General features: G+C 36.3%; 3 protein-coding genes across 6 annotated transcripts; 1 reads left to right on the top strand and 2 right to left on the bottom strand.

Moving 5' to 3' along the window:
• Window positions 1-43,414: 43,414 nt before the first annotated feature.
• On the top strand, window positions 43,415-97,576 carry LOC121409056 (teneurin-3-like). 4 transcript variants are annotated; one of them, XM_041600862.1, is made up of 32 exons: window positions 43,415-43,520; window positions 43,626-43,706; window positions 47,925-48,090; window positions 61,382-61,810; window positions 62,386-62,590; window positions 73,541-73,689; window positions 75,504-75,618; window positions 76,364-76,636; window positions 77,013-77,244; window positions 77,600-77,814; window positions 78,330-78,461; window positions 79,605-80,105; window positions 80,459-80,557; window positions 82,123-82,317; window positions 82,757-82,969; window positions 83,397-83,543; window positions 84,099-84,321; window positions 84,718-84,837; window positions 85,406-85,691; window positions 86,373-86,646; window positions 87,182-87,322; window positions 87,450-87,699; window positions 88,118-88,350; window positions 88,741-88,898; window positions 89,250-90,184; window positions 90,551-90,726; window positions 91,713-91,957; window positions 92,615-92,788; window positions 93,297-93,425; window positions 93,916-95,515; window positions 95,880-96,031; window positions 96,523-97,576. In XM_041600862.1, the coding sequence occupies exons 4-32, from the start codon at window positions 61,520-61,522 to the stop codon at window positions 97,315-97,317; spliced, it is 8,658 nt and encodes a 2,885-aa protein (XP_041456796.1). In that variant the 5' UTR covers window positions 43,415-43,520; window positions 43,626-43,706; window positions 47,925-48,090; window positions 61,382-61,519; the 3' UTR covers window positions 97,318-97,576. The 4 variants fall into 4 exon arrangements, with proteins under 4 accessions (XP_041456796.1, XP_041456788.1, XP_041456804.1 ...); XM_041600854.1 differs by lacking the exon at window positions 47,925-48,090; XM_041600870.1 differs by lacking the exons at window positions 43,415-43,520; window positions 43,626-43,706; window positions 47,925-48,090 and adding an exon at window positions 49,867-50,476.
• Window positions 97,577-101,837: 4,261 nt separating this feature from the next.
• Window positions 101,838-110,369, bottom strand: LOC121409080 (fatty acid hydroxylase domain-containing protein 2-like). Its single transcript, XM_041600892.1, has 7 exons — window positions 110,099-110,369; window positions 107,285-107,402; window positions 105,226-105,418; window positions 104,759-104,877; window positions 103,619-103,827; window positions 102,758-103,030; window positions 101,838-101,968 (listed from the first exon to the last, which is right to left on the bottom strand). The coding sequence occupies exons 2-7, from the start codon at window positions 107,354-107,356 to the stop codon at window positions 101,863-101,865; spliced, it is 972 nt and encodes a 323-aa protein (XP_041456826.1). The 5' UTR covers window positions 107,357-107,402; window positions 110,099-110,369; the 3' UTR covers window positions 101,838-101,862.
• Window positions 110,370-111,049: 680 nt separating this feature from the next.
• On the bottom strand, window positions 111,050-116,898 carry LOC121406193 (fatty acid hydroxylase domain-containing protein 2-like). The gene is made up of 6 exons (XM_041597216.1): window positions 116,758-116,898; window positions 116,253-116,454; window positions 115,816-115,934; window positions 114,341-114,549; window positions 112,833-113,105; window positions 111,050-112,350 (listed from the first exon to the last, which is right to left on the bottom strand). The coding sequence occupies exons 1-6, from the start codon at window positions 116,833-116,835 to the stop codon at window positions 112,203-112,205; spliced, it is 1,029 nt and encodes a 342-aa protein (XP_041453150.1). The 5' UTR covers window positions 116,836-116,898; the 3' UTR covers window positions 111,050-112,202.
• Window positions 116,899-131,617: the final 14,719 nt, after the last annotated feature.

The following is a 131,617-nucleotide window of genomic DNA, read 5'->3' as shown; positions in this document are numbered from 1 at the left end:
AACTACATTTTAGGTGGTCTGTCTCTGACAGATCACCTATTGTTTTCGTCAGAATTTTCTTTCTTTATTTCTTTCTTTATTCTTGGCACCTATGTTTGTCGCCAACTTTTCTCGAAATTGGCTAAATCAATTTTGCTGATTTTTTCGTCATATATAGAATCTATCATAGAGACCTCAAAATAAGCTTTTCAAGGTCATATGGTCATGATGACGTCATCTACGCGCCATTTTGTAAAATTATTCATTTGATCATATCTTCATTATCAATTATCAAAAAATAACAATATTTACATGACATTAACTTCATGTCAAGGGTCAAATGTCAATGTCATCAAAGGTCATGTAGAGGTCATGACGCGCGCGTACGCGCGCGTCAAAGGTAAAAAAAATCGTCCAAATGACCTATAAAATTTTTTGGGTACGTTTTAGGTCATTTTAAGCATTTCAAAAATTTGCGCGCGCGCACGTATGCGCGCGCGTTTTCGCGCGTTACACCTTAACGCAACGCAGAAAAACCGTTTCTTTTAATATCATTGTATTGCTAATAAAATTCTGAGCAATTTGATACCTTGATCAACCTTCTACAACCATTAATAACGAAATTAACACCCGTTAAACTTTGCAGCACGTGTGCGCGCGAGCTCTCACTATAGGCCATATATGGGCAAAAACATGCCTATTGTAAATTCACTGTAGCTCTTTAAAAAGTCCGTTGATCCCCAATTTTTTTTTCATATATCGATAGAGTATTAGTTGTAGATTTGATTTCATGTCACCATTGTCCCTAAATTATATCGTGACGTCATCAAATAGGCGCCCAAACTAAAAATTTCATTTTTTCAAAAATGACGTCATCAAATTTATGCAAATTTGGCTTTAACTTCTCGAATATAGATCATTTTTCGCCCAGATTTCAATATGTTGTAGTTTATAATGTACTCTTTCTCCTCAGTTAACATAAATATTCGTTTTGAGAAACGCATCATTGCGTAAAACAGCGATGAAAAGAGGCATGTCATTTTTCCTCATTTTGCGTGTAATCTCTATGGGACATGACTTTTTCCCAAAACTAGATTCGACATTCCTCTATTTCGTGAGCCATATCTCCATTTTTTCTTTTCAGCTTTCCTTGAGCTTTTACCAAGTTGTAGCTGAGATTCTGGGCTATCGGAAGTGTGCCCTTTATTTTTTGATCAGATGCCGGGATCATGCCCGTATTTCACTTGCAAAATTGGAATTGTAATTCTCAAAATTGCTTACGTGTAATCTCTATGGGGAATATCGTGGCTCAATGGATAACGCATTTGACTTGCTTTCTCGAGGGCGGAGGTTCGATTCCTGGGGTAGAAAAGATGATTTTTTTTTTCATTTTTTTTTTCTTTTTGCCACCTCTTACATGATCCTTTATGATAATTAAAAGGTATGAAAGTTAAAATTTAGCAAGATAAAACAGATTATAATTGTTTTTTTCATATCACATGTATTTTGTGTGTAATCTCTATGGGACATGACTTTTTCTCAAAACTAGATTTGACATTCCTCTATTTCGTGAGCCATATCTCCATTTCTTCTTGTCAGTTTTGCCGGAGCTTTTAATATGTTATAGCTGAGATTCTAGGCTTTCGGTAATGTGACCTCCACTTTTTGATCAGATGCCGGGATCATGCCCGTTTTTCACTTGCAATATTGGAATTGTAATTCTCAAAATTGCTTACGTGTAAAGTCTATGGGAAACATTAATAATCACATTGAGCAATGGTCAAAATTTATTCTTAGGATGTCTAGAATCAAGATTATCAATCATATCTAAATTATTCATTTTATACATTAGCCGACTCTGAATGAAAAATCATGACAGACCACCTAATTCGTCCGCATGACGAATTAAATTCTAGTTATTTTTCACTTTGCAATATCAAAGTTTGACATGATGTGTAGTCTTTGTCAAAACCTCAGCTTTAATGCATTGGACTTGCAGAGATCAGCTCTGTGAGACAGCCAATGCATAATTCCAGTGATTATTATCTCACATGACATTCTACATTCAAGTCATGCATTTACATTGATTACTTGATAGCAATAGTTAATTTCTGAGTTTAAATCCAGCTTAATCATCTCATTATTTTATTTAATGTGCCTTAAGTTAAGACTACATCCAGGTATGCATATAATCATCATGTTCATGGGTACGGTCTGCCAAACGAAAGGTTGATGATGGATTATGTCACGGAAGGGAAATCTAATCTACCTTGGGTAGTTTGTCCGTTTGATATCATGACAAGAATCAATGTTTGGAGGGATTGGTAGAAGAAAAAGGAGACGAGAGAGAAAATGAAATCTAAAAAAAAGTGTTGGTTTGACTTTACCCGATTTTGAATTCATTATTTCTTCAAATAAACATTTGCACAAAGACCTTGGCAGCTTTAAGTTGATAAGTCCTACAATTTTTTGATAAAGGTACATAATCCAAAACTTGACCATGACTTTCATTATTTCAGCTCTTTGTATTAAGGACAAGTCCACCCCAACAAAAAAATTCTTTGAAAATTTTTGTGAAAATAAGCGAAACTTTGAAATGTCTTAACTTTCTTATTTTACATCTGATGTTGATGAAATTTTCAGCCTTATGCTAGCTTTATGATTTCAAATAAACTAAACTACATAATAAATTCAACTTTTATTTGAATTTAATATCAAATGTCTGACTCTGAGCAGACAGGCTCCTATTTAACCCCAACACTTTGTCCACAAAGTCCAAGTGGGGTGGGGGAAAATAAAGTTTCCATATTTCTGTATAATATCCCATACCCTTACAGGTCAGATTTGAAATTCGATCATGATTAACGACATGTTTTGGTTGAATGACCAGCGGCTCTCTTATCACAATTTTTTAATCACACTTGGCAAGGGACGTATTTGATCGTGATGAGAGATTGATCAGACCCTAGTCCCATATATTGGGGATTTTTATGGGTTTTGAAAATGAACTGGAGAAAAGACATCTGATTCGCAGATTGCACGGCTTTTACTTTTCTTACATTTAAACGAAGATAATTCCAAGCGATTGACCTTACACGAATATAAAGGGAATTAATTGTGCTGTAAAAGAATACTGATGTAAACAAAAACATGTTCCAAATATTGTTTAGGCCTGTACCTTGGTTAGATCGTCCATAGAAATTCAGATTCAGAAATAACATTTGTTGTAATCCTCCAAATATTAGCGTCTTTGATATATAGTAAGCTGAAGTTGTAAAATTGTGATTTGTATTTGACGAAAGAAAAAAATGCCTTATGAGGTGGATAGAGTTATCATGTCATCTGAAATGAGGAGGAGCTAACGTTTTTGTGGAATTTGTTGTTGTTACATCTGTTGGTCTTCACATCATTCCACATAGACTTTTTACATGCTTTTGAAGATGTGGGCACATGGGCACTTATTCTTCATTATAATGGCTACTACCTACAATGGCATCCCACGGAGGATCTACAAAAGCTTTACCTATATCTCCATCTATCATCATAATAGTCCCAATTAAGGAGAAATCGAATCCAAATTACTCCATCTGAAAATCCTTTGTGATAGCATAGGATAGGAGTATGGTGTTTAGCCATAAATCTATACAAACTTATATCTGTTAGAGAGCTATACCTCATTACGATTAGATAGGTTTTTGTTTGGTATTGTTGTTGGGAGTTAGGTGGGATTGGAGCTTATATTATCGGCTTGTTGAGCGAGACGTGATTGATTGTAATGATTGTCATTGGAAAGCTTGCATGCTTTTTATAGTCTCACCTGCGAAGCAAAGTGAGACTATAGGCGCCGCTTTTCCGACGGCGGCGGCGGCGGCGGCGGTGGCGGCGGCGGCGGCGACGGCGGCGGCGGCGTCAACATCAAATCTTAACCTGAGGTTAAGTTTTTGAAATGACATCATAACTTAGAAAGTATATGGACCTAGTTCATGAAACTTGGCCATAAGGTTAATCAAGTATTACTGAACATCCTATTAGAGTTTCATGTCACATGACCAAGGTCAAAGGTCATTTAGGGTCAATGAACTTAGACCATGTTGGAGGAATCAACATCGAAATCTTAACCTGTGGTTAAGTTTTTGAAATGTCATCATAACTTAGAAAATATATGGACCTAGTTCATGAAACTTGGACATAAGGTTAATCAAGTATCACTGAACATCCTGCATGAGTTTCACGTCACATGACCAAGGTCAAAGGTCATTTAGGGTCAATGAACTTTGGCCGAATTGGGGATATCTGTTGAATTCCCATCATAACTTTGAAAGTTTATGGATCTGATTCATGAAACTTGGACATAATAGTAATCAAGCATCACTGAAAATTTTGTGCAAGTTTCAGGTCTCATGATTAAGGTCAAAGGTCATTTAGGGTCAATGAACTTTGGCCGAATCGGGGGTATCTGTTGAATTACCATCATAACTTTGATAGTTTATTGGTCTAGTTCATTAAACTTGGACATTAGAGTAATCAAGTATCACTGAACATCCTGTGCATGTTTCAGGTCACATGACCAAGGTCAAAGGTCAATGAACTTTGGCCGAATTGGGTGTATCTGTTGAATTACCATCATAACTTTGAAAGTTTATGGATCTGATTCATGAAACTTGTACATAATAGTAATCAAGTATCACTGAATATCCTGTTTGAGTTTCAGGTCACATGATCAAGGTCAAAGGTCATGTAAGGTCAATGAACTTTGGCCATGTTGGGGTTTTTTGGTGAATAACCATCATATCTCTGTAAGTTTATTGGTCTAGTTCATAAAAAGTGGACATAAGAGTAACCATGTATCACTGAACATCTTGTTCGAGTTAGAGTAGTATTCAAAGTCAGCACTGCTGCTATATTGAACCGCGTGATGCAGGTGAGACGGCCAGAGGCATTCCACTTGTTATATTTTATCCTGGCTTAGGAACTGATGGGTTTGCATGACAGGTTTGACTTGGAAAGAAAAAGTTTGTTTGGTTTTTGAGGTGAGGCAAGAGTGTTCTCTTCCCATTCAAATATCAACTGGAAAACAGAAATGATGATAGGCAGAACTAGTAGGTCTATAGAGAGAAGATGAAAATATAAAAATGAAAATCATATTTATTGTTTGAAATAGAATATAAAATAGAAATATTCTGAAAATCCATTTTGCCCAAGTGATCGTAGGCCCAGATGTAGTTCTATGACTTCTATCCCTTCAATCACCAAACAGGGTAGCAATAACTTCTATCTTGGTGTGGCGCAGCCAAGGCTTGAATTCCTGACCTCCCGGTTGTGAGACAAATGGTCCATCAACTGAGTTAACACACCAGTGCAAGAATATGCCATAGAAAGATATCATTTGGATATATTGGAAGGGGCTGTGAAAAAAATTGCTTTTCAGTATATGTTGGCCTATGAACAGTGAGTTGATTGATTGATTATTTTATTTCCATGCAACAATTGAACATACAACATAAAACGAATTAACAATATTTAAATATCAGAACAATCATTACATGGGAGGGGACAGTCATAATAAGCACAGAGGCTTGAAAAGGACACCCCTCAAGAAATGACTATACGGCCCTGAATGCGTCTTTTTTTTTTTTTAAATAAAAATAACATTTACATTCTCCATATACGCAGCAGGGCCAAAATGAGAAACATCAAGCATGCCACAAAGATATAAAAATAAATAATATTACATAATTATAATGATGATATGTCAGCCGTGTATCGAAATATAGTAATTTATTTATTTTTTGTAAGTATTAAAAAAAACAAAAAACAATGACTTAGATCGAATAGCTGTTAATAATAAAATGTTTGAAATCGAACTTAAATTTATTCAATGTAGAAGCGTAACGTATTGTTATGGGTATATTATTCCAGGTATCAGGACCAATATGTCTTATTGACCTATGAGCTAAAGCGGTTATTGGGTTTAATAAATGAACATTTGTTGAAGTTCTCGTAGGATAATTATGAATGAAAGAATTTAAAACGAACATATGATTAAACGTGGTTGGTAATTGACGACAGTAAAATCGATACATATTGTATTCAAAGGAATCAACAGTAAGGACCATTATGTTCTTGTACATGTATATTACTTGGTTTGAATTGTTTGTATATTGGTGGTAGCATTTCATAAGACTTCAATGTTCTTCCAAGCTCTCTCCAAATTCTATTGTATAAATTTTTACTTTGTAAATTGTTTTTAATTTTGAATGAAATAAATTGAAGTTGATTAAATGTATGGTTGATGCATACTAAAATAAAGCTTTAACACCGTTCTCATTGCGTTATCTAAAACTAGTTTATTGGAAACCGGTTCAGGAAACCACTTTCGAAGATTGCTTTGCTAGCGTTCCCATTTGATCACCCAAAAGTGGTTTTCAAAATCACTTCACGTAAAGCGATCTTTTGCTATGGGATTGCTCTCAGTAGGGTGACATGTTTCGCATGAAAATTCGAAACCGCAGCCTAGGAATTCTACATACAGTGTGTGGAGAAGCAAGCGTAAAATGTGCGAAGATTGCATCCCAAAGAACGGTTGTGTCCTCACGCTAAAACCTGTTTAACAAGCAAAGCGATCTTCAAAACTACATCGGGAGGTGGTTTTATGAACCGGTTTGGGAGATTGCTTCCAAGATCGCTTTGACTGTTCTCATTACACATGAAACTATTTTCCAGTAAACTAGTTTTAGGAAGGTAGTGAGAACGGTGTCTTAGTTCCTACTAGTACTATCGTTAGAAGCATTTTATCAGAGATCTTTTTGAGGATGATGATGTCATACAAAACATACATTGAAAAAGATGGGAGTAGATTGTCTGTCTGGATTTTTATGTTTCATAAGTGAATAAGTTCTTCAAAAATATCTCTAAAATAGCCTCAGAAATAGTTTAGTAATATTGGCCTCCAGGCTGCAAACATACAGGCCTTCTTCGCATTCCTAGCTCCTTGAATATTGGGTTTGTGGTAACTTGAAAGGATGGATCTCCTCCAAGACAAGACAGTCTGTGAAAGCTTTTCAACTGAGAAAAAGAAAAATCTATACAATAACAAGTGAAGTAAATGAATAAAAGATAATAGTCTAATCCAGGTAGCGGAATTAGAAAGTTTTGTAGTGAAAGGGAAACTTTTTCTACCTGTCTGATTGAATTTATCAAGATGCATGGATGAATGGATCCGAAAGACACCCGTCCTTGTTATTGAATTAAGTAGAGTGGAATGACAGGAGAGGATAGGTAAGAAGAGTAGAGGGAAGGGAGAAGAGATAGGGATGGAAAGAGAAAGAGATAGTAGAAAAAGTAATAAGGACTGGATTAAGTTGCATGAGAGAAAAAGAGGGGGGGAGACAGACAGGTATCAGAGAAAGAGGGGGGGGGGGGAGGAGGGTGACATTCGAGATGAAAAGGGATACATGAACATGGTTAGGGGAGGAAAAGAAATGAGATGATGAAGGAGGATGATTTCATAATAATTTGAATTGTCATGATGAAGTGATGAAGATGGAGATAATTTGTATCTGCATTAATATAAAGAATAAAATCATGTTGAAATGAGAGTAGTTGCCACACATATTTCTGTTAGGCCTGTTTAATACACTAATCAATGAATCAGAAAGAAGCACTTTGCATTCTTTTGAGGTTATCTCACTTACTTTGTCTTTATGTTCTCATGGCTATTTAGTGGTTCTTGCTGGAAACGAAAATCTATTTTACAACACCAAGCATCAACATATCCTTACGTTGAGTCATGTGATCGATCAACATTGATCATTATTGATACCAGACCATGAAGAGTGTCGCAAACCACCATCCAGACCAATGCTATGATATCATTCTTTTTGTCCATCACACCTCAAACCTTCCAGTCCCAGGGAGGGGGGTTAGTGACATCAAAGACATTCTATTATCTATCTCTGACCTTCATTCCCCCTCACATTTAATCCCCCTTTCCTTCGCTGAATAGGCTCTTCAGGCCCAGCCCCCTTTCATACCTCAAGATGTTCAATCATGAATTGGTTTATTGAACCATGTACAAAGCTGGATCCATAGGGGTATGCTCGGGATGAGAATGATGCTTTGATGATCACCATAGAACGATATCCGCCAATTTATTGATGCAGACCTATAGATCTCTTGGATCAATTCTTAGAGGATTTAATATTGTTAAAAGGTTTGAGTTTTGATTCTATACACTGAAACTGTTTTGTGTTTGATGAATGGAGAAGGAAATAACTGTTTACAGTTGTTTATCTCTTTGAAATCTTCCAATATATCATCATTGAATGTTGGTGAAATGCCTGGTGGAATTCTCTGTCTCCTTACCATTTCAAAACATTCAAACTGATCTAATCAAAAAGGCATTTGTCATGGATTTGATATCACTTTATTGAAATCACAATTAAGGAAGAAATTTACAGTCAGAACAACTACAAAATATAACAAAAATTAAGGTAGGCCCAGGTCATGACGCATAACTGTCGTAGTGTAAAACTTAATGTACAATTTCGATGTAACAGGTACATAACATGTAACATATTTTTAAAAAGATGAAATGAAATAATAATAACAGACAAAGTTGGGGTAAATATTACTCTCTTATTATTATTGTTAATTATATTTTTGTAATAATACTGTGTTCCACCTTCATCAGTGTGTGGTTGGGAAGGGTGTAATGCATTCTTTAAATTTAATTCAAGTTGAAATTATTTTTAAACGAATCTTCTTGTAGACTAAAGTGGCACTTTCATGCATTTAGTTATGTTGATACTTTTGCAGCAATTACAAATTACTGGAAATTACCATTTTTTCACGCTGAGGGTAAATATAATATTTCACTTTTCTTTCAGATACAGATGAAGAAATATATCTCTACTTATCTATTTCATGTGATATCATTTTCCAGAGAAAAAAAATTTCCTGTCGAAATGATATTAAAATCTGCTAGATGAATAAGCACAAGTATGTCCTGTTTATCTCAACACTAAATAGCTAAAGGCCCTACTAATATAAGATACCTAAATCAGCTTTTAAAAGGGAGTTTGAGCATTTACTTAATGAAATATCAAGTTGTTCTTTTCAGTTTTTGTGGGGGTGGAAAAAACTCACACTAATTCTACTTTTAATGATCAGATCTTTCGACAGTGATGTATCAATCAATTAATGGCTATAAAGTAACAAAAAGGAAAAGATCTTCTTTACGTAATGCTTTAAGTGTTAGTAGTAGGCTAGGTTGGCAAGAATGTGATGGCAATTCTTTTAGTTTTCAGAAAAATACTGGCTGTCAGCTACCTATTAATTCATCTGTTTATCCTCCTTTATACATCAGTCAATTAATCTGAAACAAAGCTTCTGTTAACAAGAACTGGTTATTTTACCATTGAATGGTGTATAGACATTTTACCAACACTCTCCATTTATTATTAATGGAAGATTTTTTGTCGCCCGATCAGTAATATATAGATGTCTGAAATTAACATAATTACTTGTTTTGCTGTCAGTAATGATGGATCGTCCATTAAGTGAATGTAATCCCCATGGCGGTCCAGGGTAGTGATTATCACTACCCTCTTATTTATCCCCTTCAAGATTACTCAAGAAAATAACAAAAGAACACGAAAACTACTGCCATCTCGTTTCCATGGCGATTAAGATCAATGTTCTGGATTCCGTGTGCACTTCGATGGTCAATGAACTCAAGATTCCAAGAGTTGAAATTGAAATTTCTGGTGAGTTTCTATTGTTGGTGACGTTCTTATACTGTATCGTTTTTTGGGGTCATGATTATGTCGAGTTGAGAAATCTAGGTTTGTTTGCTCTATTAGTATCAATGTGTTTGATATGTTTTTAAGGAATTCACTCAATGTTTGCCTTGAGAATATAGATTATTTGATAGCCTTGTTCTTGCATTACCTTTTTATGTATTAAAAATAAAAAGAAACTTTGACTGTGAAGAATAATTGAGATGAAAAGTTGATGGAAATTTATTATTTATTTTAGGTATTTATATGTTTTTATGTATATATTATTAATTTATAATTATATATATATATGTATTTAGTTAGTTAATTTATTTTATCTTATCTATTTACTGTAGTAACATAAGTTTTTGAAATATAAAACATTGTACCTTTAGCATATCCTATTGATAGTACAATAGGATATTTCTGATCCGGCAAATCATCCCGATAGGACAATTTCGAGATAGATGCTTGATGGTGTGTTTATGTCATTTTGATCTGATTAACATGATCAGTATGATATGAAGTAGACAGTGGCTGATACATGGAGAAAAATCTGAACACTATATTTCCACAATACCTCTTAAAATCAGAGCTTTTTAAATTTATAGTATACAAAGTCATATGAAAGCACCCTTGTAAGATGCTTTTACCATAATACTATGGTATATTGATGATGTAGCAAGTCATGAAGAAAAGATGGTTTTTAAAAAGAAAACAATGAAATAAAAGATTGTTATTTTTAATGTTTCTAACAATTACTGTGGCATATGGCAGTATAAAAGTGCTTTGCATTTATGATTTTAATATTTCCTGACTATTGTGGTTTAAGACTTGATTGAAGTGCTTGTAACCACAACTTAATCATTCTTGAAAATAAGGCACAGGCTCAAACGTCAGGAGACGGCAAAGTGGATCTGAGATTGTTGTAATTATCAGTTGAACTGGAAGATTGCATTAATGCAGCATCCCTTCGAAAAAGCAGGAAAATGGGGGAGAAATTGAAATTTTGCAGGATTCTTTCATTAAGATGGTAGTTTATGAGTGAAATTATGAGTTATTGCTGTGTGGTTTATATTAGTAGTGATTATGGGTTTGATCATATGAATATATAAAAGTGAGTGCTCGGGCTGATATCAGATTATTAAAATGAAAACAATCTAATATTTCTCAGATTCTCTGAATACTTCTAAAGAGAAAAAACATTGATGAAGGGGAAGGTTGTTTTTGTTATGGCCGGATCATTTTCTCCTTTTTTTTTCTTGTTCTCAATTTCTTTAGGATGACTATAAATGATGTGAGGGAAATATAAGGAGAGGAGGGGTAAGAGGGATAGGGGGAGGAATAGAGAAGGGGGGTAAAGAAAACTTAAAATATTTGAGTTGTCAATTCTGTAAAATTTGGTGAGGATGGTAATATTTTTACAATGGCAGGGTGCTACATAAGCACTTGCACTGTAAAAACTGCAGTGTTAAAACTGACACCAATTGGTGTTAATAGAGGAACACACCCTGAGGTGTTAAAATTACAACCTAGAGATTAAACATAACATCAAAGAGTGTAAATGTAACAACAAAAGGTGTTGTAATAACACCTATAGGTGTAAAACTAACACCACCATTTTAACACCGGTGTAAAATAACTGGTGTGGTCCTCTATGTACACCGGTTAACACCACAGTTTTTGCTGTGTGCCCGATTGCCCAGGGCAAATAAAAGTTAGAGTCGGGCAAGTGTTTTGAAGTTAAGACCAAAACTACTTGCCCAAATTGGGCAAGCAAAATTCTCACAGTAGAATTACTAAAATTAGGGTCGATATGATATATTGACCCTAACTTTGGTCATGGCAGGCAAAATAAGATCACTTTGGAAAAACAAATACAAAGTAGTTACGTTTATAAAACCGCAAAACTTTAGAAGTATAACTCTTTTTTCAATGTTTTTTTCGGGCAAGTGAAATAGATTTTGGGGCAAGTATATTCCAACTATTTACAAATTTACTTGCCCATCTGGGCAAGTGCTTCTAAAAATTATGTAGCAACCTGCAATGGGTTGAGACATGTTACATTTTTGTTTTATTTTTAAATAGCAAATGAGCTTTCCTATAGGCTATAGGGCTATTTCAATTTCACAACGGCAGTGGAAGAGTGAACTATCTTAGTTCTAATGTTTTTCTGAAATGAAATATCTGATTTGGGCTAGTATAAATCAACCACGAGAATACAAGTTGAAAATGTGAAAACAAAAGTCATAAATTATGATAATATGCCAGTAAATATGGATCTGCCGACCAATTTGTGGTATAGAAGTGTAGAAGTAAATACTTTTTTGTTATCTTGAAGGAGAAAGGACCTCTCACCTAATCACATTCCCTCTCTGACAGTTGGTCCTGGTTTTATGATGTGAGGACAGACAGACTACAGACGCATTAAAAACCATCTCAGATCCTGGACGGATGTGAACTTGTGGTTGAAACACTTTTATATCATGTATTTTTGGATTTTATCAAGTTATAAACCAACTGGGTAAACTGTTCACAGGCAATGTATCCTGTTTTCAATCCACTTGTTAAAAAATGCAAGATTTTCCTTCTGAAAAATCACATGACCAAGCAGCATTGGTTTTAGAATTTTGAACTTGATGAGTGAATAGTCATTTGCTACTGATCATGACATTGTTCAACATTAGACATATTCAAATGACTTTAACATATATCCTAACATTGTGACATTGTGGTATGGGATGCAAATAATGTGTTTACTTATCATGACATTTGGAGAAAAGTTTGGTTTGAGAGTAAATCTGCAGGCTTTTATTGGTTTGTCTCGGCATGTTCATGTCATCAAATCTTTGTTTGAAGTCTCATTGTATTGTTCATGATGACTTCAACAGTGAAGAAAAATCACAAGATTTCGTGACAAAAATCTGTCTTCCCCTCCCAGATTTTTCCTTGATATTTATTCTGTTCTGCAAAAAAAATTCAAACATTAAATCTTTCTGATATTGACTATTCACACAAAAAAGCTGACTGTTCTGGTTTCATATTACAGGACCGATTTAATGGCCTAGACAAAGCAACAGCAAATCACTGATCAGGTCTACTTATTTGATGATAGGACCTTCTGATATATCTGCTAACACTTTTTAATTACTCTGCATCAAGTCTCCAAGAATAGCTATCAGACCTTGTGTATCATTATCATCATTCCCTCGACTGGGAGTTTGAGGCCACTGAGGGCAGCACTAAATGAGGCAAGGTAGACGGGTAGCTATGCTTGACTTATATTTCAAAGGGGAGGGGGTAGCTGTATTAACAGAATATAGGCCTAGATCTGTAAAGTTTTTAAAGGGATATAGGTCCAGATCTATTCCAATATGTGATACAAAAACTTGTCAATGAAATAATCACACTAGGGTCATCTGCACCAGCCTGAGTTTTCAAATTAGCGCGCTATTTCTGATCCAGCAAATTATCCCGATCTGACAATCTCGAGATAGATGCTTGATGGTGTGTTTATTTCATTTTGATCTGATTAGCAGTGTTTTCATATTTTCTGCAGAAACAACTTTCTATTTTTTCTCATAGTATTAATACTCATCAACTCAAGTAATAAAGGTGTGAATTACAGATGATAATTTTTTTTTATTACAAAAATCTCTTAGGACCTGACCCATGGTAATTTACCCATTGCCTCCTTGAATCGGTTGATCCCTGTACAAACTCAATGAGATGTAGTCAGTGGTTTGATTTAAAGTTTGTTTGAGGTAGGATGGTTAGTGATTTATAAGTCAATCTATTTATTATGAATCATAACGTTGTAGCAGATAGTTGAAATACATCAATTTAAACTTGTTGAAATATACTTTTAGTTGTAAAATGTCCATGTACAATTCAATGGATATTTCATTTTGGACAGTCATATGCTGTGCATCCTTGGTTTGAAGGCAAATGATTATCAGCCAATGTTCTAACAAAAGGCATGGGTTTGTTTTCAAAACAGTGACTCCACTTTATTACCCTTTTTAGACAGGCTAAAATTTCCTTAACCCCGTACTATTGGTGGGGCTAAATGGCAATTTAGCCCCACCTATAGTACGGGGTTAAGCTTAGCCCACTTTCGTTTTACACAGCGTTTTTGCAAAGTGGGCTAACCCCACCTATAGTACGGGATTATTTGGCCCTGCAAAAAAGCAGGGTTATCCCACCAATTGCGGTGCTAAGAGCAATAGTACGGGGTTAAGATCGCATGTGTAAAACGAAAGTGGGCTAAGCGCTCCCATTCATGCCCCGCAACAGAGCCGGCCCTGTTGTCCAATCAGAGGTAAGTATAATGAATATTCATGAACAGCGATCACGGTGATGAAAAAAAAGCGCGCGCCAGAAGTCAGCGATTTTGGATATGACCCCTCAGTGCGCTCGTGAATATTCATGAGCTACCAATAGTCCGGGGTTAGCGAGTTTCGTGTGTAAAAAGCAAGCATTCCTTATCCGGGGTTAGCAAAAACAATTTGGCATGTGTGAAAAGGAAAATAAATAGTACGGGGTTAAGGATAGTACGGGGTTAGCGATAGTCCGGGGTTAAGAAAATCCTGTGTAAAAAGCCTATAAGTGTCTCATGTTTTCAAGCTGTCTCGCTTGCTTTGTGAATGGCATTTCAGGAGATTGGCATTATTGCATATCATCTGTAAATTACAAGATTAGGGAACGGAACAAATCTGATAGGCTTGTCTGTCGTGGAGTTAAATGAATAGACCTTCCCATTAGTATCATAGAGTTTTAACAAATTGGATAAGACATGTGAATCTGTGCTTTGGTGAAACTTCAAACTTTGAGAAGTTTAGATGATTAGTTGAACTCATCTGTATGCTCTCATAGTTTGGTCTATAATCAGCTGTGCACCTGGTCTAATAAGCAGATTGTTGATTGCTCAATATTGGTCTAAATATGCTTTGTCTACAACCAGTTCCCTTTTTTGCTATTTATTCTATTTTCCTATTGGCCTAACAACCAGTCTGTGTAATATCCAGTAGACCAATCCCAATCTCGTCTTATGTACTTATGTCCATAATATCTACATTGGTTAAAAAGACAAAATGGTAATTTAGTCCAAGAGATAACTAGCCTAAAGTGCAATTATACTAAGTGTCAGTCCAACAAAATGAAATATGGCCCAAAAGAATTTTCCCCTAAAGAAGATGCCCATCTGAACATAATACCTAGCAGTTTTAGACCAATAAGCATTGCAGAAAATGTGGTATAAATAGTACTAGGGGAAGTTGCGTTATGAAATTAAGCCTATCCTGATTGTATTGATTGCTCTCAACATGCTGCTCAAGATGGCAATTTCAAATGATACTGATAGAGGTTATTTTCTCAGCACTAATGCAATTACAAATCCCAATAAAAACCCAGAACATGTTCATGTTTTGTTATCGACCATAAGTCGGCCTACATAGAAAAGGTTTGTGGTTTGTAGTCATCAGTTGTTATCTCTGGCTGTATAGTTTTCGTTTCAATCTTCCTTTTATATATAATTCTGAAATCAATTGGATTTGGAGTAGCTGAATCACCCTCTTGTAATTTTCTTCAAGGTTTTATGAAAAATCCCAATTCTAGAATCACCTCACACCTCCATTCAGTGGAATAATCTGAAAATTAGATAGAGTATAAACAAAATTGCCCTTTTTGTGAATCATTAGGTATTGCCCCCTTCTGACCGTCATGATTGAATTGTTCCTAGGACAAGATGATCTCCTTCCTACCATTGATGACAGGTCGATAGAAGGACTATGAAGCAAGGATCATCTCAGAGTCTCATTTACCATGTTTTCCACAGGCTTCCTTTGATTCATTCTTTGAGACCAAAGAAGCTCCACACTGTCTTCTGAGGAAGCATTTGGAATAATGCAACATACAAGTGATCAAAACCCTTGGAGTCTAGTAAAGATAACAAATTTGTATTTTGATTTTACCACTGAATGAGGTTGATTTATCGCTTTTGTACACAAAGCTGGGCGGCAGGGTAAGGCTGCGTTTATGCGACCTCAACCCAGAATCATGATTGGAATCACGATTTGAATCATGATTCAAAACAGCAACATGAATCACGATCCGACAGAATCAGCGTTTATACGACCATCTTTCTAACGCTGTTTCTCCCTGAATTCGGGCCGATCCAGTGCGCATCACAGTGCGCAGTTTGACCCAGGAAGTATAGGTCAACATTTTCGCGCGTGTTTCTAACTTCACGTCGGCTGCTAGATTTTTGCTGCCACCGGAGCTAACGTACGCGCGATCGTTTGTGCAAGTGCAACTCGGCTTCCGAAAAATAAATCTTTTACTTCCAGAATTCCGTGTATTGTACCTCGTATTGTTTTTGTTTACTTGTATTCAATCTTGTCGGTTCATCAAAAATGGTGTTCGGTAGCCGTAGTACTGGGCACGAATTCTGTTAATTTTGTCTCGACAGGCGGTGCCACATCTCCGTTGAAATCCCTCCCTTGCAAGCGCCGCTGAAAGGGACTCGTAGTCGTAGATCGTCTTATATTTCTGTGAATCCCGGTAGCGGATGCTTGTGCTTCAGGCTGAGCCCAAAGCACAAGCAGAGCCCTGAGTTCGTCGTCAGTCCAATTTGTGCCTTTGGAACTTGAAGACATGATTGATGAAAACAGTGAAATCAGGGTGACCAGACGTCCCGTATTTCCCGGGATTGTCCCGTATTTCAGAATATTGAACAAAATGTAGTTAATACATTTAAAAGTGACGAATTTTCATTAAATAACCAACAGCTGACGAAGCAGGGACAACAATTAAATCGATAACTGTAAACTTTTGCAAGTTCTGTGATGATTTCTTGCTAATACATTGCAAACGAACTGGCCTCCTGCCTCTGTGTGTGGCAGGCTACTAGCTAGGCATGGAGGATCGAAGCAAATTCTCAATGGTGCAAACACCTCACATGATAAACAGTTTTTCCACCAAAATAATCACAAAATCGGCGGGAAATTCTTATAAGTATGGATTCTCAGTTTAATGATTTGGAGATGTAATCGGAGGAAAATGTTATTGACTTTTCATAGATCTAGTTGTTTCAGCTTTCGTTTTGAGTCTTGGTGTGCACGATGCCGCGATGTTTCATCTAATTTTTAAGTTTGACAATATGTTTCACTTTGAAATTTTATTCATTTCTAAAACATTTTATGTTTAAAATTTTAAAAATACATTTAAAAAAACACCAAATAAAGTTATGATTTTTATTAGATGATTGGATTTTTTGTTTACTTGAAGTTTGAACTTTTCCCTTTTCTTTATTTTATATATACCCTATCCTTTCTGCTTGCCCTTTTTTGTTCCATCTATCTTTATTTCCTATCTTTCTTTCCTCGACATTTTCTTTTCTCTCTCTCTCTCTCTGTTCATTTTTCTTTCTTTCCTTCTTTATCCAATATACTTTCATTCATTCTTTCTTTCCTTATAATTACCTTGGCTTCCTTCTCTCTTCGTCTCCTGTTTCTTTTCGTTCTTTCTCTCCTTCCATTATTTTCTATTTTTTCGTTCTCTTCCCCTTCATTCTTCCCTTCCATTCTTTATTCCTTTCTTCATTTTTCCCTTCTTATTCTTTTCCCTTATTTTTATTTTCTTTCTTTTGTTTCTTTCTTTCAAAGAATGAAGGAAACATGTTTATTTCCTTCATTCTTTCTTTCCTCCTTCTTTTTCTCACCTTTCCCCCTTTAATTGTCTCCTTTATTTTGCGAGACATTTATTAATCTTCCCTTCCTTCCTTTCTTTCTATATTCATTTCAAAGAATGACGGAAACCTTATTTTATCTCTTTTATTATTTCTTTCATCCTTTTATTCTAACTTTCTGTTATTTTTTCTGTTTTCCTTTATTTTCTTTCCTTCCCAATCATCTCTTTTCTTTCTCTCCTTCATTCTTTCGTTCACCTTCCCTTCTAATTCTTTATATTTTTTTCAAAAGTCTTATTATTATACTATGGATTCTCAGAAGCCCACACTTTGTGTGGGCTTCTTTGTTGATCTTCGTTTGTCAATTGTCCCGTATTTCATTTTGTGAAATCTGGTCACCCTGAGTGAAATATACAAATGACGCTACAGTACAACCCCGGGGTACAATACACAGAATGATAATTTCTAATGCACATGACAATTGGCATATACCGGTACTAGTACACTGGCAATCTGCTACACGAAAATTAACCTGCACGAAACACAGCGCGCGCCTTTGAGTCGAACCCGGAAGAAGCACGACACAATGACGTCATAGAATCATGATTCAAATCACGATATCGTTTATACGACCCTTTTCGTTCGTGATTCTACAGAAACATCTTTCCAAACGCCCCTTTTTCCGTGTTTCATGTTTGTGATTTGAAAGACGTTTATTTCCACTTTCGACTAAACGCAATCGTGATTCTGCAGAATCGTGATTTGAATCATGATTCTAGGGTAAAAAAGTGTCGAATAAACGCACCCTAAGTTATACCATGGCCAAATTATTATTTAGAATTATAAAAAACATGCATATGTGAGGCTGTGAATATGATCTCATACAATTTCTTGGGTATTAATTTATAATTCTTCTAATAATCAATAATGATAATAATGTATCAAAACAATTTAAGTGCTTTTTATATTATCATGGTTATGAAATCCTGGCTTTCCCATGTTGAATGAAACCTTTCTCCACTTCCTGGGGAGCATTTAAACAATCCCATCATTGAATGACAAGAAACAATCATTCTAGGACTACATCTCTTCTTCTTACAGCGGCCTATAGGCATGGTCACACCGCCCGAGCGTTGTTGGAGCGGTCGTGGAGCGGAGAGAAAAAATCATCACTGCTCGCTACCGTTCACCATTTTCGATTTCGATTGTTTTTTTTTCCCCCCCAATTTTGTGAGCGAAATTCTGACCTCTTTCCCTACTGCTCCACAACCGCTCCAACAACGCTTGGGCAGTGTGACCATGCCTTAAAGTGGGAGCCAACCAAGCAGGGAGTGCACTGATGTTGATGGCGCAGAGAGAGAGGATGCTTTTGGTCTTTGCTTTGCTTTGTTTATATTCGAAGTATGTTTCACTTGAAGGTTCTGTTGCTTTTAATTTCAATGGCTGAGAATGTAGGTCTGAAGAAGATAATTGTCAATAGGCGGTGCTGCACCATCCCGAGTTTGCTCAATCTCGAGATTTTAGCGCGATCGGCCATCTTCGCGATTAATCTCAAGATTCAAGAAACCCTGTCTCCACCATCGCAAGAAGAGCGATTCCTGCTCGAGTGAGGCATCGATGCATTGATGATCTGATGCTGTGATAAATAATCCCGAGTGCGTCTGCACCTACGAATTAGCGCGATAATTCGGAAAATAGCGTGCTATTTTGCAAATAATCCTTAGTTGACTTGGGATTGCAATCTCGAGATTGATCCTACGAACTAGCACGATAATTGCGTCTCCATTGCAAACAATCTCGAGATTGTTCAGATCAGGATAATTTGCCGGATCAGAAATAGCACGCTAATTTGAAAACTCGGGATGGTGCAAACGGCCCTAATATGATCATCAATGTCCAGCAGTGCTTACTTATATCATGGACCTCCATGCTTATATCTAAGCTGAAAGAATTTTAGTAAATAGCTTCCAGAGGATTGTTATGATTTTTATGTCAAAGAATATAGAAGGGGGGGGGGTGGTTGCAAATAACAACTGATTTCACCGGAAGGTTTTGTTGGTTGTTAAATTATAGTGATTAAATGGTTTGATAGGGTAAACATCAATAAGGAAAATTTGTTGGAGAAGCTGTCTTACATTAAAATTGTTTTTGTTGCTTTTTAAATTATAGTGATCAATGGTTCAAAAGGGTAAACATCAAACGGAAATTTGTTCGAGAGTCTCTCTTATTCATTGAAGTGCTTGTTGTTGGCAGTATAAGGTCAGACATGGAATATTGCACCAGTTTGGCAATGAGAAAGAAGTTATTTTACAGTAGTCTTTCATTGGAAGTATTGTATGTATGATATATGGACAAACCCCCCCCCCCTCCCTCTCTCTCTGTCACATCATACATGTATGTGCTTTCTGTTGTAATGCGAATTTAAGAAGAAGGTAACATTATTGTATAATGAGATACCATTTGGATTCTTCATTGTGATGCTTTGGTCCATTAGCTGCAAAGTTTGTAAAGAAATGTCAACAGTTTTTTTGATACACGAGATCTTTTATATCCCATGACAATAATCATGTCCTTTCTTAATCCTCTTTATCTGTGATAAGTCACTTCAGGGATGAATATGTTGAATGTTTATCAAAAGTTGCTGTCTCTACACTTATAATAAATGTTTTGGAATGTTTGATCCAAGGAGGAGGATACTTTAGTTTATCGAAGCAAAGCGATTCACTTCAATATTTTTCATGCAAGGAACAATATCTTTATGTGTTGATGTTGTTGGGAATCACTTTCCATTCATTTAGGTACATAACCAAGAAACTTGAGCTGGTCACCGAAGACATCTTCTATGATAGTCCCATCAATTTATATTCCTGTGCAGTTACCAACAACAAATTGCTCTTTTCCAAATTGCTCGGTATCTGTCCCACAGGAGTTGCATGGATCTTTCGCCATCATTTTTCATCACCATTTTCCCTTCTTGCTCTTGTCAGGAGTTATCATCGTAGCCACTAGAGAGAGATTGGTTGGTTCCATTACCCAGAATTCCCTTTGATGCAAAATGAACGCATCAATGATGGAAGCTTGGCTGAAGTGATAGAGAGGCTTTTAGTCGAGAATTATGATCCCCATTAATAGCACTTGATGGTTGATATAACTTATATATACAGGATATCATTTTGTCTTATAATTGTAGGTATGAAAAAAAAGCTATTACAGATGAAAACAAGCAAAAGAAAAACAGGAGGTTTATAGCTAATATTTGGCCTGATGGAAAACTACCAATAAATTTAAAATAAAAAGATATTCAACAATAGTAGTAGCTGCTGCTTTAAATTATGGGTATGTTTTATGGTTATTTTGCTTCTGAAATAGAACGTTGGCCATCTTCAATATTTGAAGAGAGAAAACATGACATTGCCATTCATGTTATTTGATGGAAATATATACAATTGAGAACTGCTGAATCAATTGAAGTTCTAGTTTAACTTGTCAATCTGCCCAACAAATTATGGTGGAGTTGCGATGTGCCAGAAGCCATGGTGGGGGGAAAAGTTGAACATTGGGAAAAAGGAGGAAAAGAATTATTATTATGATGTCAGAGAACATTGGGTTTGAATTGACATAGAGGTTAAACATTTCACTCTCTTATTATTCAATGCCCCCAGAAAGGATTTAGCCAGCCCCAACACAATCTTTGTTCCGGGGATATTTGGTTTTTGTCAGAGTAATTAGGGGCGAAATGGTTACGAACTCTTGCCGCATTCTTCTCCCCTGCTTGGCCAATTGTTTGCTGCGGCTGCAAGTACACGCAATACGCTAACATCCCCAAGGCGAGAAAACCCCAAGACTCACCCGCTGTGCTCGTTTATGTCGTGGTGGGAGTCCCATCGAGTCACTCCATAAATATAAAATATATTGAGAGAGAGAGGTTGAGAAATTTCATAATATACTTTGAAGAATATGCTATGGTATAGTTTTAAACTAGTTCAAATCAGAGAATTAAGCCATATTGTCCTAATTTGATACCCTATTGCGATGTTGCCTCATTTCACTTCTTGAAATATTTACTGCATGGTTTGACTTTTGAGAACACTGAGTAGAAAATATAGATGTTTAGAAGTTAGTTCTGTGATAATTCTCTTATTTGCCCAATTTTCCTATCGTAGACTTAACCAATCTTAGTATTTATAGTTAAAAAGACCTTTGAAATAAAATAGTTCAACTTATTCGATGGGGAATAAATTTATTTGGTTTTCATATTCAATTGAATTTTCTTTTCAAGAATTTTTGTTTGAATAATGAAAGTTATGTTAGCTGTAAGATTTTTTAAAGGATAAGAAGAGCTCTATGATTAAAATTCTGCATGAATAAACAAGCACAACTTTCATTAAGATTACGGAAAAGCATTCTTAGTTTTGTAGGTTTCAGGCTTTCTGCATGGAAAGTCAATTTGGTATTTCTGTATGCTTTGATGAACAGTGGCTGAAAAACGAAAGTCACAAGACTGTAATTATAATGTAATTAAAATTTGATTTAAAACCTTAGTTTTCATAATTTCCACGGTGGTTTAATGTGGGAACGCGGAATATGCCCATGAATGAACAAATTTCCAGTTTGTATTTCAGGATGTCCATGGTTAGCGCAGGCCTGAATAAAAGTGTATTCTTGCTTCTTCCTCAAGCTTTGCAATCTGTATAAATAGGAGAAATGAATTTACATGATTCTAGACCAAACAAATATTGCTCATATTTCATTAACGGTATAAGAATTTCATTGACGGTACAAGGTATAGAATGGTATTATAGTGTGACCAGGACTAAGATGGTTTTGCCAGTAGGTTCTTCTGATGACCTCAAGTTCATGAACTTGGTTTGGTCTGGTTAAGAGCGCCTAGAGGTGTAGCAGGGTTACCCATGTCTAGTAAAGAGGGCTCCATTCTGCCCCTCTACCATTGTTACAGCCTTGTAGGGGGTGTGTAGTCCACCCCTGATGACTCCCACCTGAGCTCCCTATTATATTGGTTGCGCTATGGACATGGTTGCGATGAACCAATGCTGTGAGTTCTCAAGCCCTCATTACCTTCATCAAGGCTTTGTGGAGAAACGTGATTGTGGAATTTTATTGTGCTTCGTTGTGTGAGACTTTCTTCGTCACGCTCGGATCTACTTCTTGTTCAGGAATGTTCACTGGAGATTTTTATTTTGGATTGATAACAAAATTACATCAGGTAAGAATTGATTGGTGACATGTGTTCATTGTTATTTGTGATTTCTTGTTGTTAATGCCTCATAGAAACCTATATTATTCTGTGTTCTGTCGCTTCTGTGAGAAATATCAGAGACAAAATTGATGTTCTAGAAATCTGACGCAAGAGTCATGGCAAGAGGATGGAAAAGAAGAGGGTGTGTAACTGTGAGGGGTAAGGGCGCTATAAATTTTGACATTTTATAACTTTATGTATTTGGAAGGAGTGAAAAATATCGGTGTGTCTCTTTGACGAAGAGGAAATATGGCAACTAGGGACGTCACATGTTTTCAATGGAAGATTGTGTACGTACTTGTTATAAGCTACTGAAATCCTTGTATCTTTTTGGCTCAGAGCATTTTGAGCAGTGAAAATCACTTACAAAAGGCTTTATGAAACACTCCATAGGAGTTAACTGTATTTTGATAATATCAAAGGGATGTTAATGAAGGGTGAATCTCAACACAGAGAATGCAGTAAGCACTAAAAAATACATGAAGATGAGGATATGCAGGAAGATGAAGGGTGGGAGGTTGGTAAACCCAGCTTGTTTGAATATTCCTTGATCTCATAATAACATCCTCTTTGGAACATGAGCTCACTTTAATGATGTCAAGGTGTCTTGAGGAGCCTGTCATCCAAACAGCTTTATGGAGATGGTAGGATTTGATGGTTCAATGTTATAGGCTCCATCTTTCACATCTGTTTCCCCTTCATGATGAATGTCTGCTTCCTATTCAACATGAAAATAGGGGACCCCTGTTCCATAAAAAAGATAACCAACCATGTTAACTTTGCCATTATGACAACTACCATGGTATCAGCACTCAGTAGCCAATCGCAATCGAGGTTCCATAGAACCATAATAGCGAAGTTACCATAGTTGTATATGAAACACTGCCCTTTTTCATGTCAACATGAATTAGAAGAAATGCATTTGTTCAAATATTAACTAAATATTTAAATATAGTAAGTAGGCTTAATTACTAGTACTTGAACAAGAACCATTGCTCTCTAAACTGGGGATTTCCCTTTAACAGCTTTATTAATGAAGATGCTCACATATAGATGTCCCATCTCATGAAATTTAAATGCAAGAGAAAGGACGTAAATGGGATCCAAAATATATCACTAGGCACTATTCATTCATCACTTTCCAAAAAATATTTCTAAAATAGCAGTGCCAAAAACCTCCCCCTCCGAAAATGTATTTCTTTCTCCCAGAGCAAGCATATTACTTGTCAACACTACTTCCAACTCTCCGGCAAACTGACAGAAATTTAGTATCCACAAACTGAAAAGTGCAATACAGCTTCTGGTTTATTAGGAAGTGTGAAAGATGTACAAAGTTGCTGTTGTTTAAAGCTTTATCCAGACTGGGATAAAAGAGATAGTCTGGTGTCATCGCACAGGAATGTGATGTAAATGTTGGTGTTTGTTTGGTATTAGTGGCTCAGGATGTATCTGTTTAGGTAGGAGGTCTTTACAGGGTTTATTCAGGATGCTATGATGGCAGGTTGAAATGTGTCTTCTTGCAAGTGCTTTCCGGAGAAAACGAATAGTTCATTGCTACTTTCTTTCTCTCGTTGGGTGCATTTGTCAAGTTCATGCTTGTTTAGGCCTGCAAACTCTTATAGGCCCCTAATGGTTTCAACATATGCCCTATTAGACTTGACTTTGTACAGTTTGAATATCATTTCATACAGATATTAAAAGTAAATCAATTTTAAGCTAGGAGTGCTGATTTCTCATGTTCCTTTGCTTGAGAAGTGTTAAGGCCTGGTCACACCGCCCGAGCGTTGCTGGAGCGGTAGGGAGGGTCGAATTTCGCTCACAAAATTGGGGAAAAAATCGAAGAAAAAAAAAATCAAAATCGAAAATGGTGAACGGTAGCGAGCGGTGATGATTTTTTTCTCTCCACTCCACGACCGCTCCAACAATGCTTGGGCGGTGTGACCAGGCCTTTACATAGTTTTGATTTTGATTCAAATAGCCCCCCCCCCCTCCGTCCCCCACTCCTCCTCAAGTCTGTACCATACAACTTCATGTTGAAGCATGTTGTATGCAACTGAGATGTAAAAAAAATACAAAAACTTGTCCCCTTATGAATAGCAGTTGTTTCCTTGGTTTATTGAAATAAAAGTTTGTTGGAAAATACAGCTTACCTTCTTACTTGAAATTATATTTGATAAAAATACATCAAAAATAGTATAATTTTTTTCAAAAGCCAGCAAATTTGATATCTTGATATTAAGTCAGAACAAGTGGGGCTTTGTAGTTGTAAGATTTCATTGCAGTCTCCTGTAATATCCAGAAAAGTGACTATTACTTTTTATTAACGTGAAAATATCTGTGTTTGATCTTCACAGTACATGATGTTGAATTACTTTTATTTATTCTTGGACAATGTTTGCATTATGTATGAAGGGAGTGGAGATCATGTCTGGTGAAAGAGAAAATTTGTTTGATGACATTCATACTCAGAACAATGGGTCAATAATCCTTATGTATGTTTTGATAGACTTAGTTCAAATACTTGGGAAGTAAGAAGTTTATGCAATGGACAGACAGTTCCTAGGCTCTAATCAATGCAAAGGGCGGTTGAACTTGGCAAATTTGATGGAAAGGAAATAAAGTCTGGTGTTGTAATTTTATTCTCCAACACTAGCTGTGTATAATTGTGATCAATGTCAGTATTTTACTTCATGGCTTTTGGGTGTGCAATGTGTAATGTATGCCCTAATTATGTTTGTGATCTTAAGTTAGTGATTATTTTAAGCCTATCTACCAATATTAAGTCATATTTAACTGATTGATAATCATATGAATTGGAAAGAAGTATAGACATATCATGCCAAGCTATTTGTACGATAATCTTGCATATTTTATTTACATTTTGTCTATTTTTCATAAAAGCTCCATTTACCTCAGTTTGAACACGGTAGGTCCATAGTTTGAACAAGATATTCTGCTGTGAAATAAATTGTGCAAAGGTTATTCTGTAATCATACTATGCTGTCGAAACCAACAATATCTGCACTTCTTGAGCTAGTTTCTTATCAGAAGAGCCTAAAAAATATTTTGAGATGGAGTAGCAAGATGCCAAGGTTTTGGATAGCAGAATTGATGCTCCCATTTTTTAGAAGATAAACTATATTTATGAGACCACCAGACACCCAAGGAGAAATATCAACACAATTAACCCACAAACATCTACAACAAACCCTCGAAGACCTTAAACAGATCATCAAAACATCTTGGATATACTCTTCATAAACATCACCATCTTGTAAAGTCTTGATGTTGATGATGGTTCCATTGGTAGTGTGGCCATTAGAGTGATAAGAAGAAAGCTTTTAGATGACTGCGATGACACATTTACAGGTTGGACATGTCTTTGGAGGAAGATCATCCCTGGTCATTGATCACCCTTGCTGGGGTTTGAGGAGACCATAAATGGCACATCTTCCTTGTTAGTGTTGATTTCTTTGGTGCCATCATTTGTTTCTTAAAACCTTGGTGGTAATGGTGATGTTGAAAGCTCAAAGGAAAACAGAAGCAGAGTTAGCTGACACTAAACATAAAACAGAATTAACAGTAAGGTGATTACTGCTTTTATATTGGTGGGGAGTTTCATTTTTCAGGAAACGATATGCATGTTGAGAAGAAATTTCAGTTTAAATGTCTTCCGCTCAATTTTATTAAAAATCATACTTTTAGCCTATCATATTTCTGTCCTGTAAAATTGTCTACCTACATTCTCTGTGGTTAAATATCAGAAAACAAGAATGTTGTGCCGTATATAGGGACAGTGATTTTCCGTTTCTAAAAATTGCCTTTTCCGTTTCAGAAAATCTCAAATTCCGTTTCAGCATGTCTGGAAACGGAAATTCCGTTTCCCCATAGACTTTGTGTACAAGAAAAATTGACAATTCCGTTTACATAGAAAACCAATACGCAACGAGAAGCGATGTCAAAATGCTAGCGCTGCTCAAAATTTGCATCTACCAATGTACTAACATCGCTTTAAAATCCATTTTAATCGAAGAGATTCGAGCTAAAATAAAAATTAGGGAAACATAATCAACATTAATATATTCTCACCTTTCATATTATTAGCATTATTTTATCGTTAAATGGGATTTTATCGCTGATTTGGGGACTTTTCGGACATCGTTTTGAGCAGTCGACGACTTCCGAATATCCGCCATTTTGGATTTGATGATTACCGTCATCATTATATTATGACCGAACGCAGAGGGCAGCAACACACGGCCGGATTCTGCCTTCTATGCGGACGTAAGTGTAAACTAATTTGGATACGATCGAGTGATGGAGAGGCTCGAGTGTAGTTACGATGTGTTGATTGTCACGATTGTTGTTGCAAAGTGAGATCGTCTTTTTTCAGTTGATATTAGTATTTTGTTGAGGATTTGGGATTAATTTCTGTTGCTTTTTTGTGCATTTTGAGAAAAAACGTGTTTTCCGTGATTTTCCGTTTGAAAAGCCACTTTCCGTTTCAAACAGCCGATTCCGTGAATTCCGTCCGTTTTCCGCGATCGCGGAAAATCACTCTCCCTACGTATATGTATGTTTGACCGTTTGTCTGAAATTATGAATAAAGCTTGTGTGACCCAATCATTATTTGAATTGAAAAGAAGATATGTTTTTAAATGTAATGTTTATTTGCAGTGCAAGTATTTATAACAAAGTGCTAATGAATCATGATTGCCAAACTACACTCCTGCTCTTGTTTTACATTCCCATGTGGAAGTGAAATAATTAAATCATATCTATCCACTATTAAATGGAATCAAATATGTTAGCATACATGATGCATCCATGATTGAATTAGAAGTGATAGGCTTAGCACCAGTCTCTTAATTGATAATGATCTCCCGAGAGAGACGGCAAGCATTCCAACGACCCTGGTATATGACACTGTGACTCCTGATGCATTTAGCATCATCATTGTGTAACAGTTCTATGAACATCTATTTCATGCATTTTCAAATCTATGTACATGCATTCATAAATTATTTCAGCCATTCAGGCAAAGGTTCGATACTTCGATATGGATTTACAAATGATTTTGAAAAAGAAATTATACTTTTTATACTTTGGTAGAATAATTGGACCAGTTGTTTATTACCCAAATTTTGGTAGACCGACGGCTGACATGGTCATGCTTACATGACAGGACTAGCATTATTGATCAGAAACACCCAACAAAACATTTTAGCATGCTCACAAATCCTATAAATTTTGGTCTAGTGGACTGTGGTTGATGCTTAGGCCCTCAGTTCACTGCCTTGCTTGCTATCTAGACCTTGTTACATTTGATATTCATATTTGCTAGGATGGGACTTCGGATAACTTTTCATTGAGTTTCGAGACCGACATTTGGATTGTCAGTGGCAGTCAGTCACACCAAAGAGAATATGTATTGAAAACTCTAATCACAGATTCCCCACATTTTTAAATAAATTTCTTCTTTTCTTTCAATCTTGTGTGATGGTACCCGATTGCCAACAATTCTTTATAGTTATGGTATTTTCTTCCCATCAATAATTTTTTTACTAGGAGCATTTTCATTGTTTTTTTTGTGTGTACAGGTATTCTGTATGTGATGATACTCTATAGATGTGCCTTCTGCTAATAATGGATCTCAATGAAATTTAGTGTCTTCTCATTGCGGTAAGTCTATTGATCTTTGATATATCTTTGTATTGGATTACCCCCCAGCAAGTGGAGAATGAACAAGACCAATTAGATGTAGTCATATATCTCACATTCATTGGCCCGTATTCTGAAGTCGGGTTTAACTTAAACTCAGGTTTAAAGTTGTGGACAGCCAATTGTTACATAAATCACTAATGGTAGAGATATTATATTTCAGCTCATTTGACTCTCAAATCATTCATAATTGTCTAGGAAGTATAAATAGATGATTGTCTTCACCATCGATGAATCAGGAAAGAGCACAGTAAACATAAGAAACGTACAACTTAATAAAAAATATTTGATACTTTTGGCTTCCCATACTTAAGCCACAACTTTAAACCTGAGTCTAAGTTAAACCTGACTTCAGATTACGGGCCATTATGAATAATCAGATTATAATCGTTATTATTCAATTCATTACTCATCTCATCCAAATCCTTCAAGGTCTTAACAATCATCAATTTTATTTTCATTTTAATATAATTGTTAACTTTGCTAAATTCATCCGCATTGTGTCACATTCATCATCATTGTTCAGAATTCATTATTATAGTACTTAAAAAGTTCTCTATTTTCCTTTATATGTTCTTCCAATCACCTTTCTGATACATCAAGAGGATATATGTGAAGGCCAATTTCCTGCTACAATCTTTGTCCTAGTGACATTTTTGTCTGCAACATCAAAGAAGTTAATCTTCTTATTAATCCCCCGTAATCTCAACCCACTCAAAGCCTTCTGTGTCCCCCTCTCTGCATCTTTCTGTAAATTAGCCAATATAAAGTGCCTTACTAGTCCTAAACATTGAACTTATCACCTTGCCTTTTGAACTGGTGGATAGTATAATTTATCTGTCATTTGAAGTGGTTGGATAGTATAATCTATCCACCTTTGTGTGCGTTGTGTATGACTGTAGTGGTTTATCTAATGATAGCCTATCCCCTGTTCTAATCTCTGTTGATTGGGTGACTCATCAACACTGGTAAACATTAGTAAACTATTTCATAGAAATGAGCTCTTTGATTGGTGGAGCTGGTCCTTACAGGGTTATAGTCCTGTTATATTTGACCTCCATGATGTTATATGTAGTTCATTTGTCGGCCTTATTTGATGTTGTGGTGTTATAATTGCATGTGTCAAGAAATGTGAGGTCATCAGCCAGAAAGAATGGTTAGACAGAACTTGAAAATCTAATCTTGCTTGGAGGTTAAGATTTTCTTGTCTGGATCCACTTCTTATATGTAGACCTACATATATCAATTTCCTGTGTCCTCCGATTTAGTGATTGGTCTGCAAATGTTTGTTGAATTATTCATTTTTGGATATTGTTGAATGTCCAGGTATATGGTTATTCTTCTTGGTATGTTTTATCTTACAAATGAAAGGAAATTTACGTTGAAGCCTTTATCCTTATGATTGCATATTGTTTGCTTTAAAATCAATTTTGACATCTTTAATGTAATCTTTCCTCTGTTAATACCACTCAGAACCTCATCAAGTAATAAGACATTTTGAGGTTTGTGGTAGGAACAGGGTTAATAATTGTAACAGGAAGAAGGTATGTAATGGATTTAATAAAGCCTTGGTATAAAAAGACAGTGGTCAGTTAAGAGTGTCTGGTATTTGTCCAGTCAGAGACATTCACATAACATGAATGGATCCTGACCAAGGTCTACAAATGGTAACCATTTTTAGACATGGTATAAACAGACCATACCTTAAATAAGACTGGTTTTCTTAAAATTTATCAAGTAATCTGTGGGGTGACCAAGGACAGGTTTAGGACCCCAAAGCATACATTACGTTTGGTTGTGACTCAAGATATTCTTCATTATCATACTGACCGATACCTTGTCCAAACACTGACCCATCTCAACGAACAAACACTCGTCGTACATGTGTTGATTTCGAGTGTATCCACCGGGAGTGAAGTGCCTATTGTCTGGGAAACGTGGGCCGGCATAGTTTTGGCGCTTTTCCACTAATTGTCGCCCCCTTTTGATGAGGTAGCTCTCGTCCCTTTGTTGTGGAAGGAAAGATAAATGACTTACATAATCCTGCAAATATTTTCCCAGCTTTAGAGTTTTTGAGATCTTCCAGAGTGCTTGATATGTTAATGGATATGGTTTGGATGACATTTTACAGTTAAATACCATTGAAATTAGGTGTGACCCGTCACTGTATCAATAGTGTACAGAGAAAGTAACACTTATCATTCTTATCTCATATCAATGTGAGAATGTGATCAATTACTCAGATGTCACTTGGGTATCTAATAGATAAAACTCTCTAGAAACTTCATGACTAATATCGCATTCTTTTCTCAGTAATCACATAATATCTTTCAAAGTATTGCTGAAGATAATTTAATCAATGTTTTTATCTTTACTTTTTGTTTCGTCTAATCTCCACCCTCATTTACTCATCAGTTTTCCCAAGAAAGGAAAAAAACCAAAAAAATTCTTCAGAAGTGGCAATAATGATAATAATATAGGGTATTTGTATTGCGCACATATCCACCTTGTTAGGTGCTCAAGGCGCTCCTATATTACCTGGCTAAGCTAGGCGTTCATAGCGCACACAGCTTTTTAAGGAATTACTTCCTACCGGTACCCATTTATCTCACCTGGGTTGAGTGCAGCATATTGTGGATCAGTTTCTTGCTGAAGGAAATTACGCCTTGGCTGGGATTCGAACCCACGACCCTTTCAAAGTTCAAAGACTAATCCACTGGGCCACAACGCTCCACGACACGACATCAACATTTTAGATGAAATGTCACATTCTCAATATAATAGTAACAAGAACAAAATATTTCAGAGCTTTATTTCCCGAACAGAAGGTTGTACTCAATTATGAACTAAACTTTTGAAGCACCACATCAGCTCTCCTACATGCATTTTAATGAGAATGAGAGCAATTCTTGATCTACTTTAGATAACCCTTCCTGATATGGAAAGACATCCTTTACTTCCCTGGACAATGGACCTAGGCCTTGTCCATGCCTGGACAGAATGACCCACAGCAACAGTTATACCATAGACCTATGGTTAAACATACGTCTGATAAGTATCAGAGAATTCTCTTGTCTGATAAACAAATTAAAACATCTCTTAAACAACCAATTAGTTCCCTTTCTACCACTACCAGGTCATAATGATTGTTTTGTCTTGAGAACAATGAATATGTAAATGAAATGAAAACAGATAGTATATGATAAGGGTTAGACACATAATTAAAGATGTTTTCCACAGGGTACATTCTGTCTGATGTTATCAATTAAACTCTATCATCCCTCCACTTCTCAAATTAATTAAACAGGTGTTACATCAAGATTGTTCTTTGATAACCTAAGATATCCAGATATCTCATTTTCTTATCTGGACTGCAACTTAGGCTCATCCACAGACTTACAGTATTATTGTTCTTGATATTTTCTACACATATATGTTTCAATTTTATTATGCCTTATTAAATTCAAAATATAAAACACTGGTTTTTAAGTACATCAGTGCTCTTACCATATATTTTAATTGGGGTTTTTAATGTTACTGTGGAATAAATGTCATTACGTAAATGATGATGTTGGTAATTTTATCACAATGAATGATTAAGAAAAAAAGAGTAGGCGAATGTAATATAGTAATATAAAAGGTGATATTCTGTATTAGAGCTATGCTTACCAAAAGTTTTTTTATAATCAACCTGATAATGGTTTCAATTATTTCTTGATAATCTGATTAGAACTTGAAATAATTAGGTTGTGTTTTGTGGGGGAAATCTTGTTTCAGTAAAGAAGATTGTCCCTGTTTATACTCCTTTGTTAAATTTTACAGATATGTTACTGATTTCCTTTCCTATGCCATGGTGATCATAAAGCATTCATCCATTTAACAGAATTGTCAGGGTTTGAGCTTTATACACGTCGGCCATATTGTTCGTGTTCTCAAAACATCAGCTTTTATATAATCTGTTTATTAATATTTTAGTTTTAAAGAAACAAACAAAGAATAGTGAAATCCCAGTTTCCAAAGATGATTTTTACATACAGGGCCTAAATACCCTGGGATGGGAATATCATGATAATGGGGGTGTTCTTATGTCATGAACTTGTGAAATATTTATAAAGTTTAATCCTACCTGGAAGATATACCCCTCTTCACTGATCTGATAAAAGATTTAAAAGTACGACAGAATTACAGATTTAGAAAACTTGCTTTGAATCTTGGTAGCTTGAGTAAATATTTATAGAGTTTACAATAATATGGCAACTTTTTGTCAAGATAAGCTTATGGTGGAAAATACAAAAGGTATTTGATGAATGAGCTTGTCGTGTATAAATGAAGAGTGGATCAAAATAATGCATTAGAATTACATCCCATGGATAAGATAATGTAAAGAAAGAAGAGAAATACCCCCAAACAAAGACTCATCCATATAAGCTGAAAATTTTATGGTAATGGTTTTTATCTGATAACTCAAGTGGGAAGAGTTTGATAATGGTACTACAGACTTTCCTTCGAGTGCATATATTGCAGCAAAGGTTGCATTGTCTTGCCAGTCATATTATCAATACTTCAGAGGTTGTTAACCCTTTGCATGCATTCTAGATTAAGGTGTGCCCTCTTCAGTTGTCAGTTGGTTTTGAGGAATATTTGGTTTTAAGCTTTGGTCATCATTTCACCAATTGCAATTAGTGCTATGACTTCTTGCCAAAGTTAATAAGATTTTAAATTAATAAAATCTGCTACGTTTGATTTTAAAAATCTTTGTTCGGTTAGTTTGTATCCCTAGATGAAAATATATTAAACCATGTATGTTGAATATATGATGTTTGGATATTTACATGTCAATACTAAGATTATATGCAGTTTGTCATCACAAGTCGAAGTCAAAGTGAGTTTTCTTAGCAGTGTATCTTGTTTCTATTCAAAAGACACACAGCTATTGGTTGGAGGGCATTAATGATTGAATTTAGAGGCACCCCAGTACGAGCTTCCAAAGTTGAAAAAACACTGGAACTCTCTTCGGATTAAAATTCTGACAGCTCTATTTTCAAAGGATTTGTAACAGCCATTGCTTTCAAAACAAGAACGTCAAAATTCGCAAGTCAAAATGGAGATTTTGTGCTGCCTGTCCACGGATGATTTCTCGGGTTTTATCATTTTAGGATCGTAATGGACTAGAACAAAGACAAATGTCAATGCTGACCTTTGACCTTTTGTTGAGGTTTGAAGAAAGAAATAGCGCCATCTATGATATCTGTCGTAATTGATTTGGTGACATGATCTTGTTATGTTTGCACCTTCCCTGACCAGGTATGAGACGGCTTTGAAAGATGTCTCATTATTAGGTGACAAGACATTTGCTCAAGACTTGATATCTCAGAGGGCATAGGGTTAGAGTTAGGATTGTAATAGTTTTTTATTCAGAATAATGTAAAGATTATTTAGTTTCGGAGGTTACATTTTATATTTGGCTTAACACGCAGATTTTCCATCAGAGCAATGGTCACTGGAGCAAATGTCAAGGGACCCATTATTTTGTGCATAGAGGTTGTATCAGTAAACTCACTTATTGAAGAAGAAATAACTGTACTGAGAGAGTTAAGAAGACAAAATGAATTCAGTTGACAAAAAAAGTTTGAGTTGGAAATCAAGATTTTACAAATGACTTCGATTGGATTGAAAGAAAAGTTTATATGAAGTACATAGTTTGGAAAATAAATAGGGGCCTACTGTTAAAGCTCTTCAAGTGAAATAAAACTGTTGTCAATAGGCGGTTTCAAACCGCCTCGATCACAAGAATCCCCGTTAAATTACGAGAACTTTTTAAAGCTAAAAAATACCCGTTAATTATTCCTGCATTCACACCGCCCCGAAAAACATCCTTCGGGATAAGTTCCCGAAGTTACGAGCATGCGCAGTACGGTCTGATAAGCAGGCAAGGCGCGAGATTCAAAATCACTAGCCCAGCAGCCATCCACGCCGCCGCGCCCAACGACAAGCTGGGATAAAAGTTCCCGTAATTTGCTTTCACATCGCCAAAATACCTGCGACCTTGGAAAAATCCCCACGAAAGTTCTCGTAATTTTGCCAAGTACCTACTATTTAACGGGTATTTTCTTTTGGGGAAATTACGCGTAGTTTGCTTTTACATTACCAAAATACCTGGTATTTTCTGATCGGGGTAAATTTCCTGATCAGAGAATACCTGGAACTGGCGAACTTCGAGGCGGTCTGAAACCACCTAATATGAGTGTTATCCTTGAAAAAAGTATACTAGTAGTTATAAGAAATTTTATAATGAGGTAAGATTTTATGTTTCATTTATCACCAAATACAAAATTAAATGGACCAACGGTCTTGATATTAAGATTTGAAATAAATGGATTTTATACAATTGACATTTCTTTATGAGAATGATGAAAAAGATAAAATTCAATTGAATGGTTGGCAGAAATACAATATTGAGATGAATTTCAAGGATTTCTTATGCAAATAAGCAAATAGGCTTTCAATTCTTAAGTCTGTTTTAAATGAATTTTTAAAAGGCATTGAGAACTCCAAACTATTTAGGTAATGAATGGAGCATGTTGTCAATGACTCATAAAACGATCCAAAAAGGGCTGATGATAAAAAGATGAGACCTTGGGGTTTCATGGACACTAAATCATCGGTCTTTCAAGGAATTATTCTCTCAGCTCTACCAACCACACGAGACGATCCTAGACAACAGTCCCTGTTCTCCCGGTGGCGCGGTCTAGCATCACAGCAAAGGAAATACCCCGTGACGGTATTATCTCAGAAGCGCATATGGAGTTCTCATTGACTTTTGACTCTGACATTTGCTCCACATTTTCTTCCTTCATTCTGGATGGGATGAAGGTAGCAGACATATCTTCATTATTAAATGGTGCTACCAATTTACTATCGCTTTCTATTTCTAGTTAACATTGCTGTCATTCACTGTCGCTTATGAATGGTTTTGCATCATAATTAGCTCTATAATACCCTTTTCATAAACCTATCCTCCAATTAGCCGCCTAAGAGTAATGCGGATAATTCAATAAAAATTGCGTTCATAAACTCCGAAAATAAGCCGCATTATTTTTACGAGCGCCCGTCCTGAAAAAGGGGGATAATTGCCATGCCAACTGGACACACCCCCTCCGATGCGGTTGTGTTGGAAAAGGGTGACCTTGTGACCGCACCATGGCAATTATCCGCATAATTTGGAAATGCGTTCATAAACTCAAAATCTTGTCCCGATGCTGCTATTATGCGGATAATAGCAGCATCAGAGTAATGCGGATAACTCTTGTCCTCCTCCAATTTTACGACCAAATTATGCTGCTATTAGCCGCCTAATTCATTTTAATGGGGTTTATGAAAGGGGTATAAGTTATGACCCACCCCCATGGGATATGATAGGAATAGATGTAATGTATAGCTTAATTACCACTCTCTAGATTACAGAAACAATGTGTATCAATAGATGCCAGGGAAAATATACAGTCACAGGGATAAGACAGATGTACCCACGCTAAAATTGTGAATTTCAAGAAAAAAAACTACAAATCAGTTACTTCCTTCAACACCAAAGTTTGTTGGGAATGTTCTGAAATAGAAGAAAATATGGCTAAGATACTCGTAAAAAGATTATTCTTTTCCTTGTATCCTCTGCACTTTGTTAAATAAGAATTTATTGTGCCATTTATTCCTCTTCTAAGATGAGCATATGACACAACTTTTTACATCGTAACCAATAAAAGTTTAAAATATCATCGTTAAGATGAAAGCCAGTGGTATATGTTGCGTGGTACAGATACACTTTAAAACAAAATATCAATTTTCCACAAATAATTTGATTCACTTGGTTCCATTTCTTACTTGAATACAGGGCTTTTCTCATTACTAGTCTGACGGCTGTGTCTCTTTTTTATTCATTTTTTTCAGAGTAATAAAAGAGTCATAATAAAAGTACACTCACCCTAAATCACAAAGCCACACTAGTTTGAGAATTATGAGGTGTGATGTCTCATATGGACAACTGTTCATAATTTATGAAGGGATTGTTTGTGATATAATTTGACGCTTAAAACAAAGTTGTCAAGGTTTCCGGGAATAACTGATATTATACTCAAACTTTTGTTCATATTTTAGGTAGGCCTGATGGTTAAAATTATGCACTTTTGTGATAAAAAAATATGATGAAGATGACCTCTGTTCGATAATGTTACAAATTCTACTCCAACAAAGAGCATATTAGTTATATACAAATGGATATTGCTAGGTCGTCACATATTTCAGTTATTATTAGTGATCTTTTTGTGAGAGTAAAGAAATAGTGCCAAACATAATTGTATGTCATTGACACTGAACCTTCAGGTGAAATGGTAGTGGTACATTGGATCAAATTTGGTGGCACTATCAATGTCATCATTAATGTTCTTGTAAACTTTTCGGTGATCATGTAGACAGGGGTAGACAGACACATGTATGCCATAACTTTTCAGATTTCAAAGCAAGCCCGTACTACACCAATACTACTACATTCCCCCTGAATGTCCATTAACGAGCCACAGTAATCAATGTGAGCATATCTTTCTACATCATGATTGCATGGACTTATCGCATTCAATTTGGAAACATCATTTATAACCCTGACTGACCAACTGGTCTCTGGTATGCTTGCCTGTCACTTGGCAAACCATTTCACAGCTATTAGCCTGCTTCGGAAGACCCATCATGACAATGTACAAAGACATGGACCTAAATATAGGCCTATTCTGTCTAGATGTGGAACATACATGTATGGGTAGGCGATAAGTTTTCGTTCTTCCTGATATGTGGCAACCCGTTAGGACTATATATTTCTTTCATAATTTATTTGTGTGTTGTTGTTGATGGAAAGTTGGTTATTTGTTTTTTTCCCTATATATCGTCGGCGGTCATCGGAACCGTTGTATCACACATACGACTGTGCAAACCCATTTTAAAGAGTAAAAAATGACTTCAAAGTTTACTATAATTTTCACACTTAGTTCCCCAGCCTTACAACATATCCATTGCTAAAAAAATACAAAGACCAAGGCAATTGCTTGACATTGGTATCCTTATTTTTACACAAAACCAAGGGTCAGTAAAAATATCGCAAAAGAGCTCCATGCTTGTAATTTCGGTTTGAGCTGTTTAGCTTCCCCCTGTATAAAAACGCTATTGGGGATACAACAACCGCGATTTCAATGCGCTGTCAGGATAGTTTTTTCTATTTTTTCTCAAAGGAGGCAATTGATACTGACAAAGATGGATATCCACACACATGTATATGAAAAAGGCCTAAACAGAGCAACATGAATTACCAGTAGGCCTTCTTGTAAAGCAGAAAGTCTTTACACAACCTTATTATTTTCCATAGTCTACATAGAGAGGGAGCTTCATGAACCAAGGCTATCCTTAGGTCTCTGGTTGAATTCTTCAGTCATTAGTCATAGATAATGAAAATGTTTACACTGCAGTTTGCTTCCAAAATTAGCTCAGAAAGAGGTACCCAGTAAAGTTCACACATAGGCCTACCAAGGTACTACAAGGGAATCAACCTAGTAGACCTATATTTTATTCAGGATGTGAATCAACGTATTCCAGGTTTTTGTTGATGTTTGAAACTTTTGATTGATTAGGCCTAAATAGAAGCTGCTTCAGATTAGTGCTTCAAATTTTCAACTATTTTTTTGAAAAATGTAAGTAAATTAAAATTATTTATGATTCAAGACACATATATTGGATTATTTCTTTAAATATTTGCATGCATGTAAATCTATATTCATGTATTATCAGAGAATACAGTGTGCTACAGAATACCCCCTGTTCATAAATTAACAGGCAAGGGCCTACGTGCCATGATGTTCAGTGGGTATCTTACATGGTATGTGAAAAGTCTTGAAAATGAAAGGCTGTGAACCTCTCTACATTGGTTTGTTGACATAGAGGCCGTTCTCTTTACTCTTTCTAAAACTAGTTTACTGGAAACCGATTCAGGAAACCACTTTGGAAGATCGCTTTGCTAGCGTTCCCACTTGATCACACGAAAGTGGTTTTCAAAATCACTTCACGTAAAGAGCTCTTGTTGCTATGGAAACGCTCTCGGTGGGGTGACACGTTTCGCGCGAAATTCAAAACCGCAGCATAGGCATTCTACACCTGTCGTGTGGAGTAGCGCGCTCAAAATGTGCGAAGATCGCTTCCCGAAGAACGGTTGTGTCCTCACTTACGCTAAAACCAGTTTAACGAGGCAAAGCGATCTTGAAAACTACATCGCGAGGTGGTTTTCCAAACTGGTTTGGAAGATCGCTTCCAAGACCGCTTTGACCATTCTCACTACGCGTTAAACTAGTTTCCACTAAACTAGTTTCCCGTAAACTAGTTTTAGGAACGTAGTGAGAACAGCCTCTCTGTTCATTATGTTTTTCTCTTAGAAGGTCTCATTACATTCAGGATTCACTATCTATTTTCACTTATTATATGTGTTACTTGGTAAAATTTAATTCTGTTTGTTATTCAATCATGGGATAAAGAACATTTCTATCTATTCTCATAAGTGGTATATTCTGTAAAAGATGATCTCCCAGTGCTATCAGTAGTTTTTCTCACAGTCCCTTGGGGCATAAGGAAGCAGTGATGATCTTGAAATTGAAAATATCAAATATCATATTTTATCAGAGGGCTCTGATTAGCGTGTAGATAGTCTGACATCTTCAGGGCTTTCTCTATCTCTTCATTGTTTCTCTCTTCTTTTCTTCGTGTTTCACTTTCCTGTTTTCATTCTCTTTCTGTTAATTTTTCTTTTTCTTCCACCTCTCTTTTTTTTACTTTTCTCTCTTCCTCTCTGTCTCTCTTTCTCTTCTCCCTTCTCCCTTATTTTGTCTGTCTCTCTTTCTCTTTCCCACTCTCTTTTAATCTCTCATTCTCTTTGTTTGTGAGCAGATCTGGAATGATAATGCTTGAAGTAACTGTCTTTTTTTTATTTTACCTAATCATCCTCTTCTTTTATGTCTTGATCTGCTGCTTAACAGACAATTTCTTACCCATTCATATGTCATTAATGGAAATCAGAGATTCTAGGACATTGTTTGTTGCTTCAAGTTTACTTCCATTCAAAATGTTGCTAAAATATCATGTTTTCTTTTATAAACTTCTTGTAGGGTATAATCAACTATCATATTTCAAATTGCCTCTTTGTCATAATAGAGCTTGAGTTATTCAGATGTAAGATATTAGGTGATGATATACATGTAGGCCTACTATAAACTAAATGGTATTTACTTTTCTTTAAATCCTTGCAGAGGTAAAAAGTTTTTTTTTAAATATAGTTCAGCTTTTCAAAAAGTGTGCATCATTCTTTATCAGAGAAAATTGTAGTTATTTATTGAGAACAAAAAAAAATTGAACATGCTCAATGTTTTATTTTTGTATATTTTTAAATTATTGATTTTTTCAAAACAATATTGATCAATATTTTACAAAATTACTATAGCTGTAAACTATTTTGTGACTTGATCAAGATATCAGTATAGCATATAAATTAAATTACACTTAGACCAAAATGTCCAAATGAATGCCTTATGGGGGTAATTGTCTGGTTTTGATATGCATCTGGTTTCGACAGCAGAAATACATCCAAATTAAAAACAAATTTGTTCTTTAATAAGACATTTTTAGATGAATCAATTACTCATACATGTGACACTTCTCAACTTTGGGGTTTAAGTTGAGACATCATTGCTGATTTATTAGGCATTATACGAGCTCCTTTACAGACTGAAATTATTGAGCGGTCTCCTCAGAAGACATATCAACTCTGACTTCATTGGATTGGTATGTTCCACTCATATTTACTTTTCTTGGAGGACATCTATAAATTTTATGATCAGAACAGGTAGTTATGACCCTTGTGCTCCTGTCTTGATTAGGAGGCCATCGACATGTGGAATTTGGTTTTGTGTTTGGAGTTTTGAGAATCGTCTAAAAAAAATATTAAACATGAATGATGCATTAATTTGTGAATTAGCATTTTTTTCATCACCCATCTTTCCCCATCCCATGAAAACAGTGAAAAATGACTTTTCTAGACTTATAAAAATACTTTCTACACACACCTCAGAGAAACAAGCATGAAACAAGAAACCAAAACTTACACATTCAGACTTTGTAATTTAATTGAGTTCATTTCAATTTCATACTGTAACTATTAACAATTTTCATTAGTCTTGAAGTTCAAGACCTGTGCAAAATTGCTCATTGGATTATGTTTACAATTTAACTCACCAATTGTAAAGATTAATTTTGTTTGTTTTGGTACCACCAAAGAAGCAAACATGAAATATAGTGTGTGTACAAAACATTCATTAAGCTATATTCAGAGAAAACAATTTAGGAAAAGCAAATTGTTCTCTATTCAATTTCAAAATTAATTGATAATAAAAAATTAACAGTTGCATTGTTGTTGATTGCTATGAAGAAGTAGATAGCCTAATTTCATTTGGATGCTGGTATTCAGTTTCAATCATTAGGTGTGGATATTCATTACTGCAGCCATATCATATTATCCTGTCTATATTGTTGATTTTGTCTGCAAATCCTTTTTTTTTTGCTGAACGAAACAATGACATTAGACATTTGTTTTGACAGGACCCATCTTCTACAGGATAAAACTATGATGGTATTCATAATCTTTTGTAGATAAGAACAACTGTTGTCTGAAGATAACGAAAGAGAGAATTTCAGTTTTTCTGAACAAATAGTTGAGTTCCTTGCTGTTACCTACAATTTTCAGTTTGATTTTCATTTTTTACGGACAGTCTGAGAAATGGGCCTCTGAATTAGACTAACCCTTTGCAACTTTTGCCTATTTTCTTTCTCCCTTTCTGACTGATATTTTTTTTCTTTTGCTGTTTGTTGGATGAAGAAAGGACTACAAATCTGTCGTCAAGCTCATAACTGGGGCTCCAATCTCAACCAAACTGGCATCCACAGGTTATACTGGTCAACAGATATATCATTGGCTTTGGATAGCTAGAATATTGCTCCTCAAACCTCAAAATGTGTCCTAGAGAGTGCAATCATATATTTATAATGGATTGACGTTTATGTCAGGATAATTTGCTTTTGCAGATGCAAGCTTTTTTGTTGCATTTAAGTCATCACACTTGTTTTTGTCATTTTTTTTTGTGTGTGAAGTAAAGAGCCCCAACGTGTATACAAAACTCCAAGACATGTCTAGTTATAGGTATAGTTGCTGACCTTATAGATGTCAGATATTACAGATATGTCTGCCCCGATAAAAGTACAGCTCAAACACAAAAATTAAATCTTCGCTATTTTATACTGAAATAGGACATATTTTTGATGGACAACAATTTCTGTTGCTGTTATATGAGTGTCAAACTAAATAGTGGGCTTTTAATAGTATTTTTTAAATCAGAGAAATGTTAGGAATGTGATTGGATTCTGCCATTTCTCTTCATTTGAATGTTGATTTCATGAGTCATATGTCATCACAATTTATGTACTAGGTTAAATTGAAGTATTAGGGAAAATTTGAATATAATGCAGGGAATTTTTTTTGCCGTTGATGATTTGTCATTTCAGAAGAATCGTTATCCTTTTCATATATCTGGCTATGGAAGTATGGAGGTCTATTTGTCATAGTGATAGACCTATAAATTGAATGATAGATTTAAAACATATGACATTAACATGCATGCAGTAATGGGCTTATTCCTGTACTGCATTGAATATGTGCAGTAATGGGCTTATTCCTCCAACCATTAAAAGAGGCCTGGAGTTGAACCAAAACTAAACAAGAGATCTAGGACCTACATCCATTGAAGATATTCAGTGTATTATAGGCCGGCTGGTGTGAGCTTTTTGTTTCAGAGAGTGGGGGGTGAAAGGTTCCTTAATAAATGTTAAGGTGAATGTGATAACTGCCCAAACAGATTTCATGGAAACCTGGCTTTGATTGTTTTCGACATGACATAAGTGATTTAATTCAGGTCCGGAAACAATTCATTGAAGAGTGTTCCTTCCTGGTTGCATTAGGCCCCTGTGATAACCAAAGCCATGTATATGGTCATTTACAAGGGAAAGAGAAAAGGACTTTGACTAAAGCTACTTGTACTTTGTTTTACATTTAATAGCTTGACTATTTCTTTTAGATTAAAAGCATTGTTTTATTCTTAACAATTAAATGAATTTTGGGGTAAAATTTGGGGGATCAGAGATTTCTTAATTAGTTGAAGGGATGGCCCCTCCCCTCCCCCACCAAAACTTGCAAAACCACACGGGGGGGGGGGGTATGTTTGGAAAATTGTGAAAAAGGTTTGGTCAGTATTGGTCAGTGGAATGTTGCCACATTGTAGATGGAATGGGACAAGATGCTACATGATATGTATTGGTCAAGGCTGTTGGTTGACACCTTGGCATTTCCTTGTAAATCTGATTGTTATCATTGTTCTTTTAGTTTGAAATCAAAGACTAATTACTACCAGCAAAATAATATACTAATCCCATAACTGTGAATCACCTCAATGGTGTTTGTGCATAAGAGGATAATGACCCTCAGTTAAGGATTAGGCTTAAAAAGTCAGACAGTGCCCCTTCTTTCCACATATCACCTGACCACCCTATCACCATTGCTTGAATGGACTAATCCAAAGTCTGGCCAATTGCCTTTTGTTTCCCAATCATTTGAGGCTGGCCAGCTCCATTCAGTAAAGAGGGGTGGGATCAATAAAGGTCCATTACATTAGAATGTCTAATCCTGAATAGAACAAAAGGGATTACCCATTGTTCAAAGAAGATCAATCCAAGATGCCTCTCATGTTTACAGAGTGATAAATAGCTCAGCAGCTGTGGCTTTCTTTGAAATTGAATAGAGTAGTAAAAATCACTTGCAGGATTTCAATAGACTTCCTTTTGAGGTATTGATCAATGTGGTACAGTAACATCTACTTGAAACTTTGAGTGGGCTGTTTTTGAGACCATCTTGGACACTTGAAAACCCTTGAAAATAATCAATTGCATTGATTACCTGTGTTTTAATCAGAAGGTGATGATCAGTATTGAAATATGTGAATGCGGTCTGCATACCTACATGTATTGGTGAATCATGTTTTTAGTAATGTTTTCTTGCTATCTTTCATTTCTGTTTCAGATTGAGAAACAATAAGGCTTGGATAGCATCATGGAGTACTAGTAAGGACCCCCAAATTTTGAGCTTGTTAGTTGCATTCAGGTGAGTGCTATAAGCATAAATTTATTAATTGTTTTAAACAACTTCTTCTTTTTCTTCTTTCTGTACGTGTCGACAGACTTGGTAGTCCAAATAGAAACACTGGAACCAGAACGCGTGGTTATATTGTCTGTAATTTTGTCTTGCATTTTTATTACAGGTAAAACAGATAAATTATTGGAATATTATCTAGGCCTATATCTTGGATGACTTCTGCATCCTTAATGTGATAATGATAAAGAGTAACTAAATCTGAAGTGTAGCTGATTTTTTTAAAATTCAAATTGATGTGATGATCTTAGCTCAATGTAGCACACAAATTTCAGGCATTCACATCCCAGGGCCGTAGCTGTAAAATAGAGGCATGAAAAAACTCTTATTATAAAATGACTTCATTGTAAAAACACACATCGCATTTGGCTCGACAGTGGGAGAAGGAAATTTAATTATGTTGCGCTGTCAGGAGGAATTAAAAACTACCTGTTCATGAATAATTGTGAAAGTTGTGTTGTTAAAGAGATTGCTTGAGCAGAGCTGCATAATTGACGTTGGTGTGTTTTTTTCTGTTTTTTGTTCGTTTTTGTTTTGAAGTTTTATATAATGGAGAGCTAGATTAAAAGAATTAAAAGAAGAGATAGAATCACTAATCCCAAAATATAGTGATAGGCCTACACTTCATATGAAAGTTGATGCTGCCTGGTCTTCTTATGTGTACATGTATGGTGTACATGTTTTACTTCTGAACATAGGCCCTTCAGTGTATGCAGGCCTACATCTACATGTATACGTGTATGTAAGATAAGATTAGAAGACTCTAGTAAGGAATCGCTTTCAATTCAGATGGTGATTTGAATCGTAGAGAAATCAATTTGTCATAATCCCTCCCTTTGAATAGATCAATTTGAGGATATACAAACTTCAACAATGGTATCCATCTGAGTTAAACCCCTCTTGCTTCAGTCCTTCAAACTTGTCATGAAAATAGAAGGCTCTTCTCACATATCGGGGGAAGCTACAAAAATTAGTTTGACAAATTACCATAATTTTGGTGCAGATTGAACCCTTTTATCAAATTCATCTTTTAAGGGCCTAGCTTGATGGTTTTTTGATGTTATTTTAATGATACCAGAAAGCTCTATGTTTTCATCAATAGGGCTTTATAGTGGTGACTTCAAGGAATGGTGAATGATTGAAAACAACACAACAGTGTATGTAGAGTAAATCAAATGGGTGTGGCATCATTCTCCTTTCAACAACTTATAACTTTGGTTTCTTGATCACTTGGGTTCCATTTCATTTTCCTGGACAAGAATCCACTTTAGGATTTATGTATATCATAAGAATAATGTATTGATTTATCAATCTATTGAGTGTGACTATATTCTTGATAAGATATATGAAAATCTGCTCAAAAAATCCATTACATACATGTATCTAAAAAAATATATATAAATAGACTTGAAGTTTTATTTACATTGTACAGTGTGCTTTACCAAAATTAGCAGACATTTATTTTTTAAAGGAAGATGGGAAAATTGGTTGCAGACATTTGATGATGGTTTTGAAGGATGGGTTTCATATCGCTTAGGATCCAAGGTTTAGAACACCCTAGATACGATGCTATACAATTAAACCAATATTACAGCACAATATCTTTATATTATCTTGCTTTTCATCTGCTAAACACTTAAATATGACTCAGGCATGTTGGGTTATAGGCCTATTATGATTTAAGAATCATGAACCCCTCAAGGATGAAGAAAGTTATAAAAAATTCCAAAATAGTGTGAATATGCATTTAAATGATTAAGGAGGAGTGGATTTATCAATAAATTAGGAATAATTTCCAAATTTATTTGACTCCAGTGTAGGCTACTGATACTCAACTATTTCTTTATATTTATCTTGTCACTTAAATAGATAAATGTAGCAGCAAAGAATTACCGGTTTAATTTGTCCTCTCCATGAGTCAATATTTTTCATGTTTATGAGGACGAATGGTAGAGAGGCTAACATTTTTAGCAATTACTGTTCAAAAATATGATTATGTGGACTCAAATTCCCATAGGTAAACATTTTTAACCCAAAATATGACAATGGAGGTAGGCCTACATGTATATTATTTCAGCATCACAATTTTCTCAAAATGATGGGAGTATCATGTCCATCTCTTTGGCAGCACGGAGTAACTTTAACAGGGATTAACTTGATATTGTATGTGATTCTTATGACTATTACCGACCCAGCGATCTTTCTCTATTAGGCCCATGCAGAGTTCTGTTGAAAAACCATTAGGGTGATATTATCTGCTGGTATGGATAGCATCACCTACACAATGAGTTCACACTAAAAACTACACAGCAAAAACTGTGGTGTTAACCGATGTACATAGAGGACCATACCAGTTATTTTACACCGGTGTTAAATTGGTGGTGTTAGTTTTGCACCTATAGGTGTTATTACAGTACCTATGGTTGTTACATTTACACTCCTTGGTGTTATGTTCAATCTCTAGGGTGTTATTGTAACACCTCAGGGTGTGGTCCTCTGTTAACACCAATTGGTGTCAGTTTTAACACCACAGTTTTTACAGTGTAGCAGTGTCCATTGTAGGTCCAGCACATTTTCTTTTCTTTGCTCTTAAAGTGGGCTAACCCCACCTATAGTACGGGATTATTTGGCCCTGCAAAAAAGCAGGGTTATCCCACCAATTGCGGTGCTAAGAGCAATAGTACGGGGTTAAGATCGCATGTGTAAAACGAAAGTGGGCTAAGCTTAACCCCGTACTATAGGTGGGGCTAAATGGCAATTTGGCCCCACCTATAGTACGGGGTTGTACTACGAATGATTGACAAAAACCACTAGTCCGGGGTTAGCGAGTTTCGTGTGTGAAAAGCAAGCATTCCTTATCCGGGGTTAGCAATAACAATTTGGCATGTGTGAAAAGGAAAAAAAATAGTACGGGGTTAAGGATAGTACGGGGTAAGCGATAGTCCGGGGTTAAGAAAATCCTGTGTAAAAAGGGCATTTGTGTATGTGATTTGTAACCAATACATATAGATATTGTTATAGAAATCTTTGTAATTCGAGCAGGGTAATTTTGGTTAAGGTTTAATCCTCACATTATACTTTATTTTCATAGGTATTTTGTTGTAATTTCTCTCCCAACTTTTTTATCTTGACAGGTTCTTATATCGTAAAACTGTTATTTCAATTAATTAAACTACATGTACCTACCATTTAAAGTACCTAAGAACATGAAGTGAATTTTACAACAGATTTTTTTAGTTTAAAATTTCAGTCCAATTTCCCCATTGGCTATTGAATATCAGAGGTAAATGTGAACACACTGTTAGTCTGCATGTGGGCAGATTATCCACTCTAGAGCACAGTCAAGATCAAATTATTGACTTTAAAGAGGCGGTAATTGGAGGCCAACTATAACAAGAAGGAGGAGGAGATGGAGGAGGGATGGGACCAAGATGTAGTCCTCAGTAATGAAATCTTGGCACCTATGGGTGGTGATTGAGGGGTCTTGGGTCGAACAGTTTTAGCAGCGGGGATGAGGATTGGAGGAATGGGATGGTGATGTGGGATAATAGACTCCAGCGGGAACAAGAGAGGAGGAACGTTCCTTTGTCAATTCCGAGGGTAATTAGGAACATAGACCCCTCTCGATGCCATCCATTTCTTATTTGCGAAAGGCGGTAGAGATTTTTGAAGAGAGAAGCAAGTTTGGGCTGCAAAAGTAAAAAAAAAAAAGTAAAGAATGTGAAGTATTAAGATATGGGCCTATATGTTATCATGTAAGTATAACAAAGAAGGAACTAAAGAAGGGAGATTTTTAAGAAATTTGAAAAAAAGGAGAAGTCATGATAGACAATCAATAAGGAAAAAGGGAGAAACTATTAGGGGAGAACAAAAATCATCACCTTGATAGCTTGATGCATACATGTAGATGTACCAAGGAGTTTCTTGGATGTACAAGGAAGTTATTGAGAAATAGGCACAGGTTTTTTTTTATCTGTTGGGTTTTCTTTATAAAAAGTCAGTAAAGTAGGCCCCAGATGGAGTTAGTTTTGCTACATAGGCAAATAAAGATTAAACAGAGGAGGTCAGTGACCTGCAGTTCTGGAGAATATTTATATCCCTAGACATACATGTGTACTGTTGGCAATAAAATTGACCAAATTTCCTTGATCTCATCTCATATCACACCAGATTGTTCGAAAACAGGTGAGGAGTCTTTCCTTACATCTTATGGTGCTGTATGTGATCAGTACAAGAAGTTGAGGTTAATTGCTCTATTCCAGCTCTTCTCTCTAGAGTAACATTCTTGGAAGTGTACCCCACCATTCCTCATCTGACAAATCATACACACATGCAGGTAGGCCTAAATAAATGTAGTAAGCTGCTTGTGGATGGGTCATCGTTGTCGCCTCATGCTTGAACATATAAATTTACTTGGAAATAATAAATAGGCCTACTCACATGTATGTGTAGGCCTATATTTTTCAAAGCTCCCTCAGCCTTCAAAATTAATATAAAATGTCATTTGAGGAATTGCATTACTTTATAATTTAGGATGTTTCGTTGTTGTTCTAATACGTGTACTAGATAGAAAAGAGTAAATTGAATGACCAGTGGAGAGAAAAAGTTAGGTACAGGGACATAGAACTATGAAGGTGTGATATGATACACATGCAGGGGTAAGTTCATATCAACTTTCTGTAAGTAGACAAGTTTTGGGAGTGTTTAGGAATATTCCTGCATTACTTTTTGAAAACCTCTTTTAGCAGTATTGGAGACTATTCGAGACTGTATGCGTCTCTGCATATCGGGCAGCTAACATGTTGAGATAATGACAATTGTTTTCCGAACACTACCCCTCCAAACCAAACCAGTTAGCATTCCAGGCAGAGTTGGGGATTATCAGCTGTGGTGGAACCGCCGGCAGGAGAATTCCTGCGTTACGCAGTCCCCTTCCGCCCGTCCAGGTCCTTTCATCGCGGCAGCGGCCCGCGTCAGATGATCTGTACTGCCGTTGTTTACCTATGGTCCCATCTGAATCAGACGGGAATCAGATTGGGCGCTGGGTACTAGTTGGATGTTGAGTTGGGTCTTAACCTCCGCTTAGTACAAGATTTAGCTACAAATGAGAGACATATTCTGTAAACATTTCTGGTTTATTTCAGCTTTTATTTCCTTTATGTTACTCTACTCAGAGACTAATCAGAAGGGGCAAAAACGATACAAGTAGAATGGTTGAGCTTACAGGATGGATTGGACATGGAATCTGTAAAACCTGTTTTTCATTTTCCCATTTTGAATAAATGAACAAGTCTGCATCTTGGTGAATAAATTTTTTGTGGCTACTTGGTAAAGTGAGTTAACAGGAAAGATGAATTACAATATTGAAAGTATAAAGCATTACTCATTCTCTGATTAATTATTGGATATCTTGAGGTCGCGTAAAGATTGCACATAGTGGGAATGACGCATCGAGCCATGAAGACATGTTTGGCATCTTGATTAAACAAAGAATGTCAGTGTTATCGTTGTCTGTGTAATTATAAAGTGATCAAAGGTTCAGCCTATTTATTTGTTTGTTTGTTTATCAGGTGAAATGGCGCGGTGAAATACTTGGAAACAAAAATAAACTGTTTATTCTGTTGCATTTTCAAGACCACATTTAACGATCGCAGAAAAAACACAATTTCTTAATTCTTAGTCATCTGGGTCAAAATCCTCAACAGGTTTTGGACATGCGCCTCCAGCTTGACGAAGAAGAGACGTGATTGGTCGTTTAGCCAGCCATTAACATTCCAACGAATAACTTTTCCCATGTCACAACAACCCAAGTTGTGCCAAAGATATAAACGATGGAGTCATTAATAATCTCTTTGCATTTTCAAGCTCAGCATCTTTTTTTGCTGCTTCCGCGATCCCATCTCTGCAATACAGTCTTGTTACTGGAGGAAATCTTGAAGAGAGGAGCAGCATCTCCTGCATTCCTCCTGGGTTAGGGAGCCTGAACCCTTCCCATGAGTCATAGCAATATATCCGTCATCACCTGTGATTTGGGCGCAGGTATGCACCCCCTTCCAACCTCTCACAGAGTGGGAGAAGGGCGCAAAAAAAGAGCTTTAGCAAAAAATGGTCCCAGGCATCGTCCATTCTGTCCGATGGGGGTGTCGAGGTAAGACCTAGCTCCATCGCAAGAAACTTCAACCCAATCTTGGTTTCGTCTCATAGACTCTTCAACCATATGGAATGATGTGTTATAGTCGTTATCAATCAAACTTGTTTTTTCATGCTCTCCAATTAAAAACCTCTCAATGCTAAGTTGCCATTTACGATAAGCATAGAGGTGTAGGCCTCTCAGAGCTGTGACTTAGCTTGTGGATCTTTCATTACTTTTCAGTCAAGCAAGCTGAACTCCTGGTGCAGGGTTGGAGTCCAGCGGACGGAAAAGCACGGTCTACCAGACAGAACTAGCGAGTGACTTAGGAAGGAGAACAGCAAAGTTTGTTCGTTCTTCGCTGTAGGCATTCGGTGTGGAAGGAAGACACCCTGTTTTTAGTAATGCCAACTATTGAAATGGAATGACATCCACTTGGTGTGTTATGTAGAGCTCGTGATATTATATACCGTGTTGTGCTATCACTGTGGTGTATTGTTTCCAGAGCGTTGCGTTGCCTGGTACTGACTTCATTGAAACTAGGACTGTGAACTTAACAACAGGTTTTATTTTCTGGAATATCCTTCTACCTGTAAGTAAGCAAGATAAGTCATTCTTTGTTTCATTTAGAAACATTTCGGTAGTTGCAAGCCTGTTTGTGTAGATCAAGAGTATGCCTCGTCAAACAGCACTTTGCCAGCATACCGTGATATTGAAAGATTTCAACTAAAATCAATGCATTTTGAGAAGAAAGATTATTTCATTCCTGAGTGAAAGGCTGTGGAGAGAAGAGATTAGGAGAGGAAAAAGGATGTTCATGATGTATAAATCATGCATAAAAGATGAAGGCAGAAGTAAAAGTTAGATTGTAGGTAAAAGTGGAAAGGATGGAAGGAAAGGGAAAATGAGATTGTGGGAGACATGGAGAATAGAGACATCACAAGCCAAGATAGAAAAAGTCATCTAAATATTGGTGCATTTACTGCTTTTATTACCTTTTTTTGTATGCATTTTCTGTGTGCTTATTTGTTTAATAGCAAAATTGGGTTCTAAATGATGTTTTCATGTGTATAGTTTTACCTTGTAACAAGAAAAGAATCATACAAAAACTGTATATGATTGTAGTTGTACCAAACATCATAGTGGGTAAAATGCATGCTATTGGAACACTACATGTAACTCAAAGGCCAGCCGGTAATAAGGCCTATTCTTTTCCAGTGGAAATAGTAACATCTAGCTTGTAAGTCAGTGATATTAAAAAGATATTCACTATTAAATCTTCTTTTAAAGATTTTCACTTATACCCCTTTCATAAACCCAATTAAAATGAATTAGGCGGCTAATAGCAGCATAATTTGGTCGTAAAATTGGAGGAGGACAAGAGTTATCCGCATTACTCTGATGCTGCTATTATCTGCATAATAGCTGCATCGGGATAAGATTTTGAGTTTATGAACGCATTTCCAAATAATGCGGATAATTGCCATGGTGCGGTCACAAGGTCACCCTTTTCCAACACAACCGCATCGGAGGGGGCGTGTCCAGTTGTCATGGTGATTATCCGCCTTTTTCAGGACGGGCGCTCGTAAAAATAATGCGGCTTATTTTCGGAGTTTATGAACGCAATTTTTATTGAATTATCCACATTACTCTTAGGCGGCTAATTGGAGGATAGGTTTATGAAAAGGGTATTATAGTACATTGTCAGAAATATTTTTTTTTCACTTCGCTGTAGGCATTGTAACAGTGCTTCAATATCTGAATACACCCAGTTATGAGGAATTTAATTTTAGTGGTTAAATAAATGTATGTTGTTGTTTTTTCACAACCTGAAAGAATGAAATTAATATTCATAATTCAGAGATCAGTATTCCACTGAAGAAGTCACAACGGTTACAGATTAGATTTGACAAGACTATGAAGAAGAATATTTATTGTTATTATAAAATGGTTAATTCCGTTGCTAAAAGTGACCCTCAATTTGATATCTTATTCCCCCTTCATTAGAATGGAACAGACCACCTGTCAACAGATAGCATATGTCATGGTCCACCTAGATATATATTATCACCAAACTATTTTCATTTCCCTTTGCCAATGTCATATTGTTACTTTCCCAAAGTACATTAGATAGCAAACCTTTCAACCGTCACGTTTATCTCGCCTAAGATTACGAAAATTGCAAGGCCTCGGTTGTCCAATCAGCCGCTCGGTGCGGTGGCGCTAGAGATTTACCCGTACACCGCCCTGATGATGCAGTCGAGGCAACCATCTCAGACGAAAACGATTTATTACATGCGGTTTTATGAAGCTGATGACGACAGCGATTAGAAAACTGTTGTTGGAAACTCTGTGTGCTCTCAGGGGGCGAATGATTCTAGACTTTGATTTGACCGTGACTCATCGACTAATCAGAATTAACGATTGATCAGTCTAATCAGGATAGGCGGTGAGCCTAAGATGACAGGCTACTACCAGTCTTACCTGTCTTCCAGGTAGCCAATGGTGATGGATACCAGGAGATGGACAAGAACAGGTTGACATACCAACTCCATGTAGTCATCCAAGGAAAGGCTTAACGAGTGGAAGAAAGATGTGTCTTTGTTATGTGTTGGTCCATCTCGTCAGACACCATCACATGAACTCATCATTTTAAAGATGTTTGGTGGAGGTAACACTTGTGCTTTTACTTGAATTGAACAGCTGCCATTCTCTTCCATTACCTCCTACCCATGTTTTATCAACATTGAGCTTGTTTGGGTAAACTTGACAGTTTTGTATTTGGTACATGTATGTTCATGGTTTCATGCAAGGTTGCCTCCGATCTCCATGTCATCATTGACTTGAAGTTTTTGGAAAGAATTTGTTTTCATTTTTATACAGTTGCAATTCTAGTATTCCATGCATTTATCATGCCTTGAAGACCATTGTTATTAAGAAGTATTTATCATTTTACTATGTTCCTTAAAAAGCATTAAAAAGAAATAGTTCATATTTCAGTAAACATGATTAAATACTCCTGCTTGAAGCAAACCTATATATTTGAAATATAAGATAATCATTTGGATGCATAAAGTATTTAACCATTCATTGAACAGAAACAAGAAAATTTGTAAGTAATTCTATCATGTTCCCCCATTTCTTGTTCTTTTTTACGCTGTTTGATTCACACACCAAAAGTGTCCTTATATTATTTTTTGGAGGGTTTCCAACTATGTATTATCAATTTGTTTAAGAAGACTGCTGCATACACTGTCAATATCATCATCTTCACTTGTGAATTACAGAGGTTTACAATTGCCATTAGGTTTGATATTGAAAAACAACTTCTTTAATTGAGCCAGCATTTCATTGTCAAGGCTGTGGAATTGTGCGAAGGCATGCTTCAGTCAATAAAGTGCATACCGGTTGAAGAACGTCAACATTTAACACCGTCACAAAAGAAGCATAAGAGCTATCATGCACGCAATCTGTTGATCGTCATCGATGTTCAGTCGTCTTCATCCGCACCTCACACTTTCCCTTCATCAGCTCTTCGTCAGACACACATCAGCTCGCAATTGGGAGTGATTACTGGGAATATTTCCGCACATGAAACGTGATTGAGCCATTTTGGAGTGTAAGAACTTGCTTCTCTTTTCATTTCGCTCTTCCTCTGATGTGTTCTCCGGCTGTCTCCCTTGGAAGCGGTTTCATTAAATCGTTACACAGCTCTAGGTAAATGTTAGCTGTATTATTTATTATCCTTGTCATTATGTGTGGAGAGCATGCTGGAATTGGATGCTGTTGACAAAAGGGTCTATTGTTTTCTCAATTTTTTGTCCTGGATATTCAGGTAGAAAATTGATATTCCAAACTGTGCTGTTATTGTTTTTCAGACGGGGAAAATATCTTGAAATCATTTTCTCTTATTTTGATGGTTAAGTCGATTGAACTTGAAATTGAAAAAGAAAACTTTATGCTTATACTTATGCAGCATTCTGTTATCATCACAAGAATTACATTCAAAAGTGAATTTTGCTATTGCTGTATGTGGAACAATGTGATTGAATGAATCTAAAAATATAGGACAGTTGATTTTACAAATAAAATTTGTCATTCAAGCAAAAGATTAGAGAACAATACATAATTAAACTAAACAAGATTATGTTAGATAATAAAGGTGTTAGTCATAATTAACAGGGATGATATCTTATGGAGATGTACTCTTGTTTGATAGTATAAATAATTAGATTAATATTAGGTAGTTTGAAGTGCTCATGAAATATTTATTATTTGCATTTTTCATTTCCATTTGTTGACATCTTGTGTTTTTTTTTCATTCAAATTCTTTTTTAACTGCATAATTATGCATCCAATCTTTTTATCATTCTCATGGGGTAGATTCATGTGTAAAATCTTAGAAAGCTGTCATATTTAAATTTAAATTTTGCTATTATTATCATCAGTTTGGGAGGGGACCTTTTATTTTTTTTCGATATTTCAGAAAATTTGTGAGTGATTAGGTGGAGGGAGGAAGGCAAGGAATTGATCCTTTTTCAATTACCAACAATCACTTTTGCAATAGATTTAGCATGTACCGATTAATGTCACTTGTTCCAGAAAATTCAATGAAATTAGAAGTGCTATGCAGTGGTTGTGCAAAAGAAAAACAACTTTTTTTTAAAACCCTTTTTCAGGGAGGTTAGGGGATGTTCTCGTAACCAACCCAAAACACGCCAATATTCCACTTTTTATTTGATTACACAATTTCATTCATTTTTTTTGGGGGGGGGATGAGATTGATGCTGTCATTTAATTGATGTACAGCAGTTGATGTGAAATACTTTTCTGTTTCTGTCTTTTGGTTTGAACTGTCAGTTTATATTTTTTTCTCTACAACTGTTATTTGCACTTTTGGAATGATTTTTTCCCTCTTTTTTTGATGTCTCCTGATTTAAGACCTTCACCCTGTCACACCACTGATTGCAAAATAGTCCTCCAGAGATCACAAACTGAAAATTAGTTCTAAATCCCATCGAACCAATTAGTTTGGAGTCCCTAAACCTACGGTCTTACCTGTAATCACCTATTGGTCTGACCTGATAGCATTTCAAGCTGCATAAGGCTTCTGAACCTTCTCCAAAGGATTCAAGATATTCTATGAACTCCATTCTCCAGAAGGCATCTCTAGATGGTGATGTAGAAGATGGTAGAGGCTGATGAGGTGAACATTAGTTTTGGATTTATGGAGAAAGGTGCTTTTTGCAGGATTGAGTGTGGATTTGTTTTTTGGTGGAATTACATCAAATGTTGAAGAAGGGGTTTGATTGAAGAAGGTGAAAGACTCTACACATAATTACCATTTTTATCCTTTTTTTCTTTCTTTCTTTTCTTTTGAGGGGGGGGGATATTTTTGCCATATACCAATCGGCAATTTCTTAAAATACGCATGTTCGACCCCATGTATGTGAGAACCTTCATAGAATTTTCTGTCTCTGATTTCTGGTTCTTTTGACAGTCTGTAATGTTCTCAAAAGCCATGAATTGGTCAGTTTATGAAGTGAAGTAAGACTTGAGAAAGAGGGGATCGGATTTACAAAAAGGTTGAACATTTTATTGGATTGCCCCAATGTTGCAGATATAGAAATATATTGCTTGGTATGTTGCCTGTCAAAGGTCTAGGTTGTATGTGATAATAATATCACCAAGAATATTATATTTTCAATAATCTTGTGATTATCATCTGCTTGATTATTTTAAACTGATCTCTCTCTTCATAAGTATTTCATTTCATAACCAAGTTTAAGTTTTAATTGTTGACACTATCATTATGGGCAGCGTAGTGTTGTGTCACTTGTGTGGGTAATGGAAATGGAAGCATACTCATATATGCATTTTAATAATGAACTTTATTATCATCTTCTTGAAACAGCATCTATGTTTTTGCCCCATCAGTCCTGCTTTGATAATGATAAAAAATCTTTAATCAACATTCATGTTCCATAATCTGCACATTTACATATATATTATCTTCTCATGAACCATGTCTTTTTTTTTGGGGGGGGGCATCATCATACCTCTGATGTAGTAAACTTGCAAAGACCGTCATTAAAACCAAACTCTTCTCCTCTCCATCTCTGTGGCTTTAACTTGACAGGTTAGATGGATGATGTCTTGAGCCCATAATACCAGATTTTTCTTCTTGCTTTGTCCTCCCTCAAACACAGTCTCCAAACTTACCACTATTCTTGATCAATATAATCAGATCATGTACACCTCAATTTGGGTGAGAACTTCTCCCAAGGAGATCCTTCTCATCGGATACCCCCTCCCTGACACTCTCTGCATCCTCTAGGCAATTTGTAGTGTCTTTGAAGATGATGTATTGCGGGGAGTGACCCGACATTGACCTCCTTAATGAGGCAAAACTCACTTGCACTTGGCACATCTGGTAAGCATGACACCGGGAGATGAACTCATCACAAATACCCCACTTACAATCAACAATTACAGGGAAGGACAGGGGCATGCTGGGACGGGGAGGGGTCAAAGGTTACATCTTGTAATTTGGAGGGAGGCCCTACACAGCCTCGTGTTCCATAATACAATTTAGTGTTTGTCTAGCATACATGAAAACCTTATCTGAAGGTTATGATGACTCCCTCTAAATTCTATTTTACTTATTGCTTATTTGAGAGTTTAGTAAAAATGTGGAATAAAACTTGGAGATGAAAGATACAGTTTGGAGTATCATGAAGCATGTTTTGTGTCAGGCCGGTATTTTTACTTGGTAAAGTAATGAAGCCAGACAAACCTTTGTTTCACACATGTTCCTTGCGTTTCATGGATAAATTAATTACTTTAATTTTGTAAGGGAAACCATCTAATTTGGATATCTGCCATAGTGTAGACATCTTTAACCCGTTTCAATGTTATCTGAACACCCAAGGTCCCATCTTAGTCAGGATGAATTCTGATCTAAATGGGACTTCCGTTCTCCTTCCTGAAAACTGCACAAGGTGTTTCTCCATCAGCCTCATTTTACTGTTATCTCAAGATTCTATCTTGATGGACCCTCTAACATTTTTTTTTTAGATTCAAGAGACTGTATCTATCAAGAATCCTGGATCAGAGAATACTTGTATCAGTTATTCTCTGATCAGGAAATATCCTCATCTATCCAGATCAGAAAATAGCAGGTATTTTCTTAATTGAATGCAAATTACTCATGAAAATTTCCTGAAATTGGGAGGCCTGTTTGACAAAATAACAACAAATTGGTTTATCAGATCAGAAACAGTAGTTTTGAGTGAAAACTTGGGCTAGTGGAGATGGGCTAATGTGCAGATAACTTCTCCTTTTATCACCCTTGAAAGTTTTCATCACATTTTAGAGTTTTGTCCGTGCTTCCACAGTTCTCTTGATTTTAGAAGTCTAACTGATGAATGTATTTAATAAGAATAATGGGCTAATGTGCATACATTGTATGCGGGCATGCAAGGATCCGATGTCTGGGCCACCGGGGTAATAATATATCTGTAAAGCGCTTAGATACGTTGTTCCGATGTATTATATAAATGCAGAATTTTATTATTATTGTGCCTGCAGACAGGGTATAGATGGATAGAGGCAGGGATTAAATTCAGCCCCCCCCCCCACACACACATGCACATCAACACACACAAACCCTCTCCCTCAAATTTTTCCCTTTTTTATTCTGCTCTTGTAATTTGGGGAATATTTTTGATAAATTGGTAAGATAGAAAGGCATGGAGCCAGTCTGTAGATGGATAGGCCCGTATTACAATTTTTTTGAATTTGGTTGTTTTCATTTTGGATTTAAAGTGTGACCATTCAAATCCAAAACAATCACAACTTCGATGCTATAACCATGTCATTAGATTCTCACAGAGACCTAAACAGGAAGTACCTGTAAACTAGAGAGTACCTGACAGCAGCAAGTCAAAGTCAAGGATCTCTTGAGTGACAGCATCTTCCTGGACCTTATCTTCCGTTTGACAGTTCATTCTGCTGCTGCTTCGTCTGTAGAGGATATCCTGAATAGGGATGAGGTCTTCCATTGTGTCTTAGGATGTATATCATCAAATATGGGGGGGGGCATGAATATGCACATTTTTTTAAGTTTTAATTCGTTTCTTTTTTAATAAATGCTGATCTGAAACTCATTTGAAGGTGTCTTTCAGATTGAACCGTTTCCAAAAACACCGTTGCCAAGGATGCATAAATGCGATAGTCCTGTTAGTACTTAAAAGCATATTATTTTGATGTTGAATTTGCTGACACCCAGCTCATGACCATTGCCCAATGTGGGCCTTCTTGGATTGCGAAAGTGGCATAGTCCATCATTTGCATAATATGTGGCAAAAGTGAACTAAAAATGGGCAAACGATTTTGTGAAACTTAAATGAATCTTATGGTAGGCACAGATTCTGCACACTTTCACCTCTTAAAATGCAAATGGACTTCATTGCAAATGTTGTGAGCTTGGTAGAAACTAGGCTTTAGCAAGAAACTAGGGGAATCTTTCAGGAAGCATTTTGTCAGTGATTTTCACTGTCTGATTTAATCTCAGCCAATCAGATGCAAGGATTTCAGTAGCTTGTAACAATAGTAAATGAAAATCACAGACTGTTTTTTTTTCATGTAAATGCTCCCATGTTCATTGTCTATCTCAAAAAGTTCTTTGACTTGCACAACGTTCTGTGGTGAGGCTGCTCTAGGAATGTTTTTGTTTCGTCTTCATGGGGAAATCTTTCATTTGTTTTTGTAGACATTAAGATTTGAAGTACTGCATGGTTTGTGGTTTACAATTGTTATGTAAAGGTGTCTTCAACTATCTGATGCATTCATAAGTCATTATGCAAGATAGTAAAGATCGACTGTTCAAGTGTTTTTATACCATGCCAATAAATATTCCTAATGGTGCACTGAATTTTATCTCCGTAACCTTGACAGCAGTAGCCTTTCAATCACTATCTAGAATAATTCAAAGATTCTGATTTACATTTCCATTGTTTATCAGAGAGAATATTGATATATTTACCCTGCCTGGCCTGGGTATATGCTTAATGGATGAATGGAAAAGCAACGATTTAACCTGATTTAAGGTTTAATATTTTTTTTGACAAAATAATAAAGGTGATGATGATGAGGAGGAGGAGGAAGGTGAAGATGATGTTACTGGCAATGAAGATGATGATGATTTAAATAACGATATAAACTATTAATTATACGGTTGTTTTTAATTTAACACTTGTCTGTATAACAATAGATATCAGTATAATGTTAGAATACAAATTTGTTGACTTAGCGATGGTTTTAAACAGTAGTTTTATATTTCCCTCTTTTTTTATATTTAAGTCAAGCGAATACTGAACATCTATTAATTTTTTCTTGTTTCAAATATTTCATATAATCACTTACATGTAGGGCAGACAACTGGCTATAGGAACACTGAACTGCCATGAACATTGTACAAAGAATCTATTGGACCCTTATGATTTTCAGTTCAAGTTCTAGAAAATCTGAAGTTCATTTTTGAAATATAGTTTGATTAATTTCAAAATCATTTTTCATTTTCCTACCTTAACCTCATATAAAATGACTGTCTTCAAAAAGAGGTTATATCAGATGGATGAAAAAAAAAATCAACTAATTACATATCTGTATCATACACCTACTGTCTACAATACATAATCATGATTGCCACATGATTGGATTTGGTATTCTTTTGAAAGGAGAGAGATTTGAATACAAAATAAATTAGACTGATTCATTACACCTATACATCACACACCTACAGGTTAAGTAATACTAATTCAAAGATTTTTTTTCATTGTGAATGGATTCCTAGTTGAGTTATATTCTTGTTTATCAAAACATCAAGCTAAGTCACAAGCCTTTGCAACTGAAAATCTTTAAAACCTCATCTCTTATTGAGATGCGAAGGTACTATCTAACATAAAAGTCTCTGCATCACGTTTCCATGGAAATACACCACTGAAGCAGAAAAGCTCTAGCTTGTAAGAAACCACTGAAATATACATTACATGTAGGCCTGGCATGTAGGTGTGCACCGCCCTGTGGTTGAAAATAAAAAGGGCATAAATATGAAATATGTTATCTTTGCTCTTTAAAAGTATTAGATAACATTGCTCCGAGCTTGTTTTTATCTCTTTGTATTTGAAGGGAAGATTTGAGGAATGAAGTTATTATACATGTATGAATCATCAGCAATATACTCTTTATTATTCAGTTGAAATAAATGTGTGAAGAAGCTGTTATAACCTGATATTATCCCCATTTCCATTTTTTTGTCCTGTATGTATCTCCCATTGGGTCTATATGAAATCAATACTCCAATTTGAATCGTCTTTCAATTATCCTCTTTTTGTGATACTGATGATTGAATTATTATTATTCATTTTTTTACACCTGCATTGGGAATCATGCGCTTTTACCTGCATGCCTGCTGAATTTCAAAATACCAGTATGGTTAAAGGATTTATTTCTGTTTCCATGGTAACTTCACTCAGGCTGAAATACAGATTACCATTTTCAATATCTTGGCATCCACTGGCTACAGTGTGAAATGTAATGTCAGATTCATATTGTATGATAGTGACTCTTTGTTTCGTTACCAATGTGAAATTATGGCTTTGCCTTTCTTTTTTTTTTGGGGGGGGGCAATTTTCATATTCAATTGAAATTACCTTTCTCATTAAATGTGTACTCCTGTCTGCAATTAGTATGTACTCTAGAAAAGTGAACAAAATAAATAAATTTCACACAAATTGGACAATATAGTAAAGATAGAAGCCCTAGTGTTTCATTGTGATTCTCAGAACTTAAAAATTGAACAATTATAATGTACAAGAATAGATGAATCATTACATATTCACAAAAAAGTGTGCATGTGTCCATGCTCCAGCAGATAATGCAAAACTAAGAACGTACCATAACTTGGTTTTTACTTATCTAAATTCAGCCTAAATTTCAGTATTTTTTGCTTGTTTTAATTTTGTAGGCTATATATTTTTATATATACTTCATATTTATTTCAACATGGTGTATCAATTTACGAATGTTGAAATTATATCTCTTGCCACTTTCAATTGTTTTCAGTTTCTCTGGAATTCTTGAAATGACCCCCTCCCCCCTCTGTGTCCATTCAGTCGGTCAGTACAGTCACCCTGACCTCCATCCATTCATCTAGCAGTAGCACCCAATGGTTCCCAGAGGAATGGACCAAGGGTTTAAGAAAGAGATGATAGATATCCAGACTAATCCACTTCACCCAGTAGCAGGAAATGAAATGAAGGAGGTTTTATTTGTGAAGGATATCGAAACAATGGTTTTCGGGACTTCTCTAGTTTTGCTCATTTACCATAACTGTCAGGACTTCAGACGGTGGATTTCATTGACTAAATAGAGAAATGTCATAGAGGATATTTTCACATTGTCAGCTGAACATATCTCCTTTTTATCTTTACAGGTGTTTATTTTCCAGACAAGGATGCTTTAAAGTGAACATAATCACCAAATAATTAAAGAACAATTTTAGAAGGAGCTAAAGCAGGACAGTTTAGTCCCATACTTGAGCTCTGGAAGTGACACAGCTCATACCACCCCTATGGCTGCACGTGGCTCTGTACTAGCTTACTCAGTTCAACCTGTACCCAAGGAGTATTATCACCAGCAACCATTGCAACAGGTGCAGCAACAGCATCAGCCACTGCAACATCAGCTACCGCATCAACAGCAGCAGCAACACCCTCCACCTCCTCCTCCAGAGGGCAATCGGAAGAGCTTGCATCACAGACAGCGTCGCCAGCGGCAACCGCATCATCAGCAGCAACAGCGTCATCAGCAGGCCCGTTCGTCATGTAGCAGTTCCTCACAGGAGGACGATCAATCTCAACAGGTCAGTATCATCAATCCATCAGGAATCTGTAGCACAAGTTTTCTCCGTTGATCGTATAACTATTTTTGTGATTGATTGCACTGACCACAGTATGCAAGCAGTCATGAAAATAAGTTGTATGATCAGTTGTTTAGTTTTGTGTAGCTGGCCCCAGATCTTGGAAGATGAATTTCCTCTTGAATCTGTTGGTGTCTCCACCGATTCTTCATCACCTAGGATAACTTGTGTGAAGTATTGTCTGTGATTTGTTGATAAGGTCAGGTTTTGAAAATAATTGGTCGAGTTTCATAAAGAAAATAATTGTTGGCTTTTACTGACAAATTTATTCTGAGCCAATCAGATGCAAGAAACTCATTAGCTTATAGCAGTTCTCAGTAAAAATCATTGACTTTCATTTCATGAAATGCTTCCCTGGTCTTTGCATATAGGCTTTAGAGAATAGAAATCTCAGAGGATTCAGTAGTTATGGGACAACAGTATGGCCTCAAATTCATGTCTTTTGACAGGTTTGATAAAGATTATAATTAGTTGTAATTTATGCATCTATCCGTGTCTTTCCTTTTTCTTTGTTTTAGGGCTACGGTGTAAGGAACGGAGGCTATAGCTCCAACGAGACACTGCGGATGAGTGAAGTCCCCGTCTCACCGACAAGTGAGGACGGGAAGGAATTATTTCCACAACCAGAGGTACGAGCTAAAGAAGAGAGTTTGTGCCACCCTGCTGTGAGAATGGAACCTCCCATCGCTGAACACATAGCAGAAGAGAGGCCTTATTATGATGGTAGGTATCATGAACTTATGTTTGAATTTTGTATTTTTATAATTCTAACAGTTCTTATTTTTCATTATGACACAGAGAAATGGGAGAGATAAGGAGAGTGAGTGAGAGAGGAAGAGAGAGGGATGAAAGATGGTTATGTGGAGGTATCAAGGGCGATAAGATAGGTAGAGAGAGGGAGGGGAGACAGAACAAGAGAAAATGATACAGGTAAAGAAGATACATTAAGTTAATTAGATGGGGTAAACATAATTAATATTCAAATTCTACTTTGAAATTAAAGAATATATGTAATTCATAAGGTATTTTAAACAAAGGATATGAAAAGGCTTGAATACTGTGAAATACTTCGGAATGCCACCAAGATAGGGGTTAGTGCAGATTAAAAATGAGGGACTATTTAAAATCAATTAAAGAAATTTTGATTTCTAAAAATATATTATCTTATCATTTTGTTGACAAAGTAAGGATGAATCATACCATCAAATATTCTTAATGTGTGAATCAAGACATCAAATCCGGTTGAAATAAGAAGCTGATAGGGAGAGACCATTACTAATTGATTAGAGAGAACTATCTTGTATTTGTGTGGATTATTAATCACCGGATTGCAAGTTCACTAATGGAGGATGACAAGGATAAATGAGTTCAATAATCAGCAAATATTGACCTGGAGTAGGTTGGTTATCTTGTCTTTGCCAAGTATTGACCTTCAGTCACGCTTGGTTTAGGCATTCAAACTCATTGGCGAGTCTGATTGTTTAGACTAAATTGCTAGTGTTTGTTGGTCATCATTTCTGCTTGTGATGATGTTGAGTATAATCAGTTTTGATTGTCTCTTCTGTAACAATGTCTTAGAAAATGATCAGAGAGCTGACTTTGTGCTTAAGTTGATTCTATTATCTATAACCTATGTGTTTGGGTATACCTCTTTTTATCAAGTATACATTAATCTTGCATGAAAAAAATATTTCTACAGCACAATGTATGGAAACAAAAGAATAATATGATGATACAAATTGCAAACAATAAAAATGGATCAATTACCAGGGTCCATGCCTATGCTAAGTGATCACAACCTAGTCTGCAGGCACAGACCCTGAATGAAAGGAGTGGGCTTGCACACAAGACTAGCACAAGATCAACTTTCTCTTCCAAGTTCTGTACACAAGTCATTGGCAGGGACTGTAGGCTGCATTTTCAGACCGCTTTCTTCAAATGAAGGGTTTGCACAGCAAACTAACCCCCAAAGTTTTATAAATATGCCGAAGTGTTTGAAACAAAAGCTGACTGTAATTGATTATATGAGGAGCTTACAAGATTTTCAGTAGCTATTTTCTTTATTCAACAATGTATTTTATATTCATGAGTGGTAGTTGGATAGAAGAGTGGACTGAATACCAATTAACTGTGATCAATCATGAGTTTAAACAATATCTCAAAATATATATTTAAAAAATGCTACTCCAGTACTGCAGGATTATATTCTGAACACCTTGTAAAAGTGATTATCAGCCGAAAATCGATGTTGAGGTGGCGATAACATTTTCATTATTCCACTATCGGGCATCCACAATCACCAACAAATATTATCAATGTAATATCATGTTTGAACAAGCAATGGGTGATGTGCATACTGATGACTTACAGTAAGAAATGGAGGGATGCAATAAGAGAGCAAATAAGAAAGGAAAAATATCACAGCATTGATGATTCATTAGCCAGTAGAGGAGACAAAGGGTGTGTTTAATTAAGAATATTGACGCGGTGTAGAGGTTGGTTTGTTCCTCTTGTGAAATGATTGCATCGCAGTGATTGACAGGTTAAAAACGTTGATTCTTTCCACCTCAAAACTAGCCTTTTTTCCTTTTCTCATACCTTCCTCTCTCAGTTATTAATTTCTGACTTTTAATAATATGAAGATTTACCGATTAAAGCAGCCATTCATATTGGAAGTAATCATTAGAGTTCATGATGATAGTAGTTTCCTTATAAATTTGTTAGATTATCAAACCATAAATCATTATTTTTTTCCCACTACCAGGAATGAAAATGTTGCCTATTCCAATTCACTGCTATGAAATGACAGTTCTTGTTTTCTTATGTTGAGTGAAGATAAGAAGTGGCAAATTTTTCAAGTTTACATTCCTGTTTTAAGTAAATTTATTGATTCTATGCTGCTATGTGAGATAAAGAAAACCATCTAGGTCTGTAGAATTAAGTATACTACCTAAGGAATATGATTTTAACTTGTGCTCTAACTAATGTAATCTAGATTAATGGAATTACAATTCACTACTCACATCAGAATACCACATTTTTGTGGGATTTTGTTTAGGTCTTATGAATATTCAAAGAATCGGGGGTATTTCATGCTCAACTTCTGGGGAAAAATGAATTCCTCAAATGGGTTTGGACAGAGGGAAAGACCATGTCCGTGGGTTTGTAAAACAAACAGAAGCAATCATTTATCAGGCGTGATGAGTTAATTGAGTCAGACATCTAATTATACCACAGATAATTGATTCCCTTGAAAAGTAGGATCTTTTGTATTTATTCAGTTAGCTAACAGGGTTGTTGTACTGTGTCAATCATGTTTGAGACTGGGTGAAATTAGTGAAACAACAATCGTCAGCCCAAGTAAATATTTTACAGTGGTGTAAATAGAGAGAGGAGATTACTCGCTAATTGTTGTTGGGCAGTTGCGTACCGTGGTAGGCAGAAAAGGGAATATTAGAAGATGTAAAAGGACTTCAACTAGATGAATGAGAGACAGAGGGAGATCAGGAGATAGAGAAAGTGGGGGGGGGGGGTGAAGAGAGAGAGAGAGGGGGGTGGAGATTCGGGTTGGAGCGGAGAAGCCCCTACTGAGTGGATTTTAGTGGTTAAATAGATTAAAATTTAGAAGAAAGGTGACAGTGATATAAAGATAACCTAATAATGAAAGAAAAGGATACGTTTTTTTTCTATAGTACAAAAGGACCTGAAATAGAGAAAAACCTCACATTCTTGTTATGGTGGAACTTGGCGAGATTCAATGAAGAAGATTGACAAGGGAATGAGGAATATAGGGAAAAAAGAAAGAAGGGGAAATTGTTGGGAGGGGAGAAATAGGAAGACAATTGTGAGGGATAGATGGAAAGAGAGAAAGAAAGAGAAAAGGGGAGGGGAGGGGGATAATCAGAAATAAGGAAACCTCACAATGGTCATGTGTGAAACTTGGAAGAAATTCAAAGGAGATTGACAAGGGAATGGGAAATACAGAAAGGAAGAAAAAGTGAGGAAGGGGAAGACGACGAGTGCTGGGGAGCTGTGGAAGAGAGAATTCGAGAAAAAGAGAGACGGATAGAATGAGCATGAATACCAGTCCCATTGTGGTCTACGGTCAGGAAGTCGGTTGAAATCCTGAAAGCATTGAATATGGAATTATGATGGCTCACATTGACAGATGGAGGGAGTTTGATAGACAGGTTTGGATGTTCTATTCTCAGAGACGGAACAAGATGAAGATCTATGCTGTTATAACCAAGATGTCATGGTAGAGACGGAGATGTGAGGTGTAGACTTCTTCATTACATGTCTATTTGCTTGTCTTGATTAGTGTCTCCATGGTAAAATAAAATACAATGGAATTCAAATAAAATTTAAAAAAAAAACATGCACAGAGAAAATGGAAGAGGAGGCTGGATTCTGGGGAATATTTTGATATGATTTGAGGCAAACTTATAAAATGAAAGATGAAGATAAATAAATCGAAAGAGCTCATGCCTCAATGGTGCATGTTTGTATACAAGAGGAAAATTTAACAGAACAGAGGTTTTAGGACATAGGCCCTACCCATACCAAGAAAAAGAATCGATTGATGTATTGATGAGGAAGCTGGATTCTATAGAATAGATTGAAATGATTTACAATTAGTTGAGGCAAACATATAAAGTGAAAGATGAAGATAAATAAATCGAAAGAGCTGGTGCCTCAATGGTGCATGTTTGTATGGTGCCGACAAGAATGAAAATTTAACAGAACAGAGGTTTTAGGACATAGGCCCTACCCATACCAAGAAAAAGAATTGATTGATGTATTGATGAGGAAGCTGGATTCTATAGAATAGATTGAAATGATTTACAATGAGTTGAGGCAAACATATAAAGTGAATGATGAAGATAAATAAATCGAAAGAGCTCATGCGTCAATGGTGCATGTTTGTATACAAGAGGAAAATTTAACAGAACAGAGGTTTTATAGGACATAGGCCCTACCCATACCAAGAAAAAGAATCGATAGATGTATTGATGAGGAAGCTGGATTCTATAGAATAGATTGAAATGATTTACAATTAGTTGAGGCAAACATATAAAGTGAAAGATGAAGATAAATAAATCGAAAGAGCTGGTGCCTCAATGGTGCATGTTTGTATACAAGAATAAAAATTTAACAGAGCAGAGATTTTAGGACATAGGCCCTACCCATACCAAGAAAAAGAATCGATTGATGTATTGAAGAAATTTACTATTCTCATTTGACCATTACCTTTTGGGCGATATTTTAAGATGAAAGAAAATGGAAACGTTTGAGCTGTTGGAGACATGTAGTGCTCAGAAAATTAAATTTTAACTGGAAGAAAATCAGATTATGGTCAGAGTTGCAAAACATGAAACAATTACCCAGTATTGCTATCTATTGAAGGTCCTTCAAATACATCCCAATGTTTGTATTATGCATACACATTTGTTGGAAGTTTTGTTAATGATTTAGCTATCTGTTGTTTATTTATCTGGACTGGCTCCTTATCAGGACCCCACATCTGGGGCATCTTTGCACAACTGCAGGGGCTTAGCCCCCCTTCCTTCACACCATAATCCAATGAACACACATTGTAGATTACTGATTGACCAAACCCTGACATGAAAACACAAAAGAAAATACCAGTATCTTGCTGTTTCTTTGTCAGGGATTCACCTGATTTTAATCCTAACTTCCAATCTTTGGTTGTTGTGATACATATCTCCTTCTCTGTTTACATAGGTCTTCTCCTTCTCTCCACACAGTGCCATGGGGCACCTTTTATTGTGCTTTAATTAGCGAGGAGGTCAGAACTTTGTTCACAGTTTCAGTTGTGCTATTGTTCGGATAACTTGCTGCTTGTCTGCGTGTAGGGACTGGTTCTTTTGTAAACATTACACTTTGGTTACCTGAAATACCTATAGCACCAGGCAGATTTGATTTTATTGCAGCATTTTGAACCTCAGGAACAGAAAGGATACATTGGTTCATGTAACTCCTACGTGTTTTTCTCACGCTACGCCCGTCGACTTCTCCTAATCTTGCCTCCATGCCAAAGCTTGTGGTTGAATGTGAAATAGTTTCCCTTTGTTTGTCGCAATTGGAGTTTGACTAGTACAGTGCCACCTCACAATGAAGATGGAACATTTTATTGATATCCTCACTGGATTCATTTCAAGGAGTTTGTGAAGGAAACTGATCAGCCTTCATTCTGTTATTACTACTACTTGGTGATGATACATGCATGCCTATAGTCTCTGCCAAATTGTCAAACTGAAGAAGAGCATCTGTGATCAAAATTGCTTGGACGTTGGATAGTCAACCCATTGGAAGATTAGATTTCTGAGGAAATAAGGGATCTGATGGATTTATAAATGGAAAATATTTGCATTTTCAGTTAGACAAGCAGTGTCTGTATCTTTGAGAACATTTACAATGGAAGTGCATGCTGGTGAAACACAAAGTTCTCTCATGCGAAAGCCCTATTTTCGGCTTCGAGACGGTAAACCAGAGCTCGCTGGGTGGATCGTGTTTGAGAAAGGTACACTCATCTCCTTGATTCTCGCTCTTGTGAAGCAACAGTGTATTTGACAGAGCCCATTATTTCCTTCCATTCATTCAGTTTCACAAGAGAATGTTTCATTTCTTTTACTGAACAATACTTCTGATCTATTGATTGAACATACTTTCTATAACTACATTCTGCTGCTCTTACTCTCATGGAAATGATATTTTGTACTTCCTGTTTAATATGAAAGAGGGGGCACTTAAACTGTAAATAAGAATTGAAGGATTGGGGGCATACCTTGGGTTCATTTTTTGATAATTGTAAATAGGCAGGGATATAAAACAATTGATGAAAATATTAAAGTCCCCTTCCCCCTTCCATCCCTGCTGCATAGTAAGTGTAGTAATATTGTAAAAAAAATTAAGTATCCTATTCACACTGCAGAATGCGTGAAGGCCTTCTTGTTATTACCCCCCCCTGCTGAAACCTGCCAACATCATGATGCGCAAGCACAAGGAATATAATTTTTACCGGCTGCCCAGTTACTACAACTTGGTTGAGTGCAGCACAATGTGGATGAACTTTTTATTGAAGAAAATAAGTAAAGGGATGAGATTCAAACCCATGGCAAAAAATGCGCAAGTCAGAATCATCAAGTAACAAATACATAACACAATTTGTATGTACATGTAAGCCTATAGTACAGCCACATTAATATATCATTTCTTACTAGGAATATATTATAGCCTACATCTGCACAGTATCAGGACACATTTTCTATCAATTCTTCGCATTTCTCTCAAGGATGAGGGTTAACATGAATTGTGAGAGTAAACATGAATTCTTTGGTAAAATTACAGAATTTTTAGAAGGAAGTTGGCAGGTTAATATCCCCCTGATCCTCTCCGATGCAGCCCAGTTCCCTTCACCATGGTGACTCATCAACGTGGTCTATCTCACACTCTGGTCTCATCCTAATCCTCATCGCCTTACATTCTCTTATCGCCATCGGCAACCCCAAATACTCCCATCTCATACTTGTCAAAAACATGATGCCAGATTACGATTGGGGAGAAAAGTTGCCTGTTCGGGATGTTTATACAAGGTGAAATCTCCATAATGGGTGCACTTTAGATTGGGAGGAGTTGCATGCCTAACCAATGGGGTAGGAATCAATGATGTGGTGTTCAAACCGCCCCTCTGGCATCTCCCCCTGTGGACAATGTAGGCACTCGTGTTTGGATTATTTTCTTAACAGAAAACTGGCATGCAGGCGAAATAATGGTTACAATACTAGGCTGACTGGTATTAGAATGAGAATCAAAACTGAAATACAAGAAAAACAAAAGTTTATTCATTAGAAAAATACTTGGTCCATTTTAGGAAAGTGCTAAGAGCTTTGTACTTGTAGATACCCAATTGCATACTAATGTGCATTGGTCTGAATACCTGTTCAATGTACAGTTAAAAAGTTGCTAAAAATTCAAATGAAATGTAGATTACTTGATTTATATCCATAAACGATCTCCACTCATCTTGAATTTGCAAAATGGTTTATGACCTACACATACAGATTATTTTTAATTTCTCCCATTTTATGAATTTGAAACTTTGATTATTATATACTGTAGGCCTACCCTCTGGAGGTGTTTGAATTAATGTTTAGGCATATACAAGTCTGTGATATCCAAAACAAAATTTAGACATCCAGGGCTCTGTAACACAAAGCATAACAGTTGATGGTACGCTTGATTTTTACAATTAATTGCACATTGTAGTCAATGCAATTAATCATGAAATTTTGTTCTATGATCATTTCTAAGCTTTGTGTTACAGGCCCCAAAACATATATTATGTATTTTTTTTTTCAAAAGATTGTGCAAAAGATATCTTTGATCATTTTGCAGTAAATCTTATAATTGCTTGCCATTTTATTGGCTCTGCAAGATACATTCATGTCAAATATTGAATTATTCACAAGAATAGTTTTTATTCATTTTATTTTGACAACATGAAGTAGTGTCTATAGGGCCCTGAGGGGTTGGGTCTGACATTGTTTCCATGTGTTTTGGTGGTAAAGTTAAGTGGGTTTTCAGCCAAGCTTCAATGATACTCCATTCACCATGATCACATGAGCATGAAGCTATGAAATGGGCCATCATCACACACAATTGACAATACAAACATTCCATCCTCGTGGACATTGAAGTCAAACCGGTATATTGTTATTTTCAATGGTATCTTAATAATCAGACAATACTATATAAATCCTGTGGTTTTTATGTTTAAAAGGGAAATATATTAGAGGGTTATTCTGTATTGATTTGGAGTATTGTCTATAAGGCTGTCAAATTTGATTTATTTGCCTGTGATTATGACTTTTTGAAAATGTAAACAAATTATGGTATACTTTCGAGTAGCAACAGTTCTGTCTGAGTCTTTTCATTGCACTTGTAGAACAATGTTTATATCCAAGGAAATATCAATCGTAGGCCTACTTGTTGAAAGTTTTGTCACCCCTGAATGATATGGCCAGCATATGCAGGTAAATATGGCAAGCTGTTTTATCATTATTTACCTTTTTTTATATGTGAAGAGTTATCATTGGAAAATGTTTCTTGATTTTTGAGAATTCAGTTCTTGATATGAAGAAACATATATGATTTAATGATAACATGGCTTGCTATACATACATCTGCATACAGTGGCTAGTTTCCCTGAAGGAGGCATGAAGTTCAGCACATAAACAAAACAAAATCCTTGTTCTCAGAAAAGTCAAAATTTGTTTTTATGAATTGGTTAACCTGAACTTCAGTCCTTTGTATTGAAATGACCTCCATAACTGTCACTTGTTGAGGTGTATCCTAACCTCCATGTATTGTTACTGAATAGCCATTGGTATCACACCTCAGATAGTCCCAGACAGGTGTTTGGTGTGATTGTGGCTACTGCTGACAAATACTTGTGAAAAGTTGTGAAATGTTTAAAAACAAGTTCAGCAATCCTACAGAAGCTGGAAGGATTTGGGATGTTGGATTGTTATCCTCTATCAGGTGGTATCAGTTGAAAGATATTGGGATGGAGTGATTTTCCAATGAGACTTTGGTTTTCTTTATTGTTTGTGCAAGGGTTCAACACCTTGAAACAAAGAACTGTAGCCTTCATGAATGTTTTTTCATGTTTACCCTAAGTTATTCCTTTCCTTCAAGTTTCCGTGTTCTTTGAAATTGAATCAAATCCTCACTTCTTCTGCCTTTGATTCTCTGGCTAGATAGTCAGTTTGAGTTTGTAACTGTAGGCCTGAATGTTTTTTGCTAATAGAATATTAGTAATTCTCTCAGTAACTTTTTATTCCTCTATATGAGCTGTTATTATTTTCTTCACCTTTGATAAGAAACCTTTAGCTCAACATTTCTTGTATCTCTGAACATAGATTTGTTTGAATGGAAAAAACAAACTTTTTCAAATACTTTGCTCAGTACTGATTAGAGCCTATCACCTGCAGTAATGCTGTCTGTACATTGCAATTTAGTAGGAGCCTCATTGTTTAATTTAGTTAATACTTTTTCTAGTTACCCAATACCTACACCTATATTGTTACCACTCTCCCACACACAGTCTCCCAATTATGGTCAGGTCTTCATGCCCAATGATCTACCAGAGTTTATTTAGCTTTTCCTAATGAACTTGGCTCTGTAAGTCCTTTGTTATCCACCCTAAATGCAGTGGTATATCGTTTTTCACGATAGATGTCCATTAAGATGAAGCTCCTGTGAACCCCCTCTTGTGTTTATGTGCCTTGCTGAAAGGTCTCAAATCCATACCGATATACAGATATTGTTTATATTCTGCTCATATCCAAAACGCTTTTCATCCATTAGCAAATGGCATGGGATTTTTCTGTCTGGAATATCATTTCATTATCCTTATATTATTCTTTGATGTTGTGTTAAATTACAAGTGATTTTTGTTTGGTTTGGTCGATTAATTCTTACCTCGCCCAATTTCCTCTATAATCAAGCTAATGAATGACTCATTATATTATTGTTTCTACGTTGTATCACTATCATTTGTGACTTAAAATTCATACAAAATAAATGGCAAGATAATCAGATTGTTTAGATCAATGCGCAATGCATGTTTTCTATTGTGAACTGACAATAATTTCTATTGAACTTTCTTTGAGAAAAATTTTCATGACTAAATGAGTTTATCCTAATTGTCGTGCTTGAGTCCCAAATCAATATACATAGCTTTAGTGTTGACTTGAATGATTTGTAATGACTAATGAAAAAGTAATAATCACATTGCATATTTTCTTTTTTGTTGATTGGAGTGAATCATAAACTAGAATGAAATATAGACTTGAAGTGAGTTACGACCTTCTTTTACTCACTTTCACCATGTTTCTCCATCCTCTTGATCTAATGAGGTTGAATGCCATATTGAATCCTCTCTCCTCGCTCACCAGCGAGGGAGCACTCTACCGGTTAGATCCTCCAAATCCCTGATCCCATCTGACGTGAGTTAGGACCTGATCCCGAGCCAAGATGCCCGCTAAAGCTCTAACAACAAACCGCTGTCGCCGCGACGACAGCGGCTTCCACCCCCACCTACTTCCTCCTGAGTCTGCCGAAGATCAAGTGTCAGACAGGAGATGGTTTAAATTTCAAGAATATTTGGTAGAAATTGGGTGTTTTTATTTCTCCTGTGTTGTCTTTACATATTATCAGCCATCACGTAGAAGGGGATTTAAGAAGTGGATAAAGCCGGATTCGAGTCTAATTGTTCCTTTTTCGAAATGAAGATTTTTAGAAACTTTGACCTTTTTAGGCAAAGAAAACTCTCTTCTTTTTAGCCTATAGACCTGTCCTCCTTAAACGATATGATATAAAAAAAATGTAGTTTGGAGATGAAGATTTGATATTTGAACAGTATATGGAAATGGTTTATTGATTGCTTGTATGGAATAACAGCGACTTTTCATTGTTTTTTAAAGTAAGTAAATTTTTGTAATTAAGTATAAACATAAAGCACATTAAGTTTCAAATAATGAAATGAAGTTTTGTTGAGTTATTAGGAAATGAAAGATGTTAAATTTGACAGAATAGGAGATTTTTTGAGCTAAGTGATAAAGTTTACCTCTCTCTTCTCTCTTCCAGGTAAAGAAAGACCATCAGATCTAAAATGTCCATCAGATAACTTTGATTCAACCCTTGGAAGTATGGAAGGTTCCATCAATGCTAGCACGTCAACGAGGGGTGACGTGAACCATGATCAACTATTACAAGAAGTTGATCATTATTTACATGTAAGTAACAAAAAAAAACATACAAAATGCAATCATGACTGTCATTTATTGCCAAACATGCTTCTTCACTATTTGTTTTAGAAAAAAGAAAATGAGAAAATTACACTTCCTAGACTGGTATTAGTGCTCTGATCATGCAAGCTAGGAAACAAGGAACTTTTAAACATACCAATTTTGATTTATTTTATTAAGGGGTTTCTGTTAGTCAATGCTATTCTGATTTCAATGAATTAACCTTATAAATAACAAATTACAATGCAAGGGTTTTTTTTCATTTAAGTTGTCTGTTAATCCTTCACTTTGATGGAAACTATGTAAAATTCTTTTTTAATCGATGCCTGGTAAAATACAGTCAATGACTTCTTATGATAAAAATGTGTTTCCAGATCATGAATATTTTTGTGGTTCCCTTCTAATTTTCTCTCTCACTTAATTCCTTTTAAAAGAGGGAATTATGAAAAAATTCATGCCAATCCATTATAAGCCTTTCCCTTGAAAGAACAAGGAATGACTTTCTACTTCATATTAATCATCGCCTGATCAAGATCCCTGTCTGCACATTTTTTTTTTATACATATGAAAAGATAATCATTATCCATCACAATTTCTAATCAATCTCTCACACCGCTCTCATCATGAGAATCTTACTTGTAACTAGAGGCATAAAGTAAGGATTTAAATCCATCCTTTCCATCATGGAGGAGATTGCTTCTTACCTTTACTGCTCCCATGAAATATATAAAACCAATTTGAGCTCTTATGTAGGCTTTACTAGATTTCAAGATTACTGTAAAGGCTCCAGATAATTCTTTGAATATTAAATCATTCAGTACAAGACTAATTTTATTAAATTTGTTCAAAATGAAGCCAAAAATTATGAATCGGTTGTTTTACTTCCAACTTTCTATAAACATATTAGAATCATATTCCCAATAAAAACAATCTCATGCTCATTTTATTGATCTTTGGAGGATTCTTTCTTCCTTATGAATCATACATTTTTGATTTTGAGAATCTTTATTACAATTTAATGTCAAATGTAATGCCTCATGATTTCTTTTTCAACAAGGAGGAGAAACGTTGCAATCATGTTATTGCCTTTAATTTCAATCCCTATTCAAACAAGATTTAACTTAGATTTTTAGCCTGCCACTGACTTTGTTTGAAATACATGAATACCAATGATTAGATGAAAGCAAATGCCTAGTGATTGAGTCTCTTCTGAAAAGTATTTGATGTCAAAGAATGATGACAAATATTGATCAGTTATTCATACGAAATGTATTAAATATTCTCACTGCACGTTGTAAATAAACAGAAATTATTGACAGCATTAAAATGCTAAGTATGTGATAAGGATAACAGTTGTCGCCTACAATCACTTTTCGGAATATATTTTCTAGAATTCTTCGTCAGATTGTCTGATGAAATCTTGAATGACGGTTCTTTTGCATGTTCTAGCCAAGGAAAGAAAATTTCCACAAAATGTTTGCCTAGTTCATTGTTCACACAAGGTATTCATCCTTGTGTATTGAAAATGAAAATGATTTTTCTAAATTTCTAATCGTAATGATATAATATCACAAAAATAATTTTTGAATAGTATGTTATCTGTTATTTTCTTTATGTGAATGTATATTGACCTTTAACTACAATTGCAAGAAAATTTTCATAGATAGAATCGATGCATTTTATCTTTAGTTTGTAATGTTGAAACCTGAGGGAATTTCAAGGAAAAGAAATTTGTGCATATCCTGAGTTTGGATTGTCAATCATGTGAGTTCTTTCATGATTTTTTTTTTATTGAAAAACAGAAACAAAGTTTAGATGCCCATTCAACTGGTAGTCAGAGTACAAGGTCTAGTCTTACAATGACAGAGAATGAGATGGACCATGATATACCATTACATCATCATCCAGATCAACAAGGTTAGTACAATCAATCATTTCATTATCATCATCATCATCATGGTAGTGGTGGTGATGACGGTGGTGGTGATGATGATGATGATGGTGGTGGTGATGATGATGATAGTGGTGGTGATGATGATGGTGGTGACGACGACGGTGGTGGTGATGGTGGTGGTGTTGTTGTTGGTGGTGGTTGTGGTGATGATGATGGTGGTGGTGGTGATGATGATGATGATGATGAGGGTGACGGTGGTGGTGGTGGTGATGGTGGTGTTTTTGGTGGTGGTGGTGTTGGTAATGATGATGATGATGGTAGTGGTGGTGTTGGTGGTGATAGTGGTGATGATGATGGTGGTGATGGTGATGGTGGTGGTGGTGCTGAAAGTGACGGTGATGGTGGTGGTGGTGGTGATGGTGGTGATGATGCTGATGATGATGATGGTGGTGGTGGTAGTGTTGGTGATGATATTGATGATGATAATTTGTAGGCAGGGGGCCTCTTTTTGTTCTTACTCATAGATAAAGCCTTGTCAAAGCTCACTCTTTCATCCAAATCACATAAGATGATGCTGCTTGTAGAAAATTCAAAACATTTTATTCAAATTTCAACTTCTTTTAAGATTTGAAAATTTTATATTTATCAGTTTTCTACTCTTATCACTCCATATGTTCAGATTTTTTTCTGATCCTAAGTAATTTATATTTCCTTATTGATAATATTGAAATGATTTAACCTTATTATTATTTTCTTACTACACATTAGGTGCAATAAGACTGGATCATATGACCAGCATGCCTGGCTACCCTCCCATTGGCCTCTCAACCTACCCCCACCTACACAATGGAGCATTCCAGGGCACACCAGCCAATCAGATTCGAGGAGCCAGTCTTCCAACCAATGGGGTGCCTTATCCTCCCCATGGTATTGTTTATCATCAGCTACAACCAACCAATGAGGATGAAGAAGAAACAACCTTCATGGGATCATTACCACAATCATATAGTACTGGTACTGGCATTTATAGCTCAATAAAAGGTACATTTCCCCTCCCACAAGCCTTCTAAATACAATGGAAATGATACTAATATGTACTTGAAAAACCTGGATTGTTTTAATCTGAAATGTTGCATTATCATCTGTTCTTTCTGATATGTTTGTTTCAATAATCTTGTTTTCAACAAAGAACTTTGTAAGACCATCAGGGTTATAATAGATAGATACTCATGAAGAACAGTTTACAAATACTTTGCAAAGAAAAGCTGTTTGAAACAATAGATTTATTCATATTGTATATCATTAAGTGTGTCAGCATATAATATTTATTACCAATCCTTCAAACTGAATACTCGCACATTATCCCTTGAATCAGATGACCAAACTGTATATGCTTTATATGTTGATTGTTTTATAGAAAATCAGTACAACTCAATAGGAGATCCAAACTCTCTTCGGCATTCAAACACCGCCTCCCAGACGTTACCCGGATCCAGTGGGATGTACCTACAGCCAAGGACCGGTAACATTATCCACGCTGTACCCCTGATGACTACATGTGATCTTCAGACGTTGCATACCACCAGTACCCTAGCAACTAATAGTGGTACACTAAATGAACTCAACAATGCTAGGCATAGACAAGAAAGGTAAGCTAGTGGTTAGCATTCGTGTTAAAGAAGTTTAGTGGTGGTGGTGATGACTATGATATGATGGTGGTGGTGTTGGTGGTCGTGATGATGATGATGATGATGCAATAAGGAGAAAAAAATGTGGGAATGGAAGATATGATATGGCCTATTTTTCTTATTGACTAAATGAAAATATAACTTATTTGAAATCACTGTTATAGCTAGATTAGTTGATTTTGCACACAAGTATAGAGAATAGACTTTAGTTACAAACGACCCTTCAAAATTATAATTCATTTGCCAAGTTTTGTATTCTTATATTTAAAATTCTCTATTTTCCCATTCTTATAATTCTATATTCCCCCCCCCCTAGGTTATTTGAATACCCATTGGGCATGAGTTCAGGAGTCCCTCTGGCAGCATACCCAGCAATGAGCAATGGTAAACGAACCAATGAAACCTCAGAGATGAAATATCCCACAATGCAAGAGAAATACGGCTGTAAGGATCACATGTCGTGGCGCTGCTTAGCTGTTATTCTTGTTTTACTTACCATAGCCCTTCTTGCTCTTGTTACATATTTTGCAGGTAAGTAAATGTTTGATGTTTATAATATGCTTGTAAGCTGAGTATGACTCTAATGCTATTGCCTCTTTTGCTGCTAATAAAGACTTGTATTGTTATCAGGGATAGAGTCAAAGCTGCATTTTAGCCTTCGGGCAATGGAAGAAACTTTAATACAGCTAGTTTGTGGCTCGATAATACATACCTCCACTCAATCCCTCTCTATAATCATATCAATAATGCTTTTTACCTTGTACGGTTTCATAAGTTCAGCTTTTTCATTTATGTACTCTTGTGAATGTTTATATTGTTTTTAAGGCTTTATACTTAATCTTTATATTTGTATCAAGAATAATTATTAAAACCCTGTGAGTATGAGATATAATTATAATCCTCTCCATGGAATGTCTTTCAGTGAAATATATTCTTGTGCATTGGATTTATTGTGAGTTTATATGTTCTATAATTATATATTACAGTCTGTTATAGTCTTTCGTATCTCTATTGACATTTGTCCTTTGTGACCTTTGTACCCCCAGTGACCTTGAGTCGACCTTTACCCAGCATGCCTAACACAGTCAATATTGATGATACCAGGCCAACATCTCCTGGTAACGAGGAGAGAACGACAAGAAAACCAAAGAGGCCTCTTCCACCATCAAATGAAATAGGTAATAATTATGGTTCTTATTCTGAATTCAAGTTAAATTCAAACTCTGATCTAGCATCATGGTTGAACTGTGGATAGCAGATTGTGACACAAATCTCTAACCTTACAGGTCATTTATCAACTCATTTGACACTCACATGAGAAAAATGTATTGTGATGTTGACAATGTTGACATTTTTGGTTTCTCATGATTTTTTCAAAGATTTAGACTATGTACAGCTGGCTAGCTTAAAGTTAAATGCTAGTTTTCGTAACGATATCAAAATGAGTTCTTACAGAATCCAATGAAATGACCACCAAAGTGTCTGTTTGTATAAATAAAACGCATGTGCCAAAGGATTCTGGAAGAAATTGCGTAATTGCTGAGAAATCAGCAAATAAGCACAGGATTCGGGTAGAGCGTCGGGCCCGACGCCCTAAGCAATAATTATACATTGTCCCACGTGCGCTTATCTGTGTTGGGGATCTTCGGTGTGACATTTTTCAGCGTAGATTTCAAGATTTCACAAAGTTCAGTTAATTTAACTGTACCAGATCTAGATCTTTGATGATATACTGACAATTAAGCCTTGTTTTACAGACTTTCTCATGAAATCAGTGTTTACTGCAACTACTGGAATTTCTCTTTAAGTTATAGTGGACTTCAGAATTATACAGATCTCTATATCAAGCAGAGATATTTGATATCTGATATATATATATATGTATCATATGATTTTGCATTTGGTTGGTGTATGCCATGTATCAAATGATATTGCATTTGATTAAACTTTATAGCATGATCATGATTGATGTGTTCCTTTCAGTTTATCTCAGTTTCAAATAAATTGCCCAAACTAATTGTCTGACTTGAGTAAGACATTTCTGTTTTAACTACTGATTATAGCACACATATTTGTGTATGTTATCTTATATATTGTATATATTAATAAACTACACCGACATTCATTTTTGGAGTAAATATTACAGTTTCCTTCCCTTTTAACCTGTTATGTATCCTAATTTTGATTGAAAAAGTGTGAGAATAAAACCCTATCAATCATTTTGTCTACTTCATGTATTACAATTGCTGAAGAGTAAATTGTGTGTTTATTATAGCAGTAGTAATTGGTAGTTTTTCTTTGTATTTTTCATTCCTAAACAGAATTAACAACAACAATGACAACGACGTCACCACCAATCCATAGTCCTGCCATACCATACACATTCGGCACAGCAGCACAGAAAGAAATACCACCGGGTCACTTCTGGACTCTATTCAGCCCCGTTGATTCCTCAACATTCATTCAATTCAACTTGACACTCTCAAAACGGAACGGCTTTGTCGTGTATGCCCAACGGGCCAGGGCGCCCTCACACAGCTTCTATGATTTCATGCAGGTGCATGTTGGGACAGGTAGACGAGGGAAGCGAAGTGCCGACACACTGGATGAAGACTTGCCTGAACTGACTTATCATGATGTACTGCGGCTTGGTGGGTTGAAGTATGATGAGAGCAAGGTCGGGTCAAGGGTCAAGAGGTCAAATAGTCACCTGATGCATACATGGTCATTCATGGAGGAGTTAAATGCTGGTGAATGGTACATTGCTGTATTTAACGATGGACCCTACGCAGAGGAAGTCAACCTTGTGACTGGGAGAAAAAGTAAGAAACTTTCATAAAGTAAAAAATAAAAGAATAGGAGGAAAATACATTTGTAAATAAGATATCAAGTCTTTTTTTATTTTCACAACCTATTTCTGTATCAGGGGATTTTTTTGTAAAAAAATTCTTAAAATCTATGGACACACAAAAATCATCTATTTCATATGCACTTGTTTCATATCTTACCCTGATGTAATAATACAAACGCAGTGTATACATACACCAGTCAGACACATATGAGATACAGTTAACTTTTATTTTCTTGAATTTATTAGTTGAATCACATAAGAATTTTTCATGTTAGCAGGAATGTTAACTCAATTTATTCACTTTTATTTATTGTTTGCCATTAGATGGATGGAGTTGTCCTGGGGATTGCAGCGGTCATGGAGATTGCCTGAGAGGGCAGTGTATATGTCAGGAGCAGTATACAGGAAACGATTGCTCTCAAGGTAAACATGCATCTTATCCTTGCTTATCCTATGGAAAGAAATAAGGTTCTGCTTCTTTCAAATTATCCGTACTTGTCATATGAACAATATAATTATGATATGTTTCTAGCGCGCTTTCACTTTATATGAACAGACTTCTACCATTTTACTTCTTAGATTTGATGTTTGATTGATATATCTAATCAGCTTTTAATAAAAATCATTTGTTTGCAACATGTGATTGTATATAGGCTTGTGAGATCTTAGTATTAAGAAAAAAGATTTATATTTTACCCTTTTTGCTTACACTTTTTTTTTTAATTATTCATAAGTTGCTAAATGTTAAAGATAAATTCCAGTTTTGGTGACAATCTCAAAATAACTTTTGACAGAATCTAATATAATGACCACCCAAGTGTCTGTTTTTATGAATTAAAAAATATGTGCCAAAGGATTCTGGAAGAAATTGTGTAATTGCTGAGAAATGAGCAAAATAAGCGCGGATTCAGTCACTTCCGTCAGGTCTTTATTCCAGCAATATAATACACTGTCTTACGTGTGCCTATCTTTGTTGGTGATCTTCAGTGTGAATATTTTTCAGCGTAGATTTCAACATTTAACAAAGTTCAGTTTATGTAACTGTACCAGATCTAGATCCTCGATGATGTTCTGACGATTAAGCCTGGTTTTACAGACTTTCTCATGAAATCAGTGTTTACTGCAACTACTGGCATTTCTCTTTAATAGACAAATTCAGATCAGTTTTTATGTCAGCAAGCCTAGCTCGCTTCTTTGCATCCAATCAACAAGCCTTGATGTAATATAATATACATATGACAGTGTATAATCTGAATGTTAACGATACCTTGTATTTGTAAGTTTGATTTATTCATTGCCTCCGCCCACTTTAGGTGGCATCAGAGGGATTACGTTTCCTGTAATTATAGAAAGCTGCTTTTCATGGCTTTGCTTTATACCTTGGAAAAAGGATTTCCTAATTAATATTCTTTGAAAATGTAAAATTCATAATTCAATGGATTTTCAAAAGATGATGATGCTGGTGGGAGTTTTGCCATGAATAATTGTATAATTCAAAGCTTGAGTGGGCATATATATGTGTTTAGCAGGATCTTCAAAACAATGGTTAAGAATAAAATTTTATAGGTCACCACTAAATCAAATCTTGTGGAATTTTTAAGAAATCCCACCTTGTTGTCTGGTAATAACCTTGTCATTTTCTTGCGACAGTAGTTCTTTCTATTAAGATTTCAAAATAAGTAAAGCAATTTAAGTGCACCATTAATAAAAAATAAAGCAGATTTTAGTAATATACTCTCACTGTTATTTTAACCTTTTTAAATTCCTATTTATAGACCTTGTTGTTTTGAACAAATACTTAAAACAATTCAATCATTTTCACCTACTTTTTATTAGTATACCAGGATTTGCATTGAATGGGATCATTACTCTTCATCATCAACAATTTTGCCACTTTGATTTATTCATGATATAAATAGGTTATTTCTTTTTTCTTATAAATAATTAAGTAATGAATTTTTGTCTTTATCTCCCCATTCCTCTTCCAGGTGTATGTCCAGTGTTATGTTCAGGTCGTGGTCAGTACGTCCATGGTTTCTGTGAGTGTGTGGGCGGGTGGAAGGGACCTGAATGTAGCATCCCCTGGGATCAATGCCTGGTAGCTGATTGTAGTCATCACGGTGTCTGTCTGGAAGGAGAGTGTGTCTGTAGCAGAGGATTCACTGGAGAGGCTTGTGAACAGGGTAAGGTCAAAGGTCAAATTAAAGTAGATGAATAGGAAGATATTCACTCCAAAGAAACACTGTTAGGTGAAGAAAAAGTTATCATATATTAGAAGCTTGCATGAAGTAGTAAAGGCAAACACAAAGCTCACGATGCTGATATATCAGATATCTTTGATAAAATTTTTACCTTGAACATTGGGAAATGTTCATATATAGCAAAGTTTTGAATATTTTGTCTTACAAAATGTCATTCGTAACACAGGGTCAGTTGAGAATTCATTATATTTATGAACTTGTGTTCTTTTATTGCATTAAAGATTGATTAAATTCCTTCCCAAGAAATAACATTGTAAGTCAAGAAGTTTAGACAAATAAAAATGTACTTATATAAATACATACCATTTTCCATCCTTTTGCTATTCTTTATGATTTTTTTTCTTTATTTTTTATCCCTCAGAGGTACTAGTAGATGACACCCTCCACTGCAGTAATGACACAGACTGCTTCCCCAATGCTCAATGTATCTCTGGAATGTGCCATTGTTTAGAGGGGTGGACAGGTTCAACGTGTGAAGAGGAGGAGTGCATATTACCCTGCTCGCCTCATGGAGAGTGTGTAGACAATTCATGTAACTGTGAACAAGGCTGGAATGGAAAGCTTTGTGGACTTGGTACGATTTGCACCCCTATTTTAGACTATTAGACTGTTTTAAAATATTGTGTTCTTTTTTACCTGTAGGTATTCTCTATACTATAATCATACATTTCCACTTGGCTGTTAGATGAATGAATGAAAATAGAATGGGATTTTAGTTGTGAAGTGTGGGGATTGTAAGCTTAATTTTCATGAGTATCTTGATTGTCTTTCTGTTTGAAAGAAGACTTTTTGATATGTAATATGTGCTTTAATTTTTTAAGAGCTTGATACAAGATTCAGTGTTATTGTATCAAATGGTTATTCTTGATAATTGTAAATATTTCTTGAAAACCATTGATCTATCAATCAAAACCCCCAAAATTTAACACGGAGATGAAACAATGGATCAAAAGCAAACCAGTGTATCACTAATAATTATTTGCATTGTTTATATCTGACAGAGGGATGTCCATTTGGATGTAGTGGTCATGGTTCATGTGAACTGATCAATGCTACCTGGAGCTGTGTATGTGAGGAGCTCTATCATGGACCGGGATGCAGTATTGGAACGGAAACAGACTGCACGGATGAGGTGGATAATGATGGAGGTGAGAGAATCAAAAGTGGTAACTTTACAGAGATTAGTAATAAAGTTTGTTATATTCTAAGTAATGTCATAATGGTAAAGGATGAGCAAAGTGGTTGGGGTGGTGGTGGTGGCAGTGATGGTGTTGGCAGTGGTGGAGGTAGTGGGGGTGGCGGTGGGGGCGGTGGCGGTGGTGGTGGTGGTGGCAGTGGTGGTGGTTAGGAGGAGAAGGAAATGACAATGGTGATCATGTTTATGATATTGAAGATAATGTCATTGATGATGATGTCCAATAGTAAGGTAATGGTTCTAATTATATCATGTTAGTGATTGTCTCTAAAACACTCCGGGATATATATATTGTTACTTTGTAATTTTTATCAAAGATGGAAATATTGTAGACAATTATTTAAGAAGTATAGATAATTACAGAGATGACAGAAGCAAGATTTTAATTCATCCATGTACATCATAATCATTTTTGTTTATCTGCTTGTAATAATAGTTTAATTATTTTACAGTTTTTGTAGGTTACCATCATTTTCCATTCTTAATTTACTTTTCTTTGGGAATTTAGATTCCTTGATTGATTGTGAGGATCCAGATTGCTGTCTCAGTGCATCTATCTGTATCGGTGATGCCCTCTGTGAAGCACCCCCTGACCCCGTAGAGGTCATCCGTTCATCCAATCAGCTTTCAGCATTGACTCCATCCATCCTCTTCTATGATAGAGTCAAGTTTCTCATTGAACCAAACAGCATCCATCGTAGTCCTCCTCAGATACTCTTCAGTAATGATAGGTGTGTTTCAGCGAATGTTCAGTTACTGTGAAATGAAATTTTTAAACATTTTCGCATCAAAAATTTGAATAAGAATATTTGGCTGCCAACTGCTTGGATAATATTTAGTATAGAATGATTTTTAACAGAATAGTAAAGCCTTGCTTGATAATCGTGAAACAGAAAAATAATTTAAGTGATTTTGCTCTGAAATTTTACAGATTACATAATTCATGTATCTTTAGGGATATTTGACCCACAATATCAATTCCTTTTGAGACCAAAATATGTAAATCATTTGAAAAGAAGGATAATGACCTATCATATAGATAGTTTTAGGTTTCAAATGTAGATGAAACAATGTCCCCTATGTTGTATACATTGACTAAAGAAGTGTTTTTTTTATTGCTGATACAGTGTGGTGTCTGTCATCAGAGGTAAAGTCTTGTCACACGAGGGCTCACCGGTGGTTGGGGTCAGAGTTCAAGTCGATAATCGACCTTTTATGGGATTCACCTACACCAGAGAGGATGGAATGTAAGTGTGTACCTCTGAGAGAGGTCATTATAGTCATCATATTGTTTGATTGGTGCAGGAAAGCTCTTAGCACTACTTATCAACTTGTACTCAAATCAAGAATGGTTGCATTTGCGCATTTCGGAAGTGCATGACTGCATATTGCAGCTTTCTTGCACTAGCGTAATATTATAATGAATAAAAATCTATAGGGGAGTTTTTGTGGGGAATATCTTGTTTGACCAATTAATGAAGACTGGCAAATTATTTTTTATTCAAAGAGAACTTGGATTTATATTCAGGTCTTAAAGCAAAATAAATAGGTTTTTTTCCTCTAAAAAAAAAAAACTGTTTTGAGCCAATCAGATAATGAGAACGTTGGTAATGTTTACACTTGTTGGTGAAAGTAGGTAACTCCTTGTTTCATGAAATAATCCCTTATTTATTTTCTGCCTTCCAGTATCTTGTATTGTGCAGTTCTTGTATTATAGGCTGATTTTCTTTTGATAATAATCAAGTTAGATGGAGTATAATATTCAATTAAAGTCTTCACACTCTTATAATGATGTTTGATATTTTTCCCCTGTAGGTTTGATATGATGGTAATAGGAGGCGGCTCTATCTCACTCTCCTTCGCCCGTCATCCCTTCATCACCGCTCACATCCCAACCTACATCCCTTACAATGACATCATCCTGATGGATAACATCCATTTAGAACTCCTACCGGGTCGTCGTAGCGTGTCTTACTCCGTCCCTGAGACGGTCCATTGTGAGGGTAGCGCTTATATCAAGCCTGAGTTCTCTATCCTACCCCAAGCTGTGATGGATAACTGTGGATCTCAGGGTATACTGGGTGCTGTCCTGGACCAGAGGGTAAGTGGTAGATGTGTTCATTTCTCACCATGGAATTCCCTCCCCAGTACTCTCCGATCACAAAACAATCCTGGCCTTTTCAAATCACAACTTAAAACATTTCTCTTTTATGAAGCATTCAAATAGACCTTTCCCAATACTTATGCCATATGTAACTGATTAACGTTGATGTTGTTTAAGTGTTATTCTAAGTAATTCCTTATGTTGTATAATTTTTATTTCTGCAAAGTGCATTGAGATTCCTTTCAGGTCTGAAATGCGCTATATAAGAACTGCATTATTATTATTATTATTATTATTGAAAACTTAACTTGGTTTCTTTGATGGTATTGCTTGGAGAGGATTGTGCTATTTGTGTGGGACAGGTTGACATATAGTGCAGACTTACAACTTATTTTCTTTGCTATTGAACTAAACATATAATGGGATTCATGAATTTGAAAGTTATTCAATTCATGTTGGTGTGCTGACATTGCTGTGCAACAGTTTGAATAATTACTGAGACCTTGTGTAACTTGAAATTGAAGACCTATCCCCAAATTCTTTCCTTTAACCCTAGAATGAGCCTGTTTCCAATTTTCATTATTATTTTGATTAACTATGTCTGAAGTATTAAATTTCAGGTATTGTTAGAGTTTGAATGTAATGTGTTTAATCTTTGATTTATTTTATTACCCACAGGCCATGCACGAGCAGATTGAAATCCCAGGCACCAGAGCAACCCTTGACTATTACAGCCAACGGTCAGTGGTCAACAGCCTTCCATCTACCTTCAATGCTAGACTGACCGGTCACTTCATCCCTCGTAACCTCAAGCTTGTCCATGCTGTGGTCACTCTGGCTGGTCGAAGGTTCCATACGGTCTTAGAGCCGGAACCGTTCCTCAACTATACTTTCAGTTGGGATAAACTCAATGCTTATGGTCAGCTGGTCTATGGAGATCAAGAAGCACTCGGTCAGTATGCTTAATATTTCCTTTCATTTAACTTCAGGAGATCATGTACAAGGTTTTAGAAAGCAAAATACAACTAAATGGAGATAATTATGGAAAAGACTATGATTTAGGCACAAGGAAGGTTTTCTTATAGGAGCAAGAGTTCATAAAATAAGAGTCTAAAGATACAGCATATCTAAATTCATCTTTTATCTAGTGATTTAAGTTTTGTGAAAAAAAATTGGTTAGTGATGAACAAACTGCCATGGAGTTTGGCATGTGAGCTAACCATGAAAATATACTTCTGTCTATAAAAAAGGGTTTCTTTCCTTATTACAATAATTTTATGTGCATCATATCAATGAAATGTTATAAGCAGGTTTTTGAAGATATGATATATTGTTCTATCAGCTTTGAAATAGTTAAGATATTTAGCATTCTGGTTTTGATGTCGCCACAGCCACATTACTCATATTCCTGTAAGATGAAGTATATTGATTAATGTTGTTTTCCTACTTAGTTATTAATACTCGTGATACATGATTTTTCTTTTCAGTTGGGATTGGTTATGAATACCATACTTGTACAGAGATCATTTGGTCTCATCAATCTACCAGACTACCTGGATACGACTGGAGCACTACGTCTCTTGCTGGGTGGAATCTTCCCATGCATCATACATATAATCCACAAAAAGGTAACTAAATACTAAAACAAAAATCCTGATCAAAATTTTGAAAGTTTTTCATATGGATGCCTATTTTCAGCTATGAGTGGAAACATTGTTTTGATAATTTTTCTTTCATCTCTTTTTACTCATCCAGCCATCCTCCAACTTGGAGACGGTTGTCAGGTGAAGTACTCCCAGCATCCTCCAATCATCCAGACCATCGTTGGTAATGGGCGCCCTCGTAATGCTGACTGTAACCAGTGTGAGGGTAGGGCTAAGGGTGCTCGTATACTTGCCCCAATGGCTGTGGCTAGTAGCCCAGATGGCAGCTACTATGTGGGCGATGGTGACTTCATTAGGAGGGTCGGACCAGAAGGGAATATCACAAATGTCTTGCATCTTGGGTGAGTTTAAAGCTGATATTTGACTTCTAGCTTTTTGATTACCACACTGACAACTAAGTTTGTAATTTCCATAGGCTTTCTACAGGTACAACCTGGTTCTCATAGTCAATGGGTTAAATTGATGTTAGGCATTATTGTACAAACAGCTCCGAATAGAGCAGATGAGAGGATATTTTTCTCCGGTTGATAGCAACCAACATTATTTTTTCTTCCAATTTGTTTAAAAACAATGATTTATTACACCTTATATAAATAAAGAGATCTAGATCCTTCAATAACAGTGCATTAGGAGTACTCGATGTCCACAGTCATGCAAATCCTGTATTGTTGCCCATTTTGGCCAAAGTAATCAATTATGTCTTGACTTTGCAACACTGTTTTCAATGTAACCAAACTCATATTCCTTATTCTTATCCAGATATATGCCAACCTACAAGTACTACATTGCCATAAGTCCCCTAGATGGTAAGGTGTATATCTCAGACTCTCAGATGAGACAAGTCCTGAGGCTCAGAGACAACAAAGATGTTGCTGATATCAACAACAATGTTGTGGTGGTTGCAGGGACGGGTCAAGCGTGTCCACCCATCGATGGTAGCGAGTGTGGCAACAATGGTGATGCAACACAAGCAAGGTTGATTGCTCCCAAAGGTAGGTAGTTCAGTTTACCATTGTATATAACCTGATGAAACCTCGAACACCACTGTTTGGTGATAATCTGCTGGTGCTTTGATCTGACTCATTTGTGGTCATATAATATCTGACGATTAATCAGAAATAAAAGGGCTGATAATGAACAACTCTACAGGAAGTGGAGTTTGATGAATCATAGAAAGTTTCTGATATGCCTGCTTCCTAGGATTTTATACAGGTTCACAGCAAAGTCTGGATAAAAAGGATACTGCTAATTCCATCAACCTACAGTAATTTTGAATTCTCAGTTCCTATTCATGAAGCTTGTACTTTTACATCATCAGCAGCTAGAGTCTTTTTGATAAATGACATTCTGTGATATCAATATCTTTTTTCTCTCTCTTTCAGGCATAGCAGTTGGTAAAGATGGCACGGTGTACTTTGTTGATGGCACCGTTATCCGTAAGATCACCACTGACGGTACCATCCACGCCTTCCTTGGTACACCCGGTATCCAGGGTCCCCTTAGACTACCACAGTGTAGAGGTACCATGTCATTCAATCAGGTGAGTTGATATTATACACATGGTACTATTGGTAATACTTAAAAATCTTTCAGATATGAATAATCACCATGGTCTTTTGTCAGGTGAATCAAAAGAGAAGCTTGTCTGTGCAAAGTACATATTGCTATTGAGAATTTTTATACTTGCTTCAGAGAAAAAGAGCTATGAGCAGAAAATTTTTACAATTAAGTCATAGTTCTATGAAGTCTGAAATGTGACAAAATTTTGAGCTTATTGACCATTCACCAATCTGCTTGCTTCAAACTACAGATTAATTTCTCAAAGGTACTGAACAATTAATTCATGGTTCAATTATTTTATGTATGTGTTTCCTTCTGTCTCTTCACTCAGGTTAAACTTCAGTTCCCAACTGAGCTGGCCGTCAACCCTCTAGATGATTCCGTCTATGTTGCTGATGATGACATCATCATCCGCCTAGGTCAGGACAAGAGAGCGTCTGTCCTTGCAGGAGTTCCTTACAACTGTCCCTTGGCATACTCCATAGATCTTGGTGAGTCAGACGGCAGCGCTCCAGATGATAACATCAGCACCTATGAATACCTGAGACCCAGACCTGCCAATGAGGTAGCTCTCATCATGCCAAGCTCTATGGCTTTCTCCAGGAAGGGTGATCTCTACGTTGCGGAAGCCAACCATCGGGCAATCAACCGCATCAGTAAGATATCAAGCGATGGTTTCATCTCAAGGTATGCGGGACAGGAGACCACCTGTGATTGTTTGTTGGAGGATTGTGATTGCTTTGGTGGTGATAAGTTCTATGCAATGGATGCCAGGTTACACGGTCCCATCGCCCTCACAGTCATGCCCAATGATGACCTCATCGTTGCTGATCAAGGCAATTTGCGTTTGCGGAAGATCGCACCGAGGACTCCAAAGCATCGTGTTGGTCGCTACCACGCCTATCAGATTGTTTCACCGGATCGTGAAGAGATCTATTTCTTTGACATGTATGGAATTCACACACACACCAAGAGCTTGATATCGGATCAGGTGGTGTATAATATCAGCCATTCAGGCAACATTCTAGACTCTGTGGCTGATTCTGCAGGCGTAGTCATCGGGGTTCATCGAAGGCTGGATGGCCAACCTTCGAACATCGTCATCTCTGGGATAGGATCTCTCCTGCAGATATCTGTTGATTCTCTGGGAAGATTGAGCACTGCCCAAGATACCCTAAGGAATGTCATACATCAGTTTGGTTACCATGGAGAAACAGATCTGTTGACATTGAGATGGGAGGGGCAAAGTTTGAAGAGGATGTATGAGTAAGTTATGCTTCTTTGTGATTATTCAGCATTATATTATTAATAAAAATTGTAATAATATTCTGCTTTTATGCAGTGTTAAAAAGATATATGTTTATCCCATATTTTGTTAAACGAGTCATCAAGCAATATTTGTGCAAATGACATTTTTTTTGCAGATTTCATTAATTATTAACAATAATTACATAAATACTAGTTGTGTTTAAAGTGTGTAATTTAAATTTGGCTATTGCTTTGATTGCTTTCACTTCATTACACAATTTTTCAACTTCTCTCTCGTAGTATATATGTTCAGTACCATCAGGCATTTTATTAATTTGAATATTATGATAATGCAATGTCCCAATATTTTTACATTGTATCTAGGTATGAAGAGAATGGTCAACTGTCTTCGGTCAGACATCTCAATGGTCAGATGGTTACTTTACAATCAGCGGTCAATTCATCTGTATCATCGGTCATTATAAACCAACCTTGGCAGACCAGCTTAGCCTCTGATATCACTCACCTCAATGGGTTCATCTCTAGTAATTTCTCCCAAGGTATGAAACATCATGATCCTGTTAACCTTTTGAATCCTGAATTATGTTATTCCCATAGGTTTTCAGCCAAGTGATTCCAGTAGGCAGTGGGTTAACTTTTGCATTCTGAAATTTACACAGAAGTTTATGCAGGATTCTCTGCATTTTGCAATGATCATGTAACAACTTTTTCGGAGTGGCCCAAGAAATTCAGTTTTTTTTCACAGAGGCCAGCTATATATGCTGACTTATCCACTCTACTGAGTTCTCAAGGTGTTGTTGAGATGGAAAGACTTTTTTTCTAAATTATAAAAGACATTTGTGATGTCTCGACGTTTCGGACAGGTTGACTGTCCGTCTTCAGGAGTACTCCTGAAGACGGACAGTCAACCTGTCCGAAACGTCGAGTCTCTCTACTACTCATCATCTCTACTCGCCGACTCAAGCCAGCATCTCCTCATCAGCTCTACTACTCAAGCTGTTCTCACTCAACATTCCTTCTGGTTTACAGTCCTTTTCAGGACTATTTTCAAGAAAGAATACTCTATTCTCAAATCTCCACTTTCTCGCCTATCCACTTCTCTCCTATCCACTGTTTCTATAACACTCCACATGGTGTACCGTAAACCACATCAGCAATTGTACATGCCACCATGCAAACCTTCAAACAACATCTGAAAGACACTTGTAGAAATCATCTACTGGTTCACATGTGTACATGGTTAACACACTTGACATATATATCTAGTGTAAAAATCATTTAACTGTTTTGGGACTCTTGCCTTCAGGAATTCAAAAGAATGTTTGATATACTGAAGTATTGTTTGTGGGACATGAGATATCAAAGTCATTAGACCTGTATGTGATGAAAGCATAAGACTTGGGTGGAAAGTGCATGCAGTAAGGCATCTACATACACTCTCATAGAATGAAAGCATTTGATGAAATCAACACCCTTTCGTTCATTCTAACTCTAAATTATGTTCTGTTGATTATTTTTTATTCAGCCGACCTCGTTGATTCAGTGATAATCGATCATGACAAATCTACATCGATCACATTCCCTAATGGACTGGTCGTCGGAACAGAGTCACAACCTCATCCCCTGCTGGAGAGTGACGTAGAGGGCTCCCTATCTAAACGCAAGATCAAGCTCCCTGAAACGAGCCCCCATCGGTTGGATTGGAACTTCTATGTGAGGAAAGGAGGCCGTAATAGGGACAGGGTACTAGTTGTTGGACGTAAACTCAGGGTGAGATATTTTTTAATTTATTGTGTCTTTAAATACATGGATTCTCTCAAGTCAACTCTAAATGTGAATGTAATTGATCACATGTTGATGCAATCCATACAGTTGTCGTGATTTTCTAAGGTCCTCCGCAAATCGGGCTTCAATATCAGAACTCTTCTATTTTGAAATAAACCAGTTTTAGAGGGAATCACATTACTATAAAAAAAATTAATGAGCTTTCCTGATATTATGTAAAAAATTATAAAGAAAAAAGAAAAAGTAACTTTTGTATCAATGAAAGTAATAACTGATGATGGAAATGTTTTTCTTATGATATAAAATTGTTGTCTTTATGGTATATACCTTTTAAATTATTAAGGCACTGTATCTAACTTTAGTCCCTTCAATCGATATCGTCATCAGAATTTTTATAAGTCAGGATTTCTGCTTCTACAAAGGGTAACTTACTCCCTCACACTGTTATGACACTCCCTGCTTCCACTTTTGTCTGTTTTGAGCATCCTTCACCCCATTTAGACCACCCTTGCCACTTTCTTTCTTCACTTTATCTTTCCATTTAACATCTGGACTTCCTTTTCATCATATGCCATCAGATTCCATGCTCTCTTTCACTGGTCCATCCGTTGTATAAAACTTGCTTAAAATCCTATATTTCAGATCAATGGTGAGAATATTCTATCGATGGAGTACAACCGTGTTCTACGCAAGGATACCGTCTTGGACCCTGATAACACACAGCTCCTTGAGATATCATATAACAGCGCTAAGCTACCGATGGAATGGAAACCAGCGTATGGATTCATTCTCACCAATGCTTCTTATGATTCTCAGGTAGTTAAAATAAAATACGATCATTGTAAGAAATGATGTTTTAGTGCCATTGACTTCTAAAGTGAAATCACTATGACAATTTCTCTCAATATGTATGTGATATTTTGAAGTTTGAGAGGAAATATTTAATATAGTTCTCCCAGATAGCTGGCTTTTATTTTTTTGCGATTACTGTGGCCTGTTCAAATAAAGAGTGTGAACTTACAATAAGTTTCAAGTATATTCTGTATGCAGTTGAAAGTAATCTTGATTAACAACTTATAATAGAAATATATCCCAGGTAAGCAAACCATTATTGTCCCAAGGAATAAATTTTCATGTTCAATGAAACTTTTTATAGGATATTAGTGTCCATAAAAAGATTAAATTCTTTTATGGAGCTGTGTTTAAAAAAATAGTGTAAAATAAAATAGACTTTTTGTGAGAAAAGTTTTATATTAATGCACAAATATTTTTGTTTATGTGATGGAAGTAAAGAGTTGTTTTACTTTTCTCTTTGTCATGATAGGGGAGATTAACAAGATGGCAACGTGATCTTATCTCAGAGTCATATGGTTATGATAATCTTGGTCGTCTCAAGAGGATTCATTCTGGGACTAATGGTACATGGCGTTTCTCATACAATACAGGCATGTTGGTAAGTAGAACCTCAACATTCTAAAATTAGATCTTTGTGGAATGATTTTTAAGTGCATATCTACTTTGGTATATGTTCTTTGTTTGAAAAAAGAAAATAGCTAAGAAAAACTGTACACATTATTGCCAAATGCTAGTAAGTAGAAGTTGAAATTTGATTGTTATGTTATTAAAATGGAATGCTTGGTATCAGAATTTGTCCTGTGCAGTACACATTCATAAATAAAGTCAGGTTTATTCTTTTGTTATGCATAAGATCTGTGTCTTCGATAGATCTAATTGCTCTCATCATGCTAGTATGATTTCTTTATACATATATATTCAAGTTTGTTTCCCCTTTAAAATAATGACAAATCAATATCACAATACACATCAGTTATAGTAGTGGCAGGATCACAAAATATTGACTTATTCAAAATTACACCTGACAAACATCAACAATTCATTATCATGTTACTAATCTAGAATCATATGTCTCTTATATCTTCCAGCCCTCTGAGATAACGCTACCAAACAGAGAGCATTATGAAGTAACATACGATGGATCTGGTAACATAGCAATGGTTACCATGCCAACAGGAAGGCATCACTACATCAATTCAGTTCCATCGGTTGGTTATCATAGAATCATTTACTCTGATGGAACTAGACCTTGGTTGATACTGGACCAGACTGAGGAAGGCTTGCCTCTCCGTCGCTATAGTCCAGGGACCAGCAGGAGAATGGCATACGTCTACGACAACAAGGGTCGAATATCGGAAATCTACTACGACCAGACTAGTGTCAAGTATAAGTACAATAGAGAGGAGTCACAGGTCAAGCTGTTGGAGCTACAGGTTGGTGACTTCCAGAATGCAGAAAGGCTTCGTTACGATGGCCCCATGGTCAAACAGAAGATAATCCGTACCAGTGGCTTTGGGGGTTTCATGAACGGAAGGTTTGAGTACATCTATGATCGTAACATGCGCCTCTTGAATGTATTCGCAGAGTTCAACACAACGGTTCTTCCAGAGCACAACCGAGCTTACGATCCCGTCTACGGTCGCCTGACGCAGCTTGGGGCATTCACACTCTCCTATCCAGACAACACTGTTCAGAACTATACAGATCAGAATTTTGAGATGAGTAAGAAGTTTGGAGCTTATATTCTTCTTCAGGAAGTTCATTACAAGGTGAAAGGTCAGACTGTGAGAAGACTTGAGCTGTTGTTTGACACTTCCAGTCGTATCATCTGGAACAGGCTTCACATTGATGATACGTCACATACTACCGATTACGTTTATGACCCTAACGGACAGCTCATTGAGGTGAAGACCGATTCTCAGATCGCTTGGCAGTATACCTATGACAGCAATGGCAACCTTGCCTCATTTACCCACAGACAGAATACAACACATCTCTACTATGATGACTTTGACCGTATCACACGCATTGGTCAGATAGAGTATCTCCATGATCAAGATGGCTTCCTCCTGCAGCGTGGTGGCGAACGCTTTACCTATGACTCAAGAGGTCAACTTGTCCATGCCTTCCAGCTGAATGTATACGAGGTCCGGTACAAATACGATGGAGTGGGAAGGAGAATCTGGCGAAAGGATCACACTGGACGACAGATCCAGTTCTTCTACGCAGACATTGAACATCCCCACCGGATCACGCATGTCTTTGACCAAAGTCGGCAGGAGATTCTGTCATATGAGTATGACCTACAAGGCAACCTGTTTGCAGTGATGCAGAATCAGCGACAGCTCTATGTTTTCGTTGATCAGGTCGGATCACCCATCGCCGTCTACGATGAGAACAGGACCCCTCGTAAGATCGTGGAGTACGATCCTCGAGGAAACGTCCTCCATGATTCTTCACCTGCTTTCATGCTCCATGTTGGTTTCCGTGGTGGTCTTTACGATGCTCATACCAAGCTTGTTCAGTTCAATGGGCGTGACTATGACTCACTGAGTGGACAGTGGACGTCTGCTGATGAAACCTTCTATGAGAACATTGCCAGACCTCAGAAGACCATGCTCTTCAACCTGTACACCTTCCATGGAAACAATCCTGTCAACCCAAAGCTTCATCCTAATTATCTCATGAGTGAGTATATTGTATAACTATGTTTGCAAACCTCAGTAATATCAGAAACAGAGATATTTATTAATCATAAATTGTAAATCTGATGCAAATGAAGGACATAGCTCTGACTTAGGAAACTTTGGCTGGGATGGCTTGCAAAAATAAATAATGATCTTGTGAAGTAATTCAGATGTACTACATTCGCTTTCACATCCTCGTGGTTATCCATTTAACAATTGGCAAAGTGTAGATTGATACCTAGCCAAAAACCGTGGTGGGTCTCAAGTGCAAGACCCTCTGATTTTATAGCAGACATCAGAACCACGACACCATAACACATCCATATGGTGAATAACTGTCATCATTTTATCGTCTTCTCTCTCAGGTCTTGAGGATTGGCTTCCTGTGTTAGGATATGACATGACTAGTCTTGTTCCAGAGGTTGATCGTTATGGTTACCCTCTTCCCTCTGCTAGTCTAGGATCATACCAAGATCTCAAACCGTCAGCCACTAAGGATTTCGTCAACTGGGCTAAGGTAAGAGGAGTAGATAAGATTTTGATTATTTGACTTTTTTTTACCAGTAGTCATAAGACTGATATCATCTGGTAATAAATCTTAAGATATGAGGGCTGTGTAACACAAGGTTTGCAAGAAAACACCAAATGTTGATGGCCAAACAAGATCATTCTTTCATGCCCATTTTGTTAAAAACACTGACTAAGAACCAATCAGAACATTTTTTTCATGTTTTTAATCCCATCTTAAACCAGTTTTTTTACTAGGCTTCGGGCCCATTGTATGATAACTTGGCCATCAGTTGTAATCTTCAAGTATATCAGCAGTTTACTGACTGTTGAGATCTGTTTACATTTTAGTTGCTACGATGGCTGAGTTACAGTTAAGGTAACTGGCCATAGAATGTCTTATGATCTGAAAAATACACCAATTAATTTTATGCAGAACTTACAGTATACAGTGTCTTATAACAATTTATACAATGTCTCTTTCTGGTCATTTTACTCTAGGTGAGATGGGGATATGAGCAACAGGTAATGACTGCCAGTTACTCTCCAAACTCAAACTTCCATGCCATCTCTAATAGACACACCATATCAGGGATTTCCCCTAATAGTGAGGAAGGGATGTCCCCTATCAGTGAGTCATCAGTCAAATATGCCACTCTACCAACCCTGATAGATAAAGGTGTAATCCTGGCCATCTCTGGAGAGAGGGTCATCTGTAAGAAGGCTCTTGATGCGGAAAGCGATGCTCTGAACATTGCTAGTGTGGTCAATAATTCTTTGATTCTGGATAGATGGCATTACTCCGACGGACAACGAGAGATCAGATACTTTGTCAAGTCTGATCTTACGAGGTATGTCAGTGATTTGAGGAACCTTGGTTACAACGCTAATATAACAGACACTTCAGACGTTGTAGACCTTCACGTAGGTACCGTGCACATGTCTGCGCAGATGTATGATGCGCCATACGAGTTTGTGGTGATATCTTTGTCGAACAATTACACCACGTGGAAGATCTTTTATGGAATCACGATGCGTCAAGCAGCCGAGGTGGTGTTAGAGTCGGCGCGAGAGGTAGCCATGCACCAGGCCTGGCTCAACGAAAGGAGAATCTTGGCTAGCGGTCGGAGAGGAACTTATTTCTGGACAAATGTAGAGAGGATATCACTTCTACAGAACAATATGGTTCCAGGTTATGAAGGCCTTTACACCTTAGATCCAATGGTCTATCCAGAGATCGCATTTGATGGAAATAATATCAAAATTATTCGATCGACTTCGGAAACAGCAAGGTGATCTTCGGCAGAGACTGATCTTCTTTATGAAGTTCTACTTTTGCCATCTGTACTTTTTTCTACCACGATTCACTGGATTATTCCTCTTTGCCTTGTGTGTGTTTATTATTTTGTTTTATTAAGAAGTAATTGGCTACGGCTATACTTCTGTATGCAACTGGCGGCTCTTCGTTATTATTTATTTTTGTTCAGCCTGAATTTGTATTCATTGGAAGCAAACCACAGCCCTTTAGTGAGGGGTGTACTATTTTCTCAGAGTTTAAAAAAAGTACTGGATTTGTTCCCTTATATCAAGTCTAAAGAAGATTTTGAGAAGTTTGTAGATCTAAATATATCTTAAGATATACTGCTCATTTTAATAATCTGGTGCTTAAATGTATTAGTCTTGAAGAATAGACCCTTGTAAGCTTCCTTGTTAAGAAGTGAAGAAAAAAGATGATTTGTCTTTCATAATGGACATGAGACGTGTGTCCATGGCGATACTACGGATGTGGTACTTATATTTTAATCTGATAATTTATTTTTCAATTTGTTTTTAAGCTGTATATTTTCTATTGATATGACGATGTGGCCAGGATCTTGTTAGGATTAGGATATATTATTTGGATTTTAGCAGACGAGAAGAATGCTTGAGTTAATGTGATATACCATATTTTTAAACCACTGTATAAATCGGCAAGAATATTTTGAAAGCATTCACTATGAGAGATATTATACATAATGATTGATTGGTGTCACCTTGAAGATATATAAATCTTTTAGAGGAAGGAAGATGAATGAGAATCATGTTGTTTATTGCTTGCATTTTTTGGATTAAAGACATCATAGCATGTTATTATTGGAATGCCTTTGAATGTTGTGATAAAGAATGATATGAAAGTTACTCGGTGCTATTGACATTGTCATTTACAAGGTCATTCACTGACTAATAGGATACAAAGAGAAAATTAGTTCGATAAAAAGAAGCATCAAAATTCATGTAATTCATCATTCACCAAAATTTTCTGTGAAATCATGTCAGAAATGTTTAAGATGTTGTGAAACCACTTTATATAACATCAAGTACATATTCTATCATGTATGAGATGAAATTTTTGATGGATTTTGTAGCATAATAAAGATATTGGCAAAAGTTGTGGAACTGATTGATTCAGTTGCTTTATTCAGTCCAGTATCAATTTTGAAAAACATTCAATTTATATTGTATGGTCAAGTAGTTGATCAGTAGTCCAGTTAATCTACTTACAAAAGTGAGGAGAGTAATTGATCAAGTTGACTATTGATAATTTGTGAGATACTATGAAATTATTTATATGTGAAAGTGGATACGTTGTCATGTATTCATACTTGAAATCTTTTATACCATGTTTTATTGACTTGATCAAATTAATCGTAATATTTGTTTTCATGTTGAAAAATGTTTTTAAATAGTGACATGAAGAGACGTGCCTATTTTTTAGGAGATTTTTTAAGACATCACACAATATACATGTATGCTTAAAGTCTTCACTTGTAATGATTGTTTATTTGTAGATATTTGAACAGCCTAACTTGCCACATTGATATGTGTATTTCTTCTTTTTTATATTTTCTTGTTTGACAATCAAGTGTGCTAATAAGTGTTTTATTTTAGATCAAAACACTGGATTTCCAACGTCATTAAGAAAAGTTAGAACTTCCATTAGAACCTAGATTTGTATTGAGAAAATATTTAAGACTTGTTTCAAGATTTACATCATGTAGTACATTTAACTATGTTAAAAAGAAATTGACATTTGAAATAAGCTAGCTTTAAAAAATAAACTATTTAATGCAGTTTATGACTATTTTAATAAGTTAAAAACCTAGAAGTGATGTAATTTTGGACATGAATTTTGCATTCAGTCCTTAGACAATGTATGTCTATTTCATTTTTAAGTCAGTCTCCAATGATAGTCAGGTACTTTAATGTCTCTTTTTTAATTAAAACCTCACTAAGATAAATGTATGCAACAGAACTGAACAATATTTTCCTAAGTTTACAGACATTGCAGTAAGTTAATAATTGACCACAGTAACACACAAACATGATTCTATTATGATGTCATGAATCATGTATGAATAGAATCATGTATGGTAAATTTGTCCAGATGATTTTAGTAATTAAAAAAAAAGTTATTCATGAGAAGTCATAGATGCCTCATATGGCATTAACTCTGTACAGAATAACGCTTCTGAGCTTTAGTTGCAGAGATATGCGGGGTTATTTTTTTAATGAGTCATAAATCAAGATATTTGATATGTTTAATGCAATTATGTAAATAAATTGATGATCAACTCGTGTATATGCAATAATTGTCTTAAGATCAAGTGTGCCAAAATTTTCTTAATTGTTTTTTCTTATTTTTTCTCATGTTGCTATTTTGCGTTAGCTCGACTTGAACTGGTGGATATGTCGGTACATTACTTAAATGTAGTCTTAAAGGGGAAGTTTAGCCTTGAATACACTATGTCCAATTTCCTTATGTGACTTCATAATATTCTGAATATGTATCAGAGAACCAAATTGATCATTCATGAAAAATATTTCAAAGCTTTCTCTTGACTGAAGAAAAAATGGAAATTGAAGGATATTTCATTTATGCAAACTATCTCATCAAGTTTATGTATTCATTATGGAATTTAGGAGCTACAATTTAAAAAAAAAATTCTTTTATATCTATGTTTGTTATATTTTTCTTGGATTCATGTCGATCACATTGTCAGTATTGATGTTGGTGAAAATGAATTTTGCTTAAAACACAACTTTGGAACATTGTTCCTGAATTGTTTTAAGTTTGGAAGAGCATGAGAACATGTTTCTGTGTACAACTTGTGATTATTAAAGGAATAATAAAATCATGCTGTTATCATGTATTTCATGCTCAGAAAATTAAAATATATGTAGTTTACAAAATAGGGACATACAGTTTATCATGCTCTGAAAATATGCCTAATTTGTTAGATAACCTATCGAGTTCCATCCACTTTTGTCTTAATGATGTTTCACTTAAGTGCATGTAGATGACTATATATAGGCGCTTTGTTGTATTGTTACTTGTTCCAAGTCATTGGTTCATGAAAACTAATGTTATTATCCATATTGGTGTTTTTGAACTTATGTATAAACCAACTGTAATGATAAATATATTTGTACAAAAAATAGTACCAAATACTTTGTATAACTATATTAAATGTTTTATAATCAATGACATCTGTTTGCAAACTCTGTAATTACATACTAGCAACTGTCTAGGTTGAGGAAGAAAAAAAAGAGAGAGAGAGATGAAAGAAAGAAAGAAGGAAGGAAAACAGAGTAGACTGTATTAAATGAAGAGAAGGAGAATATAAAAGGATGGTGAGAGGGGTACAGGGAGACAACCACAGAGAAACAAAGTCAGAAAGATGCTCATAGAGAAAGTAAGAAAGAGAAGGGGAGAGAGATAATGGGAGAGGGGAACAGACCAAGGAAGGAGATATGGGAGAAAGACGGGTGGATACTGATAGAGAGACGGAGAGGGAGACATGACACGTGTCATAGCGAGACCTTTTAATGTACTCTTTTTTTCTAGTTCAGTGGAGTAAAACTTTCAGCTCGTGCTTCTTACTCGTATTACTTACTTAGGCCTCATGATATATATATTCTCATTCACATAAACACATTTGTATTCTTGTCTTTATTTAACAATACAAAACAATGCGAACTAAATTTGGTTTGAAGAAAAGGAAAAAAATATTACAACCAAACTATGATTGTTCATGTATAAAGATTATTTATCACACTTTCTTGATATAAATAAAAGAAGAAAGAACAAAATCATAATGGCAGCAAATTCCACGGACTAATCACAACTATTAATAAACTACTAATGCTTGTAATGCTAATGAAAATACAGTATATGAAGCGTTCACCAACGGAACAAAACAGCGTTATAGAGCATAACGTGAGAGAGAGCGGCCGGGGGTATATAGCATATAATGAGTTATAACTTTTATAGTAACTGGAAAGGCGACGAGGAACTGTGCCCCCCTCCCGCCCAAGTACGGAGTGACGCCCATGATTTAGACTTAAGAATCATTTTGGTACCTTACAAAACTAAAACTAAAACGAAACGAAATTTTTTGTCAGTATGTAGAAAGTCAAACTAGAGGAATAATGAAGTTCGACATGGGTAAGCATACACCTTGACGATATCTAGACATCGCTGAAAAATTCTTTCTCAAATTATATTACTATATACACCGTATTCCCCAACAAAATGGCCATTAAACTTAAACAACAATTTATTATTTATCACGAAGTAGTCAAAATTGTCATCTATGTAAGATCTCTCCAACTTTTCATTCAAACAGTCGCAAAAACACAACCTCCATTTGGATTTTTGATAAGGTTTCACTGCACAAAAACGAGCACAATGTATTGCGGAATTACAATCGGACGTATAAAGTGCCTTTAAACAAGTATTCATAATCAGTTGTGCTGATTTACTTCATTTTTTTCAATTAGCTTGTGATCAAGAATCGACATTCATTGAATTGTTTGACGTTTTTGGAGTTCTTTAAATTTCCTGAAGTGATCATCGGTTCCATGAAGCCAGTCCAACACACCAAGAACACCATAGTTATTTGTGAATCTGATAAAGAAAAAGAAAGTAATTTTTCTATCATTATGGCAAACTATCAATTATAATTAGTTATATTTACAGTAACTCTCAGTGTCATCACTAACACAAGGATAAATATATAGCTACACTACCACTGCAGTCATCAAATCACAACGCACCACCACCACCACCACCACCACCATCATAATTTTCAATACCTTAACCAATACTACATCATCACCATTTCATGCATAGAGATATGGTGTTATGCATTTCCTGTAATATCGTACTATTATTCTGCGAAACCTGTAGGCCTACCCTATACCCAAGACAATCACTTAAGTCACGCAAACCTAGAAAAGTCACGTGAAAAGGGTCCTTTAAACACACACACACACCATCAGAGAAAACTCACACCCAGCCAACACCACATGACTACCAGCACGCACGCGTGCACACACCCTCACACACAGAGTTCAATTTATAGAGAGAGAAAAAGAAAGATCAACATTCATTCATTCATTGATCTTAGGTAGATGTCAACATATTTGATCCCACTGCTGCCACCATTATCAACTATTTTCTACTTTGAAAGGGTAGCCCTGCCATTAATCTAAGAATTTCCCATAAGGGTGTTCTGTGCATGTGCGAATTTCAAAATAATACGCAGGTCGGAACCTTTTGGACTTGTGTAACAAATAGTATGAACAATAATTGCTGAAAGGAATATTTACAATAATTAAAGAGTGAAACTACAATATCTGCAATCATACAAGACAGACATTTTTTTCTGGGTTTGCTAACAGAATAATGACTTACTTGAAATGATGAAAGTCATGATACTCTGGCGAGGGAAGGAATGGAAGATAATAACCCGAGTGAGTAACTATGGTAACGAAGAGAGTTATCCTAAACCAGATTGATGTAACGAGCATGTGAGATCCTGAGACGATTGAGCCCAGAGCCACGGGGAAGGTATTAGAGAGAAAATAATCGAACGGATGACTGTAGAGGGAGACCATACCGAATGGAGCTGTCCATTCATGGTGCTTCTTATGGAAGGTTTTGTACATCGATGGATGGTGAAGCAGTCTGGGTATATTACAATAGTAATCGTGAAAAGGTTAAAGTGATGATTGGTCAGTGAAATAGTTGAGGGCTGTGCATGGATAGGTAATTCATTGCAACCTGAAGCCGCATGTTACATCTATTTGTTACTTTTCACCAAACTATGGTCTTGAACGAATATCAGATTCAATTAAGTTATAAACAGAGCCATGTACGATTTACTGATTTACTAAAGCAAACAATTCGTTGTTCATGATTATTGATTGACCTAATCATGATTAAATTATTATACTTCTTTGTCGAGAATATACAATGACTGCAGTTAATGAAACATAACATATCAATAAACAAAGTATTTTGAGCTACTTGAATTCCGATTATTTTAACTAAGCTCAAATGTCAAAATGATCCCTCACTCCCTTTATTTTACCTTTTCATTTTATAGGTCTAAATGAGGTTAAACTATAACTTAAAAAAAAATCAACGCCTTTTTTTCTTTCTGCACAATTATTTCTTTAATTAGAATTACTAAATTGTATTAATAGTATTACTTTTCTGAAAAAAGGATACTTAATATTTGTTGCTTCCATATCTAAAGAAATTCAGTTTTACCTATGGGTATAGTAGAAGCCTATTTCTTCCACCACCACACACACAGCTAGCTGAAAGAGGGCGGTATTGAATGTTGGAAGCTCATCTACTGTAACCCCGCTACCTCTTAATCCCATACTATAATGTATAGCAATCAGAATAGGTAGACTGTAGATGGTTTGGTTTAGGAATACTGTCCACAGGGTTCGAAGCAATTTGCCTGTAGGAATCTAGTGATAATGAAAATAAGATTTACACTTAAATTAAATTAATTCAATTTAAGTTAAATCATATTCATTTTAGATTAAAAGCTAAAATGACTAGTAAGTTCAGCTCCAAAACACGATCCAAAACACGGACATATCGGAGTGGTATTAAAACAATCTGCAATTGTTGTCACTGCAATTCTTCAGACAGATCTCAACATAAAAATCATGTTAATAATTTAATTCGGGTAAAGAAACTTTACAAAACAAAAGAAATTTTTAAAAAATCTAAGAATAATACTATGAGGAGAATATAATATATCTGTTTATTACCCCTCTCCCGTATAAATTCTCAGTCTCCCAATCTCATTTTATCCCCCCCCCCCTCTCTCTCTCCCTGTCTGTGTTGGTGATTTTGAATCTGTTTTTATCTAATATCCTCCCCATTTCTCTCTGAAAATCAACAATATAAAGATAAGTTTTAAATAGCCTTCTTAAATCTCTTCTGTCAACATACATTTTTGCACAGTGGCATAGATCACTGATTATTTTGCCCAATGACAAAAGTTCAATGTTGAACATCATGTTTTGAAACTCTGGTCCTTCTCATGTACGTAGAAAATTTAAACACATATTTTAGAACCTCCTTTCCTTTCAATATTACTTATTAATAATCGTAAAAGTAATATTGCAAATTCAATTTCATCGGATTGTCTGTAAGTAAAGACAAATTTAATAGCTAGGACTGGTAGCAATGTTAGAGTTGCAATCTTTACTTCCACAAAAAGACAGCTCAATATTCATGTCAATTAAAGAAACAATCAAAGTAATAATGCAAATATCTTTGATCACACCGGCGAAACCTACTTCAGACCGACCAAAATATTACCAATGGCCTAGCTGTCATCGGTCGGTTTGGAGTTGGTTTCGTTGGGCATGATGTAAAATTAATTACCTCGGTCTGATCAGCTTGAATCTTTAGTTTAGTGATAAACTTTGGTTTACCAGTAAGGTCCATGATTAAGAACATACACCCTACAAACCAGTGCTCTATGATAGAGTAGCCATGAAGAACTGAAGAGAAAAGGAAATGTTGTTTTAGCAACAAACATGAACAGATTAACATTCTGAACTAAACATGCCACTAGACAGCATATACAATAAATGAATCAAAATACCCAAATTATCTTAAAGTGTTTTATGGCCAATAATTCTATCAACTGTAAATATCAAAGCATGCCAAATGTTTGGGCTTGGGTTTTTGTGCGTGTGTAAACATATAGAACTATAAAAAACAAATACAACTTCTGTATTTCATAAAATTGAATCATCGGTTGTGGACGATATGACCATTATAAGTTGTAAAATATGGTTTGGGTCAAGAAAATCTCCTTGTTTACAAATTGATATGTTCACACATACCTAAGCCCATATTGACTTGGTTTCCTTCGAAATAATCATAGAATCTACCCCACTGCTTCGCTATGAAGTCCCCGGATGTAGACCAGAATATCTGACCATGGTGAAGGAGAGTGGTTCGAAAGACAGCACACATCACAGCTAAAGCAACAGCGAGAAGAGATAGAATGGTGGTCGTCACACTGACATCTCGCTTCTAATGATTTAGTTTGAAAGGAGAAATATAGATATATGATTACGACAGAAAATATGTGAGAGGGGTAGATGAATGAAGAGAGAGAGAAGAGGCAAATCTAAAAGAAATTGACAAACTGAGGAAAACAAAGAAAAGCAAAGGGAAAGAGTGTTTGAGTTGGAAATACTCTATTTTGTAGATATGTCATTCTTTGCGACAAATTAATCATAATTGCGATTGATTTTTAAGTTGCCGGAACTATTATAATTCGATTTATCATAACATTATTTCAGTTGGGTCTAACTTCGATTATCATGTTGCTATGATGGCTACAAGAAGTAGATTTTTTTCCTTGATTTATATGAAGCGATGATTCATCTTAATGTACTTAACAGTACAATTTGGAAATGAATTAAATACTATAAAAGTAACTTCATTTTAGGCGAAAGAACTTTCAGCGACTTTCTTTTTCTATCTGGCAGATGGATTTGACTTTTTCGAATGCCACTTTTTAGTTGATTATTAATATATTAACATCGGATTTGTTGGTATGCACTGGCATTGCTCCCTCACCAAGCTAGTTCACAATAATGTACAACAATGTCTAAAACTCGGACCTTTCAAAACCTTTGATCTATTATCTCACTGTGGAAGAATAAAAAAGAGGGAAATACGTCATCTAAAAAAAAAACGAAGAGCTAATTTAGCTCTTAAAGAGCGTATATACAGTGCGTATCAAAAAAAAGTTTACACTTAGAAAAAATCCTGTAAAATTATATATTTGTAATATCCTGACGATTTTTCCACATTTTAGCATTGGTACAGATCCATTTAAGCAAATGACGATATAACTGTCGAAAAATATTTCCGCTTGAGTGAGCACCACTTACTTTTGAAAAGTTGGTGAAAAATGATTTGCGCAGAACTTTGAAATAGTTATGCGAATAAAAGTAGACCTTAATCATGAAGAACACGTGGAAATTAGCAAGTAAAAGTGATATGAAGATATCTTTTACCCTTTTAAACTTGTTTCCTTGCCCAAAACACTTCGACGAGTGCATTGCGCCCCATCCCACTCCCCCACACACCAAGTCCATGGTGACGACATTTGCTTTACACTGAGCTGTGATTTACATGAAATGGCTTAGGCTTGATTTTTATTTTGTTAATCATTGCCAAGCTTGGGAAAAGTGTAGAGAAACAAGTATTAAATGAAAATGAAATGTAAACCAACTTTGAATGATAAAAACTTAGTGAAAAATGCTGGAGATGTGTGATATAAACTTTTGTTCAGATTCAGTTATGTCCTCGGATCCAGCTGGCACAACAAAAAGTGTAAAGGTTGTGCTTACTAAGTGTTAAAATATCAAATTTGGGCGGCAAAATTGCTACAAAATGCTTGAATGTATTTTTATTTCAATTGGCTAAAAGTGCTTGGGAAATTTATGAGAAATGCTTCGCAGGGTAAGTTTGATTTTGCCCTTTCCCCTTGACACAGCGTGAAAACAAGCATTTCTGCGCAAACAGATTTCTGCGAGCTTTACAAAAATGGACAGTGCTCACTCAAGTGTAACATTCTGACAAAACTTTTACCTTCATTGGATAGATGAGACCCAAACCCATAATTACAAGTGACAAAATTACCCACATGTTGTATATTTTTTTATTCCCAGGGCTTTTTCAAAGTGTAAACTTTTTTTTGATACGCACTGTAGTGACTGCACTTCTGAGTGCTGATTTCTCTAGTTCAAATTTGAACTAGACAATTCAGCAATCCAATCAGCACTCACTATGCATACTCTTTAAGAGCTAACTTAGCTCTTCGTTTTTTAGAGTGTTATGATTCACGCCCGAGTGCATATCAATAATATCTATTTTCAAAATTACCTTTGAATACACGTTGTCATCGGGGAGAGTCTTGGTCTTTGTAACACCATTTTCCTTTTGTTGTCCGACCATCGTGGGTGATAATCTCAACGCTTTTATTCCTCCCAATGATATGAATCTACATTGAGAAAATGAATTGATGCTAGTACAATGAGTACAATGATTAACGCGCATGTCTGAAAAACACCCCCCCCCCCCTAGCTCCTCCTCCCCACCTCCACCACTGATCTCTCCCCTAACTGGATATGCTGGGAGGGTCATTTGTTTGAAGCCCGCGAGTTCTATTGTCCGCCATACCAGTTCCCCCAAAAGGAACGCGATCGCTCCATTTAATAGCATGTGCATTGTGAGCGATACGCTAGTTGTCTGCACACTGAAGCACTCATTGCTTTTTATACAAAACTTCATATATTTAAGGTGCCAGAATTCGCAATTTTCTTGAAACCATGGTACTTTCCTAGTATACAATTCGGAAACATAATTTTGAAGGGGTTGGTGTTTTTCTCACCTACGGAAGAATGGATGATATCATTGACTTGTCTGGGGGTATTTTGGAGGTTTTCCAAATAACCATCTTAGGATCGATATGGCGAGGACTTTCTAGGTTATGAAGGGGAGAGCTCAGTGACCTCCACTATCCATATTTCAGGGCGCCCCCTATACTCTACAGGGGCGGATCCAGCCTTCGCCAATAGGGGGGGGGGCCCGGAATTTTTTCAGTCATATTTTCCCCGATCGGCCGCTCGAATATGATTTTTGCCGGGATTTTTTGTTTCTTTGAAGGGGTAGTCCTAATGGTCACTTTTTAGCTTTATTCTTATGAAACATAAATGTGTAATACCATAACCCTTATTTATATAACGCGAGCGCGAAGCGCGAGCTAAATTTTTTGGAAATCTTATGTACTTTTTCATAAAATTTTGAACATTCTCGGAAATGTTTGTTTTCCTGAAAAAAAAGATGTGTATGCAAGTTTATACGAACGTAAAGAGTGAGCAGAAATGAAGTGATGGAAAAGGTACTGTTAAATACTTGCTTGCAATTAGCCATGAAGACGTTACATATTTTAAAAAATAAAATAATGCGAGCGCGAAGTGCGAGCCGAAAGTTTTTGACATTTTTACCTAAGGAATGGAAATTCTTAGCACTTTTTGTAACTTAACAGAATAGGTATATAATTAAACATGCGAGCACGAAGCGTGAGCAAAAAATGTCGATATTTAGACCTACTGAACAAGACACTCTTAAATTAGTTTTGTAAATCATGAAAAAGGATGAGTAAGTGGGGATCTTCCTTACATTAATAATGCGATCGCAGAGCGCGAGCAGAAATTTTTTGTATACGTTTTGAAGTGCTCGAAATTGTACCTGTTATGGACTGCTTGCTTTTATCCATGAAGACGTTACATATTTTAACATTCAAATATTGCGAGCGCGAAGCGCGAGCTGAAAATTTTTGACCTTTTTACCTGAATGGAAATTCTAAGCACTTTTTGTAATCTTAGAAGGACTCTTTGTATATAAACTAAACTTTATTGATGCGAGCGCTAAGCGCGAGCGGAAAAATTCTGGACACTCTAATCACGTTTTGTAAATCATGAAAAGGATAAGTTATTATCAATTTCATACATTAATAATGTGAGCGCAAAGCGCGAGCAGACACTTTTTGATGTTGTGATCTGAAACTGGATAATGATTTAAATAGAGAACAATCTGCGTATCTGAATAAACGTGTGTTTTAGATTTCCACCTAGAATTTGAGTATTCTAAAATAATAGGTACCTGACAAATCAAATTTTGCGAGCGCGCAGCGCAAGCAGAAAATGATAATATTCAGACTATAACACAGACATTTTTACAGAGCACTTTTTAAAAATTTATTTGTAAATCAAACAAAATAATTTATGAAAGTTCAATTTCCAAGCTATTATGTTTTGTATATTGACTTCAAAGTTTGATATTTCAAGCTTCATATTGAGCAAGATATGCAAATCCCTAAAAGACAATGCGAGCGCGAAGCGCGAGCGAAAATCTTATATCCTAACAAATAGATTTTTCAAAAAAATATTTTCAAAGTCATCCCCTCATGTTATTTTATTCAATCATGTTCCTCCTCTTATGTTTGCCTTTCTTCTTTTCTCCTCTCTTTTCCCTTCCTTTTCTTTTTTTTCTTTCTTTTTCCTTTTTTTTCTTTTTTTTGCTCCGCCAATAGGGGGGGGGGCCCGGGCCCCTCGGGCCCCCCCCTGGATCCGCCTATGCTCTATGTGCAACTATTCAACCACTCTCCAACAGCTATATCGTCCTTATGTTCTCAAATTTCTTTATCTTGTCTTGCCCCATTGCAAATATTCTTCCAAACTCAAAGTCGGCATTTGTTTCCCTAGCCTAAACAAAAGACAAATTAACAAATATACATATTCTTTGTCTATGTGAAATTTTAATACTATTCAATTTCCATCTCTTTCCCATCCTATATTACGACCACAATACCACACAAATAATGATCCAAGGATGTATTATGGATTTGCTTGATCTAATCGAGGACCGAGGTTCATGATTATATACTGCTTATAATTGCCAAAATGGACAATGAACGGTCAAACTCTATCTGACGGATATATTGCAATGATGAATGCATGGCAGACAACAACAATATACCTGTTTACGCCAGTTCTATCAGACGCTCTGACAACAGATTTGCATTGAGGCAATGAAAACTAGCCTAGTAAGATACATTATTATCTTCGGAGCATTGCAAACCACCTATGTATTGTCATCATAACGTGTACAATAAATAGTCACAAAATTACTTACAATAATGTCGGCCTACACTGGAATTGTATCGATGTTTCCAAGCTATCAGCCTATATCAGAAACCTGAAGAGCCGAGTTAGGCAAGAGTAAACTTTGAAAATGGACCTTTGATATAGGGGCCTGTTGTCTGTCTGGTCGAATTGTTGACATTATATTTCCAAGGTTGGTGTATTGTGAATAGTTCTGTGCTTTCAATAGATCTCAGATATTTATGATTTGGTTTGAATTGTAATGAATGGTGTTTATAATTGTGGCGTAAAACATGAAAAAGTCACCAACAATTATCGAAATGAAAAAAATACCCCCCAAACACACACACACGCACGTACTCAAATGAAAGGAGAATTTAATAGAACTTCCTTGCTCACTTGGAAGAGTGTACTGTCTCTCGGTGTTTACCAAGTGAAATTTATCACATTAATTGACATATTTCCATCTTCATTATCATTATCAGTGCCATCATGACAGTTCCTTCTGAAGACCCCCAAAACACGAGCGACATTCTCTTTGGAATAATTTTTACGAATTATAATCACATCATCTTTAGAGAAGATAAATCTTATCTGAAGTCTCTCATAGCAGTTCTCAACACTGACATACTCGTCCAAACTCTCTCCTTAGTATTTTGTATCTCTTTGTTCCTGTCTTTCCACTTATCTCTTCATCTCTTCTCTTACTCATTCCTAAAATAATTGGGGAAAATACGTTAACTTTCACGTCTTAAAGTAGGAATAGATAACAACAAATTCCCGGTGATTCATAATTTTTGTATTTATTTGTTTATAAACCAGTCCATGACATGTCTCCAATCATGTCCGAAATGTTTCCACCTTCTCATCAATATTCACTATGTAATTCTCATAACTTTACTTTACCCACACCCAAAACAGAATACTCTCGTCGTTCTATCCAATACATCTTATTATAATACTCTTCCCCATCACATGAAATTGTTGGAAAATATCGACGCATTCAAAAAAGGCCTTAAAAACATTTTCCAGACTTCTTGTAAACTTTAGTTCAGATCCCTCATTCTTACTTTCTTATATTGTGTACTGCAAATATGTTTCTTCTTACTTTTTCACATTTTGTCAACGTCTTCATCGTAAGCCAATTAAGTTTTTCCTTTCCTGTATTATGTTTACATAAATGTATATCTATGTAAGGGACCCCTATGTAAAACACCGTTGATATGTTATCAACGCTGAGTAGGGCAATCCCTCCGTCTTTTAAATAATGATTTCTTTGTAATTCTAGATATATCTATCATTGTTATTATATTTAATTGTCGGAAAATAAATACAGTACAATACAATAAAACGCTGAAAATTTGATAAAAATCGGATGTATAAGCAAAAATAATATACATTATGACGTTTTAAAGTTTCTCTTGTGTTCTCACAAAACAGTGATGGGCACATCCTGGTCAGTATGCAATTGGGGAAATTTATATCATCACCAATTTATTGTTTATTTTGTATTTTAAGACATGAAATACAAAATACCTTTATTTTACCCATTTTTTCAATTCAAACTGGTTTATTGAAAATACTTCTTTGCGGCAAAATCCGAATTGCAAAAGTTTACATTTCAAACAAAATCATTATTAACAAGGTAAAAATAACTCATAGTACTACAAACAAATTAATTTTCAATATTGACATATACTGTATATGTCACAAAGTATATCTTAAATAAATTTAAATCGATTCTCACTGATCAAATAGCAAAATACATGTTATGTATTTAAAACAATGTTTGATTTTTCGCTGAAAATGTGCTATTTTGCAACCTATTGTGATTCATATACAGATGCTTCCTTAATGTCAAATGCGTACAATGAAATATTCTGTATTTCATAACAAAATACGAAAACAAATTAGTGAGTGGGTGACATCATCAATAATGAAGTTTATTATAGGCGAAATTCCATAAAGATAATTTTATACAATGGTTGACCTCTAACAAGCTTTCATTAAAAACAAGATTATCTACATAGGGGCCACATAATTTGTAAAAACTAGCCATTAAAAGAATATTTGTATTTACACTTTATACTAAAACAGACTGCTCATTAAACTCTTGGACATTTCCGTTTCTTGTTTCAATTTTTATCGTCAGGAATGAGTTGGCTGATTGGTGTCGTTCCATAAAGGGTCTTGTGTCTCAGGAATTGTTTTGATTTCTTGTAGTTAACATCTGTTCCGTGAAACCAGTCCAGGAGGCCTAGTACACCATAGTTATTGGTGAATCTGAATCAAGAACATTAAGAAGAGCATATCGATTACACAGGCCTACAATAATGCCAACCATGAACTTCTGTACATAGCTTTGACTTCCATGGACAAAGTGTGTGCATGTGCGCTCTGCGTTTCAAAGACTAAATTCATGCCAAATCCAGATTTCCTCTCAACCCTAACCCTCCTTTTATTCTAGTAAAAAAACACACAATTAAGTCTATTCATTCATTAATAATGAATCCTCCAATATCATGAATACATATACATCTACTTTGAAATATATATACTTCTGTAAAAGAAAATAAAATTGAAAGGAAAATATAAGATTGGCCGACGGTGACTGCTCCCGGAAAGCAGTTATAATTATTTCATACAAAATGAGACATTCGACTTGACGATGTACATTTGCGATATTTCTAAATTATATTAATGAAGTGCAACATGCTGCAGATAAAAACAAATATGATTCGAGATGGAGAAAGAGATGCACTCACTTGAGATGGTGGTAGTCATGGAACTCAGGAGACGGGAGAAGAGGTAGGTGGTATCCAGAGTGGTGGACTATTGAGATGTATTGTCCTTGAAGGATCCAGAAATAATAGGTAAGAAGATGAGAACCAATGAGAAGGGAACTAGTGATAGCTGGGAGCATGTTGGAGATGAAGTTCTCAAAGGGATGAGCGTAGGATGTGACGAATCCAATGGGTGCGGTCCATTCGTGATGCTGCTTGTGGATTGGTTTGTAGAAGAATGGCAGGTGGAGCATCCTATGAATATATAGATAGAGAGAGGAGAAATTAAAGATGGCGGCTGAGCACAGGGACTGCATGCATTAGGATATTTTTATGGGGGAGGGGTTTGGGGTAGACAACATACATCAACATATATTTTTCTCTCTCGAATTGGATAATAGAGATTATCTACAAATACACAACTCAGAACTATATTATTTCGCCTTCCTCTTCTTTTAATTTTCGTTTGCTCCCTTTCTATCTATTTTTCACGACTCATAAAAAAATGAGGGGGCCGGATCCCTTGCCCAAACTTACACATAATAAACAATAGATACTCAGAGAGATCAATATGTTATTATATTATTGTGGATCGTTGTGGCCCAGTGGATCAGTCTCCCGACTTTGAAACAGAGGGTCGTGGGTTCGAATTCCAGCCATGGCGCAAATGCCTTCGTCCAGAAATGTATCCACATTGTGCTGCACTCGACCCAGGTGAGGTGAATGAGAACCGGATAGCATTTATTCCTTGAACACTTTAGCGCATATTAATAGGGCGGCTCAGCTACTGCCAGGGTAATGATACCAAGTATCAAAGCGAAGCTGAGTATACATAGTAACTGCGCTATATAAATGGGCATATTATTATTACATCTTGGAAACCTTGTAATTTTCATCCAAAAAGTATCAATCCCACTGCACACTCCTTGAAAATAAAAATAATAATGATAATCATACAATTGTATCTACATACTTTGTACATCCCTACCCAAATTCAATACCAGATGCATCGTGACCTTAATTTAATGTCAGATCATACTGAAGCTATTTTTGTTGAGATTGATAACCCTGGCCAAAAGAACCATATCATAGGAGTTGTACACAAACCTCCAAATGGAAATTTTCATGACTTTGTAAATGAACTCCAGTCAGTACTAGAAAACCCACTTTTAGTTGGAAAATCACTGTTTCTTATGGGAGATTATAATTTGAATTTGTTACTTTGTAATGGTGATAATCGAATTGATCTTTTTCTAAATATGTTAATGTCTTTCTCCTTATTGCCCCTAATCACTAAGCCTACAAGGATAACAACCACTTCCAGCACTTTAATTGACAATATATTCTGTAATGTACAACCATATCCATCATTACTTGTGACAGTAACATTCATGTCTTCTATAAAAGAGTAACAAAAATGAAATTATGGAAATTAGTTATATCATGCTTTCTCATTAATAAACTTTGAATTGTGAGTTTTTTAAGATCACCTGTGGCTATAGTAGAATCCGAATTCTTCTACTATAGCAAAGATGACTAACTGAATGATGAGAGTCGGTAAGGTAGGTAGATCATCCACAGACCAGACACACCCCCTCCAGACACCAGCATAGTAATGACAGACAAGGATAGGAGCACTGTAGATTGTATGGTTCAGGAAAACAGTCCACAGTGTACGTCGTAATTTATCCCCTGGAATCTAAAAATGTAAGTAATGCAATCACTTAATTAAGAATGTAATTATTGCAATCATTCATTTTAATGTGATTATTGTTTTAGAGTTTATTTCATCAAATTCCAATTATGGTTCATGCAACCCCTCCCAAGAAAGGGCAATAATAAAATAGGTATATTGCATTGACGTCAGTATATTATATAAAAAAATTACATTGTTGTATAAATCTTTTTATACGATTTGTTCCAAAAGTATGCATTTCTGCATTTATCGAGAATAAAACACACACAAATGTTTGATACGACGTCATGCATTCACTTAATGATACACATTAAAATGTGAGCATTGAATTCACATATAGCCAAATTCGTCCCCCAGAGGAATTATACAATGTCTATTTTTCGCATTATTTTGTTACAGTACATTATTTCAATGTTATCAAAACAAGATTGTTTGGGTTCATCGGACTATTGCTATCAATGTTTACATACATAGATAAAAACTTACTTATACAGTCTGCATTGATAAGGATTGATCCCAGTATTGCCAATTTGATTACTATTATGCCACCAAGAAATTTCAATCGATGGTCTAGATTGTTTTGTCAATTCGAAGACTTTATTCAATTTCAATCTAATTTTATTCCATTCTGGATAAAAAAAGGTTACATCAACAAGTGTAAATAATATGGTAATCAAAATATACTAATGCAATGATAAAGATAAAATTACATGATTCACTAATATTAGATTAAACATCATAACACTTACACACAATAAGCATGAATTATATATAGCCTGTGTTTTTTTTTCATCTGAAATATAAAAATCTTTTTCAGATTGTCAAAATCAACCCATCAGTTTAATTGTTTAAATTGTACACCAGTGCCAATCATTTTATACGAATCTTCCGTTTTAGAACCAACTCACACGGCAAAACTTTGACTTTGGGATAGCTAAAGTCAACATGGTATTGAGATCATCTTGACACAACAGATAAATTAGCTGATCAGTTTTATCATAATACATGATTAACATTGACGGCGATCGGGGGGGGCATGCCCCCCTCGATTGTCAAATTTTGTACAGGAGCCCATGGGATGTACTTTTTCACGTACCCCCTCGATGGTCTAAAAATGTCACAAAATCGCCTCCTCTGGTGATTGACATCCAACGATATAAGCATTTTTTGGCGTGCAAATTTGGACAATTCAAGCCTGCATAAAACGAAATGCCCAGGACCACATTGTAATTATTTCTTTAAAAAAAAATTAAGATGGCATTACTTTACCTCTGTTTCATCTAACTGTACTTTGTATTTGCGGATGAACTTTGGTTTTCCAGTCAGATCTATGATGAGAAACAATCCCCCTAGCAACCAATACTCCAAAACAAACAAACAATGGAGAGCTTTAGAAACAAGATGGAATGAGGAGACAATAGTAAATAAGAACTCTGGCATTATTCATCTTTTCAGTTAAGTTACAAGTGATTAGTATGCAAACGAGAAGATAAACATATAAAAAAAACAAGCTGTTAAATCAGGCAAGACACAACTTATCATGTTTATAATATACGCGAAAAAAACCCGAAATATTTTCATCATCATATGCATAGTCAGTATGTGTTTTAGTTGGGGTAGGGGGGGGGGGGCTCGTTAAGTTATATACTTTGATCGGGCTCTGCGTGTTTGACTTACTACCTAGACTACAGGATACTTTGTCTTACCTATTCCCATTTTAGCCAGATTTCCATCAAAATAGTCATAGAAGACTCCCCACTGCCTGGCTATGAAGTTCCCGGATGCAAACCACAATGATTGACCATGATGAAGAAGAGTGGATCGGAATGCAACACAGAATATTGCAAACATTACACCAAGGATGGACATGATGGCGGTACTCAGACTGGCTTGGTCATTAGATAGTGACTGGAAAATATGTTAATAAGAAAGAAAGAGAGGGATATAGGAGTAGAAGTAAAGAAGTAGAATTAACCAAAAATGTTGTTGGTTAATTACTTCTACTCCTTACAGATAATCTTGAAATGATAAAGAAAGGTGCAAAATTACAAAAAAAAGTAGTGTACAAAGAAATCACAGCACTAATCCACAAATTCAAACTGCAGTTTGTTATTTCGATTTCATGATATTTTTTAATAATGATAATAATAATATTTATATTTCTATAGCGCTTTTCACAATTGTTTTACCTTAAAGGTATAAAGACTTTACCTTCAATTTGCCGTTCTCATCTGCACATCCTTTGTTTCTTTCCGAATAAACACGATTCTCCTTGTTGCGATTTCCCATGACTCACTTTGTGCTCGTATTTACAGACAATCCCTGAAAAATAGAAAGTTTTGTTACCAGTTTTATTAAACGAATATGGATATATGCTCCGGGAGGGGGCTTTGAGGTCGAAAATACAACCCTCCCTCTCTACGTATTCGAATTCTTCTCGACTCTTCTTTTTCTTCTTGTTCTTCTTCTCCTCCTTCTTCTTCTCTTTATTTTATTTTTGAGGAGGTGGGACAGCGTTTTGCCCCTCATTTTTTGGCAGGGGCGAATGCCCCCCCCCCGACCTGCGGCCCCCACTTACGGTGCTCCTGATTACCACTCCCTCCGTATATTCCAAGAAAAAATATTCTGCTTATTATACGTCTAGCCGAATCCCTTATTTTTGTTAATATAATAATCATTCATGCACTCCTGCACTGACACAGTAGTGTAATATACATGTATTAAGAAAATTACATCTGTTATTGCTTAAACGCTCGAGCTCACTACGCAAATAGAACAAATGAACAATAAACAATATCAAATTCATACAAAACATTAACATAGCAGTCGGATCTAGAATTGGAACTAGTCTACACATTCTCATAATCTATAAAAACGTGTTTATATTCTCATTATTTTAATAGATATCAGATATAGGTTTCTTACCAGCAGCTCAAGTGTAGATCACTATATCAATTTTCTTTGATAGAGCCAGGGTTATATTTTTGCATGACAAGAAGCAGGATCGACCTTTATCCTCTACTGAAAAACAATCTCATAAATAACTAAACCTTTCATTACACGGTGCCCCATAATACTTCACCCGTTTCCTTTATAGATAATATATGATAATAAATTAACAGACCTGTTTATTGGAAATTAATTTGCTGTGCAGAATTTTCCTTGAATATATCATTATGGCCGATAAAGCAATAATACGGCGTGAGTTGTTGTAGTAATACTTTGCGGTGGCGTTATGAGCCCAAAGTTTTGAGGGAGCGGCAAGATATGGCATGGGCGGGAAAAAGTAATAAAAAGGAGAACGAGCGAGCAAAAAAGTCGATATTTTTATTGCAAAAATCAATATTCGTGATTTTGACACAATATTAATATTAATAATATCACATTTTACCTTCTTTCTTTCCCGTTTCTTTCCTTTTCTTCTCTTTTCTCTAGTTATTTGTTATCCGTGGGGCGTTTCATGAAAGGACTTGTCGGACGTTTTATCCGACCTGTCCAATTTTATCCCAACGTTGCCATAGGAACATTGCCTCTCAGCCAATCAAAATCATGGAAAGATGTCAGATCTGACAACTTGATCGGATGAAAATATCTGATGAAACGATCTCCAGAGCGCCACTGATACTTTGAAATCGAGTCCCTGTGCACAAGACCTACCAATTATGAAATCACACTATGGATCTTATTCGGGACAAAGCGTTTGTTTAAGGAATTATTTTTTACTTTCAGGGTATAAAAATCAATGTCCATGTAATAAAATTTCAGTCAGCTTCTTCATCCTTTTCTTCTGTTGATTTTAGCGGTGATTAGTCATATTATATATCTAAAATATCTCACTTTTCCTCACATAAGTCTAATAACATTATTACAAATACATTATTTTCATCTTTTGTATCATTCCAATGTGAAAACGAGAATAATTTCACATTGAATTTAATTGTTATATTTAAACAAATTCTTTTTATCTAAATTGGCATAAAGAAGAAGAAAAAGAGGAAAGGAAAAGGAGGAGAAACGGAGGGAAAGAAGAAGAGAAAGAGACAAAAAAAAGGAGAAAGAAAAAGAGAGAGAGGACCGAATTAAATCGAACTGGGGAGCGCCTAATTGATGTTCAACCTAGGGGGGGGGCACCGAATTGATGTTTTACCTATGGGCGCCGAATATTTCACATAGAGGGGCGCCGAATTCATCTTCAACCTGTTGATGTTCTAACTAGGGGCGCCGAATTATAGTTTGATAGAGGGGGGGGGGGCGAATTTATGTTCGACCTAGGGGGCGCCGAATTGATGTTTGACATAGGGGGAGCCGAATTGATGTTCTACCTAAGGGCACGGACTTGATGTTCGACATAGGAGCACCAATATGATGTTTGTTCTGAGGCGCCAAATTCATGTTCAACCTAAAGGGATTCATATTCATATTCGACCTTTTGGACGCCAATTTCACGTTTGGAGCTCGCATCAAATGCATACTTAGATGCCCATCCTGTGATTATCATAAGTGCTTAGATAGCCCAAATTTTAGGTCAGAAAAAGTATATATTTTTTTAAGAGCTCGCGCTTTGCGCTCGCACACTTGGTTAGATACCCGTCCTGTTCGTGGTTACAAACAAGCGCGGATCCATGGGGGGCCGAGGGGGCCTTGGCCCCCCCCCCCTTTGGCGAAAAAAAAGAGAGAGGGAAAGAAAGAGAAAAAAAGGGGAAGAGGGGGAAAAAAGAAGAAAAAGAAGAAAGGAAGAAAAAAAGAGAGGAAAAGGGGGAAAGAAAAAAGAAAAAGAGAGAGAGGAGAGGGGAAAAGAAGAGGGGGGAGAGAGAGGAAGAGGGGGAAGGAAGAAGAGGGGAAAAAGAGAGAGGAAAGGGGGAAAGAAAAGAAGAAAAAGGGAAGAGGGGGAAGGAAGGAAAGGAAAAGAGAGAGGAAAAGGGGAAAGAAAGAGAAGGAAAAAGAGAGGGAAAGGAAAAGGAGAAAAAAAAGAGAGGGGAAGAGGGGAAAGGAAGAGAAGAAAAGGAGAGAGAGGAAAAAGAGGAAAGAAAAGGAGGAAGAGAAGAAAAGAAAGGGGGAGGGAGAGGGAGGAAAGGAGAGAAGAAAAAAAAGAGGGGAAAGAAAAGAAGAAGGGAAAAAAAGAGAAAAAGAGGGGAAAGAAAGAGAAAAAAGAGGAAGAGGGGGAAGGAAGAGAAGAAAAAGGGAGGGGGAGGGAGAAGAAAAAAAAGAGGAAGAGGGGGAAGAGAGAGGAAAAAGAAAAAAGGAAAGAGAGGAAGAGGGAAGAAAGAAGAGGAAAAAAGAGAGAGAAGGGGGAAGAAAAGGGGAAAGGAAGAGAAGAAAAGGGAGGGGGAGAGGGGGGAAAAAGAGGAAGAGGGGAAAGAAAAGGAGAGAGGGGAAGAGGGAGGAAAGAAAAAAAGAGAGGGGAAAGAAAAGAAGAAAAAGAAGAGGGGAAAGAAAAGAAGAAAAAAGGAGAAAAGAAGAGGGGAAAGAAAGAGAAAAAAGAGGAAGAGGGGAAGGAAGAGAAGAAAAGAGAGGGGAGGGGAGGGGGAGAAAAAAAGAGAAAGAGGGTGAAAAGAGAGAGGAAAAGGGGAAAAGGAGAAAGAGGAAGAGGGAAGAAAGGAGAGAAGAAAAAAAGAAAGAGAGAAAGGGGGAAAGAAGAGAAGAAAAGGGGAGACGAAGAGGGAAAGGACGAGAAGAAAAAAAAAGAGGAAGAGGAGGAAAGAAAATGATGTTCGAACCAAAAGGGCGCTGAAATGATGTTCGAAGGAATGTCAAAATGCTGTTCGAACTGGGGGCAGAATTGATGTTTGAACGGGGGGGGGGCGAATTAATGTTCGACGTAGGGGCGCCAAATTGATGTTGGAACTGGGGGGGGGGGTCAAAGTGATACTCGAGCTAGGGGGGGGGGCGAAATGGTATTCGAACTAGGGGCGCCAAATTGATGTTGGACCTACATGAAGGGGCGCCGAATCGAGTTTCGAACTAGGAGGGCGCCGAAATGATGTTCGAAGGGATGCCAAAATGATGTTCGAACTGGGGGCCGAATTGATGTTCGAACGGGGGGGGGGGGCGCCGAACTGATATTCGAACTAGGAGGGCGCCGAAATGATGTTCGAAGGGATGCCAAAATGATGTTCGAACTGGGGGCCGAATTGATGTTCGATCTGGGGAGGGGGGCCGAATCGATGTTCGAGCTAGGGGGGCGCCTATGATACTCAAACTAGGGGGGCGCCGAATTAATGTTCAAACTAGGGGGGCGCAAAATTGATACTCGAGCTAGGGGGATGATATTCGAACTAGGGAAGGCAAATTGAATTCGAAGGGATGCCAAAATGATGTTCGAACTGGGGGCCGAATTGATGTTCGATCTGGGGAGGGGGGCCGAATCGATGTTCGAGCTAGGGGGGCGCCTATGATACTCAAACTAGGGGGGCGCCGAATTAATGTTCAAAATAGGGGGGCGCAAAATTGATACTCGAGCTAGGGGGATGATATTCGAACTAGGGAAGGCAAATTGAATTCGAAGGGATGCCAAAATGATGTTCGAACTAGGGGCCGAAGTTATGTTCGAACGGGGGGGGGGGCGAATTGATGACCGACCTACATGTAGGGGCGCCAAATTGATGTTGGACCTACATGTAGGGGCGCCGAATTGATATTTGAACTAGGTGGGCGCCAAATTGATACTCGAACTAGGGAGGGGGGCCGAATCGATGTTCGAGGTAGGGGGCGCCAAATTGATACTCAAACTAGGGGGGCAAAATGATATTCGAACTAGGGAAGGCAAATTGAGTTCGAAGGAATGCCAAAATGATGTTCGAACTGGGGGCCGAATTGATGTTTGAACGGGGGGGGGGGGCAAATTGATGATCGACCTACATGTAGGGGCGCCGAACTGATATTCGAACTAGGAGGGCGCCGAAATGATGTTCGAAGTGGGGGCGCTAAATTGGAATCAGGGACAACTCGGACCACGGGACATCTCGGACCGCGGGCCGAGTTGTCCCACCCAGTACGAGATTTTTTTTCCACAAGTTTGCGTCTATTTTTCCGTCATTTCGAAATTTCTTGTAAAGATTTTTTAGAGATATGGTCTGATGGTAATGTTCTTCACATTTTATTACTTTTTTTTCGCTGAAATAAAAAAAAGTGTAATTTTAGGCGTTTTTCGACAGCTCGCGATTCCCATAGGCGCGCGTGTATTAACTGTGTCGGTGCTCGGCTCGGCCCCGCTCAATAACTGACTTGATTTTGTGATCATTTCTCCTCAAAGTACCACTTTTATCGCAGAAGATGGACTTTGTTGTATTCCATTACCTCCATTTTCTCATCACAAGGATAAAATTTGGTGTATTTGCACGATTTTGATCAAGTTTTTCACCTTTTTCTCTCTGGTCGCAAGAAGCGAACAACCGATGAACGGTCCGCTGCTCTTCATCGTAATTCTCCGTAGCTCGGCCGCCTAAACTGGCGGGGTGGGATTCAGACCGAATCCACAATGGAAGTGGGCGTGCACAGCAAAGAGCTGAGCTTGACTGATCTGAGTGAGAGAGAGTGAACTCGAGTTTGAAGCTTGGCAGTGCAGTGTCGTTTTGGCTCTGCCTTTTTTTGTAAATATATATTTTTCAATTTTTTCTATATTGATTTTCCCTGGTTTCGAGCTCTAAGATTGTAATGATATAATTATGCTTCAATTTCTTTGACTGAGTGTGACTATGGTGTGGATGTTTGAGTTGCTCAAAAATATTTTTACGTGGGTGGGGGCTCGGGGCGATTTCACTCTTGCCCCCGAAATGCGAAAAAAATATATTCGGGGTGTAGCTGTGTGGGCATGCCGGGCTGAGGCTAGCCATCAATATTTTTTTTTTTTTGGAGGGGGGGGCTTAATTTTTCACTTTAAATTGATCATTTTTAGGCCTTTTTTTCCATTTTATTTTTAATATTGAATTTCCGTGGTGTAGAGTTGAGTTTTAAGTTGCAATAATCAATATGCTTTAATTTCTTTGACTTTGAATGTGACTGTGGTGTGGATGTTTGAGTCGATCAAAAAATACTTTTACGTGGGTGGGGGCTCGGGGCGATTTCACTCCTGCCCCCTAAATGCGAAAAATATTCGGGATGTAGCTGTGTGGGCATGCCGGGCTGAGGGTAGCCCTCAATAAAAAAATGTTGGGTTTTTTTTTTGGGGGGGGGCTTAATTTTTCACTTTAAATTTATTATTTTTAGGCCTATTTTTTGTACATTTTATTTTTCATATTGAGTTTCCCTGGTGTAGAGTTTTAAGTTGCAATAATTAATATGCTTCAGTTTCTTTGACTTTGAATGTGACTGTGGTGCGGATGTTTGAGTCGATCAAAAAATACTTTTACGTGGGTGGGGGCTCGGGGCGATTTCACTCCTGCCCCCTAAATGCGAAAAATATTTGGGATGTAGCTGTGTGGGCATGCCGGGCTGAGGGTAGCCCTCAATAAAAAAATGTTGGGTTTTTTTTTTTTGGGGGGGGGCTTAATTTTTCACTTTAAATTTATTATTTTTAGGCCTATTTTTTGTACATTTTATTTTTCATATTGAGTTTCCCTGGTGTAGAGTTTTAAGTTGCAATAATTAATATGCTTCAGTTTCTTTGATTTTGAGTGTGACTGTGGTGTGGATGTTTGAGCCGAACAAAAAATACGTGGATGGGGGCTCCGAGCATTTTCACTCCTGCCCCCGAAATGTGAAAATGTTCTAGGTGTATCTGTGTGGGCATGCCAATTTCATTTTTAATTTTTATATTGAGTTTCCTTTGTGTAGAGAGCAGAGTTTTGGATATAGGGTAAAAGGGACGACAATGTGAGGGATGGCGATGATAGCATACCGGCGATAACGAGGGGGGGGGGGCCTTGATGAGAGGGACCAGTTTTATTTTAAATCCTGTAAAAAATACAAATAATCAATTTAATTAAAAATCAAGCCCCCGAATAAAACACTTTTTTTAATTGATGGCTACCCTCAGCCTGACATACCCACACAGATACACTTGGATCATTTCCACATTTCGGAGGCAGAGTGAAATCGCCCTGAGCCACCACCCTAGCTCGTAAAAGTATTTTGTTCGACTCAAAATATCCACACCACGGTCACACTCAAAGTCAAAGAAATTGAAGCATATTGATTATTGCAACTTAAAACTCAACTCTACACCACGGAAATTCAATATAAAGATAAAATGGAAAAAAAGGCCTAAAAATGATCAATTTAAAGTGAAAAATTAAGTCCCCCCCTCCAAAAAAAAAAAATTATTGATGGCTAGCCTCAGCCCGGCATGCCCACACAGCTACACCCCGAATATATTTTTTTCGCATTTCGGGGGCAAGAGTGAAATCGCCCCGAGCCCCCACCCACGTAAAAATATTTTTGAGCAACTCAAATATCCACACCATAGTCACACTCAGTCAAAGAAATTGAAGCATAATTATATCATTACAATCTTAGAGCTCGAAACCAGGGAAAATCAATATAGAAAAAATTGAAAAATATATATTTACAAAAAAAGGCAGAGCCAAAACGACACTGCACTGCCAAGCTTCAAACTCGAGTTCACTCTCTCTCACTCAGATCAGTCAAGCTCAGCTCTTTGCTGTGCACGCCCACTTCCATTGTGGATTCGGTCTGAATCCCACCCCGCCAGTATAGGCGGCCGAGCTACGGAGAATTACGATGAAGAGCAGCGGACCGTTCATCGGTTGTTCGCTTCTTGCGACCAGAGAGAAAAAGGTGAAAAACTTGATCAAAATCGTGCAAATACACCAAATTTTATCCTTGTGATGAGAAAATGGAGGTAATGGAATACAACAAAGTCCATCTTCTGCGATAAAAGTGGTACTTTGAGGAGAAATGATCACAAAATCAAGTCAGTTATTGAGCGGAGCCGAGCACCGACACAGTTAATACACGCGCGCCTATGGGAATCGCGAGCTGTCGAAAAACGCCTAAAATTACACTTTTTTTTATTTCAGCGAAAAAAAAGTAATAAAATGTGAAGAACATTACCATCAGACCATATCTCTAAAAAATCTTTACAAGAAATTTCGAAATGACGGAAAAATAGACGCAAACTTGTGGAAAAAAAAATCTCGTACTGGGTGGGACAACTCGGCCCGCGGTCCGAGATGTCCCGTGGTCCGAGTTGTCCCGTCCCCCTAAATTGATTCTTGAACTGGGGAGGGGGCCGAATCGATGTTCGAGGTAGGGGGCGCCAAATCGATACTCAAACTAGGGGGCGCCGAATTGATGTTCTAACTAGGGGGGCGCAAAACTAATACTCGAGCTAGGGGGGCGAAATGATATTCGAAGGGGGGGCCAAATTAATGATCAAACTAGGGGGGCGCAAAATTGATACTCGAGCTAGGGGGATGATATTCGAACTAGGGAAGGCAAATTGAGTTCGAAGGGATGCCAAAATGATGTTCGAAGGGGGGGGGCAAATTGATGATCGACCTACATGTAGGGGCGCCGAACTGATATTCGAACTGCCGCCTTGTTGTTGGCTCATTGTTCCATATATTGAAAGTTTAAAATGCCTTGGCCCTTAGGTTTTTAGGCATGGCCTTGGGGATTGATGCCTTGGTCTTGGGTATTAAAGCCTTGGCCTTGGAGGTTTGAGCCTTGACTACAACACTGATGGACATATTGATAGATATTATTTACAGAAATTTTGAAGTTTACTTGCAAGCACTAAGAAATAAATGTTCAGAATTGAACCCCGAAGGGTTGATGCAAAATCAGCACCCTATGGGTTAAAAAATTGAACCCCTGATTTGGGGTTCAAAAATTGAACCCTGCGGTTGGGGTTCATTTTTGCACCCTGCGGGTTCAAAATTGCATCCCTAGGGGTTCAATTTGAAATTTAGGGGTGCAGTTTTGAACCCGCAGGGTGGAAAAATGAACCCCAACCGCAGGGTTCAATTTTTAAACCCCAAATCAGGGGTTCAATTTTTGAACCCATTGGGTGCTGATTTTGCAAGAACCTTTCGGGGTTCAATTTTGAACCTTTATTTTTTAGTGTGCAATATGTAAAAGAATAAATGATACTTTCATTGTAATGGTGAAAGTTTCGGATGCGTTTTTTATTTTTTGACGAATCGTCAAATACTCAAATAACTGAAATAACTCTATGGTTTATATCGTTCCTATATTTTTTGTTTCATGTAGTAATGCGTAAAAGACAGCTATATACAGTTGATGATACGACACTTTTTCTTTTCTAACCTACAGTGGGAAATCACGTTTTATTTTTTTAAACGAATTCCACTGAAAATATTACGTGGATTGACTCAGGCCTGAACTGCATTGCTATCATTTACATTTATTGTTACATCTTGAAATAGTTGATGTATACAAGATACATGGGACCTTGGAATTCATGTTTCACTAGTACTGTATGAAAGAGAGAGATAAGAACTTATCGTCCAAAATGATGCGAACTTAAGAGCATTGTTTTCATATTTATAAAGACACTGACAATAAAGTATATTATTTACAGTAATTTATCTTTAGTATCTTATATTCTTTTTATATACACCGTTTACACGCATTTTGTTTCTTTTGAAAATCTATTTGGAGTATATAAAATTTGAGCAAGATTATAAGATGCATAACCTTTTGATACTTTATATGATTGTTGCAAGAGCGGAAGAGCCAATGTTTGCTGATTAGGATTGACAAGACAACTCACTGTTTTGAATGGAATTCAAGCGAATAACAAAAGATTATATAATATATCCAAACACTTACAGATGAAAGTAGGCAGTGCACTCCCAATTAGTAAATGCTGAGTGCTGACTACTGAATCTACCTCACCTTTATAATAAAAAACATGTAAATTTATATCTTTTTCAAGAATATCTTACAAAAAAAAATATTAATTTCTTTCATGCAGAATATACAATTTAGTTATTGCACAACCAGTTTTCATACGCGGCGATACAGGGGCGTCATCCCCGTAAGATTTTTCAACCCCTGAAGCAAAAAGTAGAAAAGAAAAAAAAAATGGGAGTACCCACAAGAACGAAGAATGCCTACAATGCAAGAGAGGTTTCTGTGAGAAGTAACTGAACTAGACATTACCCATTCGGCAATGGGAGTCAATATTTCGGAACGATTATTACTTGACTTGAAATTAGGGCACCCTAAGAAATCCTGGATCCGCGCCTGGATCCCGCTCACATAATTCTAGCAGGGCCTACTCTGATGAGAAGTTAAACGAAATGAAAGCATCAATTGGTTAAAATAGAAATCGCTCGAGTTTCCCGCTCGCATCGATTATTTGTTAAAGTGATATTACATTTATTCATGAACACATCATTATAAAACCATTATTCAATTGCATTATTCAAAACGCATCAGCTAGCGCTGCTATGCTTGCATTTTTGATTGGCAGGTTATGTATGTCTCAATATTGATTGTATAACAAACTACTTAAAATCCCCTTTTCATGACAGTTTATCAAAAATTTCTGCTCGCGATTTGCGCTCGCATTAATGGTTAAAAATATATCAACTAATTAATGATGCATCCTATTCATGAATAAAAAGGTGCTTGAAATGTTCAGTGTTCAGGCCATAATATCATCAGATTCCGCGCCCTCATTATGCATTAATACTAAGTTATCAATTTAATAATTAAATTGTCACTTTTGCTTTATCTCGCGCTAAGCAAGATGAATAGTAAGATATATAGTCATCATATTCATATGATATGTCCTAAGGATGTCAAGGTCCTATGTCTCAAAATTAAAGTAATAATGAAACATATCAGCTCTTTATCAAGTGCGATTCATATCCACCTTACAAGTTTCCTACAAAGTGTTTGAAATATCACATCGGAATATCAAATATTTTAAGCTCGCGCTTCGCGCTCGCTTTTATTTTCATGATAAAAGATTGTTTAGAATGCCTAGATTCTAGGTGTAAATCTGAAACACGCGCGCGCATTTTCATTCAGTTATCCAGTTTCAGATCACAATATCGAAAAATTCTGCTCGCCCTTTGTGCTCGTATTAGGAAGATCCCCTTTCTCATCCCTTTCATGATTTACAAAACACAAATAGAGTTTCCCGTTCAAGGTCGAAATCTCGATTTTTTTTTTAGGCTCGCACTTCGCGCTCGCATAATTTGATTGTGAAATATGTAATGTCTTCATGGCTAAATGCAAGCAGTCCTTAAAAGGCACTTTTCGATCAGTTCAAAACGCACTTCGCGCTCGCATCAATTTTTTTAGTTACATAGCTACATGTATCTTGTTCATGATTACAAAAACTGATTAAAGTTTTCCATTCTTTATGTAGAAATGTCAAAAATTTTGAGCTCGCGCTTCGCGCACGTATTTATTTGATTGTGAAATATGTAATGTCTTCATGGCAAAATGCAAGCAGTCCTTAAAAGGCACTTTTCGATCAGTTCAAAACGTGTACAAGCATTTTCTGCTTGCGCTTTGCGCTCGCATTATTAATGTAGGAAGATCCCCTCTTACTCATCTTTTTCATGATTTAGGAAACATGAATAGAGTGTCCCGTTCTAGGTCTAAATCTAGAATTTTTCCGCTCGCACTTCGCGCTCGCATCAATTGATTTGATTTATTGTTTTCTTCTGCATCCATAACATTCGTATAATACATTTTTCACAACATAAAAAACATAATATGTTAGCACTTTTGGCATGAATCATAAATAATGAGTACTAAAAAATAATTCCAGGCAAAAATGATTAACTATATGATATTCACAATTTGCAGGAGGATTGTCATCATAAGCAGATTGCTTGAAAAAATGACAATCCCAAACTTATACTAATTGAATTAATACATTTATAAAGCAGAATTGGCATATATTTTCAAATACGAAACATGAATTCATGCAATGTTATAGTATGAAGATGAAGATGATAAAGCTAAGGGTGACGGTGATATGATGATGATGTTGATGATTATGATGATGATGATGGCCATGGAGATGATGGTGGTCATGATGAAGATATTGGTAATGACTAAATCGAAGGAGGAATAAATTCACGATAAAAAGGATATGACACAAAAATTTTACTTCAAATATTCTGATTATTACATAGATTTAACGTTTGCCTTAAATGAGTGAAGAGACGAAGATTGTTTTACAGACTCTGCTGGTAGAGAGTTACACAAATCTGGACCATGGTGTCTTATGGATTTCTGCGCAATAAGCAGTTTGGGGTTGATTAAATGGAAATTTGAAGTTACGGGTAGGGTATGAATGAATAGATGTATTCAGAGAATAAAAATTGTGGAATGAAGGTAGGTGGGAGCATGGTATTTACGTACTTAAACATAAGTAGTAAACTTTGAAATGTATTTATGTCAAATACTGCACTAGAGTCTTTAGTTTATGGAAAAATGGATTTGTGTGTGATAAATATTGGGAATCAGTACAGATTCGAATTGCTTTTTCTGTAATTAAGTAAATTGTATTAAAGTTTTCCATTCTTTATGTAAAAATGTCAAAAATTTTCAGCTCGCGCTTCGCGCTCGCATTATTTGATTAATGAAATATGTAATGTCTTCATGTCTAAATGCAAGCAGTCCTTAAAAGGCACTTTTCGATCAGTTCAAAACGTATACAAACATTTTCTGCTCGCGCTTTGCACTCGCATTACTCATCTTTTTCATGATTTAGGAAACATGAATATAAAACTACAATTTTTTCGCTCGCACTTCGCGCTCGCATGTTTAGTTATACTGTATAGCTATCCTGTTCATGATTACAAAAACTGATTATTAATTTTTCCATTCTTTATGTAGAAATGTCAAAAATTTTCAGCTCGCGCTTCGCGCTCGCATTATTTGATTAATGAAATATGTAATGTCTTCATGTCTAAATGCAAGCAGTCCTTAAAAGGCACTTTTCGATCAGTTCAAAACGTAAACATTTTCTGCTCGCGCTTTGCGCTCGCATTACTCATCTTTTTCATGATTTAGGAAACATGAATAGAGTGTCCCGTTCTAGGTCTAAATCTAGAATTTTTCCGCTCGCACTTTGCGCTCGCATCAATTGTTTAGTTATACTGTATAGCTATCCTGTTCATGATTACAAAAACTGATTAAAGTTTTCCATTCTTTATGTAGAAATGTCAAAAATTTTCAGCTCGCGCTTCGCGCTCGCATTATTTGATTGTTGAAATCTTTAACGTCTTCATGGCTAACTGTATGCAGTCTTTAACAGGACTGGTAGGCCTACCTTTCCAATCAGTTCAAAACGTTTATCAAAAAATTATACTCGCGCTTCGCGTTCGCAGTATTGCAGGCACATCAAAAAAATTGCTCGCGCTTCGCGCGGTCATTATAAAATAAGGATTATGATATTATACATTTATGTTGATTTAGAGAATAAAGCTAAGAGGTGACTTATAGGACTACCCCCTTCAAAGAAACAAACGAAAAAAAAACATCTTCGAGCGGCCGATCGGGGAAAATGTGGCCCCTTTATTGGCGAAGGCTGAATCCGCCCCTGATTCATGTGCTTATGAAATAAGATAATTCAACATGCATTTAAGGCACTTATGATTGCCTGGGGGGAGGGAGGGGCCGCCATTGGCGGCGGAAGCCAAAAAATGTAGGGGGTGTGCACTTGAATTTTTGGGATGGACACAGGTACAAAATTGGACAAGCGCCCCCCAAAAAGGTTACCCAGGACCAAAATCCAATTGAAACCAGTTGGATTTCCAACTGGTTTCAATTGGTTTCAATTGGTTTCAACTGGTTTCAATTGGTTTTAACTGGAATTTAACAATTTCCAGTTGAAACCAATTGAAACCAGTTGGGCAACTGGAAATCCTAACTGGAACCAGTTGGGCAACTGGAAATCCTAACTGGAACCAGTTGGGTAACTGGAAATGACTTCCAACTGGAAATGATTTCTAACTGGAACCAGTTATGGGTAACTGGAAATCCTAACTGGAACCAGTTGGCAACTGGAAATCCTAACTGGAACCAGTTGGCAACTGGAAATCCTAACTGAAACCAGTTGGGTAACTGGAAATGACTTCCAACTGGAAATGATTTCTAACTGGAACCAGTTGGGTAACTGGAAATCCTAACTGGAACCAGTTGGCAACTGGAAATCCTAACTGGAACCAGTTGGGTAACTGGAAATGACTTCCAACTGGAAATGATTTCTAACTGGAACCAGTTGGGTAACTGGAAATCCTAACTGGAACCAGTTGGGTAACTGGAAATGACTTCCAACTGGAAATGATTTCTAACTGGAACCAGTTGGGTAACTGGAAATCCTAAATGGAACCAATTGGGTAACTGGAGATGGAAAGATGGGTAACTGAATTCTAATTGGAACCAGTTGGGTAACTGGAAATAAAACTGGAACCAGTTGGGTAACTGGAAATCCTAACTGGATCCAGTTGGGTAACTGGAAATTATTTCCAATTGGTTTCCAATTGGAAATTTTCCAGTTACCCAACTGGATCCAATTGAAACCAGTTAATTTGCATATTTTCTGCCAGTGTGCACAGATTAATGTTTTATGAGATTAATCATAATTTACAATGTATCTATTTATTTTTTTTCGATTTGAAGTTCCACACTTTTTTCAGATAAGTGTTTCCAATACTTAGCAGTGAAAACCATGTTCATAAATGTTATAGATTATAATTAAAACAGATTCAAAGATAATTAGTACACCACTAACTGTTACCAAATTACATTAAATAAAAATACATATATTTGAAGAACTCCAAGATGAATATATGCATATGAAAGTCTGTATTTTATCAATGCCCTTTACATTGGTATTAATAGACAAATAACACTGCTTCTGTGTTGGCATGAGCAATCGTTAGTGCAAATGCTAATTAATTTGTAACTAATTAAGTTCATTCCAACTGGAAGTTCCAATTGGATCCAGTTGGAAACCAATTGGTTTCAACTGGTTCCAGTTGAAAACCAGTTGCCTCCAACTGGTTTCAACTGGAACCAATTGAAACCAGTTGCCTCCAATTGGATTCAACTGGTTTTAATAGGGAAATTGGAACAACTTGAACCAATTGAAAGCCAATTGAAAACCAATTGA

The sequence above is a fragment of the Lytechinus variegatus genome, chromosome 1 (assembly GCF_018143015.1).
Source record: "Lytechinus variegatus isolate NC3 chromosome 1, Lvar_3.0, whole genome shotgun sequence".
Lineage (NCBI taxonomy): Eukaryota > Metazoa > Echinodermata > Echinoidea > Temnopleuroida > Toxopneustidae > Lytechinus > Lytechinus variegatus.
Note: the sequence above shows the minus strand (reverse complement) of the source record. Positions and strands in the feature narration are given on the sequence as shown.

Bases quoted from the DNA above. Each gene is read 5' to 3' on its own strand.
- LOC121409056 (XM_041600854.1), top strand. From the start codon at position 61,520: ATGGCTGCACGTGGCTCTGTACTAGCTTACTCAGTTCAACCTGTACCC. The intron at 61,811-62,385 runs GTCAGTATCATC...TCTTTGTTTTAG, and splicing joins AGGACGATCAATCTCAACAG to GGCTACGGTGTAAGGAACGG. The intron at 80,106-80,458 runs GTAAGAAACTTT...GTTTGCCATTAG, and splicing joins CCTTGTGACTGGGAGAAAAA to ATGGATGGAGTTGTCCTGGG.
- LOC121406193 (XM_041597216.1), bottom strand. From the start codon at position 116,835: ATGGGAAATCGCAACAAGGAGAATCGTGTTTATTCGGAAAGAAACAAA. The intron at 116,455-116,757 runs GTAAAGTCTTTA...CATATTTTCCAG, and splicing joins ATGAGAACGGCAAATTGAAG to TCACTATCTAATGACCAAGC. The intron at 115,935-116,252 runs GTAAGACAAAGT...TTGTTTCTAAAG, and splicing joins TCTGGCTAAAATGGGAATAG to CTCTCCATTGTTTGTTTGTT.
- LOC121409080 (XM_041600892.1), bottom strand. From the start codon at position 107,356: ATGGTCGGACAACAAAAGGAAAATGGTGTTACAAAGACCAAGACTCTC. The intron at 103,828-104,758 runs GTAATTAATTTT...CATTATCACTAG, and splicing joins TTCAAGCTGATCAGACCGAG to ATTCCTACAGGCAAATTGCT. The intron at 101,969-102,757 runs GTAAGTCATTAT...TTTCTTTATCAG, and splicing joins CATGACTTTCATCATTTCAA to ATTCACAAATAACTATGGTG.